We start from the raw sequence: 106,249 nt of genomic DNA on the forward strand, positions 1-106,249 counted from the left end.
GTGGTAGCTGTATCAATGGTTTAGATGAAAAAACAGTATTACAAAAACAATTACATGTATTGTAGCTGTTTTTAGATGCACTTTTGGCAGCTGGAAATGAGAATTCATCATCATATGACCTAGCAGCTCTCCACTGACCACAGCTTCAGAATCTCTGCTGTATTTTGTATGCCAGGAAAAAAGTTTGATTGTGCAGCCAAATGAAGCTACTTGAAAAAGGAGGTAACCCTTTTATCTCTTAGACTGATTGCCTTTTGTGTCTCTCCCAAAAGTGTTTGACCTAGGGGTTTTGGAGCTAAAATGCAAATGTCATTTTAAACTAGATTTTTGTTTTCTAAAATGTCAGAGAATTGTGACAAAAATGGAGCTACTGCAATAGTTAGGGCAGGGGTTCTTAACCTGTGAGACACAACCAGGTGCCAGGGACTGGGTACCGCAAACATTCAACAATCATGAGTCTGGCCTCAAAAAATCATGATGTTGGCTTGAAAATAATGAGATGATTTATTTTTTTTTAAATAAATGTTTGTTTCATTAACGTGGTTTCTGAGCCTTTAGTGTGCACTCTGGTCACATTTTCAAGCTTTTCTCTACAACCATCAAGCTAGAAACTTACTCTTTTTAAATGAATGCTGAGATTCTCAGGTAAATGCCTGGGTCCAGGAGCTTTAAGAAAATTTCCTGTATCATGAGAGCTGTCAGTGTGGGGTTGCAACTACTCTGCCCTACCCATATTGCTAATATGGGTAGATCACAGCTAGATGGGAGAGGGGCCTCTGGGGAGTCTTGTTATGGAAAGGAGGGTAAGAACAACTAGTTTAAGACAAAGCCTTTTTACCTGTGTTTCTCTCCTTTAGGATGTGTGTTGTAGTAGTAGCAGCTTCCACATGGTGGGATTCCACCATTCCTTTAAAAAAAAAAAAAAAAAAAAAAAAAGAGGGGGGAGAGGAGGTTTTGAGCACAGTTAGAAATCTCTGTATTGTTTGTGCTGTTGCTCTTTGAAGAGCGTCTGCTAGCTTTTATTTGATGAATTATTCCCATTCTTCCAGGAGAACTAAAATGCAATTACTATCTCTTAAATGCAGTCTTCCTACTCTCTTGGATACTTGGAGTATCAAGGAGCTAGGATTTTTTTTTCTGTCTCATTCAGACTAGTGCTCTTCAAACAAGTGTTCATTTTGATGTATTCCTGATGCTGATTTCAAATGTTTAAAACCCTCAGCTAAAAAAATGTCAGCCCATAATTGTCAGATAACATAACATGCTTTTTCCATTCTCAGAACTGGAAAAAGCCACTTGCCAGTAGCATGTTAGCAACTATCCCTGCAAAGATGAAGGGGAGTTGTATCTTGCACTGTACTTCAGGAGACTGCATATATACCATATATTCCTATTGGTGCATGTGGTTGATCTGGGTCAGGAAATCTACATAGGGCCCTGGCAGTGAACCAGTGCAGAGCAATGGGATTGCTGCTATTTATGTTAATTCACCATCCAGTTGTGTTTCTGTAGAGCAGCTCTGTGCTTGTGTTATAGTTGTGTGTTTTTGTCCCATTCCTACCCCTTTGGGTTAGTTTCTAGTGTTAGTCAGTTTTTGCATTTTGTTTTAAATCCTAAATTCTAGTGCAAGCACTTTGGGGCAAGGGACAGAGACTTCCTGTGTGTTTGTACACAGTCTAGTGCAAATGGGACTCCACTCCTGCCTGTGGCCTGTAGGTGCTCCTGATGGATAAGTAACTTAATAGTAAAGTGCTATTCCAGGTGGCTAACTCATGTATTTCTTCTGCATGTGGTGATATTTATAATAAAAATGAAGCAGGAAGTCAGGTTTGGTTTTCGGCCTTGGTTCAGATGCTGCAGGTTGGGCAGAGTGCAGGAGGATATTTAAATACAGGGCAGCAGCTTAGCAGGCACTAAGGGCTAAATCCACAAAGGGACTTGGGTGTTGCAATGCTGAGGGCCCTGCTGCCCAATTAGACATGCAGGATCCCCATGCATGGTGTGGGAAGAACTGAGGCCTAAGAGGGATTCTCAGAAGATGAGTGGAGTGTTTCCTGAGAAAGGCAGAGAAGGGTTTAGGCACTCAACTATCTTTGAGGGGCGGGGGGGAAACCTAACTTTTGGGCTGAAGGGAGGCACCTGTCGCTGCTCAGGATTCACAGCTGTGAACCCTCTTCTGGAGTTAAGAACCTATGCCAGGTCAGTCCTTTCCTGAGAAAAATGAGAGAGAGATTTGGCTATAATGGAGTGAGAGTCACAGTCAAGTGGTTAGATCACTCACCTGGGATGTGGAAGACATTTTTTCAAATCCCTGCTCTGCCTGACTTGAACTTGGCTCTCCCATAATCGTGGTGAGTGCACTGAGCACCAGGCTTTTGGTTTTTCTGGTGCAGATATACACATATTACACTGTCTTCCTGATCTGATCACCCTGGCTCTCTTTTGGGTGGGTTATCTGTGCTCTCTGAGCATGCCCCTTGGATCAGGTCTGGCAGGCTAGATAAGCAAGAGAATGCCTAGTATAAGAATCCCACTGGGCCTTAGGTGACTTTTGAGCATACCTTCTGGCACAAACATAGGTGCCAAGGGCATTTAATTGCCTTTAGGGTTAGGTGGTTGCTAAGCAGATTGAGGATCTCAGTCATACCTAAATGTTGGACTTAGGCACCCAAGTCCCTTTGTGGATCAAGCCATAAGTAACTGCACATATTCTGACTGCGGTGTTGGCTGTTCCAGACAATAGGATTTTTCCTATTCTGTTCTCTGATACTATTTTGTTGGCGCATTTCTCTGCTGCCTAGTAACAGCCTGAGCTATTCTGGTCCTACGTTTCTGCCAGCAATCACTTCTAGGGTGGTTTTCCATAAGTGGACAAACCCTTACAGTAGACACACCATTCAAAAGAATGCAAAACGTTTGTCACTGGTAACCTAACCTCCCACTGGGGGCCTTAATCTGCAAGCCTTTCAATGCTGGAGCTAACCACTTTCACCAGCAAGCAACTCTCTGCTGAGCTGTGGGGAAAAAAGGTTGGAAGCCTGCTTTTGTGAAGGTTGGTCTACAATACACAGCTGGTACATGTATATGGGGAATTAATACCAACTAAAGTCCCCCTTTTATGCTTTGTCACTGTAAGTTAGCATAATTGATTTAGTAAACATGTATACAGTACAGCAGAAACTTGCTCAACTGCACATACAATTAAAATGGATTTTTGAGTCTGCACTGACCAGTGAGATTTGGCTGCTATGATGAAGGCAGGGCTGTATAGGTAACAATGCTCCCATTAAGAGAGTATCAATCATGTCCACTAGCCCTTCTTCCTCTTGACATGTAATAGCACACTTTCAATAGAGCATGTCCATGTCTAGTCTGTAAACTTCATCAAGCCACTGTACAGCTAGTGTCTGTTCTGGGGCTTGCTTTCTTAATTCTTCTGGGAGGTAGGTTCAAGTACCTCATCCAAATCAGCAGAGTGAAGATTTGAACCCTGGTCTCCCACATCCCAGGTAAGCGCTCTAACTATAGGGCTGATGGTAGATATACCCCCCCACCCCCAAATAAAAATAAAACCACCCTGCTGCTAACCATCACCTCCCTATTAGTGAGAAAGGGCTGAGTAGGAGATAGGCACTTCCCATTTCGCTCCTGGCTAGTTTAGATAGCTTCCCCCTCAGCTTGCTGGGTTCTTTGAATCCCATTTTTGGGCACCTGACTCTGGGCTGTGGGTTCCATGAAGAAGGAAGGTGCCTAGCTGTTGCAAGAGTGAGCCAAAGTCCCCCTTGGTGGCTAAAGTCTTTTCAAAACTGGCCCTAAGGCTGAGATTTTCAAATGTGCCTAAAAGATTTATCTGGGAGCCTAAACTTAGATAAGCAAGAAGAGTTTGCAACAAGTTCCCCACCAAGAGCTATGGGAAAGCAGGTCTTCATTAGATATCTCAGTGCATAAAGGAAAATGGAACAGAATTCCCTCTTAATATTTTCTCTGCTGGCCTGCTCAGACCCATTCTAGGAACAAATAAATGCCTACTGATGCTGCTATTCAGACAGTAGCAATAACAACAGGGCCCTTAGGCAGAAAGAATACTGAACTGTCCCACTACTGCCACCTGATTTGTTTGTTGTTCAGCCAAATGATTACTAGATCTTAATATAAATTGTGTACTGTCAGGGTATTTGTGTCAGCCTGGGAGCTTCAGGAGTTGAAAACCAAAGCTAGTGTTTGGATGTTAAATATTTCATAGGTATAAATGTTGCCTATACACCACTGCCTCTCATGAAATGAATTAAATGAAACATTCCACCAAGTGGAAACAGCACAAGCAAGGTGCTCTCATATGAACCTTGAGTAGGATGGCTTCAGAACAACAAGTATCAATGTGGAGTTAGAAGCTTGTCACAGGACTCACTTCAGCTAGTTTGCTCAAGAATTGGAGGTTTATTGAGAGATTGATTGTACCAAGTGATTGATTGTTTCTTTAGTATTAGACGGGTGGTAGGTTTCCCTGGAGAGAGACACTAGTGTGTGGATGCTCTTATTTTAGAATAAATAACTAAGCTTGGTGTTTGATTAAATTATACCAATCTACTCTTTCCCCAACAGTTAACATGTGCAAGTGTTTAGAGAAGATCTGGTAAGGGGTTAAGTGCAAAAGGGTGTAAACAGAGCCAAGGGAAGGCTGTGGGAGGCTGGTCTGTAGCATACAGCAGTTGTAGCACTGAGGATGCATACTGTTATATGGCTTACACCCCCAAAAGCAAAAACACAGTTGCGTCAGGCATCTTGGTAGTAGCAACCCTACTGCTTCCCAGTGAAATGGTGTTAGCCCTGGTATCCCTAAATATACCTTGCATACAGAAAGAAGTCCTAATATTGTAATAAGCAGTAATAGATATGGATTGAATATTTTACATGCACTAATTTATACTTTATTCCATAAAACAGTGGTTCTCAACCAGGGCCAGTGTTAAACTTTGGGGCTGAAGCCAAAGCCTGAGCAATTTAACTTTGGGGGGTGGGGGGCTGGCAAATGCACTGCTTGCCCTTAATGCCAGCCCTGGCTTTTATAAGCTGAAAAACAGTTGTGGCACGTCTGGGCTGTGGAGTTTTTAATAGCATTTTGGGGGGCCTTAGAATGAAAAAGGTTGAGAACAACCCTTGCCTTAAGAGGCCCAGACTGCTGCTCCAGTTACTACTCACTGAGTTACCACCATTGGGAGCTGTCACTTCCAAACCACAAAAAAAGATAATCATTCTAACCAGCCAACTGTCAGCATATAGCAGAGTTGAAGGTCCCTCCCAGCTGGGTGACTAATGCATTGCATGTCATCCGTTTGTTTCTATAATCTCATGGGGGTGGCAATAGCTGTGTGATAGATTACATGCATCATGCAGCTTTGCCTGTTTTACCCAGTCTGCCCTCTAATCCATCTCCCTGTGACTTACTCTAGTATGACCATTACCATATCATCTCAGTTCCTCTCAAAATCTCTGACCTAGAGACCTGATGAGGAACTGAAACAAGTTAAATGATCTGCCCACACTGAAATTCAAACATTTTTTTTTTCACTTTAAGCCCTTTCTGAAATTTACTTTCCAGAGATGTGTTGCTTCTCTTTTCCCAAATTATATTTGATCTAATGCCTCTCACCAAATGCTGTCTCCCCATCCTGTAAGTGTGACCTTGTATTTAGCTATATTAACACGGTTTTCAGTTTGAGGCTGAAATCTTGTAGGGTAGCACATGGACAGAGTTCAAACTACTGTGCAAGTCCTCACGGATGTAAACAGAAGCAGGGGAATTTCCTCTGAGGTCCCTTAGGGACTTGTTCTTGACCGAGTGCTATTAAGTGTCTGTCAGTGATCTGGAAGAAAAAATTCATTGTTGGTAAAGTTTGCAGATCACAAAAATTAGTGTAGTGATAAAGACAAGTCAGTTCTATATATAGAACTATCACCTGGTAAACTGGGCTCACTTGAACAGCATGTATTTAATGTAGCTAAATGCAAGGCAACACAGGATGGGGAACTATTTGGGAGAGCGGTGGCTTAGGAAAGGATGGAGTAAGGTCATGGTGGTTCACCAGCTGCACATAAAGCAACTCTGTGGCCAAGAGAGCAAATGCAGGCCTTGGATGTATAAACAGTGGAACAGTGAGAAGAAGTTGGGAGATATTACCATTGTTATGGGATTTGTGAGATTACTGAAATAGTGTCCACACTTCAAAAATAATGGACAAATTGGAAAAGGTTCAGTAAATATCTACAAGAATGATTCCAGGTCTGGAATACCTGCCTTACTGTGCAATAGTAAAGCAACTCAATATTTTTATCTTAAAGTTAAGAGGGGCCTTGATCATGGTCAGTAAGTACCTAGGTGGGGAGATAGATGCCTCTTTAATTTAGAAAAGACATGAGCTGAAGATAGTCATTCTGATTTAAGGAATACTGATGGTATTTAATCATTGGAGCAACTTACCTTGAAGTTTGAGCTCTTTCTAAAAGATATGCTTTTGATGCAGGAACTATTGGATGAGGTACTATCACCTTTTATGAAGGTGGTCAGACTAGAGATGATTGTAGTGGTCCCATCTGATCTTAAAATCTGTGAATGTCTGATAACACTAATAAATACTACACTCCTGCGTTTTTCAGCATACATAAGAGCTGTTGTGTGATGCTGTTTCAGAAACCTTCTGTGTGCATTTCTTCCAACAGTGAAGTCACCCATTGCTATGGACAACATGAGGTTATTCACAGAAGTACCAGCTTTCAGGAAAATAGTTCAGAGATAATACAAAAGAAGCTGACCATACCAGCCAGGGCCAGCAACTTCCCAGCCAAGGCCCTCAACCTCCAACTGGATCCAGCCTCACAGACATCAATAAGATTCGTATTTAGGCACTAGCCTCTGACTACATGAATTCAGTTGGCAGGTTCAGCACCCTTGCTTGTAGGTAAGTTTTTGGACACAACCGTCAGAATGGAATATGTGCCTCTAACTTGCAAGGCTAACACTAACCAAAGCAGACCCATTCAGTACCTCTCAGTAGGAAACTGAGAAAAAGCGAGAGGGCCCTTTAGGTCAGATGTCTGAGGAAGAGCCAGCCCCACCTCTTCCTCATTCCCAGGATGACATTATGAGGACAGGTGGTTTCAGGTGCATTAAAAAAAATCCCATCTTTTCCAAGACCCTTAGAAATGCAGGTGGATGAGTAAAAGAATCATGTTTCCCATAAAAGGGGATGTTGAGCTGAAGATCTGTAAGTCCCAAAATATGGATTCACTTTGAGAGCTAGAACAATCCTAAGAATTCTACAGTGCTTTTAAACTAGAGATGGCTCATGCTAGATCATGTAATCACTCTTAACCAGACAAGTGATGTTTTATTACAAAGCTTTTATTAAAAAAACAAATGCTCAGCACATTAACTCAAACTGGAATGACAAAAAAAATACAGTTGACAGTATTTTTGGCAAAGGCTGTGCCTTACTATTTTAAAAATGGGTACATCGATGCTCATTTCAGTAACTGGCATAAAATCCCACTAACAGGCTAACAAACAGATAGAAATATAGAACAAGTGAAGTAAATTCAAGTGCTCGGTTTTTTTTTTTTTTTTTTTTTTTTTTTTTTTTTTTTTTTTTTTTTACAAGGAGGAGGGAAAGGGGAGAACTCACTGCAGTTGAATTTACTGGATGTATTGCTTATGTTTACAGAGTGTAAATGAAACAGGAGTGACATGTCTACTGACCAGCTGACTGTGATTTACATTTATTTAGTTCTCTAGGACACTCTATTACATAGACTGAGAGGCCACTATTTGTTACAAATAGCTTAACAAAAAGCCACATTTTCCATACAGGTTTTTTCCTCTGGCAGAAAAAAAAACCTTTTAAAAAAAAATCAGATACTTGAAGCTTATTTAAAAAGCTCACAGCTAGTAAAATATACACCAATGACATTAGAAACTAAAAAGTTAAAATATAAAAGCATTCAAGTTTCTTAAAGCTAAAAACAAAATTGATCCTTTTGCACCATTAAATAAAAAAAGTTTGAGTGTCTTCCTCAACCAGATGAATTCTATTCTTCAATGTGCTATATGGGGGTAGCTGTTAGTCTACATTATTCAGTTGGCTGAAGCAGGCGGAGACAGCAGACCTACCTGTTGCCGACTCAGTATGGAGAGAGGGGCTTAGGAGTGCAAGGAGAAGATGAAAGATGTTCTGCTGACCTGGGAGTTCTGAAATGCTCATTTGCTCCTTTTTATAAATCAAGGGTGGGGTCCTGTGGTAGTAAAGGGTTTTGGCAGTGATTGTCTTTATGATTCAGTGTCTTTAGCAGTGACATCATGGTGATTCAACCTCCTAGAAAGACCCTGGGGGTGGTCTGTACAGATGAAGGACACACCTGGGGTTTCAACAAGCTTCCATCTCCAGAAGGGGTCCCGACGTCGCTGCCTTTGCCTTGCATGTTGCGAAAGCACTTCTTTTCCCACCTACAGAGGGAGGGGAAAAAAGTATCAACCAAAACCAATTTCCTATAAACAATCTTCAAGGGAGCCCTCTGAACAAATACACCTTAACTTGTCTTCCTCTGGGGAAGACAATGATGATGGTCACAGTAATCTTGTGGACCAGCTGCACTAGGGGAGTGCTTTGGCTCATGTTGGAAGCCAGATAGAATGTTCAGAGCTCTTGTTTTATATATGTGCACCAGATTATTTTGCGTTAATGACATTTAAAGGTCCCCATAGCTCTAGAATGTGAAAATCAAAAAGTGTTAAGTGATGTCTAACACTGTGTGGCTGTGCTGCTGCATAGCGACTATCACCAGAAGAGAGCTCTCCCGGTAACAAAATAAAACCACCTCCAACAAGGGCCAGTAGCTTCCTCCATGGAGCGCAGCTCCCGCCCATGAAGTGCTGTCCACACCAGTGCTTTCCATCAAAACTTTTGTCCTGGGGGGGGGAAGGTGTTGGTGGTGTGTTTTCACACCCCTGAGCAACAAAAGTGCCAGTGTAAACCTAGCTTTAGAGAAGTAATTCCCTTTTGTGGGGGGCTTTATTTCCTTGCAACAATTGACCTAGAAGTGTGTTAGAGGATTAGACATCCTCACATCTCATTACGACAATAGTAGGCATCAATTAGAACTCCAGCTTGGTTGGTGCCTCCCTCCCTACTCTCTTTAGGCTATGTCTACACTACACAGCTTTTAGCAACATGGCTGTGCCACTAAAAGTCACTCCCCTGCTGACACTGCTAGCACTTGCTGCGGAAAAACTTCTGTCTTGGGGGGGGGGGGGGGTGAAACACCTCTGAATGACAAAAGTTTTGCCAGTGTTGACATAGCCTTAGAAACAAAGAAATTGTGTCTTTTTTTTAAAGCAAGTAGGGGGAAGGCCAGATGGGAGGCTGCTTAGCAGTGTCCTCTGAACTCCTGCCATAGTGTGAAACAGAGAGAACAAGTTGTCCTATCAGCTAGGGGATGGCTTCTAGGTCAAAGACCACAGGGCTCAATTATGAATAGCTAATATTATGGCATGCAGAAGGTCAGCAGTGCAGACCTTAAGTACTGCTCATTCCCTGTCCAGGGATAAACAATCCTGATGGTTAGCCAGGTTGAGGTAATACAGAGACCTATAAAGACTAACAGCTACCCCTTTGAAACAGAGACCTATGTAACTGCTGATTCAACAGTCACCCATGCCCTCCTGACCCAGACAGCAGGATTATAAAATAGCTCCTCCCAGTGCTTGTCTAGTGAGTCATGCCAAAGTGCTAGATGGTGAATCAGGTATTTTCAGCATAAAGATCAATCTTCAATGGTGATCTCAGTGTTGCTGTTATGCCATCAACATCTACTTGAACTGTAACCCTTCAGGTACTGCACAACTGCCAGTGACTTAAACTTTCTCCTTAGAAAAGCTTTTAAAATTACTGGAAATTATATCAAGCACAGACTTCATAGATAGTCCAAAGATTTCTTCAGCTGTCCATGAGAAGAGGGGATATCTTCTTTGACCAACTTCTCATGGAGAGAGAAAGAAGCTTTGAGTTTACACAGAGCTGCTCTAAGGAGTCTGGGAAAGGGTACTCAGTGTCTCTGCTAAATAAAAGGTGGAACACATTGTTTAGCATAAGCAGTTAAGGGACCACAGAAGGTGAAGTAGCCAGTTAACACCTCCAGTCAAGGGAAGGGGGAGAGAAGGGGAAGAATGATAAACACTAAATAAAAGGTGGTAGTGATTTAACAAATGAAATAGTATAGCACTTTGGATGAGGTGGTAAGAGACCACAAAAGAGGCCAAGAGATGGTAAACCTTTTTCAAGCAAACTAATGGGTTAAGTATACACATTATTCCAAGGGTCCTGCTATTAGTTTAATTTATGTCAAATCAGACATCAGGTTAGAGAATCATATTGCTGAATGTCTCTATCATGTCATCAGAGCTGTAACTAAAGCCTACTAAACTTAGGGTGCAAATATTTATCCAATGTGCCAGACTGGAAAATGCAAAGTACATTCCTGCCAGCAGTTTAAATTGAAGTCGTCTTATAGAAGGTGTTTGTACAGTGCATCTTGGCTAGTGGTTAACTTATTGCTTTAACTGAGCAATTATACAAGCTAAAGCTCTCTAGGGACCAAATCCAAACACACACTGAAATCAAGACCTTTCTTTACTTTAGTGGGTGTAGGATCAGGTCCTAAATCCCAACCAGTAAGTTACATTATCAAAATAGAGTCCAAAAAGAACCATTATGTTGATGGAAGAGAAAAGGTGAAGGATGACAAACACGGTGTAAACAAGGCTGCTTCAGAAAAGCAGAACTGTACTAGAATGAAAATGCAAATCCTGCTGCTAAATCCTTTCAGATCTGTAATTTGGGGGAGAGCTGACACATTCTGTATCACCCTCCTCCCTACTTAGCTGAATAAGGGAAATTTTCACTTGGTGCTGTGCTTCCTAGCCACAAAAACAGCATGTAAAGCTGTTGTGCCCTTTGCTCTTTAAGTCAAATGCCCATTGCAAAGAAACAGCTGTTTCAATGGACGCAGTCTGTATTGACTAATTCAGTTCCTATTTCCTTGGAAAACCATCTCAAGCCCCAACTAAAAAAAGCCTCTTCAGTTTCCTGCATTTTTTTTTTAAGTAGCACATTGCTCCATAACATATGGGGATCAAAGAGTTATGAAGGGCTCTACCTTTCCAAGGAGCACAAAAGAGGCCAAGCAAACAGCAGAGGAACACTGGTGAGAGCACCCTGCAGATTTATATTTACTTTGTGCCTTTTCATCCCAGATTTTCAAAGGTTTGGTCCAGGTTGCTCTTCCTGGGAAGGTTTTCCTCTCAGTCTTGCATGAAAACATTCAGCTTCCTGTTGAGGAATGGCCTTGAGGCGCCAGGCCAGTGTATCAGACTGCTGTGAACTAAGTGCTGTGATTCAAAACTACTCCCCATTAGCAGCCACCAATGTCTACTTCACTGAAGGAAATGAAATGCTCTTCTGTTGAGATGATTCCCTACCTCCTCCCCCTCCCCTTACCAGCAAGCTGTCTTTGAAGTCATGAGGTTAAAATAACGACTACGGCCTTGCTCTGGCCTTAAATTTTTAAACTGGGACCTTTACTTTCTGAGTCAAAGTACAACCGTAGCAATTTCTGGCTCACGTTTTCATAACCTCTCCTCATTCCTTTTTCCACTAGTAAAAGGAGGCTGCTTACATGATTCCAATTGTACATGGGGATGTTAAAAAGGAGGCCTAAAGTTATTGTTTCCAGGGTAATACTACAGAAAATTACACAGTCGTTATCCTGAAAATGAGGGCTAGGATATGGTTTTCCGTAGCTGCCTGTTTTTTAAGGCTATGGACTGAAAGTAACTTCTACTGCTGATAGACCAAACAGTACCTTTAAAAAAACCTGAAATATGGTGTTGCCTTAAAGATATAAAACAGGTCAAATCAGGATTCTTTTCAAGAAACCACAGGCATGTGCTAAGGAGACTGAAGACTTGCCACATCTGAGACTTCACTGGGGGGGCTGCAGCTGAAGTCTGTCCAAGCCAGGCATGCCCCAGCAAAGCCCAATCCACAAGCGAAGTCGGCGCAATCAAAGACTGCAATTACAGTTCCCTGGCTGTGGTTAGGCTTCAAAGAAAGTGCTGCAAGTCACATTTTACATATGTGAAGTCTTGAGCCTAAGCCACAGCTTGCCATTTGCACTGTACATCAGACTGCAGAAAACATACACACCCCTTTCTGTCTTTGGAATAAGTAACTTCAATGGAAATAAAATCAAACATAAAAAGCTCTTAGATTTTGATAAAGCTGAACTTCAGCAACTAGCAATCCCAGACTTGTGATTCACAACTGGATGTTAGTTGGTGAAAAAATAAATGATTTTTGCTTTCCAAAAAAAGAGTGACCAAAGTTTTGCACCTTTTTCCTCCCTACTCCTTGCAATGAAATGGAATGAATCCTAGTCCCTAGAGAATTTATAAGCCTCATCTCACAGAACGTTACAAAATAAAGTTACTCATCTTCATGATTAAACAAAGTTGAGAGAAGCTGACATGGAGGATGATGGGGATTACAGAGATTCATCCAATTCAGTGGAAGCGGGGTGTGTAACTAGCCTTACAAGAAGTGGTGGATAAAAGGGAGAACTACTAGTCCTCCGGAAAAGGCTATTTGAGAACAAGTGTGCTTTAAAATGGGCTGTATTTGCCTGGTTTTTCCACAGCACTTTGGTGTGGGGCAGTGGAAGGAAGGGTAGAGTAGAGTGTGGGGGGCGGGGAGGGGAGGATTTCAATTACAAAACCTGCTTATTATAAGTGTGTTTTGAATGACATGTCAAACTATGTCCTGAGCAAAACTAATTAGAAATCCAAATACATTATTTTCTTTTGGAGTTTGCAGAACTACGGCTAAAGGCCCAACTTATTGCTATTGTTTCTCAATATTAAAGACACAAGTAAATAGAAGAAAAAAAATCAAGCCACTAGTACATTCTTAGACTGAATGATTTAAAGTCACTCACACACACACTCATTGAGGCCTTGTCTACCCAGGAAATTCTTAGTTTTTTCATCCATGCTAGCACCAGTTAGGTTCCATTGCTGGTAGTTACAGTGGGATTACTAGCATTATGCTGATGCAGCAGCATCTGCTGCTGTTTTATATGACATGAATCAAACCTACGCCACAGCAGGGTTAATGGCAAGGCTTAAAGTGCCAGTGGCTACCTAAAGCCCTGTCAATGCTAGGGCTTCCACTGGTGGAGTAGAACCAGCAGCAGATTTTGTTAAAGGCATTCTAGAGAGCCCGAAGATGACCCTCAAACTATCACTGTTACAGTGTTTGAAGGGATGATGCTGGAAACTCTGGACCTGTTCTTTCCATTTCAGACAAGAAACTGTGTAGTTTATAGTAAAAACTTCAGGTTACCTCTAGGCAGCCAAGACTCCAGCAGCTTCTTTGAGAGAAGAATGATCAGTATATTAAGACCTGCGAGGGAGGAAAAATGGGTTTGTGCCCTTTTTGCTTCTTTATGATGTATAATGAACATTTGAAGGAATAAACCTTTCAGAAGAGGCGGGGGGGGGGGGGAGGGTTGCTTTATTTTACACATTAGAAATTCAGTTCGTGTCTACACTATTCCTGCTGAAAGATTTGGTCTGATAAAAGAGTATAATATCACAAGTACCGAGGAAAACCTGCACAATTGAGAGAGGGAAATTTAGTCAAGGTTTCAAATTTTGTAACTCACAACACTAACTCAAGCACCTTGACAGTGTCAGGAGGAAAGATTCCCTTCAATTCTCTTATGTTCCAAGAAAGTAGCTTTCAATAACAGGGAAACCTGGATATTCTTGATATTTCAAAAGTAAATCAAGTAAAAATTTCTTCAGATAAAAAAGCAGCAAAAAATGGCAAAAACTTTTTTCCTTATAAGTCACATTTAAGCTATACATATTTTTTTCCACTACATGCATCCGATGAAGTGAGCTGTAGCTCACAAAAATTTATGCTCAAATAAATGCGTTAGTCTCTCAGGTGCCACAAGGACTCCTTTTCTTTTTGCGGATACAGACTAACACGGCTGCTACTCTGAAACCTGTCATTTAAGCTATAGCAAGTACAGTTTTTGGTTAGACTTAACACTGATTTGAAGAACCAACCTCAAAATTCAGCCTATGCTCATGAATGAGTTAATTCAAAAATAATTTTATATTGGAACAAAAATCTCTCCGATGTTGCAGCCATCTGTTTTTACATAGCTCCATTAACTCCCTCTTTCCCAAGTCCAAAGTTTCCAGTGCAAAGTAGCAATGCAAAGAACTCACTATCCCAGCACCATGGATTCCAAAGGCTCAATCATCATTTCCTAACCACCACCAACTGCTACAAACAAAAACAAAAACCTTATCTCTGTTGTGATCTCAAGCGAAGTACATAAGGCAAATAGCAATAAACATTTGTCTCCAATTCTAACAACTCAAGTGGGGACAAATCTGCAGGAAAAAACATATCACAACAATTTTAACAAAAAAGCTTTTATCAACTTTCAAGTGAATGCAAATTTTTCCACAATGGAACCTGGAGCTATTTTTGCACTAAAATTCTACCTTCTGACCTTTGAATATACCGAGGGAGGCTGTGCTTTCCAAAAGCATATGCTGGGAATCAGTGTCAAGAATTCTAATTCCACCTAAATGAGAGCAGATTTCATAAACATTACCCCTATTTTTATAATGAGGAAGCAGACTCAGAAAAAGTAAATGGACCTGCTCACATAATAGCACAGATGAATCTACATCAGCAGATCCATGCAGGGAAGAGGTTGTCCTGTCCTTCCCATCCAGGCCAGGACTAGCAGCCCCTTGGTTGGGGTGCTCCCAGCAGCACAGGGGAGATCAGACCCACCTCCAGAAACCTCCTCTGGCTTCAGGAAGCTGCATGGCTGCTGCTGTCAAAGCTCAACTCTGAAGGCAGTGCAGAAGTGAGGGTGGCAATCCCGTCTCTCACACACACCCCTCCCCTCGTCATAACAGCTTTGCAACCCGCCGACTTATTTTTGTATCGGGACTCTCACAGTTACAACATTGTGAGCTTTCAGATGTAAACATCTGAAAATGACTAATTTTAAAGTCCTCTGGCCATGAAATTGCTCAAAATGGACCATGAATTTGGTAGGGTCCTACCTATATGTACAGCTGTGGAAGCCTTAACCCTGGACACCTTCAAATTTTTGCTCATGGGTCAAAGACTTTAAACTGGGGAGAGGATCAAAGATTAAATAGACAGACTTGTCTGGGGGGCATTGAGGTTTAAATACCAGATCAGGCTCAGGAGACTGGTTCAGTTAACAAATGGCAGAGGTCACTTTGCCAAGTCAAAACCTCTGAGCCTCAGGTTGCTTATCTGTAAGATGGTTGTTTTCATGTTTACTTTACTACATAATGTTAGAGTGTTTCCTAAGGGCAAAGTACTATGAAATGCCAGCCAGTGGTAAAGGGGAAATAAAACTCAGGACTAGAGCTGGTCGGAGAAACATCAATGGAACCATATTCTGTTGGAATATGCAGTTCCATTGAAACTGAAATGCTTCATGATTTGCTTCATTTTGCCAAAATTTCATTTCATGAGGGGAAAAAAAAAAAATTCTGAAGGTCAAAACAGCATGTTTTGAACATTTTTAGGACAAAATATTTTGATTTTGAAACTACTTAACTTTTGTAAAGGAGAATTCTGAAATTTTCAGGTTTCCTTCTGATTTGAAATGAATCTAGATTTTGAAATCTTAAAGTATTTTATGAAATGATTTCCATCCTCTACACAAGGCTCTACTCAGAACTTCAGTTGCCTGTCTGGTGCTAAATTCACTAAACCATGCGATTTTGAGCAGGTGTGGAGGTGGACTACCAGCAGCCTCCCCTCCTCCTTCCCAAAGGTCAAAATTAGAGTAGAAGTTTCCCATTCCTCCCTCATTCCAACAACACCTTAAAAGTTTTTTGTTTTTTGTTTTTTTTTTTTTTAGTATTGTCTATGGAGGGGATCATAAGATTTCAAGATCTTGTAAAACAACCCCTGCCTCACAGAAATTTCCTTTGAAATAGGGTTTTGTTTTATTAATTAAAAATGTTGGTTCTAATTAGTCAACACTGATTTACTTACTTTTTGGACTTCATAAGTTTGGAGTATGGAAAGGGACAAGTCAGTTTCACTTGTGTATAGCTCATCTGATTTCACTTTCTAGCTCTTGTAGCAGTGTATGTGGGTTACAAGTATTGCAGGTTGGGATTTCAATACCAATCAACTTAATGTTTAAATCCATGGAATCACTTTGACCTTAAATTTATAAAAAAAAAAAAAGGTTAGAAAATGTATATGTTCACCCTAGCCTTCACCTGTCACTGGTCCCTTAAAAATCAAAAGCAACAAACCACACACTATGCCCTAGGTAACAGATGGAGACGTGGCACAAAAACTGAATAGGTTTATTCTGTTATCTTTTGGCATTTGTAGTAGATAAGTAGAAGAATGCTCTATTCCTCATCGCTCCCAACAGTTGTCACCATATTCTCTACATTTAACCTGAATAGGATAATTTTTTTTAAATGTTTGTCTTTTTTGTTTCTTCTTAATGTATGAACACCTGAAGGGAGGAGACTTATTCCTTCTTGTTTGTCTTTCACCTTAGAAACGTCACTATCAAATCTGATCTCCCCTTGGTTTTCTGGCAGACCTGCTGTATACGTTAAGTCCACATGTGCTTTTACACATTCTTTGAAGCTTCAACAAAAGATACCTATTTCCAAAATGTTAGTCCCTGATATTAACACCTGTTTCAACAAAAACATTTTAAATAGTTGACAAATTATCTTCTGCTCAGTGGCCCGGTTCTCACTCAACACATGACGTTATCATCATTACCCTAGTTCTCCAGCCAACAGAGAGCTTCCAGGGTAGACAAGACCTAATTTCTCATGTGATAACAGATTTTTTTAAAAATGTAAATAAGCTTTATACATCTTAAAGCATCAGAGGAGACCATGCACTTTGCTGGTCACTCAAGACTTAGAATTAAATTCACTGTTGTAGTCATATTGCCATTTTTAAGGGAAAGTGATGGGGTAATTATTTTCACCATTATAGTTTAGGGTATTGATAAGCCATATTAAGTGAACACCTCTCTTTTGCGTCTCTGCCAGGATCATAATGTTTACACCTCAAAAACACTTTTGCTGCCAGCCACCTTGCCTGTATCCAATGAAGTGAGCTGTAGCTCACAAAAGCTTATGCTCTAATAAATGTTAGTCTCTAAGGTGCCACAAGTACTGCTTTTCTTTTTACTAGAACGCTGTGAGCCAAAAAGGAAATTTATAAGCATTAAAATAAAGTAAATAACCACCTCACACAACTGACACATTAAGACATCCAGGGTCACATTTTTTATGTTCTCCACACCTACAGGATCTCTACTTACTGAACTCTCCAATCTGTCACTGGATTGCTTTTATTTTTTGCTCATCTAACAGCAATTTAGAGAGCTTTACCAGACAAGCGATAAGGTGTACACTTCATCTTTATGTTTCTACATGACATCGGCCAGGAAACTATCTGACCAAGTTCTTTTCCACGTATTATATTTATGGAAGTAGGTTTGATCTAGTTTACATTATTCTTGTCACTGTCTCACTCATTTCCACTGCTATTTAGAAATAAATTTTCTTGTTTTGGATTCGTTAGTTACCCACTATTCAAAATCTCATCCCCTTTTTTTAATAGCATTTTGCTCCAATATTCCTGTAAGGGAATAGATACTTAAATGTAAAATAATTCATCTTCCACTTAAGCTTCACACACTCACAAAAAATCAAAATAAGCCTCTTTAATATGTTTTGATTGTAAATAAAAATTATTCAGGTTTTGTCCTCATGTTTGAGAGTGTTGCTGAACTAAGTGCTAGTCCTACCAAATTGTTGAAAGCTGCAAATAAGAATATTTAATTCTCCCAGCTTTATTCCTAATTATTTTATCACTCCTTAACTAGCTGAGAACTTGACAAATGGCAGGGTGAAAATCATTAAGTGATATGCCAGTCACAGTTCTTGTATATGTCAAGCTAAATATTTCCACATTTCAGTGGAACAATCTAGCGTAGGTTTTTTGTAAGTTTGTTTTTTAGTTGCACCTTTCCAGCAATTTAGAAGTAGTTATTCTCAGTTCATAATGAGAAAAAGTAGCTTTTTTGATTCTGTTAAAATAAAAATTCAATAAAGGAATCTGAAATCTCCACTTTCTGTACAGAAGTTGCTGCCATTTATGGGTTTGCCAAGGATGCTTGCATTCAGAGTATACAAGCTGTCTCACCTTCCCCCTCAAGAGTGACGTTTTCATTATCAATTCATTGATCTGAAGCCACCCTCTCTACCAAAAATGCAACTTTTACCATTGGTAAGTTGTAACCTTAAGATTGATTCTAGAAAAAGCATTTTTCTAACAAATAGGCAATATCTGTTTAAAACCACCACCACAAAAATATGTTTGGAGACCATTCTGTAATGCTTTGAAATCTGCCGTATGCGTTTGAGGATCACAGAGTAGTTTCTAAACACTTTGATGGCCAGGCACTGAGCTCAGCATTGCAGCATGCCATTTTCAAACAACTTTATTAAGCTTAGTCAGAATCCAGTCTCCAAATCTCATGCAGCAGACAGATCAGCATGAAGCAGGGTTTCAAATGAAAACTAACTTTAAATCACCAACAGTGGAGCAGTAACAAGTTTACTGGTATTCACAAGTGGAGAGGTGAGCAACTCATAAAGCAGTTAGTTCTCATTAAACGATGGATGAGCAAAAAAGTTTGAGGCCCTGGCTTACCTTGGATACGCTCAAACACGTATGGGCACATCTTTCTATATACCTTAACTCAGTGGCTCTCAACCTTTCCAGACTATTGTACCCCTTTCAGGAGTCTGATTTGTCTTCAAATTCAAAGCTTCAGCAAAACTACTTGCTTACAAATCAGACACAAAAAAAAATACAAGAAGGTGCCACAGCACACTATTACTGAAAAATTACTGACTCATTTTTACCATAATTATAAATCAATTGTAATATAAATATTGTACTTACATTTCAGTGTATCATATATAGAGCCATATAAATAAGTCATTGTATGAAATTTCAGTTAGTATTGACTTTGCTAGTGCTTTTTATGTAGCCTGTTGTAAAACTACGCAAATGTCTAGATGAGTTGATGTACCCCTGGAAGAGCTCCGCGTACCCCTGACTGAGAACCACTGCCTTAACCCATCTCTCTTTGAATGCATCTTCTGCATCTTTCTTTTTCTAACCCCTCCCCCATCTCATCCTTCTTTCAACTACACTCCCCTTAGTACAGAAGTCTCAGGCTTATCTCCCCTGCTTAAACCTAAGGAGTCTCTCTTTTTGCTCCCTCTCCCAACTATTATCAGAGCCCTGACTGCTTGCCCTCTGACCTCCATTGGACTCCCTACATTTGTAGAGATGGTGTGTGGTGTGCCAATTTAGCACTTTCTGCTTCCCTGAGATCTTCAGTTCTCAGACCCTTTAGTGAATCTCGTTTTAAGGGCACTCCCAAATGCATCATCATCACTCATCTCCAGGAAAGTCCCAGAGACGGATTTCAGAAATGTCCGGACCCCCTATTGTGGGCTTTGTAGTACATTAAGGAAACTGATGCCTATTGTAGGCAAAATATACCCTGGACTGGGTTTGGAAAGGACACCTATCCTAGCCTTCAAAGTAAATGTCGTCCAGTCTTTAAAGTGGGGGACGTGCGTTTTCTGAATCAATCTGCCCATTCATATTTCTCACTGGAACACATTTGCACTGCCCTTATAATCACACACAGAATCACTGCATCAACAAGCATCATTCAAAAAAGCTATCTGCACAGAACAAACAAGACAGCTCAGCTCCAATGGAGAAAAAGATACCTACCGTTCTCAAATTACATGTTACCAACCTCTTGAGGATAGACAGACAGGTATTATAATACTTCCATGCCAGGTAGGGAAAAAAAACCACAAACACTTGCAACACATTCATCCACTTCTATTTCAGCTTGTAAGAACATTCTCTTCGTTATCCACAGAGTTCATAAAAATATTCCAAAACACAAATAATTCACTTGAGGCAGGGCATCTGTTCTGAGAATCAAAGCAATCCAAGAAAAAATGAAAAATGTCCCAATATTCAAGAGCTTTAACTGTTTTAACTAGAGTGGAATATATTGAAGTTTGATAAGTCCTACACGCTAACAGATTTTAACCACTTAAGTATTTTGCCCATCTACAAGAATTCAGAAAGGGTTTAAATTTGGACCTGTGATGATAGTAAGTCAAAAGATCAGTTTTATCATAACTCTAAAGCCCTAGATTAAACCATGTACATGACATCTTTATTAAATTCAGTGAGGAGATAAAAGTTGAGCCAAGCACGATATTAGTCACATACTGAAGTATAATGGTTTGTATCTCCCAATTTTAATACTTGGGCCACCATTGTTCTCTTATTGGGCAAATGATTCCATGAAAAAAACAAACAAGAACCATCCTACCTGGTATACCTGCATAATAAAAGTAGACCAGTTCCACATGATCTACATGCATATAATTTGCAAAAAAAATGGCCCTTCCTAAGTATTTTCAATTTCAATACAATTGACAATATTTACTAAAGGCTCCTTTTTCTGTTTTATCATTAGGGATATGTAGATATGATCTTTGCTTTTTAGGCATCAATCTGTTCCTGCTTCTTGTTCCTACACTTGCAGTCATGAGCTTTTCACTATATAATCACCTCTACAAATAATAGTGAGGTCTCAGAGAAGAGGATTTCAGGTGAATAAGCAACACGACTTGCTTGCAAATGAGTTTCTAACAAAGAATGAGCCTGTTTTTATGCATGGTACAGAGTGTGTGTTTTAGCACAGTACTCAATAAAACTTGTATTTAGAGACTGCCAGGAAGGAGCTGCTGAGTCTAATACTTAAGGCATTCACTTTTACTTCTGAGAAATCTGACTTCAGAGCAATATTTTCTGTGCAGACTCTATTAAAAAGTCAGGTTTATTATAGAAAGGAGTCCGGGTCAGATTTTCTGAAATTTTGCATAAAAGGCAAAACATCCAACCCTACATTTACTTGTATATTTTCCCCCACTCTGTTCATTTCAACAAAACAGCACCCCTCAGATTTCACTATTGAAAACAACAAATAGCTTTTCAACACAACCAACTTTAGACTGAACAACATGACAGCATAACATGCAGAAGGGTAGTGAGTTGCATTCTGAGTGGCATATAACACAAAGGAAATAGAGTAGCTTAGCTTGTATTCCTTGGGTAGAGCACAAGCAGCTGTACATTCAATAGATAACAGTTTTACTGGCTACTTTCAAAGCATGAAGTCAGCCATGGAAACAAATAATAGAAGATTCAGTAGCTATATGTATTCTCTTTCTGTAGCAAAAAGTTTTTCAGAAGGGGGGAGAGAAAGAAGGGACCTGAAATGTGGTTCACACCCCACACTGGCAGTAAAAGGGTTAAGGGGCATTGGTGAGCTCAATTAGCAACTACAGGGCATGTCAGGCTCAAGTATGGCTAATATGTATGGGAGGAGCTTTGTGGCTAATATAAAGAAGGTTTCAGGGCAGAAGGGGAAAGAAGCCCAGGAGAGTAGGCCCTGGAGTTCTCTCCTGAGAAAAGAACTCAATCAGTCAGGAGAGAGACCAAAACTACAGGGGTGGATAAAAGAACCAAATCTCCTGCGGGAAAAAGCTCTGGGCAGTATTGCTCACTACCAGAGCCAGAAAGGAGCTGGGAAAGAGGGCCTAGCAACAAACCAAGATAGGAACAGCGAGGAGTTGGAGGGAGCAGACCTTGGCTGCTCACTACAGTGTCTTAGGACCAGAACCCAGAGGAGTTGGGGGGATCTGGGTTCCCCTCCCCAAACTTAGGAAGGTGGTGTGAAACCCCCTGATGCAAGACTACTGGAAGCCCTGAGACAAGAAAGTGGAAGGACCACTGGACTCAAGTTTAGGGGCCAAAGACCTGACATAAGGTCATTGAACTCAGAGGGCTGAGTCCTGAAAAGCAGCAAACCGCTGCAGGGCCAAAGAGGCTGTAAGGAGGGGGTGACAGGAGGTGATCCTGCCAAGCCCAGCCATGAGAGGGCATGCTGGCTAGTGAGTCTCTGCTCTGCAGGACCTGTCCATATTAGAATTTAACCTTGGTATGGTGCCTGAAACACTTGAGGACTTTTGTAGGTACAATCTGGGCTAATTAGATTGTGAAAATAAAATATTTCAGCTGACTCAGTGTCCTCTATAAATGGATCTCCTTACAGAGAAAGAAGCTGAACGTCCTTCCAGCACAAAGACAGAGAAACAAAAATTCTGATGTGGTACAGTCAGTGATGAGCTGCCAAAATCTTAACAGGTTCCCTCCTCACCCCACGAGGGGGTTGTTGCCGCACCCTGGGACTCCTGCCCCACCCAACCCCCCTGTGTTCCTTGACGCCCCGCCCCTGGGCCCCTGCTCCATCCACCTCCCTCCCCTGTCCCGACTGCCCCCAGAACTGGGCAGGAGGGTCTCGTGGGCCACCATAGTGGGTGCCCACCCCTTAGAGCAGAGGCACCTGTTGGGGGCAGAGGTGGGGAGTCCCAGAGGTGCTTACCTGGGGCAGCTCCCAGGAAGCATCCAGCAGGTCCCTCTGGCTCCTAGGGCGGGGGAGCATAGCTGGGGGCGGGGGAACAGGCCGAGGGTGGTGGAGGTGAGCTGGGGCCGGGAGCGGTTCCCAGCGCCTCTGCCCCGGGTTACCTGCTGTGGCATGGGCGGCCCTCCTCGCACCCTCCCCCCCAGCTCACCTCCGCCTCCCTGGGCCTCAGCAGGAAGCCACGGCCTGCTTCTCAGCCCGCCCCGGCTTCCTGCGCAAACAGCTGATTTGCAGGAAGCCTGGAGGGGCGGAGAAGCAGAGCGGGGCAGCATGTTCAGGAGAGGAGGCAGAGGTGAGCTGGGGCTGGGGTGGGGAGCTGCCGGTGGATGCTCTGCAACCACCAAATTTTCCCCTTGGGTGCTCCAGGGCTGGAGCACCCATGGAGTCGGCACCTAAGGCGCCACTTTTGGCCAGTTAAATTTAGAAGCCCTCTTAGAACCGGCTGTCCCTCGCGGAACAACCAATTCTAAAAGGGCTTCTAAATTTAATAACCGGTTCCAGCAAACCAGTGCGAACCGGCTCCAGCTCACCACTGGGTACAATCTATACTGATAAGCATACCAGATGCCTTTAGTGGATATCCATTGTGTAAATTAATAGTGATCTACCTTAGGAGAGAGATGGAGAGAAGAAGCTCTAAAAATCTCTAAAATGGAGAACATATATATATATATATTTTTAATCACTGAGACTTGGCCAATCATTAAGGGAGAAAAATTCTTAATAGCTGAAATATAGTCTATTTTCTTATACCTTGCTTTTCATTAGTGTTTATGAATCATTTTCAATTAAAGAAAGACTATGAGAAAAAGCAAACCAGTGCACCCAGCCAACCAGCAACAAGTTAATTGCAGTGCTATAAAGCACAACTCTAACCTTCCCTTTATGAATTTTGTGTGGCATGCTGGCTGGAAGGGTTTACGTTGCTTAATAAAGCCATCCTTGTGCTTCACAGGCAGACTTGCAGCTAGTCAGTGAGGTATGGTCTGTTTGAAAAATGTAAATAAGAAAAGGGAGGTGGTAAATCCCTAATACATAGCCGGTATAAAAACCATCAATAATCAAAATAAGGTTTCTTTGGGATATGGTATTTATAATTTGTGCTAAATTTAGATTTAATTGTAGAATTAAATCTAAGTAGTTTTACAAGAGTGTCTCTTTTACAACTGAGTTTTAGCAGTAAAGCTTTAGAGATATTCTTACCATGCTTCAGATGTAGGCAGCTGTCATTCTGGGGCCTGTACCTGTAGAAGATTGTTGTTCTTTAACAAATTTCCATTAAAGAGATTTTGCACATTCCAAATAAATTTTATGATACAATATTATATAAATTTGTTTTGTTCTTTTTTATGGTTCTTATACCAGCCATTTTGTTGTTTTTTAAATATATTTTTCAAGTAAAAGGAAACGAAAAGAAAAGAAGAGACCTCACTGATGCTTTGAGCCGACCTATAAGGCAGCTGTTAGTGTACAAAAACTAAAATATAAAAACCACAATGGAAATACTACAGTGGCTACTAAAGTTATGTGAAAGATTATTTAGCGTCAAATAATCACAGGTCTGACACACTTTCTTCGGTCTAAGTATGATAGGGAAATGGCATAAAGGAAACAAACAAGCAAAACAAGACAATAAAGATGGCAATGGATAAGTTCATCCAAAGTGAAAATACTCAGTTACTATCAGAGAGTGAAAATGCCTATTTGATGCATGTTTAATAACAAACAAACAAACAAACAAAAACCACTCACAACATACCTGTTGACTCCTGTAGCTTCTCTCTCTTCCTCTTCTTTTTCTTCCCCTGGAAGACAGATGAATTTACCGTACCATTCTATATATAGAAAGAAAAGGAGTACTTGTGGCACCTTAGAGACTAACAAATTTATTAGAGCATTAGTTAGTCTCTAAGGTGCCACAAGTACTCCTTTTCTTTTTGCGAATACAGACTAACACGGCTGCTACTCTGAAACCTGTGAATTCTATATATAGACTTATTTTTCCTTTGTCACCTCCACCCACTAACCATTAAATGAATTCTGTGCATAACATCCCAAATCGGAGGATATTGTGAAAAAGTGGCATTGAAGCAATAGCATTTTCAATGTAGTTAAACCCAATCTCACATTTCTTCCAGCTGTTCCAACTGTAGTCACAGTTTTACCCTTTTTATGCTTATGGAGAAACAAGTGCAAGGGCCTTAGAATATGTTTTTTAAATGTGACAAGTCTTCCAGACACCTAGCATTTGCCAGCATTATTTGGTCACAGGTAGACCACCAGCAGAAATATTTTCTTGCTGATGTAAAAACACTAGGTCAGTGCCATAATTTACAGTCCTGAGATGTCTTCATATATCATCTTAGAAACTAATAGGAAAGAAACAGTCTTATGTGACACCAACAGAAGGGTTTTCCAGGTGCAGAAATAGTTGGCAACTAAACTTGCCCTCATGTTATAAATCACCCAGTAAGAGTTTGGTCAGTATGTTAACTGTAAAATCAAGATCCTGTGTGTCCTGAGGCTGAAGAATTTGCCATAGAAGTCACCCTTGGAGCAGAATTGTGTTCCAGAAACTAAATTTTCATTACAAAATTGCTAGTCCTTGTGCTTGCAAAGATAACCTTTAAAAAACATGAGCCTAGTATAAAATCCATGCAGCATGGTCTCTGAGTTTGCAAAGAGCCTGAAACAATACCTCAAAGAGTCATGAACTGCCCCACTCATGTAGATGAGGTATTAACTGAGGAATGTTACCTCTGAAACATAATGACATGCAATTATATGCCCCATAATAGATGGAAAACAACAAACAGTAAGACATTCTGTCCGGAACAACTTTTGTTACATGAGTGCATGCAACATTTGTATTCTTGGTATTGAAAGAATGGATTACTCCTTTGAAGCTCTCCATGATCATGCCAGTCAAATTGTGGCCATCAAGATTGCTGTTCACTCATGAATGCCATTTCAATTGACTACAGTATTCTTACTCACTGTCAAACTGTTGGATGTATAAGTGTTCCATCTCCTAGTCAGCTGCATTTCAGTAATGGACAAAATATTATATAGATTGCTTTGGCATCCTTCAGAATTAAAGATACTATACATAAAGTAATATTTAGTTTTCAATTCAGTTTAGGGGAATCGAAAGTAAAAGAGTTACCTTCTAATTGAGGTATTATGCTATAAAAAGTTGTACTACTTTTAACCAGGGCTAATTTGCTTTCTGCTGCCTGATGGATTTATAAGTAGTGGGATAATAAAAAAAAAAAAAAAAAAGGTAGGTATAGCCAGTCCATCTGAACAGGGACATATTTACACAGAAGCCCTCCTTGCAAATCAGATCTTGTTTACACTTGAAATGCTACAACAGCACAGATGCGCTGCTGCACCATGTAGTGCTTCAGTGTAGACACTACCTATGCAGCCAGGAAGGGTTCTCCTGGTGGAGTAAGTAATCCATTTCCTCAAGAGGTGGCAGCTAGGTCAATGGAAGAATTCTTTTGTCGACCTAGCAATGTCTACACTGGAGGGTCGGTCAGCTTCACTATATTGTTCAGGGGTGTGGATTTTTACACCCCAGAGTGATGTACCCCAGTCTACCTAACTTTTTAGCATAGATCAGGCCTAAGACATTTTTAAAATCAACTACATGATACCAGAAGCTTGCTCGGAATATACTGAGTTCAAATGCAGTTTGTGTTTACCATATTACTCATGAGTGGCAGGATAAAGCTCTCATGTTAATAGGTAAAGTGATCAGCCAAAAGGATTGGTGAACAACTCCTGATTTGTATCAGCTCCTCTATTCAAGTATCTCAAAGCACTTTTGCAGACACTAAATTCCAAATACACGTGTGTTAGGTATGTCTACTTCACATGCAGAAATGAAGACACAAAACGTTAGATTATTTTACGAAGTTTTTTAGCCACTGAATGCAACAGAATGGATAAGGATATGCCATGAAAGGCTTTACATGTGACCAGAACTCCTGCCTTCCCTTAACAGTACATAAGCACTTATGTGACCACATGGCAATCATGCCAACCCACACAGTAGAAGAACGTGTCAATAACAGTTTCCCTCTTCATACATGGAAGAGGGCAGGGGCCCATCTGTGATCTTTTACAAAGCTTCAATTTTTAACTAGGCCCACAATTTTAGCTTCTGTTGGCCTTAGACCATTCTAACTGCCATCTCTACATCCTTCAGCAACGTTTCTTTCCTGCCCTACATTGCTATCAAAACTCTGGTCTTCTAAAGCTCCTTGGGATGGTGACCCAGCTAGTATTCGTTAAGAGTCTGTTACCAAACATTATGCCAATTTCCACACAGCACTCTTCCAATCCTGGCCTGCATCACTCCTGGTGTTCACCTCCTTGCCTGTTCTGAGCAGAGCGCCAATAGCGCCAGATAATTGGATATGAATAAACTTCCAGAGGCTAGATCAAGACCAAACACTTACTTAACTCGTGAGCTAAACCAAATTTCAAGGGCTCCAAAAGCACATCAGCACCCTGTGCCACCTATACCGCTGGAGAGAGTGCCTCTTTACAGAGCAGCAGTCAAAATGCAACATGCAGTTTGGGAATACCAGGAAAGCAAGACCTTTTTTGCTTGACCCTGCCATCTGAGGTGAAGTTATGAACACACTGGAGCATTAAGATAGATGAAAACTATTTGAAATCAGATCAGGAAATTCGGGAAAAGCTAGTTGTCAGCATTCCCCCAAAAAGGTATTAAATTCTGGCAGCTCAGACATTGCTACATTAACACTATTTTCTTGGGTCTCTCGTAATGGTGTTATCAAATGACAGATGTAGTTTTGCTAGCAATTTCTCCCTCTTTACTGATGAGGATCCCAATACAATGTCTTTTCAAGAACACCGTGAGAAAATTTTTTTTGCCAAGAATCTTGTCACCTTAAACAACAATGCACTTGGGAAATGTTCCTTCTCATGAGATTTCTGAGAGCACCCAAATAAAACAAAAGCATCACACTGAAGGGAGGCCGGGGTGGGTGCGGGGGAGGGGGGGGAAGTATGTTGTGTAAAACTAAGCCACCGGAACATTAATAGCCCCAAAACAGTGACATTCAAGGGTATTTATACCTCATGTACTAGATGTATATTGACCAGTCTAAAGTCCAATTCAAACATAACCAGGCAAAGTGACCATTTAAAAAAAAAGCAAATCACTGTTGAAGCAATTTATTTTAAGTAATAAACTGCTCTTTACTGGGCTGTTCTACTCATCACCCCTGCAACACAGAACTGTATTCAGATAAGAGAAAAAGGTACTGCAACCTTGCGTCCAAGAGCATACAGCATCATATGCTGTGTCCATCATATGCATGCCCCCAGAGAAGCGTGATCAAGTACGACACAAAACAGTTGGTGACACCAAAAACAGGAGTGCCCTCATTTGCAGCATCAAAATACCCAAGAGTTTCAGCATGGCACTTCTGCCTCATTGTCAGAATGTAATGGCTAGCAGCACGCTCTGATTTGGGGTTGAAAACAATGTCGACAGTCATTAATCTGGATGTGCTGCACTGGAGAGGGACATCAAACCTAACTTCCCTATATCTTGTAGTTGCTCAGGTTGAAAGGACAAATGTATTAGGTTAACTAGTTTATTGCCAGTGTTTCCTCACACAGTTGCTGGTTCTCCTACCCAAGGCACTGTTACAGTTATTGCCTAGGTCTCTGGTTCATCTCTGGAGCCCTGCTGGGCTGGCCATGCAACAGAACAGGGAGCCCAATGCAGCTGCAACTTGGAATATTCAGTGAGAGGAGAGTTGTGTTGAGGTGCACAAATAGCATGGTGGTGAGTGGCACAGAAGAGCCTATTAATAGATGGAACAGGTCAATCTCTTACTGTAGACAAGAAGTAAATGTGTGCGCTAACATAGCTGGGAGTGGGAATCAGGTGGGAGCAAGCCATTTATTTTGGTAAAGATAATAGGTCAAGTGGTCAACACACTCAGTGCTAAGAATTTCCCGCAGAGTTTAACTCACAAATAAAAAAAATAGCCTAAGAAAAACTGGTTTACAATGAAAACTGTAGCTGCCATTGGCTATCTTAGGGATTTGTTTTCAGGCGACTCAAAACATCTGGAGTGCTTTGTTTTGATTCTGCTATTTTCTGCTGTTTTTCAGCCTGTGTGGGTTTGTGGGGTGTTTTTATTTAAAAAATAAAAAAAAAAAGATTTCAAATTCAAATGTGGCCAATATTTAGACAAAGTCAAAACAAAATGTTTTTTTCTTTTGAAATTCTTCCGTTTTTTTCTTGTTAAAAATCTGGGTAAAATTCAACCTGAATTCACAAAGAGGCTTTTTTAGTGCTCCAAAACTATTTTAAAAAAAGCTTTATCTAGCTCCACTACCATGAGATCAGAGCATCGCATAATCATTAGCATATTTATTCTCCCAACACCACTGTAAGATAGTGTAATAAAGTGCATTTCTCCAAGTGACCAAGATCACAGGTTGCAGAAGGGGAAATTAAACCCTGGTCTCCCAAGTCAGAGGCTAGGATGCTGCTTCCTACAGAACCACATGCTTCGGGTTTTGATCTGTTGCATTTGACTAGGTCACATTTTGACCTATTATAGTAGTTACAAGCACAGACATATTATGAAATTAAGTTTTGAGCCTCCTTTTCAGCAATCAATGGGAGATGGATCAATTTGGACAAGCCTTCATGAGATATAACAGTACATTCAAAAGGCTACACTTTCATAGCAGCAGATTGATATTTAATTGCTTGGCTCTCACAAGGCTAAATTCTCTCCACAGCTTTGAATATTCATTCCAGAACGCAGCATGGGCAAGGGCCGGATTTTAGCATTTTCCTTCCTTTCTTAAATCTCTTACAATTACATGTACAATAAAGGACCATCCCATCAAACACTGAAAATAAGTTTTTTCCTCTACTTTGGATCTTACTCAGGGTGGCTTCACATGCTGAAAATTTAGTGACAACTTGATTTGGTATTTCAAAATAATTTAGGATTTTTGGAGAAATGGAACATTTTAAGATTTGAGATAAAGATCTGTTTGCTGCAAATGTACCGATTTTTATGTTCTCCTATAAAAGTAGCCATTCTGTGGAAGTTCTCTCAAAAGAAGATTTTTGGATAGTCATCGGCCAAGACCAAATGGAAAACAGCACGTGAAATTTGGAGAGTGTTACTTTCACAGGGCTATACATAGTAATACAAGAAATTGTATAGAACATATGATAATCTTGGGGGGGGGGGGGAAGAGGAAATCTTAATGCAATAATTCTACATGTTGAACTTTGAGTTTCCTCTTTCACAAAAATATGAGGCATCATGCTCATGCATTTCAAGACAGAATGCATCAGTCAGAAAGTATTAAGGCTATAAAGTTTTCCAAACTTGGATGTTTAAAGTTTTGGTCTTCACATCTATATGTATTGTCATTTTAGGCTAGGATTTTCAGAGAAGTCTAAGGGACTTAAGGTGACCAAACTCCCTTTGGTTCTTTTGACAATCTCAGATTTATTTTAAAACATTAAATATCTACTTCACCCACTCAGTTCTACACTAATTTGTAGTGACACAAGAAGCACTAATGCAACAAGCAAGCAGATTTCCTTAAAGGAAAGTAAATACAAGGCTAAATTTTTATGGCCCTTGACCACCCCACCTCCCAGAGCCTTTCACGGTAAAAATCAGTTAGGAAACACTAGTTGAAAATATCCATCAAGTGAATGACTTACATAGTTATCTCTTGCAGACCAGCCTGGGTAAAGCTGCATATGTAGCTGCCTTTCTTTCCGAGCTAGTTCATAATATTTAGCTTGTTCTTCACGGGAGAGAGCATGCCACTTGAAATAAAACAAACAGTGTTAAACTAGGAAATACATCATACCCAAACAATGTGTCATGAACAAATGTTTCTGTGACCCTTCTTTGGTCCTTTTCCACTGCAAATGGAGAAGAAATTCATTACTTATCACAAGCTCTTGCAAAAAAGAAAAGGAGGACTTGTGGCACCTTAGAGACTAAAATTTATTTGAGCATAAGCTTTCGTGAACTACAGCTCACTTCATCGGATGCAAGCTCTTGCATTTCCTACCCAACCATTTGAACGTTGTCAGCATTATAAATGTCAGCTGCCTGGAGCTAGACAAAATTTGTTTATGCCAACTACAGGATTCTCCATATAATCTATTCAGGGAGCCATGATGCCCATCATCACGTGAGAAGTCCACAGTACTGGTAATAAAAATAAATTTGCCTTTACGCTATCTTCTCCATTTCACATATCTGAGTGCAAATATTAAAGGTACATCTACACTACAGCAGTGAAACTCTGCAGTTGTAGCACCATAGTGTAGATGTTTCTTACAATTGACAGAAGGGTTTTTTCATCAGTGTAGTTAATCTCTCTCAAAAGGAAGTCACTAGGTCAATGGAAGAATTTTTCATCAACCTTGCTGCATCCACTCCAGGGATTAGGACAACCTAACCCCAGCACTTGGTGCAAATTTTTTCACAGCCCCAAGCAACGTACATCGACTGTTTTTTTTTTTTTTTTAAGTTAAGACTAGGCTTAAGGCTTGGTCTACACTCAGACATTAGGTTGCGATAGCTACGTTGGTCTGGGTTGGGGAGAAAAAGCCACACTCCTGACAGACACAGCTATGCCAACCGAACCCTCAGTGCTGTGTCAATGGGAGAATGCTTTCCATCAGCAAAACTAACTCCATTCATTCATTCATTCATGTTCCTAACTTTATGGAAAAAACCCTCCCATCAGCATACAGGACATATGTCTACGGTACAACGGAATGCTGGCAAAGCTGTGCCAGTATACTCTCCACAGTGGAGAGAGAGCCTAAGTAAGGCTCCAATACAAGAGAGCCTCCTGTCTTAGGTTTAAAAACAACTAATATATCCATATTCCTATAGGCGCGACTAACTTGAAGGCTGGTAAATGAAGTTACAGAAAGAACGTCGGAAGCTATTTGGGGAAGGACTTTTTGTTTGGTATTTGTACAGTGCCTAGCACAGTGGGATCCTGTTCCATGCTTAGGACTCCTAGGTGCTATGGCAATATAGAAAATTAACTTTTGCAAGTTTGCATCAGTAAGGCAACCAGATAGCCCAACTGCATCCTAGTAACCATCAACTGAGCATTGTAGTGGCATCTACAGCTCTGCCTGTGACCTACTGCTGATACCTTTCCCCCTGCAAAAACTAAGCCAGTCTTTTCTGGCTCCTTGGTGCAGAGAAAAGTTTCTAAAAATACTGGAACAAGGATATTTCTCCTTTCCATCTTCCTAGCTTCATTAGTGAATTTTCCAAAGGCCAAAAAAGGGATGTTTTGTTATTACCCACATTTAAAATCTAACCTGCATAGTTGGTGGGGCACTGCCAGATAACAGGGTCAGTGTCCAACCCTTTTCTACTTCAGAACTAAAGAGTTTAGATAACTTTTTAAACTTGTGCAGAGTCAAGTTCACTGTTTTCCCCAGAAGATCCATTTCCTTTGTTTGTTTGGATTCTTCACACAACATGAAAAAGTTGTTTTTAAAAATAATTATGTGACAAATTAGCAGGGAGACTCAGAAGCAGGAGTGCCCACCTGAAATTAACTGCTTTTAACAAATGCCTAGGATTTTATAGATTCATAGATACTAAGGTCAGAAGGGACCATTCTGATCATCTAGTCCGACCTCCTGCACAGCGCAGGCCACAGAATCTCACCCACCCACTCCTATGAAAAACCTCACCCATGTCTGAGCTATTGAAGTCCTTAAATCATGATTCAAAGACTTCAAGGAGCAGAGAAGCCTCCCTCAAGTCAACCATGCCCCATGCTACAGAGGAAGGCGAAAAACCTCCAGGGCCTCTCCAATCTGCCCTGGAGGAAAATTCCTTCCCGACCCCAAATATGGCAACCAGCTAAACCCTGAGCATATGGGCAAGATTCACCAGCCAGATACTACAGAAAATTCTTTCCTGGGTAACTCAGATCCCATCCATCTAATATCCCATCTCAGGGGATTTGGCCTATTTACCCTGAATATTTAAAGATCAATTACTTACCAAAATCCCATTATCCCATCATACCATCTCCTCCATAAACTTATCAAGTAGAATCTTAAAACCAGATAGATCTTTTGCCCCCACTGCTTCTCTTGGAAGGCTATTCCAAAACTTCACTCCTCTGATGGTTAAAAACCTTCGTCTGATTTCAAGTCTAAACTTCCTGGTGGCCAGTTTATACCCATTTGTTCTTGTGTCCACATTGGTGCTGAGCTGAAATAATTCCTCTCCCTCTCCTGTATTTATCCCTCTGATATATTTATAGAGAGCAATCATATCTCCCCTCAACCTTCTTTTAGTTAGGCTAAACAAACCAAGCTCCTTAAGTCTCCTTTCATAAGACAAGTTTTCCATTCCTCGTATCATCCTAGTAGCCCTTCTCTGTTCCTGCTCCAGTTTGAATTCATCCTTTTTAAATATGGGAGACCAGAACTGCACACAGTATTCTAGGTGAGGTCTCACCATTGCCTTGTATAACAGTACTAAAACCTCCTTATCCCTGCTGGAAATACCTCTCCTGATGCATCCCAAAACCGCATTAGCTTTTCTCACAGCCATATCACATTGGCAGCTCATAGTCATCCTTTGATCAACCAATACTCCAAGGTCCTTCTCCTCTTCCATTACTTCTAATTGATGTGTCCCCATCTTATAACTAAAATTCTTGTTAATCCCTAAATGCATAACCTTACACTTCTCACTATTAAATTTCATCCTATTACTATTACTCCAGTTTACAAGGTCAACCAGATCCTCCTGTACAATATCCCGATCCTTCTCTGAACTGGCAATATCTCCCAGCTTTGTATCATCTGCAAACTTTATTAGCACACTCCCACTTTTTGTGCCAAGGTCAGTAATAAAAAGATTAAATAAGATTGGTCCCAAAACTGATCCCTGAGGAACTCCACTGGTAACCTCCCTCCATCCTGACAGTTCGCCTTTCAGTAGGACCCGTTGTAGTCTCCCCTTTAACCAATTCCTTATGCACCTTTTGATGTTCATATTGATCCTCATCTTTTCCAAATTTAACTAATAATTTCCCATGTGGCACGGTATCAAATGCCTTACTGAAATCTAGGTAAATTAGATCCACTGCGTTTCCTTTGTCTAAAAAAATCTGTTACTTTTTCAAAGAAGGAGATCAGGTTGGTTTGGCACGATCTACCTTTTGTAAAACCATGTTGTATTTTGTCCCATTTACCATTGACTTCAATGTCCTTAACTAATTTCTCCCTCAAAATTTTTTCCAGGACCTTGCATACTACAGATGTCAAACTAACTGGCCTGTAGTTACCCGGATCACTTTTTTTCCCCTTTCTTAAAAATAGGAACTGTATTAGCAATTCTCCAATCATTCGGTACAACTCCTGAGTTTACAGATTCATTAAAAATTCTTGCTAATGAGCTTGCAATTTCAGGTGCCAATTCCTTTAATATTCTTGGATGAAGATTATCTGGGCACCCCAATTTAGTCCCATTAAGCTGTTTGAGTTTCGCTTCTACCTCAGATATGGTAATATCTACCTCCATATCCTCATTACCATTTCTCATGATATCATTATCCCTAAGATTCTCTTTAGCCTTATTAAAGCTGAGGCAAAGTATTTGTTTAGATATTGGGCCATGCCTAAATTATCTTTAACCTCCACTCCATCCTCAGTGTTTAGCAGCCCCACTTCTTTCTTAGTTTTCTTCTTATTTATATGGCTATAGAACCTTTTACTATTGGTTTTAATTCCCTTTGCAAGCTCCAATTCTACTCGACTTTTAGCCTGTCTCACTTTATCCCTACATGTTCTGACCTCAAAAGGTAGCTTTCCTTGCTGATCCCTCCCATTTTCCACTCCCTGTATGCTTTCTGCTTCTTCTCAATCACCTCTGTAAGATGCTTGCTCATCCAGCTTGGTCTACAACTCCTGCCTATGAATTTTTTCCTCTTTCTTGGGATACAGGCTTCTGATAGCTTCTGCAGCTTTGATTTAAAGTAATCCCAGGCCTCCTCTACCTTTAGATCCATAAATTCTTCAGTCCAATCCACTTCCCTAACTAATTTCCTTAATTTTTGAAAGTCAACCCTTTTGAAATCAAAAAACCCTAGTTGCAGATTTATTTTTTGTTAATCCTTCCATTCAGTTTGAACTAAATTAGCTCATGATCACTTAAACCAAGATTATCCCCTACAACCATTTCTTCTATGAGGTCCTCACTACTCACCAAAACCAAATCTAAAATGGCATCCCTTCTAGTTGGTTCAGCAACTACTTGATGAAGGAATCCATCAGTTATCGCATCTAGGAAAACCTGAGCCCTATTATTATTACTAGCACTAGTCCTCCAGTCTATATTTGGGAAGTTAAAGTCTCCCATGATCATGCAGTTTCCATTAGTATTTACTTTATTAAAGACATTAAAAAGGGCTCTATCCATATCAAATTAGATCCCGGTGGTCTATAGCACACCACAAGCACTACTGTAAGAGAGGCTCTACTAGTTATCTTCCCCAATGTAATTTTTGCCCAGACGGACTCTGTCTTATCCATTGCATCGCTTCTTATTTCTTTACATTCTACCTCATCATTGATATACAATGCTACTCCACCACCTTTACCTTTATTTCTGTCTTTCCTCAACACCACATACCCTTCAATACCTGTAGTCCAGTCATGACTACTATTCCACCATGTTTGTTATCCCTATAATATCTGGTTTCACTTCTTGCACCAGTAGCTCTAGTTCCTCCATTTTGTTACCTAGGCTCCTCGCATTGGTGTACAAACATCTCAATTTTTGCTGTTTGGCCTCGCTCATATTTTGTACCCTATTAGGCACAGTCATTCTACAGCCAGTATAACCTATTAGACTAGTATCCACACTGCCCTCGCTCCTTATATACATTCTCCTACCCACAGCTGTATCCTCTCTTACTTCATTTTCTTCCCTCTCAATGCTAAAATCTGGCATGGAGATTACCTGGACATCTCCTAACCATCTCCACCAAATTCCTAGTTTAAAGCTCTCTTTCAGGTCAAGAATGCCCTTTTAATGTCTTTATTTTTGACACTTAGGTTTAAAATGCACAGTAAAGGTTTGGGTTTAACTTAGCAAGTTCCAATATGTTGCTGAAAGCATAACAATCTACCCTATTTATGGCTACCTACCAGGCTAAATGCACGGTATCTCAATGCTATCCAAAGAGCACCGACTACTCCAGAATAAATAATGTTTGTCTTTTACATCTGAGCAGTCAGTCAATCTGGGACACCCAGTAAAAGGAAAGCAACAGCTAGGGAACAAATTCCACACAAAGAACGCCATTCAGGCAGCAGACAGACACAACTACGACAGCCAGCTTTCAATAGAAAGAGAGGCTAGACTAGAAAGGTCAGAGTACCTCAAATAGCTGCCAGTTTAGGCATTTCTGCTCCAATGCACGGAAAGTGAAAATGCTTAGGAAAGTGTTTAAAACGAGACACATTTTTGGGAAGATTATGTTGTTCGGAGCAAAATGATGCATTGAATATAGCTGCCTTATGACCATGAAAATAAAAACATCTTTCTAATAAAGGAAGCTCATCTTTCTGTTCAAAACTTAGTAGGAAGTTTACATGTAACATGAGGAGTGAAAGTGCAGTGGCACGAGGAATTCCATTTTATTTTTTGGGGTCACCGGTTCCTAAAGGTCATGTAACTGTTTCTGATGTGGCAGAGCAGCACGAGTTTCATTTCTCATTGACTTAATTGTTCAGACTCCTGGACTATCCAACAAAGCCTGGACTTCAAAATCTTGCAGAAGGTTTTCTTGTTCAAGTGCAGAGGCCCCTTTGGATAAAGGAGATGTTCCCCCATATCACATCTCTTGCAAGTCAGCTACACATGCAAATTAAGGTTTCATTTTATATATAAATAAAAATATAAAGGATTTAAGTTCAGGGTCTAAAAAAAACTCAGGACAGCAAAAGAATTCAGAGTTCAGAATGCACATTGGAGCTGGCACAGAGACCTTCATTCACACAGTCATGCCAAGTGTGATGGGGGAGTTGAGAGGGCAGGCATAATGATGCTAGTAAGGCTAGAATAATAGCCTAGATTTGCAGCCTTAAGACTGCATTTCCTGGCTTTTATGGGCATAACAATGCCCTATTACATTATCTGATGCTTATCTTTAAAAAAAGAAAAAAAAGCATTAGGAGCCATCATAATCTGTAGATAAAATTATAATTCCACTACAGAGTAGACATGAAAGACTCAAAGCAGCATTTTGTCAGATTCTGCAGTTTTCATGTTCTTTTTTCCTTTTCTTTTTTTTTTTTTTTAAATCAGAAGACAGATATCTAATATTTGCCTGTGGTGGATGCAACAGTTAACAGTTCTCACTGATCCCAGAGTGCTGACAACTTAAAACCTAGACTCCCGAGAGGCTCAGAGAATAGGAACTCTTCCCACTTACATCTAGGAGTTTGTCAAAGAGGTCACCGTTCCACAATAGCATCAGAATGCCCAAAAGCCTGCAAGGGTGTCAGAACCAATACAAGCTCTTTGAGGCAAAGACCACTCTCTGTGTTTAACTGACAAAAGGCAATGAAAGGGGATGAAGGAAAGATAGCAAATAAGAGCTCATCTGCACTTGACACACTAGAGTGGTGCAGCTGCAGTATTTCAGCATAGACACTACTTAAACCAACAGGAGGGGCTCTCCCATCAGCACAGGTAATCTACCTTCCCAAGAAGAGCTAGCTAGGTTGACAGAAAAATTCTTCCATTGGCCTACCACTGTCTACACTGGGGGTTAGTTGGCTTCACTGTGTTACTCAGGGGTGTGGATTTTTCATACCCCTGAGCGATGTAGCTGGGTCAACCTAACTTGAGTTTAGACCAGGAATGCGAAGATGTTGGAGCAGTGAAGAGTGTGCAGAGATTGGGAGGGGAGATTAGGAGACAGGGCTCTGGAGCTTTGGCAAGGGGAGAGAGATAAATGGGAATGGTGGGAGGAGAAGGAGATCAAGGGGAGACGATGCAGGAGTAGGCAAAATGAGGTGTGGTAGGGAGATATTGGGTGGGCAGGGATTAGGGGCAGGGGCCCTGTCAGTTCCATATCTTCCCCTCTTGTTTGAAGTGCCGCCCCCCCACTCCCCTGCTCTTCTCCTCTTGTCCTAGCTGAGCTGGGAAGCGGGGGCAGTTGCCTTCCATTCATGGATCCATCAATTGAGCAACAACTGAGGGCCAAAGGGGGAACACCTCACATAATGGGGAGGATGAAATGGCAGGAAATGATCCCTTCTTTCCCTGACCCCCCTTGTGCCAGCATCTGGGAAGGCTAAGGGTACGTCTACACTATGGAGATTATACAAGCATAGTCATGCCACCATAATCCCATAGTTCAGAGCTTCTGCAAATCCCCATTTACACAACTGAAGTCAGCCAGCTCAGAGATGTGTGAACTGCTCCACTAATCTCGGGCAGAGAAACAAGGAGATGATGCAGGGGCAGTGAAGGAATTAACATGCAGCCAGTTCATTCTGTGGCCAGATTAATCACTGCCAAGGAGCCAGGGGCAGTGGTACATGGGGATGCAGAGAAATTATTGTTTTAAATAAACCAGATTAAATTAAATGTCCCAAAACTTCATTAATGTAGAATTAAGGTTATCTAGTGGTGCCTCGTGCCCTTCCAGAACATAAAGAGTGGCTAATTTTAAGCCTCTTAATACCAGGAAATAAATTAAGGTACATGCTACCCCTTCTTTGGGCAGAGACAATCAGTATATTTCTACAGCACCTAGCACAATGGGGTCCCAACCTGATTGGCTTCTAGATGCCACCACAATATTAAAAGTTAAATAATTTTTATGTCAAGTACTGTGTATTTAGAGGAATATTCCAGGGAGAGGACAAAAGTTACACAGGCTGACTGCAATTGCATAAACAGGGATTTGCAGATGTTCTCACATCTAAAGGATTGTATAAGGGAGGAAGAAAATGTTCAAGATGCACACAAAATAGCTTATTCAGTGTTTGTTAAATCACAAATGGGAATTTTCAATCTTCTGGCCACATTAAAAATGAATAAATCATAATCAAATACAGCATGCTTTGATGGAGCCAGGAAGCAAAGTTTACAATATTCTTTACAAACAGAACCGGAATCATATTGACACCAAACTCTGTTTTAAAAGCCAAGAGCTTTAGGTAGCTGGCATGCACAGCTCAAACTAAAGAAGTCCCAGAAGAGAAAGAAAAACTTATTGGCAGTCTTAGAACTTGCGTGCGCGCGCACACACACACACACACACACACACACACAGGCTTTTTAATCATATTACTTGGCACATATTCTGATCTGATAATCTCTAAAGTAAAGTAAAAATGCAATGTAACAAAGCAACACAGCTTCACTATATCTCCTTGGCTAGTTTAACCATGCTGGGCATGGATAGTTCTAAAGTCTGATCTACAGTAGGAAGATAGGTTGGTATAACTACATCACAAAGTGATGTGAAAAATTCACATCACAAACAATGCAGTTAAACCAACCTAACCTCTGGTGTAGACAGCAAAGATTCCTCCTGTCAACCTAGCTACCACCTCTTGATTATCTACAACAATGGATTATCTGGATTATCTACAACAATGAGAGCATCCCTCCTCTCAGCATAGGTAGTGTCTACACTGAAGCTACAGCTATGCTGCTGCTGTATTTTAAGTATAGACAAGTCCTAGGGATGGATTGTGGTCCTACTTAGAACTTGCATTTTATTTTTAGATCAACTGAATCTAATAAAAGTCTCTTTCCACTTGCTTTTTACTCCCAAGATGGAGTTAGTAAAATATTAAGACAGTCCTTGGTAACATACACATTAGACACAATCACAACTTTTTGATTGCAGCACTGGACATAAAAGAGAGGGGTAAGTCTGATGATATGGCTAACTCCCCTGCATGAAACCAAGATGGCAGTTTTTATTTTTAGTTGCATATCCTTGCTTCTACTAACGATGTTAATACTAGTATTCTAGTCAGCACATCAAGCCAGGAAGTTAACCTTTTTAAGAGGATTTTGAGGCAATATACACCAATTACTAGCATATACATATTACTGTACATACCCTTCTGCCAAGAATCTGGTTGATAGCTGCGCTCTCTTTCAGAGTACACTCTGCTACGACGTTTGCTCTCATTTCTTTCATGTATAACATAAAAGCGTTCAGAGGTTTTTTAATGTGAGGTCTTTTCGGCTCTTGCTCTTTTCTCTGTTCATGCTGAGGCTTCCTAAAATGTGGTGGGGGAAAAGACACAGTATCTATTTACCTTTAGCCTAAAAGTTATTGAGAGGAATATTTCCAAGCTTCAATTTCAAATTAAGGATGTGCTATTGTATGTTAAGTGTGAGAGCTCATGTTTGATCTACTACTGCAACTTTTTAACTTACAGTAGAATCTCAATAATACGAACACCAGAGTTACGAACTGACTGGTCAACTACATGCTTCATTTGGAACCAGAAATGATGGAGATGGAAGGAGGAAGAGGAAGAAGAGGAAGACAAAGAAAGGAAAAGCAAATACTATACACTACTGTGTTAAACTACTAAAAAATAAAAGGGAAAGTTTAATAAAAGTTTTGACAAGGTAAGGAAACTTTCTGGGTTGTTTCATTTAAATTAAAATGGCTAAAACAGCATTTTTCTTCTGCCTCGTAAAGTTTCAAAGCTGTATTAAGTCAATGTTCAGTTGTAAACTTTTGAAAGAACCACTATAACGTTTTGTTCAGAGTTATGAACCACCTCCATTCCTGAGGTGTTCCTAACTGTGAGGTTCTACTGTATTCTGTATTTAGAACTGAATTTAGTGCTCAAGGAGGAGAGTGTTGGATTGGCAGTCCTTGACGATGAATGAAATTGTACTTTATTTATCCATGAAACAAACACTCTGCCAACATGTTTCCACAGTGCTCTGGAAGGCAGGGGTGAAAAGGTAGCTCAGTCTCCTTGCCTATTTATTTCTTGAGCCCTTTGTGTTCATCTGCTAAAAAGAATGCCAAAGTATAGTGGTGGTTTTTGCAGTCAACACCTTTGCACTAGAAACTGACTGAGTATCAGCTCACAAGCCTAGCTTCAGATAAGCCAACACATGGTAAAACTGCTTTCGGCAGATACCACCTTGGATAACATTCAAGGGAGTGGCCTAGAAATAAAGGCTTCATATCAATACTGCTCCCATGAGCCATCCACTCCCCACTTTAGTTATGGTAAAATTTTACAGAGTCATAATTCAGAGTGACCATGAAGGACACTTGTTTCTTTCTCAGCTCTCCTTTTAACTATTCATCTGCAAACTCTTCAGGATTTAAGGGCTAGCACAGAAAGGCAGACTCACACATGCATTAAGTCGCTGTCAGTGTGTGGATGTTCTTGTTTGACTTGAGGTGTTACAATAGCTGGGTGAGGGATTCCAGTTGTGTGAGGGCCTGGAGGACCAGGAATCATATGATGTGAAAACCTAAAAACAAACAAACGAAGTAGGGAGTCTGTAACAATAGCAAGAACAGGCTGCATATCCAAAACTTGTACATTAGCAGTAGAACACTACAGAGCTTGCAACGAAGAAGATGTAAAAATTAGTTAGCAAAGATTCATGCATTGTATCTAAGCTTATTCAAAATAGGCCAACATTTTGGTCTGAAGAAGTTATTTTATTACCTCTCAGATAAAGAGATGGCAATGTGCACAAGGAGGTGTAACATACCTATTGTTGCACTAGACATCAATAAAAATACACATTCCCTTAACCAAAAAGTGCATTTCCACAGCAGCATATAAATACTGAAAATATCCATCACCAGCCAACAAAGGAGGAAACTGCCATGCGGGGGGGGGAGGGGGATTTGCATAAGAGAACCTAACAGAATGAGGTTGGGAAGGGGCAAAGTTTGTTGTGGGGAGAGTAGCTATTTTCCTCTTGGATACCCTGACAGAGACATGCTTGTAGTTTACCTGAAAAGGAGTAGAGGAAGAGTAATTAAACCCAGAAACCCATATAAAAAGTTGCGAGGAGACCACCTCTTCAATGGACAATCCAAATCCCAGTGTGAAAGCAAAGCAAAATGCAGAGATGGGACATTGCAACCTTGTGTACACCAAGCACAGGATATGTAAGCCATCTTTCCAGAGTGCAAAAGCATTACACGGAGAAGATTTGGAGTTTGGCATGGCCAAGCCTCAGTTAGCATTGCTTGCTTGCTTGCACTAATATGTAAACATAGTGCCTGATTCACACACCAGTTCAGACAGTGTGTGTATTTACAGCTTGTTGGCTTCTAATAGCTCTGGGCTAAGAAATTCCAACTTGGGAGTAGTTCTGCATATTTCCACATGGCACACTACCCAGTTTGAACTATTTAAGACAGTAATTACATAATTCAAACTAGAATGAGAAGTGTTGCCTGGTTTCATATTTGAAGAATAAAATCTTGGGTATTTCCTAATATATTGTGTCTAACAAACAATAACGCCCATTTTATATTAAATGGTTTGATTAACGGTTAACACAGTTCATAAGTGTTTCTAATGTCAATACTTCACTGACTGCCAGGGAAATGCTGAATGAGACTAGTGTGGGATCCAGGCAAACTGTACATACACAAACATTTTAAATAATTATACATACATTTTTCGCTGACTGAAAAGTAAGCAAAGGCAGACCAAGATGCAAGCAGAAGAGCAACTTGCCCTTTAATGCCAGCAGTTACTCTCCATTCATTCAGTCATTCACCTCCTACACATACCTGGACATGGAAGGGTCGACTGAGAGTGAGGATGGGTAGGGCTGCCTGAATCCACTCGAGATGGGATATACAGGCTGACCTTGCCTGAGGTCACAGAAGAAAGGAACCCATCAATAATATGATATTGTATTAAAAGATACCCTAGAGTCACAAGCACTTGATGGGAACTCAGCATGGTAGCATAAACAGATATCTGCCATGTATTCTATAGCTCATGGGTGTCTATATGCTTGCACTGAATAAGATTTCTCTCTCGCCCACTGAAAAGATATTGATTATCTAGGTTTTGTTTAAAAAAAACAAACCATTGCCTAATTTTAAGTCATTGGGCCAGATTCCAATACCCTCAACTCCTGTGGAACACTAATCCCAATGCAATCAGTGTACGAGTACCAGAATCTGGCCCACTGTTAGTATATTTACAGTAAGTCCCACAGAACTATTTGGAGAGTTTTCTTTTCTTTTTTTTGAGGTGGGGGTGGAATCTTTGAAACCGCGAGACTGTCTTCATTTTGCATCTTGTACAGCATGTCACAAGTTGTCAGCACTTTTAAGAAGCTAAAGAAAACTTATATTTATTAATAAAATACAAATAAAATGAAAGTATGTTTTAGTCACTTGGGCTTTAGGCTCTTTTTTGTTTTTGAGCAATCAAGTGACTAAAACCAGCTCATTTGAAATCCCACCGTTCTTTAGAATTTCTTAAAGATATTGTCTCTCTATATGGAATTCTATCACCAATTAATGCTTCAAAACACTTTGAACTTTTTCTGCTTAGTTCACATCATCTTTACTTCCAGTTGGCGTTGATGCAACTCTTGAACAAAGATTAATGCACTTAAGTAACAAAGTTCAGACGGAATAATTGATCCAGCTTTGAAAGACTAAGCTCAATCAATTCTATTCAAACACTTATTGATAGACAGATTTAGTGTTCAAACTGAGATTTCCAAAGCTGCTGGCATTTATAATGCTCAGGATAACAGTTTTGACACTTCAAGTGAGTGTGGGGGGGAGGGGGGCGGGGAAGGAAAGAACAGTGCTCAAAACCAGAAAAAAAAAAAGTGGTAGAAATCTCAGTAATGCTGCAGCACAGAATTGAGCTGGAAGGAGGCAGAGTATAACGGACGTTGAATATGTTCAGGTATGAGCGAGCACTGCTGAATAGATTTCCAAACTTGACAATTAGCTAGTCTCTCCATTTCTTCTTTCTCCTTTCAGTTTCCTTCCTCCCTTTCACACCCTCCCAATTTCTGGATCAAAAAACTATTCAGAAGAAGTGCTGTCACTTAACTAAAGCTGGAAAAGGACCACCAGAAATCATCTGGGTAGTGGTGGAGGCAACAGCTCAGTCTCGAGACCAGTGAACATTAAACTGTAAATCAGGTGCTTTGTCTTTGCTATTAACTTACTATGTGGCTTTCAGCAAGTGATTTTTGTCCTGATTCCACAAGGCACAGAGCACCCAGAGCTCAGACTCAGACTTTACGTCCAGAAGGGACCATCATGATCATCTAGTCTGACCTGACCTCTTGCATACTCCAGGCCACAGAACCTTGCGCAGCCACTCCTGCAGTAGACTCATAACCTCTGGCTGAGTTACTTAAATCCTCAAATCTTGATTTAAAGACTGCAAGTTTCAGAGAATCCACCATTTACTCTACTCTAGTTCAAGCCAGCCAGTGACTTGTGCCCCATGCTGCCAAGGATGGTGAAAGACTCCCTGAATCTCTGCCAATCTGATCTGGAGGGAAATTCTTTCCCAACTCTAAATATGGCGGTCAATTGGACCTTGAGCATGTGGGTGAGATCCACCAAACACTTGGGAAAGAATTCTCCATAGTAACTCAGAGCCCTCCTCATCTAGTGTCCTATTTCTGGCTATTGGAGATATTTGCCACTATAAGCAATCATCATACTATCCCCTCCATAAACTTATCAACTCAGTCTTAAAACACTATGTATTTTTGCCCTCCTTGGAGGGCTGTTCCAGAATTTCACTCCTCTGACCACCAGAAACCTAAATTTCTAGTCTAAACTTCTTGATGGCTAATTATATCCATTTTTTCTTGTTCCAACTTTGAACCTTAAATTTAAAGACTCCTCTCTTTCTCCTCTCCTGCTGTTTATCCCTCTAATGAATTTAGAGCAATCATTTCTCCTCAACCTTCATTTGGTTAAGATAAACAAGCCACGCTCCTTAAGTTGAGAGGCTGCTCAGCACCTTGCATATTCTGGTATGTTGGTTTCCCCTCGATCTAAAATTGGGATGATAATATTTACCATTAGGTATAGGGTGACCAGACAGCAAGTATGAAAAATCGGGATGGGGTGGGGGATAATAGAAGCCTATATAAGAAAAAGACCCAAAAATCAGGAGTGTCCCTATAAAATCAGCAAACCTGATCACCCTAATTAGGTAGGGCACAGAATTGAGTAACAAGGTGTGGGATTCTAATTCACTTAACCCCTCTGCATTCAGTTTGTCCTCCTATAGCTATATATATTTGTTATCCATTCTAAAATGCTTGGAGATTCTCAGACAGTAAGTGTCAAGCATTATTGATCATCCTGTGATGGGAGACGCTATACGTAAAGACTAGCTCCTGAAGGAATCCTACTGTGAGCATGGGAGTAGGATCCTTATACAGCTAGTGTTAAAAATTAACAAAATATATGAACGCTCCAGTAACTGAGTACTGTTCTCAAATCTTACCGTTTCTGTAAGGAATGTAATATAAAGTTTGTTCTCTATTTTGGTGCAGTTTTCAGTTAAAAAAAATCTGTACTTGAAAGTTTGTTACAAGTCATTGCAATTTTGGTTGTTAAAAAAAATTGATCTTTAGTTCCTTGAGACCTGTTTTTCTGCAATCCTACCAAATGCCAAGAGCCAGAAGTGTGAGCCAGAAGAACTATTCTCACTTCAAAGTGAAATCTATGTATTTCAATTTCTGCACATGTTAAAAAACAGATCCAATTTATTTCAAAAGATCAGCATTTTTGATCTTTCAAGCTAAAATAAAATAGTCACTTCTCTCACTGTAGTAATGTTTTTCTTAGTTCATAAATTCTACAATTAATTCAATAATCCTAGAGAGGATGTGTGTGAACATATGTCTAAGCAGCAGCAAGAGGATCTTACCAGCCAAGAGGTGGCGTTATCTGTCCTACACCACCAGGAGACAAGGGATAGAAGGTAGGGATATCAGGAGCTGGAGGATGTCTGGACATGCCTGTCAGAGAGTATGAATAAGAAGTTTGGTATTTGAGTGAAAATGTGGGGATTAATGCTATAATACAAAACTAACATGGTGAACATCACAGTAAAAAACTGTTGTTCTATACAAGAAAGTCTAGATTCATTTTTGATTAGTATTAGAAGAAAACACCATTAATTCCAGCCTTTAGAATAATAAATAGAGCTTGCATCCTCTACTAAGTTCAGGATTAAAAAAAAATACCTCTTGGGAAAAGTAAAGTGGAAGGAGGGAAAAAAACAAACATGACCATGAATATGGCCACCATGAAATCTAAAAAATGTATGGAGATGCTTTGGCAATACTTCATCTCTGAAGTGTTGCACTGAAACTACTGACAGAGTCTTGAGCTAGTGTTCTGAAGAGCCAAATGAAACAAGAAAAACAAAGCATTTTCAAACAGGCAGCACACCAGAGCTAAGAGATGAGGTAAATTGTTACTTGTACATTTTTCACTGGTTCCCTTATGAATTTACAGATTTTGGAAACTTGCTACCACAGAGGATCAGTAGTTAATTAAGAAGCATTTTCAGGCCTGTAATGGTCACACTTGATATGATTCATTTGGCTTCTGATTGTCACTCCAGCTCCAACTAAGCTCTTCATCAAGTTGACTCCTGTGGGCTCCAAGGTCAATCAGAGTTGCACTGGTAGTGTTTCATGGAAAAAAATAAGAGTCCTATGAGAAGTGATCCATCAGTTCACACTCCCCAGAATACAAAATCCTACAACTGTAAAAATCACCTCAAGATTAAAGCTAATCCTAGTCCCAACTGGGTCTGTGGTTTTCATGTTTTACCTAAAACTCATGCTCCAAGGAGAGAAGGAATTATGGTTAGAGGCCAGAGAGACATTGGTTTATTTAAAATATGTTTCAGGAGGAGGAGGAGGGGTTTGGAACAGAAAAATTGCAAATTTAACTTCACATGTTAAATCAGCTACTTTACATTTTATATTAAATATTTATATAGTGACACTCTAAAGGTGAAAGATGGAACATTGTGATCTTTACTTTGAGACTCTTAATGTTGATATTTTGACCATAAATGGAGATTTAAAAAATCAGTTTAAGATTAAGGGATTTAAAAGAGTATGTTAGAAATCTTAAAAATGTATTGGGGGAGGGGGTGAGGATGGCAAAAATGTCACCTTAATGGTGTTGCTGCTACTCTCTCAGTTTTGACATTTCAGTAGGAGCTGAAATGAACAATTTAAGACAGAAACTGAAAATTCATCTATGTTAAATTCATGGTTACAGGAAAAGTGATGGCTGACAGAAGAGAACTTTCATTTGGCTTATTTCCAGAGTACTCCATCTCCTTTTTACAGATTCTATAACAAGAATTGCCATACTGAGTGAAAACAAGCCCATGTCTCTTGCCTCTGGCAATGGCCAATCCCCAATACTCCCAAGGAATAAGAGATCACTATATTGTGTGCAATCAAATTGTTCAATTTTACATAAGGGGCTGGTGCTATTCCTTCCCCAAGCCCAGAAACATGCGATTGGATTGCCCTTATTGAGCTAACATACATGAGTTACTCCTGGTCCAAGCTATTCAGCCCTTTAAGTACTAAAGCTTCAGTATAAAACATGTTGATCACTTGCTGTATGGCAGTAAAATGCACAGGCTGACTACATACCGTGTGAAAGTGGTAGTTTTGGTTATGTGTGTGACATTTACTGACAGTTTAAGGGACCCCTTGTTGTCATATGATGGGACGGCAAAAAGGAAGGACTACTCTCCTTGGACAATGCCTTTGTGCGTGTGAACAAACACATAGCAAAGAGCAAGAGTTTTGTAACTCTTTACTAACCCTCAACTCCCAGATGATTCACTTTAAAGTCAGGCTGCACATGCATGAAAACCGAGAAGAAATACTACATGATAGCCATTTCTCCAGGAACACAACAAAGCTCAATGGCAATCATTGAAATCTCTGCCTTCAGTTAAGAATGATTTGGGCGTGGCGAAACCAGTTCAAAGCCAGCATAACTCTTGCCAATTCTGTACCACATGTTCCCAGACCTCATAATACAAGGCACCTTAAAAGAAGAGTGCAGCAAGAGCCAAAGGTTTGCTGAGCAACACACCACCATTGCCAGAGAGACACCAAGTCCCATAGCCAGATGCCAAGGTCTAGCAGAGCTCTGAGCAGAGGACAACCAGAAACTAGGATCTGAAGCAACTCATTTTATTGAGTCCTCAGATCAAAAAGTAACCAGGAGGTATGACACAAACACCAATGGAAGCATATATCAGCAAACTTTCTTGGTCTTTCTACATTTTACTAGGTTCTGGTGCACTGATAGTGTTTAAACTGGGAGACCTAGTTTGACTGAAACCGTGGAATGTGTGTCACCTCAGAAGCTTCCAGCCTTCTCATTCATTCCCACCTCCAGCAACCTATCATCTGCTCGTCAGAGGGATGAGCACTGCAACATCCCCCAGTTCAGTGAGAAGAGGATCTATACCTTGTGTTAAGGGCAAGAGAGATCTGGCAAGTAGGGAGAAAGGACGGACAGTAACAGAAGGAACCAAAATAAACAAGGGAGGACTTTGAGCTAGGGCCTAGGGTGGGGACAAGAGGAAAATAACTGTAGTACAGAAGTACAAATGAAAAGCAAATCCTGGCTGAAGTCACAACATCTTCTGAGTTCCCATGCCATTTCAGTGCTGTGCATCCGATGAGCCACACCACAGGCTGACAACTCTCTGAGATAAGGGATAAAACGTCAGTGTCATAATGGGGGCGCATCAGAGCAATGGGACTGAGTAATTTGGTTGAGAGTCCCTGAGGAATTAATTCATATACATATTTGCTCTCTGGGCATGAATGCAGAAGATAAAGACTCACAAGACCAACAGAGTCAGTACTATTGTCCACGTAGAAGAAGCTGGAGTAGTACACTGGTCTATTCTTACTTGCCCCAATACTTAAATTCTGATTATCTCACAGGCTAGACTTTTAGGAGTTGAACAGAAATCACAAGTGTGTGAGACTGGTTCTTGGATACAGTCCACTGATATTGTTGGCATAGGAAGGGCAATGAGCACACAACAAGGGATACATGGGATGAGTTTAGAAAACCTCGCTCAAATGGACAATACTGACAAGTACTCAACCATTTTTTTTTTTTTTAAGAGATGGGCTAGACCACAGGACCCCAATCCAGACAAACCAGAACTCAATGGACCTTCACGTTCTAGCTGTGCAGCTTGGCAGTCCTCCAGGCATATACAAAACTACTGAAACCAAGGGGTGCAACAATTCAGCGTATAGATTATGCACATAGGTAGTCCTCTACACAACCTGAGCCAGCTGCCACCTGTCCCTTCACAAAGCCAAGTCTTCTGCCTTTGTTTCTCCAGTATAGACCATGACCACCACAGACCCAAGGGAGCAGCCTCTGAGCAGGCCTTTATGGAGAGCCAGGAGCTCTGCTTTCTCTTCTCCAATGGTACTTGCTGCCCTAACATCCAAGGGAAGCAAGAGACTTTTCTACAGCCTCCTAACTTCCTGTTTTCATAATCATAGAATCCGTTATATCTATGCCTCCATCTACTCGGCTACCCTGGCTCCTGAACCCTCTGTTCTTTTACTTATCTCCAAATGCTGTGCCACTATCTTCTGCCCTGGATCATGCCTCCACTCTCCCTATCTTCACCTTGTTCATCATTTTGCCTCTGTGTCTAGCTTCTACCCACCTTGCTTGCTCCTTCCTTATCCCTGCCAATCCCCTGCCCTCACCACACCACACTCCCCTCATCTCCTCTCTTGGGGATCTCATTGGGAGCTTGTTTCCTTGCTCTCAAATCCACTCGTCTCCATCACATTCTGTGCATCTTCACTTCTCATAACCTGTCTCAAACCAGGTTAGTGCACTCCCACACCACGTTTTAGGTGCAATTGAACCATGAGACTAAATTAATCAAGACCCACATGGTTTTAGGCAAAACCAGCACCACCCCTGGTTTCAATCAAGGTTTGTGGATCTTCTCGTCTTTCAGTGAAGCCCCACAAATTGCATTTAGTGACATGTTTGTGTGTTGCAGGACAAAGCTGCCCAGCAAACTGTAAATCTGTTCAATGGCCACTGCATCCAGGAGATAAACTTACAAAACTATTTAGTTTTCAATGTTTTACGTGCACAGAGAATGAGTTGACATCTTAAGATGCACAGTTCAACTACATGCCTAAGATTCTGTTATACTTACAGAATTGCCTCAAATTGCGTGTTCTGAAAACTACACATATATTTTACAGACCACTACTCTATTAAGATAGTGGCACTAAGGAGAGAAAGGGAACCGAGAACCTTCCTCTTACATGGCACTACATTTTGCCATTTGATGAAAATACGTGAAGGAAATAAGGACATGAAATACAAGTTTGACAAAAGAAGGAACTTAAGGTTTTAAATATAGAATTCAACTCATCTTCCTGGGTCTCAAATCACTGAGATTTCCTATTATGCCTGTGTACTGCAATACCTGGGCACAACAGGGGGCGCCAAGAACTAAATTTTTTTTAAATAATTTTAAAATATTTTGATGAGCAAAATAAGGCAAAGTGGTAAAAATGTGCATTATCCTCCAACTTTAAACAGCCAAGACGTGTATATGACGCAAGAATAGCTGTCCCATACCAGCATGTTACATGTCAAATTTCAGAGAAAGATATTTTGCTAAATTATGAGACCCTCAAAACCAGGATTTACAATAGATCCTTTGATATGTTGGCAGGCTCCAGAGCACTAGAGCTCCAAAAACAGCATTCACAGTTGTTTCTTGTGCTTTCCTTTAGTTGTTAGAAGTAGCCTCACCTTGTTTTGAGTTGACATCTGAGGGGATGTGTGAAGGGTGAGACCCTGGTGAAAAGTGCTCATCGCTGTAAGTGATAAGTGGGGTGAGAGGGTGAACCGCATGGGAAGGCTGCACCACTGGCACCTTATTTGACTGCAAGAGAGTAAAAACAAGCAGCATTAGTAATAATCCTCAGTTCCCTAATAGGTTTTGGGGGGGATGCGGGGGAGCGGACACTCCCAGTAACTTGTTTTTAAAAGATTCTTATTTGTATTACTAACTATATTTAACCTCCTTGCTCCTGAACATACAAAGCATGGAATCTTACCTGCTGGGGCAGTGTGCTTTTGAGGGGGAGGAGACATGACAGTCAAGCTTGTAGTGGCAGCCTGAAGACTGTTGGGGTGGACCAGATAGAGAGGGTGCTGAAGCAACAGCCAGGAAGTGGCTATGGTTAGAAAGACAGCTGCAGCTGCTCTTGGGAGGCCTAGTGGAGTGGGAAGCAGCAAGAGGAGGAGCTGACTAGTAGGAGGGCAAGCAGTCCACATAGTACCAAAATAGGACCAACTTACACAGCAGAAATGAAATTACGGGAAAGCTCTACACCACCAATTACAGTTTGCATTTCTTTGGCCTTGAACAGTGAAACCAGTCTGATCAGTGTCATTTTTGTTTGAAGTCACTGTCTGGTTCTTATGCATTAATACAGTGCTATACTGTTGAAAATTTCCAACACTGCTGGGGTATTGTCTCCTTCCTTCTGCACTACCCCCAGCCCCCCCAAAAGAGTGAGGAAATTTTAAATACATATTTCAGTTCATAGCAGGGAACAGAACAGTCCCCCACAAGAGAGTAATTTAGGGTATAAGGAGTTGACGGTGTCCCTTTAACAAACTAGGTTGCTTATGAGCAAAACATACCAGCTCAGTTTCTGGAGAAGGGTGTCAACCTAAGCAGCAGGGGTCTGGCACTATTTACTAAGTTTCTAAGAACAGAAAAGTGCTAAAAATGCCTGAAGACCAGTTTTGTCATGTTATGCTCCCAACTGGGTGTTTTTGGGGGGGGGAACCCACAGATATAAATAAAACACACTTGTATTTGATATTTTCTACAAATTAGACACAGCCATTAAAAACAAAAGTGTTTGCCTGATACATGCAGGAGTACCCTGAAGCTAAAGAAACACCACCAGCAGTAATTCTTCTCACAGCCCAACATTATCCCCAACTCCTTACAAAAAACACAAACTAGAAAACAACTGTTTTGGGGATTTATGTGTACGTTACCTATTTTCCTATATTTTAAATCCTCATTCCTCGTTTCTCATAGCAGGACTATGCTATAGTAATTCCGGCATGTAACAGATTGATTACTCATCATTTCTACCCCAGCATTCAGTCTGCTGCCCCTCTGCAAAAATAATTATGCCACAAACAGAGATTTTTAATTAAAAATGAAGAAAGTAGTCAGACAAAAATGCTCTTAAAGCTCAGCAAGGACACTAACTGCCAAATATCTGGAATTAAGAGAAAAAAATTAAGAGCCCATTGAAAAGAATTTTATTTGAATCCTAATACTCAAATCCTGGCATAATAGATTTTAGGACTATATTTAAAAGCATAAATCAAGGATTTCTTTAGACTTCTAGAATGAGAAGCGTTAAGTGGATAACTAAATTTTAAAAAAGGCTGATAAAAGTGCATGCAGGAGTGTGGCTGGGAACCAGTGCAGTATTTTCTGCTTTCCTTGTTTTCAGAGCACCACCTTAAGGAACTGGCTTTAGAAGGCAGTATCTTCTTAATGTCTGACCTATCCCTCCAGTCATATAGCTCAGAATCTAGTGCCATGATATTTTGCTAAATTATGCTATCCTTGCTCTCCTCTTAATTTTACGGTTTTCAGCACAGATTTGCTTTCCTGTGGGAAGGAGATAAGAACCTCAGGATTTTAATTTAAGCTTTGGCCTTGTCTTATATTTTGCAAGATGGAGAGAGAAAGCAGCCCTACTAGGTGTTTTAAAGCCAACAAGCATTAGGTCCATTTTTATAACCAAATAATAGAAGCAATATGAATTTTCAATAATATGTAGGAGTTCAGTTCTAAAGGTGATCGCTCAGACTGCTGTTCATCCCTCCTTTTTGTATAAATTAAATAAAATAGGTGCAAATTTCAGATGATTTGCAAATCATGTCTCAGTCTTTAGCTGTAAGATTCGTGCATTGACTCTCCAATCAGCAGTTACTTTAGCTACAATAGTCAGTGTATTGTAGGTCTGTAGATGCGTTGACGTCACACACATCAGTTAGGCAGTATTGATTGTTCAAGTTTGGTAACTCATCTTTTGTACCATGTTGAGTATAATTAGTCCGCATGTTCCACAGTAGCAGGGTCACTCAGGAATTAGTTTTAGATATTATCCATTTATGCTTTTAGTTAGCCCTTCCTTCTATCCTCTAGGTCTTCAGTGTCCTGGTGACTTATTTATTTAAACATCTTATTTCACACACCATAGACATCAGGTTATCCAGCATGCCTGCCGCATGCTGCTTTTAAGTGCTTGGAACGGTAGAGCAGGTTGTTTACCTAACCCCCTCTCAAGAGCAGTGAGTGCAGCACTCAGTAGCTTCTGTAAGAGGAATGGTGGCATCAGTCCACTTCCTGCTGGATAGTTGTTTACACCAAAAAAAACATTAGCCAGCATGGATGGCAAAGGCCCCAAAGACTGAATGGACAGACTACTGAACAATCCACTCATCCCCAGAGATTGTACCTTGTATATGAGGGACTAGACACATTGGTGATGGGACTGTGGGGAAGGGAACTTTATTACCACTGCTTGTGCCATTACCATCCTAAGAACAGAGGAATTCTCTCTAGACCTCTCAATCCAGCTCTACCAATGAACAGAAAATAAGAATCAATGGATACTCTTAGAAGTCTGACATTCCCAGAAGTACCAGGTCAAAAAGTGATCTTAATTGGCTGATCCATGCATAGATACCCCTTTAAGTCACTGCTTGCCAGAAGTTGCATTTCTGGTAGTGGCGGTGTTTGAGACCCCGTAGATCAGAGGTGGGCAAACTATGGCCCGCGGGCCACATCTGGCCCGCGGGACTGTCCTGCCCAGCCCTTGAGCTCCTGGCCGAGGAGGCTAGTCCCCAGTCCCTCCCCTGCTGCGTGGGCAGCACTCTGGGTAGTGGGGTTGCGCGCTCCTGCAGGGCAGAGTGGCAGCATGTCTAGCTCTGGCCAGGCGGCACGGCTGCCAGACATGCTGCTTTGAGCATCATGGTAAGGGGGCCAGTAGGTTGGATATGGGGCGGGGGATCCCAAGGGGCAGTCAGGGGATGGTGATCAGGGGACGGGGGGGGTTAGATAAGGGGTAGTGTCCTGGGGAGTGGTTAGGGGACAAGGAGCAGGGGGTTTGGAGGAGTGGGAAATTCTGAGGGGGGCAGACAGGGGGCAGGGGCCAGGCTGTTTGGGGCTCGGGGGCCCTCGAGCCAAAAAGTTTGCCCACCCCTGCCATAGATTCAGATTACTTATGACAAGTAGTAAAGATGTGCCCTATTCTACAGATATCTAGATTTCATTTCAAATCTGGAGCACTGAATCAAATTCTGCTTGGAAAATTTCATGTTAAGTTTCAATATTTTTTTTTAAAATGTATTTTATCAATGTTCTTCAGGTGATCACTGAGGAATGCCAATGTTCCACAAACTCATTCAGGGAAAGGAATTCAACCTGGGCTCGGCTTTCATTAAAAGCCTTTTGTAAGTTTGGTATTAGCGGAAGAGTGATATTGTGCTTTTATTCATTTCCCCTCAATCTTAAGGTCCCTGACTGGGCTCTCCAGGGCATGGACCCTCATGGGCTGATAAATCTGCCAGAAGCAAGGGGCAGAGAGCAATGCAAGTCATCCAAAATCTCTACTCTGCTGAAGAGGCCAGAGTCATCCGACCTGCTAATATAATGGGATAGGCCAAACATTCAATCAGGCCTTGTCTAAATGGGTGGGAAAGATTCAGAACAACATGAATGAATATAAATGGATATAGTTATGCCACTATTATTCCCCATGTAGACACTTTTTCCAGGATAGGAGAGGGCCTTTTTTCAGTTCAGGTCACATATCTATACTGCGTACAGCTATATTGTGGTAGCAAGCTCTCAGTGCCTCTTCCAGCAGGGTTCTTATGGAGCCCTGATCAATTTTAGAGCTGCTTCTCTCCTGGTGAAACTTCTGAGGGAGGACAACAGGTACAGGTTTCTAAGGAGAGAGAAGTGGAGTCACAGAAGCGAAGCTTTCCCATACACACACACAGCGTGTTTTAAAGTTGGATGAAAATTGATACTTGCAGGTTATGGCATTTTATCGTTATATGCTGCATCCACCCCCTCCCTCCCAATAATCAATCTAACAGAGGAATATTATAAAAGTCAATTTGCTTAAGCAGTATTTGTATCATGTTATAAGTGTTATCACTTAGTATTGTGGTTAACTGCAATTAATTCTGCTCATGCTGGAAAGCTAGAAAGCTTATATTTTTCACTCAGAGGGTCTCCTTCCCAGAGTGTGTTTTATTCATGTATAACGTGACAAGACAGTTAGAGGGAGGGTGGGAGGAAAAGCGTGGGGAACATAGATTTGTTTTTTCTCTTTGCAAAAAGAGATGACTAGCTAAAACATGTAGGGAATATGTTGAGTTCCAACTCTCTCCAGGCCACACTCAAAGGTAATAGGATGTTGTACTTAAGAGCATCAACAGACACAATGGCCACAATCTAGGTCATGTAGAGTAGGAGAGGAAATCAAATAATTTGGTTTCTTTTTGTACAGCTTGATAAAGGAAACCAATCTTCAACCATTTTAGAGATTGGTTTCCCTTTATCAATCTGTATTATGGACTGCGCACATCAGCCTTTCCCCAATTATTCTATAAAGTAATGTACTTTACTGCAAAAGACTTGAGCAATTCAAATAGATCTGAACCTAAAGCCTATCACAGTTTGGGTTACAGATACTGTAAGCTCCAGGAAACGGGGACTATTTATGCCCTCTATGTTTTGCACAGCATTTAGTATACACTCAATGACTACACAATTTTAAAAAATATGCATGTTTTGAGGTTTAGATTTTTATACTGGTGCGATACTTTCATCCCAAATAATTTACAAACTTGGAATCTAATCCAGTAAACCCTTAATCATTTTTGATCAATCCCATTGAAGACAATGGAACTATTTGCATGACTATGGATCACTTCGGTGGTGAGAGTTTCAGGACTGTTCCTATAAAGGAAGTTGAATCCCCCATTGAAATGCAATGTTTGGATACAATACCATAAAGCAGTTTATGATGCAGTTCTTATAGATTGGTCTTTTAATAAAATCATACATATGCTGAAATGGCTCCTCACCCAACTCCCAGATTGCATATAAAACAGACTGAAGCCTACATATTCGGGGAAAAACTGAGTAGTTAAGTATGTTGGTGTTTGTATATACACAAACACCCATTTCATCATTGTTTTGAAAAATATAGTTGAACTTAAACTTTCCTCAAATTCCCCAGAAAATTTAACAGCCCCAACTGTTTTGTATGTCAACCAGTGTGTACCCAAAAAATGACATGCCTTTTAAGAGAAAAGAATCAGTCCAGACTTACTGAATAAAATATTTCCTTCCACTGGTGTTTAGAAGAATGCTCTAAGACACATACATAACCTCATCTTTGTGCAAAGGGTGGAGGATACCCTCCCATATGACGACCAGCAAAAAAAAAAAAAAAAAATCTCAAAGAAGCAGAGGGTCACAGATTTTCAAACATAAAAACCTGTGTTATGCTTGAAATTACCTTGATGTTATACCAGGTTTATGAACATTAAAGGTTAATTGCAAAGAAACACTGAAGCCCATTAACCTGAGAGTATGCCAGTTATGCTCTCACTGACCAAGCTCAAAAGGGCAGTCACACCGGAACAGCTAAAAACTAACCCTGCTCTTTAAGGTTAAAGAGAGTCATGTCACTGGCTCCATCTCTGTTGTTACATAACAAAAAAAACTCCAGTGGAGCATGGTGCTGGCAAATAGGGTCTCAAGTATGCGGTGTGATTTTCAGAATCTCTTTTGGGAATAGTAATGTACATGGAATAGCTGGTACTTACTGAACCCTCTCTGGGCCACTTCCACACTTCATGGAAGTTTTGCCATTATCTGTGACCTCACAGCATGATACATCATTATTTGTTACTAGCATAGTGCTAACAGACTGCTAGATACTTTGCAAGCGGGTAAGATAAGGTCCCTGCTCCAGAGAACTTGCAATCTAGACTGAGAGGTCACAGTAGAGCTGGCTAGCCTGACAACCAAAGCAAACAAACAAACAAAAAAACTGTTTAGCTAAACTGTGTATGCTAAACTCCTCTTACATCTTGAGACACCTCCTGGGCATTCAAACGACACTGGTCAAATTACTAGTGGAAAGATTGGATGTTGCCTTAAAGTCATTCAAAATGTTACAACTGCACCTACTATTTCCACAAATGAAAACCAAAAACATGTTTAATAGAAAAAATAAATGCAGCCACAAAAGAAACCACAATTTTCTAGCAGGATCTTTCCCATATACGGAATGTCGGCTTAAAAAAAAAAGTTATGAGTTTATGATCAAAGGCAGAAAATTGTTAAGAGTTAATACAAAGGCAAACAGGTTTCCTGGCTGATGGCTTTTTCTTTCAGAGACTACTGGGGCTTTATCTACATTAGACTAAGAAATCTACCATTATGATATTACCACAACTGGAATTTCACTGCTGACAATTTCCACAAAACACTCCAATGTAAGAAAGACTTTAGAGAACATATTCCACATATTTGCGAAAAGAAACTAAGCCAAGGTTTCAGGAGTGAGTAGTGATTTTAGGTGCCTTACCCCTTTGGGGCCCAACCTGAGATGTCTTAGAGGGGCCTGATTTTCAAGCAGTGAATGCCCAGGACTTTCTGAAGAGTGCATTTAAAGGTGTTCCAAGTTGAGCAACCAATAATTGGGATATCCAAAAGTAGTCACTTTTGAAAAAAAATCTTGGCCATAATTTTCACTCTTTTAAAAAAAAAAAATGTTTGGATGAGCACTCTTCCAACACCACTCAAGAATACATTCAAATCAATTAAACTGAGAAGACTTTGGGGGATAACAATGCCATATATTAGATTCAGTTTAAGCCCAAAATGTTTTTGTTCTATTTTTAAAAGTCTGTGAAGGAAAAATGATGAATTGAAGCTTCAGTGAAAGCTAGCAGCTGTAAGATATCCTATATGCAACAAGTGTGCAAAACTATAAAAAGCCCAAGACTGAGCCACCGCAAACATGTTTCTTGGTTAACACTAGCGATGAGTCAAGCTGTTTTGGAAACTTGCATTGAGCTCAATGGAGACTTTGTTCCACCGGGTGCTGAGAGAAAGATATTAATTTAATAATCTTCCAAAGGGCTCTTGTATCCACGACGACGAGGCGTTAACAATTGGACAAGGAGTTTAAAAAAAGATACAACCTGGGATCCAAACACCATGAGCAAAAGTGAATACTGTGGTAATAAGTGACTGATTACTCATCTTCAGTAAGGTTAAGTTCATGCTGTCATCCCCATTCATTTCAATGGTAGTCATTGCAGGTATTAAATGTGTATATACACAAAACAGACTCCAACAAATAATAGGATGGAGTTGAATCAAGTTCCCAAATTACCTTTGCTGTTCTGGGCAGTACCTAAACAACTAGGTAGCTCTGATATTTTGTTCTTGACATCCCCACCACCACCCAGCATCTGTTTGTAAACTAGAGGGGTTTTAATCCCAATCTTTGTTTGAAACCATTCCAGAGAATCCTTCACAGCCCTTTCAGGTGATCCAGACTGACCTGATCTCAGCACATTTCTGAAGTGCAACCATCAGTAATTACTCTGATTAGTTCCCTGCCTCTAGGCTAAAATAGCTCAGAACCTCAGCCACTGGATGGATACAGTAGCATCACACAAACATAACAAGACTCAACAAGTCAGGAGTATAAAAATGATTTAAGAGTAAAAGATAGCCTGCCTGTACTTTACACAGAAAGGAAACACCAAAATGTAATTGTTCCACTGGCTGATTTTTATGTTCCATTGGAACCCACTGTTAAAATACTATCTGCGCTCTACTTGTTTCATGCAGCTGTTAAGAGATGAAGATACTGTTATTTAATACAACAATTATATGAACTTGCTACAATGACACAGAATTTAGTAGTACACCTGTTTTGTAGCCTACCTCTCCAACCCTATCCCGTTGGAACCTCTCAGACCACTCTGCTTTTCTCAGCAACTGTAGAATATTTCATATATCATTTATTTTCTCTTTTTTTCAAGCAAGGCATGTTTATGCAGATTAAGTTATAATTACAGCTGAAACAATTAGTCAGCGAAGTACTGTTACTATGTTACACTCACAAAATTCATGTACCAGGGTGCAGCCACTTGTGGGGGGGCGGGGGAGGGGAAGAAAAGGAAATCTATTAATTTGATCCCCAACCGAAGTAAAAGCATTCAGTCGTTATCAATGAGAGGCACCACACCCTGCCTAGCAAATTCATGTTTAATATCCTTTGCAGGGAATATTCATGCTTTGTTCCTGAAAATAGAGTTGCTAATTTTTTTTTAAACCAACCCAATATTTGACATTTTAATGAAAAGTTTAATAAATAAATAAGAATTTGAAAAATTTCAGCTAGCTCCTCCAGAAAAACCAAAACAAACAAAACACTGAGTGCATTGCTAACATAGCAAGTGTTTTAACACTCTCTTGAAAGGAGCGGAGACCTTGTGGGAGGGCGATCTTCTCACCGGAGAAAGATGGGGGGGGGGGAAGACATCTGTCACTCGGTGTCTAATTTAGTCAATTCCAAGAGCGAATGTTGTACTCTGATATATCAGAGATTAAAATTATTTTTGGTAAGGAGGATTTAGCAGCTCAAGAGAGGGGCAACTCCAAAGGCAAGGGAAATTATCCCAATCTTCCCATCAAAACACTGACTGAATTGTAATGGATTAGCAAATCCTTAGGTTTTTCCACATAAGGACTGTTTTTGTTCTAATAAATGTAGTTTTGAACAATGTAGGAAGTGAGGAGCCTAAGAGACCTTCAGGAGGTTAGCCTCCCATTGCCACAAAGGTTTTACAGGCAGAAACAAGACTTAACAGGTGGGTGAAACGAACGTGGTGGTGGGTGGAGAGGATGTGGGTAACAAGAATAGAATGTTTTAGCATAAACTAGCTACATGATCAGTGTCATAGTAATTGAAAGTCACCACTTTCCTAACAGGTATTAGCAGCTTTATGGGGACATCATGGCAGAAACGTGGCAAGCTTGAGATATCTCAAAGTTCAAGTAATTTTCCCTCCTCCCACCTAAAAAAAAAAAATTTTTACTGACCGTAATAATTTTTACATAGAATGAACACTAAGCATCCTTCTCTAGGTGCTTGCAGAATAAGGACTCCTGATCTGACTTGCAGAGATTATTTTAAAGAGACAGAACAAAAAATAATACTATACGCAAAAGGTATGGCAGTCTCTGAATTACTGCATTGAGTTTTGATCACCTGACCGTAAGTAAAAGGTAGCAAAGATGAAGAGGACCAGACAAGGGCAACAAAGATGATTAATGATGCAGCAAGAACTAATGTAAGGGGTATCCACACACACATACAAAGTTAATATACCCTGTAAAAGAAAAGAGCCACTGGTGGCTTCAGGAAAGTATTCGAAGTTGTGAAAGTCACTGTAAAACCTGACCCAGACCATCCTTTTGCCCTGCTTCATAACATGACAAAAAGCCACTTCCATAATGTACATGTGTAACTAAAAAGGAAAATGTTTAAGCGCATCAATCCATGGGTTTGCTATTAGAGGAGGGCAGTCCAATACCGCGCCCACTCTGAAATAAGGGATTGGTTAGTTTTATAAAAACTGAAAATCAAATCTCATGCTTTAGGGGATAAACCAATCGCCTGCGGAGTCAGAAAGGAATTCTTGTGCAGTTGTTATCAGGTAAATTATTGGGGGAGGGACAGAGGGGGAAGAGAAGGGTTATGCTCTGAATTAGGCATTCACAACAGAGGCAGATACCCAGTTTGGACAAAGGAAGTGGTCTGAAACGGTATGGCAAATCCTATATTATTCTTACGCAGAGGACGTTGTGAGGATGCAGTAATTCTCTTCATTCAAAGGAGCTAACAACTCATTTTGTAAACGAAGTGCTACATATTCAATATCACTCTCCACCTGGAGCTTTATGCAAGACAAGATAGGAGCTGCAATAGCATGGGAGACCAAGAGGAGTGGGGGGTGGGGCGGGGGAAAACAAACCAGAACCAGGCCACCAAAGCCAAAAACAGATGACCAGTAGGGGGCAGGGAAATGTGCTAAAAATCTCTACCTTATTGCAGAAAATTCCTGCTGTTGCTAGGGCGTGGAAGAAAGCAACTGGTAACTAATTTAAAGGAGCCTGTTTGTCTTCTAGCTGTCCCCTAGTTCCTGGGCAGCTCTGTAGTAACTGGCCATAGCCGCAACACGTAGGAAGACAGTCTGGGGCAGCAGCAGCCAAACAGATGTTTTTACCAGTCACCAATGGGCTAAGGGGGCAGACAATAAGGAAAGACACAGAAATGCTGGGGGAGTGGGACCGTGTTTAATATGTGGATGAAGAGGATGGGAAAGCCCCCCTCCCAAAAAATGGAGGCGAGGGGAAAGCAAGGGTGGCAACTTAAAGGCAGGTTGTGGGAAGGGTTGGAGGCAACAACCTTAAATTTGTACTTTAGGGCCCATCAGCTGCATAGATTTCAAGGCCAGAAGGGGCCATTATGAGCATTTAGTCCGACTTCCAGTATAACTCAGGCCAAAACCCATAACTTCTGTTTGAGTTGTACCATATATTTTAGAAAGAGAATATATCCAGTCTCGATTTAAAAAGACTTCAAGTTTGGAGAATCCTCCATGTTGCAAAGTAAGCTGTTCAAATGATTAATTATCCTCACTGTTAAACAACGTGCACCTTATTACTAGTCTGAATTTGTCTGGCTTCAGTTTCCAACCACTCAATCTTGTTATGTGCTTTCCTGCTAGAAAGCTATTATACCCCTGAGAGACAGCGTTTCCAGCATGGCCAGTTCAGAATGGATGAGAAACCTGTGGGTCTGCAGAGTGTGACATGAGGTGGGTTACGTTAGTAGATTCAGATTTGCTTGCTGTTGGTATGCTTCACCGTCAGGTATTTTTAAATCTGGCAGACTAGAGTTTGTAACACATTGGCCAGGGACACAGACCAGCATACAAATCAGAGTTTTAAGCATAAAAAAAAATGGAGCAAAGAGCTGGAAAATAAAGGCAACACATACGCAGGAGGAGCAAAACTTAAGAGCAAGCCAGACTGCAAAAAAGAGAGGTTCATTCTGTAAGGTCTACATAGTTAGCACATATTATGATAAGTGAAGCATGGGAGCAAGCAGGGGAGCATTGTGAACAAAGAATGAAGGGGAAAAAATGCAAAAAAAAATATGAGTTGATAAATACTAGCATAACCACCACTGAATTGGCCAGTTTAGAGTAGCTACTGCATTGGTTCAGATTGTGCATCATAGAGAAACAGCAAAATTGCAGAATGGTGACCTGTAAAGAATTTTTTTTTAAAAAAAGAGAATGTGTGCCATTTTGCAATTATTATGCTACTTATTTATTATTTGCTTTAAGATTTAAAAAGAATCCGGCCTTCTTTGGTTTTGCTGGATGACCTCTGGTTGGGGCGGGGAGAGGAGGAAGACTATCGCAGATATGTTTATTGTGAACTGACACCTTAAAAAGACATGCCTTTATTGCATATGTTCAGTAGGCACTGGAGTTAAATGAGTGATTTTAAAAATAAAAAAAAGTTTTAAACAGCTTGATTAGAAATTCGTTGCCATATCAACTTATTATTAGGCACTAGGACAATGCAATCAATAAGACGTTCATTCTCTAGAAAAGATGTGTATTTACAATGTAAACTACATCACATTAAAAATAGTCCTCATATCTAAACATTTATCTTTCATTTTCATCATATAGCATAAATTTCCAGGAAATGCTCTGCAACTTGAACACCGATTAAATATTTACTTAAAAATCAGTATTTTTCACTAGTGATTCCTTTAGTTTTGTATATAGTCTTAATATAGTTGATATTTTTAACATTTTTTTTGATGTCTTTTGTAATATAAAGGTTGCAAAGTCAAGCACTCAAGTTAGGAAATGTCAGAATTAATGATGCCGGTGCATCCTTAATTCAGCCCCCTTGTACATGTGTCATGAGGGTCTCTTTAATTACATGTCACACACCTGTTTCCACAGGACTCATGGGCAACCTTACTTTTGGCATTTCATAGTTTGAATTTTTGACTTTGAAACCTTAACATTCTTTACAAATTTTAAATGTTATTTCCTTTAAAAAAAACAACTTAAAAACGTGAAAATTATGTGGAATCTTTTTAACCCCCAATTTGGGTCATCAGCAGAGTTTGGATCCTTGGATCTTCCACACAGTCCTCTGCCACTCGAGAAAAAGGAGTAACTGGTAGCAGTAGTAGGGGTTTTATCCTCTCTGTGGAGGAGCCACTGCAGGTTTCCAGAGGGTTTCACAGTTATTTCCCTTACAGCAGGAAGAATGTGGAGACTTGGGACTCCTGGGTTCAGTTCCAGGTTCTGGATGGGAAAGTGCTCTAGTAGTTATAGACCCCTCTGTCCCTATGCCCCCCTCTTTCCACACACCCATTCTGCATCTTTTCAACTCCTCCCTTGCCCAACCTTCCTCTCCCCATCATGCAATTGACAGGTCCCCTCATTTCAAGGTGGTTTGGCCTCAGCTCACACCCTTTGTCCTGGGCTTTGTTATTTTTATGGTCTCAGAGGAGCACAGTTCTCTTGGTTTATAGATTGAAATTTGATCTTCAAAGCAATTAATGGACCAAACTCCAGAAACACTGAAGATTAGGACTGAAGACAAACTCGCATATGAAACTGCCTGGGAACCAATGCAGGGGACTGATGTCCTTTCTCATATGCTCTTTCTATGCTGCTTCAGCACTGCTCTCCAGACTGGATTTGGAGAAGTAAGGATGTGCAATACATGCAGTGGCAGGAAGCCAGGTACTTTGCTGGGTGCCCTATCTCAATGATCATCACCACCCTGTGAGACAAAGGTGACACTGTAGCTATTCATTTCCCTATGTTCAAGAGGCTGCAAGTTTTGCATACAGTATATAATTTAATTGGTTAGTAATAAGTGTCTTGATAATCTTTAGACATTAGGGTAGAAACATTTTCAGGGCCATCATCTTCAAAGTCTTGGAGTCCGTCAGTTTAGGATAGGATGGTTAAACAAAAATCCCTCAAACACTAGAAGCTGGTCCAGCAACAGACAGTTCACATCAGGACAATAAGAGGACTACTTCTGAAACTCCTGGTGTCTTACAATGATCTATAGTATTGAAACACTGTGGGAGAGTAAAAATGAATGTGGCAAGATTCTGCTTATTTGTATTAATCGCTAGGAGATCCTTTACAGATTGCTTATTCCACATGATCTAGTGAACAAAACAAATTTAAAATCAGATGCATCACAAAACATACTTTGCTCATTTATTTTGTAAGGTAACATTTAAATTTACTGCATAGCATGTTATAAATGTTTATATACTATGCTATATAAATATTAAAATATAGTAAGGACTGAAGAATTCTGTAATGAGGTCTCATTACTGAGAATGAGGTGAGATTAGTAATAGTATTTTTTTCTTTGAACAGCAAATTGAAAGGTTTATGGATTAGAGGGGCCACTGGTTTAAAATATGCAAGAATCACAGAAACTGGAAATATTCCCCAGTCCTGCCTTTTGTCCCTGCTTACAATGCAAAAGTTCTTGTGCAGAGGGGTGCTTATGCAGACTGTGTTTAAATATTTGAAACATCTGAAAGTAAAAAAATGTACTCACTGTGTTTGAATTTGTGATTTTTTTTTTAAGTCAGAAAACCAGACAGACAGACAGGCATCACCTACTAACTTAGCCAAAAAGCACGGACAAAACTATACAAGCTATGCTAGTACACTATTAAGTGTAGTGGGAAATTGTTCTCAAGTGTTCTTGCCTTATTTCAAAATGGAGTCACAATCTCAACAAGCCAAAAACACTAATTTTTATACTGGAAGTAATAATGCTTCTAGAGATCAATACACAAAAAGCCAAAAGGAGCAAACTGCTAACTGCAGCAGCTACTCAGTGATCAGACTTTGCTTTTACTAAGTGTTCTTCCCTGCAATGCCTTCATTACTATTAAACATTTTATATTGCAATAAAACTCCTGGAGAACCACCAGATTAAGGCCCCATTGCGCTAGACATTGTGTAAAAACTTACAGTCTCTGCCCCAAAGAAATTGAAATATATAAAAACTCATGACATAATAGGTGGATCTTTTCCCTCCACCACACTGTTGCTAACTTCAACAAGGTGCTACCAGACACTGGTCTTTTTACCACCATCTACACTTGCTCTGAGTCTGCCACAGAATACATGTCCGCTTGAAGCAAAGTACACAGACCCTTGATTATGTGGTGTAGTGTCAAGTCTCAGGATCCTGTTCAATGTAGTTAACATGCTGGTCACATAATATACAAAAAGGGAAGAGAAGCAGAGGGTCAGTTTATTGAAAGTCAAGACTTCTGTAGACACTGACCCTGCGTACTCTCAGTGGGGGGGGGGGACTTAAAACTAACTTTGAGTCCAGTTAAATCGTATTAACAGATTTATCCAATAATATGCAAATTTGGGTTAAAAAAAGTCTTAAGTCTCAGCTCTAAGTGATTTGACTTCTCTGCTGATGGAGTCTGCTAATGACTGAAGATTTAAAGCATCAAGTCTTAGCATACATCAGTGCAGACAACAGTCATTTATTGAAGGTAAAAAAGTCATCTCATTAAACATCCATCATTGGATATGATCACGATGGTCCAATGTCTTTAAATAAAATATTCATTTTAAACTGAAAAAAATTCACTAAAGGTATAATGATTACACCAAAAGCAGCAGTTTAACAATGCAAGCTGCAGCACATCTGGAGATAAAACATCTGCAAGTACCTGAAATTGTGCCTTCTGTGGAATAGTTCTACAGAATTTAACAGAAATTAACCCAACAGGGCCCTACTGCAGTTACTCTATTAAAGAAATCTCATTTAGATAGGTTATTTGAATCTTCCTACAGAATTTTATTGCCAGGATTAATTTTCTACTAAATTATATAAGAATTTGTAAGAACTGCAGAAACCTGTTGAAAAGATGTGGCATTTGAGAACAGGACTTTTCTATCAGAGCCCATAATTCAATTGTGACAAGAATAAGAGGCAGATTTGATTTGATTTGTAACCACATCTTAATTATGTTTATAAGAGAAGAACAAGAATAATCTGGAAGGTACTTTTATATGTAAAGGGCATTCAAATCTACAGGTAGAAGACTACTTGTAACCCACACAGTATATATGGTAACTGACTCTGGCTAATAACTTATTCAGATGCCAATCGGAAGACTAACTGAACACCAAGCTAGCTAGCTATATCCTAGATGCCCAATGCTTTTACCTATTGTCAACATGCCATCTCTCCACCACATGTGCAAATATGAAATGCTAATGGAAAGTACAAGAGAAGTCAAAGGGATTAGCATGCTTAAAGTTAAGTATGTGCTTTGCTGGATTGGCGCCAGAACACTCAGCATCTTGCAGAATAGAGCACTTGGAGCAATTTTTAGAGAAGATTCTATTAACATTTTCATTTTACATGTAAAGGAGATGCTTCAGTTAGAGTTTTCTGTGAGTATCAGTCAAGCACTGAATATCCCCAACACATACTGAGCAGATCCATGAATTTGTTTGTGCAGGGAAGAGAGGAAAGCAAAAGAAAAAAGGAGAGTGGTTTGAGGAGGATTCACATGTGCATGCACACACACGTACATCTTTGCTCAGGTGTACAAAGATCAGAATTTTTGCAACAGTCTCCAAATGCTAAGGAAGGACTTGACTGAGGCTTGCTTAACAATTCAGCAGCTCAGACTTTGGATAGACATCTGAATGCTGACCTGCTAGCGGTTTGAGATTCCTCCATCATTACTAAGAATACATCTCCAGGATTTATCAAGTTAATTACGAAATGTTACACAGTTTCAGTACTCAATAAATCAAGTTTACAGTAGTTTGGAAAGTGAAAACTTGCACTCTCTCAGCATTACCGAAACCAAAAAACGTCTTAATTGATCTTAGCATCTGTTTAACTTGCTGTAGGATTCCATCTAGTTTACTATGTATCCCTTTCTCTTCCATACTGACCAGATGAACGATCGGGGTATTAATCCTGAGGGTGATCTGGACTGCTTTTCTAGTCGCTGTTGCTTAGGTTTTTACAGAGGAGCCCAAACCGTACCTCAGGCCGCGACAAAATAGACACTCTTCTGTCTATGTTTAGGCATTGACTATGCTAGAAAAAACCACCAATGGTTCAAAACTGACTCTCACAGGTCTGCTCAGACTATTTTCAGTCATCACTTGGAGTCAAACTGTTTTTCAAGGCAGGAAGAAGGGGTCCAGAGGACCTATGTCATGCATCTATTAACTAAGGATCATATCAAGCATGGACTGAGCCTTAGAAGCCCCAACTCCTCACTGCTGGCAGTTGCACACTCCTGCTGCTTGAATGCCATACCTTCATGCTAGACCATGATCTGCCACATTAAACACCTAGAGGGAGAGGCATGAACAACTTCACAATAGTTGAGACTGCAGCAATGCTTCTCCCCAACCTTCCCCTCCACTCCACACCCAGACATTTCATTCTGTTACTCCTTAGCTCCTTCGTCCAGCTGGCCAAAAGGCTTTTTTTTTTTTTTTTGGTTGTTGGTATGCACAAGAGGTGATGCCTTTTAAATTCTATGTAGGACCTTCCTGTCTGCTGCTATGCTTAATTTTTTATTCAAGAGCTGCCTTTTTAAATTTAAAAGGAGAAAACGTATTTTAAAAAAGTTTGAAGAGTTAAACAATTCTAACCTTTGCTCACTGTAAAGTAATCCTGTATACACTTGTCTGGCATATAACCAATACAAGGTCTTTTTGCAAGGTTTTGTTTTTTAATTCACTTCTTTAATCAACACTACTGGATGTAGTTCTGTTGTATACAGACCTGCTAGCATTAATAGATAATTGCAGACTAAAGTCAATCCTACAGAACTCTTTGGAACATTATAAAACATAAATTATGCTTTTAAAATTAAAAAAAAAGAGAGAGAGACACTGACTTCTGAAGTTCACCATTATCCTTCCATTACAAATGGCTCTTTCAATTTTTCATGCAATTAGCACCTTCCCCTAAATACGTGAGGAGGATGGATGATTTTCAATCATAACTGCTTTCCTCCTTAGTAATTTATATACAAAGACCATAGTATCCTCTGGGGAGAAAGAAAAGCATTATATTACGAGGGGCACACTGAAAAACAGTTTAAATCAGACACAAAATTAGCATGTGTCAAAACAGCTTTTTAAGGCAATAAACTGTTAAGATTTTTTCCCCCCATCTCTCTTCATGTCACACAGAGCTACAGGAGGTTACAAAATATAATCTTCAATAAGGGATATTCTTGCTTTAAAAGATTCTCACACTTCTTCCTAATCACTAGATCTGGATTCTCACATTTATTCTACACATTAAAGCAGTGCCATTACCACCACAAGGAGTTTAAGGGTTCAGGATTTCTGTCAGCTCTTTCATTTGTTCCCAGTTAAAAAGTTTAGCACATAAAAGGTCTTAGCCAGGCTGAGACTGAAGGAGAGAAAGAAAAGATAAAAACAAACCCATGACAAAAAAGAAGAAAAGAAAAAAGAGAAAAGAAAAGAAACACAGAACCAGCCCAGCTTTTAATAAAAGCTGAACAAGTGAGAAAGTGTTGCGACTGGCAAGCAGGCATCACACTTTTATTTATCTTCCCATCCCCTAAAGCCTCTACTCATATCTTGTTTTGACAAAAAAGATAAAAGATATTTTAGGTAGCACAGGAAGCAAGAACTATTTGATTGCTTGTGGGAAAACAAAAAAAAAAACAAGAAGTGACTGATGGGTGACCAGAGCCCACAAGCATGGAAGATCTATCCCCTCAAGGGACAGAGGAACAGCAAAACTAAGACAATTACTGAGTCCAGGAATAAACAACAACATTAAGAACAGGGATGGAGGGGTGCAATTCATAAAAAGTGCCAGCTCGGCAGGCTTAGAGACTTAAATCCAGTGTAAATTTCACCTTGTTACTCTGCCAATAAGATGACCCACCATGAACCCAGACGGACCACCTTTAGTGGCAATAGTACAGTTCACTTCAATACTCATCACCAGGTCTCCTAGACCTCGGTCTATACAAGGAAGGGAGTCTGCATTACATGAACCGCTGGGTTCAGACAACATATTTCTTGTCAGACCGAACTCTCAGCTATCAGTGTCCTTGGCTGTCTTAAGAGCCAATTTGAACTGTTTTTCTTAAGGTTTTGTTTTTTGGGTTTTTTTGCACTGTAAAACTGTATTGAGACCCACTCATATCCCACAGGCCACTGCATAGCTGTCACATAGCAAAACATTGATATTGCGGTCGAGTCTGGTGGCCAGCCAAGGTAGAGCCCCATTGTGCTAAGCACTGCACAGTCAGTGACCATACCATCCAATAACCATTTCAGTTGCTACTACCAATGTTAGCCAGATTTGAGCCAGTGACTAGGAGTGACAGGTTCTGTCCTATTAACTGGAGATAAAGCGGGGGAGGGAGGAGAGAAGGGAAGGCAAGGTGTCTGCTTAAATATTACTAAGATACTCTTGCAAAAGGAGCAGCACCCATCCACAGAGACTATATCACAACAAGGAAAAAAGTCTTGATTTGAGAGAGTCGAGTTGCTAGGCAAGCAATTAGGAGCAGTAATTATTTGAGGTTTGGTGTAACCATAAACCACAAGGCAAAAAAGGGGTTATGTTGCTGACGAGTGAGGGGGGATTTGATAACAGTCTTCAACTACCTGAAGGGGGAGTTCCAAAGAGAATGGAGCTCGGCTGTTCTCACTGCTGGCAGATGACAGAACAAGGAGCAATGGTATCAAGTTGCAGTGGGGGAGGTCTAGGTTGGATATTAGGAAATACTATTTCACTAGGGCCTGGTCTACACTACGGGGTTAGGTTGAATTTAGCTGCGTTAGGTCGATTTAAAAAAAATGACTGCATCCACACAACCAACCTCATTCTGTTGACCTAAAGGGCTCTTAAAATCAATTTCTGTACTCCTCCCTGACACGGGGAGTAGTGATAAAATCGACCATGCTGGGTTGAATTTGGGGTAGTGTGGATGCAAATCGACAGTATTGGCCATTGGGAGCTATCACCGAGTGCTCCATTGTGACCGCTCTGGACAGCACTTTGAACTCCGATGCACTAGCCAGGTACACAGGAAAAGCCCTGGGAACTTTTGAATTTCATTTCCGGTTTGGTCACTGTGGTGAACTCAGCAGCACAGGTGACCATGCAGTCCCCCCAGAATCATAGAGCATAGAATGTTTCTACACTCCCCCTATCATCTCCGTCCCTGAGGTTATCACAGATTAGGTGGTGAAAAAAATGCACTCGCGATGACATGTTTTCCAAGCTCATGCAGTCCTCCCGCACTGATAGAGCACAGCTTAGTGCATGGACCCAATCAGTGGCAGAGGCCAGGAAAGAATTAAGTGAGCATGAAGAGCAGAGGCTGGACACGATGCTGAGGCTAATTGGGGAGCAAACAGACATGATGAAGTGTCTGTTGGGGCTACAGGAAAGCCAACAAAAGCACAGCCCCTCTCCCCCCCCCCCCCGCTGCATCCACTGTATAACTGCCTACGCTCCACCTCATGTTCCATAGCCTCCTCACCCAGATGCCCAAGAACCCACTGGGGGGAGGGGAGGGAGAAAGAGGCTCCAGGCACCCAGTCACTCCACTCCAGAGGATGGCCCAAGCAACAGAAGGCTGTCTTTCAAGCAGTTTGATTTTTAGTGTGGCTACAATAAGCCATGCAGCCTTGTTCTTCCCTCCTCCCCCACCCCCACCCTACATAGCAGCAGCTCCTTGACTTCACGGCAGACGGTGCAGTAGGACTGATAACCATCATACATTATCTCTTTTTTTTTTAAATTAATAAAGAATGCATGGTTTCAAAACAATAGTTACTTTATTTTGAAAGGGGGAGGGTAGTTGGCTTACAGGGAATTAAAATCAACAAAGGGGGTGGGTTTGCAGCAAGGAGAAATACACACAACTGTCACACCAAAGCCTGGCCAGTCATGAAACTGGTTTTCAAAGCCTCTCGGATGCGCAGCGTGCCTTGCTCTTCTAATCGCCCTGGTGTCTGACTGCTCAAAATCGGATGCCACGCAATTTGCCTCAACCTCCCACCCCTCCATAAATGTCTCCCTCTTACTCTCACAGATATTATGGAGCACACAGCAAGGAGCAACAATAATGGGAATGTTGGTTGCGCTGAGGTCTGACCTAGTCAGCAAACAGCGCCAGCAAGCTTTTAAACGTCCAAAGGCACATTCTACCACCATTCTGCACTTGCTCAGCCTATAGTTGAACTGCTCCTTACTACTGTCCAGGCTTCATGAGCCATGGGAGCAAGGGGTAGGCTTGGGTAGGTGCAACCACGCGGTGCTGCTGGCTGGGAGAGCAGCCTGAGGCAGAAGCCTCCAGCTCACATGATATTCCAGGCAGGACTGAATCTCCATGAGATGAAACTTAAAGAAGAGAATGTCCTGGAGTCACTCCCATTCGGTGCTCTAGGAGGAGAATAACCATGTTTATCCAGGAGCCTCTGATCGATCTCACCGAAGTCTGCCAGGAGCACCCAGGAGACGTACGACCACTATCAGTCCTACTGCACCATCTGCCGCAAAAGGAAGGAACTGCTGCTGTACAGCAATGCAGTACCACATCTGCCAGTAGCACCTAGGAGATATACAGTGACGGTGAGCTGAGCAGGCTCCATGCTTGCCGTGGTATGGCGTCTGCATGGGTAACCCAGGGAATAAAAGGCGCAAAACAATTGTCTGCCATTGCTTTCGCGGAGGGAGGGGGGCCTGATGACATGTACCCCAAACCACCCGTGACAATGTTTTTGCCCCATCAGGCATTGGGAGCTTAACCCAGAATTCCAATGGGCAGCAGAGACTGCGGGAACTGTAGGATAGCTACCCACAGTGCACCGCTCTGTAAGTCGATGCTAGCCACGGTAGTGAGTACGCACTCCACCGACTTAATGCACTTAGTGTGGAAATATGCAATCGACTGTATAAAATCTGTTTCTAAAAGTCGACTTCTATAAAATCAACCTAATTTCATAGTGTAGACCAGGCCTAGGAGGGTGGTGAAGCACTGGAATGGGTTACCTAGGGAAGTGATGGTGGAATCTCCATCCTTGGAGGTTTTTAAGGCCCAGCTTAACAAAGCCCTAGCTGGCATGATTTAGTTGGGGTTGGTCCTGCTTTGAGCAGGAGGTTGGACTGGATGACCTCTTGAGATTTCTTCCAACCCTAATCTTCTATGAACCTTCCAGAAGGCTTGACATTTTTTACCAATCTTTTTTTCAGCATAAATTGGCAGAGTCTTTTTTTAATGACTATTTCAAAAAATGGAAGCCAGGATCCAGGGATACATCAGATCCTCCCATATTCCTCAGAGAAGGATGTTCTTTAGCCTACCATTCTCAGATTTCAGGGGCAGTTCAAAGTTTAGTTCCTATTTTAAGAAGGAACACTCCAAACTTAATCACATTGCTGTCTGAATATTAAAATAAGTAAAATAAATAAATAAAACCTGAAAGGGAGGGGAGAAAGCCTTTCAGTTTACTCTATGCATTTGACAGAACTTTGTATCTAGGTAGTTTCACAGTTTCCCCAGGTTATTTAGCATTCAGCAACAAGGAAGATATTTAAGAAAAGAAAAATGGCATTATGAAACCACAGCAATAAGGAAGGGGACTCAGACATCTGAAGTAACCTTTATGGTAAGACTGACAGGATTTAAAGTTGATTGGCTGGAACCAATCGTTTTCCCCATTCCCAGTACAAAGTGCCTCTTGCCCTATAAGTTTATGTATGCTGGTACCCATTCTCTCAAGACGTTTCTTGAATTTGTATTTCTATGCCTCACTCCCAGTCTAAAAAAGAATCTGCTTCACAAATCTACAGATTCCAACACATTTTCATCAGCTACCTTGAGACAGTACTAACAGGACAGCACTCCATGAAAAGCAGGCAAAGGCATCAGTTAATCCTCCATATATTGCCTCCACACTTGAGGATGAAACTGGCTACAGTTTATGCTGAACTGGTTTTTAAAAAACAGCTTTAAATTAGTTAAGGCTGACACTAGTTACAGTTTGCCTGGTTGCTGTGGACAAAGTTTTAAAACCATAATTGGATAGTATAAAACTGAGTTCTTTAGATGACCAAAATCCCCACCACAACCACGGAAGCTAGGCATATTTAACTAGAGCCAGTTTAAGGGCTTGTCTACACAGTTTTTGTACCAATCTAAGTAGGTGCAACCCCTTGCTGTGGGCACAAGTACAGTAGTAACTGCATCTATTTACCCGCGTCGTTTCTACTACCAATTAGTTAGATACAAAAAACTGAATGCAGCCAAGCCTTAAAACCACTTCAGCTAAACTATCTCAACACACACTTTTCTCTCCACCACCCTTCTCTCCTCCCACACATTCTTTAACAATTGCTGCCCTTGTAGGACAGCTGGCAAGAGACCAATATTGTACCTAAATCTAGCAGAACAATACAAGTCAGATTAAGACCATTCTCTTCCTATTGGAGAACTTCTCAGGTTTGCAAACTAAACTCTGGAATCCCAAACAGTATAATCCAACACAGACCGATCACAGACAGATCCTTAGAAGTCTACGTTATTCAGTTGTTTCAATATACCAAAAGGATACACTCTCCTCAGCACACTATATGTTGGGTTTTTTGGGCGGGGGGGGGGGGCAAGGAAATGCTGCCTCCTCCACAAAACTAAGCAGTTAAGCCCACCCCAAAAAAGTAATTTTTTATACATACAGGGAAATGGCTTTGCTACCTCAGAAAACCCAGGCCAGGTGTTTCATGCTTTAGACATCAGGGTAAGGCCAGGCCAACTAATCTGTAGGCTCACTCAGTAACGAGATAAAGGATTTCAGTTAGGTGCTGAAGCTGCTGCTGTGAGACACGTGGGATGGAACAGTGTTTAGCAGGCAGCAGTGTCTCACTCCTACTGGAATGCCTGACCTTTCCCAGGGCTTTGATCATGCTGACTCACAGTGTGCGATAACGAGCCCTCTGCAGAATCTGGTGGTGTTTTTAAAAAAAAAAAAAAAAAACCCCACACACAGGCCACCGCACACCAGCGGCTTTGAGACCTCATGTTTTTACTGCCAGATATTTACTGTATTTCCAGCACTCTACCCAATCCCCAGCTTTCCTTTCTAAATATTGTTTCTAGACCTGAACTTTAAATGGATCCATTGTCAGTATTTACGCTGAAGAAAAAGTTTTAGAAGGGGAGCAGGTTAGCCCCATTTTCGAGTTCTTGCTCAAGACTGGTTTGTTTAAGAGTTAGAGCAATAGTCGCATGCACAAACTTGCTTGTGGGCTGAAGTCTTTAGCCCGACTTCCATTTTGAATATTTAACCCATATTATTTCAGATATATAGGGCTGCTATTAAAAATAAGTTGCATCTAATTTATCGGCATCTACCTCAGAATGGCTCATTTAGAATCATTTAAAATTAACAGCTATGGTACTAGGTTAGTAAAATATGAAACATCTGGAGCCCTGGGTAGACTGTGCTGAATATTGTATGTGCTAATCAGATCAAATCTTGAATCATTTTCTTTAATAAAACCCAAATCCACATAATACCTAGCCTATTTTTGGCTTTGTTTTACATAAATTTGCAAGTAGATCTCCTCAAATTATTTTTGCTCATGCAATTTTAAAATCATTAAAAAAATCATTACAATTCCTTAAATGTATGTTGTTGACTGCATTGTCTACAATGGTTTTACCACAAACATGGGTCACCGAGCGGAGCGCTCATCTGCTGCAAGCGGACTGAAGGAATAGGGGGCAGTTGGATAGGTGTGGGAGTCCCGGGGGGCCTGTCCGGAGCGGAGGTGCGGATAGGGGTCAGGGTAGTCAAGGGACAAGGAGCGGGGGAGGGGGGGGCTGGAGCCAGGCTGTTTGTGGAGGCACAGCCTTTGCTACCTGGCCCTCCATACATTTTTGCAACCCCCATGTGGCCCTCAGGCCAAAAAAAAAAAAAAAAAAAAAAAACAAAAAAAAAAAAAAAAAAACTTTGCCCACCCTGCTCTAGGAGGTTAACTATGTAGACTTCAGATGCAAGTTTTACTTTAGGGCAGGCTCTATGATATTAAGAAACTTTCTTTTAGCCTGCTGAAATTTCATGTGTATACATACTAGAACTCTCATCTCTGTTAATTGGGTTTTGTGAAATCTCAAGGGCAAGAGGGAGGGTTGCCTATTAAAGTGTGCTCTGGAGAAGTGGATACAGAAGTGTTACATACTACAGTACCAGGAGAAAGAAAGAAAGACAGAGAACTCCTCTTAGTTACCTGCCTTAGTAAGCATACTATTCAACTTCTGGAAGAACCTTTCTTCAGGTTTCAAGACAGATTTTCTTGAGTGTTTGAGGAAACCCTTATGCTGCTGCTTCTCGCCCTGGTCAGAGCTATGCTTTTGTCAAGGCACACTCCCCTGGAACTCAAATTGAAAAGGTACAGAAATTCAGAGTTTCACAGAATAAAGATTTCATAGATGTTTCAGAGCTGAATCTCCTCACAAGTGCAGGTAAAGCCATCTCCTGGAATTAATACTTCCCTCAAATAGCAGTTATTACACCTAATTAGATAGTGATCCAAACTCTAAGCCTTTGAACCATCAATGAGCTGTAACCCCCACATCCAAATAAAAAAATTCAGCTCGTTTTCCTCCTCCCATACTACGATCTGGTACATACGACTCGGCCATTAAAGACACAGTGGCCTTTTTAGCCACAGACTCGTGCAGAATACATGTTCGCTTTTACATTTGATAGAACTGTCCTTCTCCTGTTCTCCACATGGAATGATGCAGCCTAAAAGCTTGCATGATGTAGCCAAGCACAGCTAGTCCTTCATCTACTATAAATGCAGTCAAGTTTCATTTTTAGTTAAGGGGGTGTGTGGAGGCAGAAGATACAAAAGTGTGGACACAGGCTATCCTGGCATATTGGGCATGCAGGTTTATTCTCCATTTCCCTCCTCCCAAAACCAGCTGCTGCAGCTACCATGAGGCTTACCCTCTTGCCAGGATGCTGGAAGGCTGGCCTCCAAGGCAGTCATTAATCTCTCTGTTAACCAGCTGAGAGTGGGTGTTGCTTACATAGAGTCAGCTCTCTACCCTCCAAAACACCAATGGCATCTCCTACAGTCACATGTCAGGCCCCCAAAAGCTCACAGTATACAATGTAAGCCACAAGGCTTCTGCCCAACCCAGGTTTCTTATGTACCTGGGTAATGCACCAGTGCTGCTAAATCACTGGACAGGCTAAGATAGCCTTACTTTAGAAGGGATGAGCAGAAATAATGCAGGAATATTAATGTATGTTTTATCTACATTTTGATGAAGCAAGCTTTGACACCATAGTGATGAACACTATAGAAAACCCTGTGGTAGGTAGATACAGAAGGCAGAGGTGGATGGTGTTTCCGAGGGACGTGCCTAAGGGTCTGGATCAGAGATGGGTTTCTCATAAGTTTAGAGAAACATCTTAGACATATGAAGTATATACAAGGGGAGAAACAGCTATTTTTAGTGTAGGTATCCAATATATGCAGGTCATGCACATGAAGAGGGGAAGATGCAACATTTACATGCAATGTGTGAAACATGAAGACAGTTAAGACCGTTTGACCATTTTACTCTTGCTGTTCAGCTAATTCTTAGTTTTGACCCAATCAGGGAAGAAAAATTCAGAAAATGGACAGGCATTGGTGTAATTAAAAATTGAAGGTGCATCAGTCTTAAACAGTTATGAGACATGTACAGTTGCAGTTCACTGAAGTGATGATGTAGCCAGATAGTGGGTTTCATTTAAGTTTTACTATAAACAAAACAGTATGTCACTCGTGTTCCAAGATTAACTGTACTTTCCTGAGGTAAGCTGGAATGTGTAGGATTGAGTTATATAGTGTGCTGTAGAGATCCCCCTCTTCAGTCTGCACCATCACTCAATCACTATCTATCTCAGCCTCTTACTGATCTATTCAGTTACTCCTTTTTAAGAGCACTAGCTGTAAAAAAGTAAAAGCCTATTGAGAACTCTATGTACACGTCTGCAGCTACACAATTTACTAATAGGACTGTAGGGTCTCAGATATAGGAAATCTATGTCAGATACTAATGTTTGGTCCGCCAGAGATACTGTTTATGTAAACATTTGGGGGAAGAAAGCCTGTCCAGCAGTGGGTTGGATATGAATTAGGTGGTGTGCCAATTAATTAATTTTTGTCACTGGTGTGTGAAAGGTGATGCATGTGTGAGCAAAGTTTATTGTAATTTCACCCACTGCAGCATGCTGCTGTGACTGTTGTGGTCCCCCTCTAGATGACTGATAGCATTTCCTGTGTCACATAATCTCAGTCAACTGCTGTTGGCACTCCAAGCATTAGGCTCCACTCCCCCAGGCGTTCACATAAACACACATACACACGCAGTAATGGAGGATTCCTTCATTAAGGCTGCCAGAAATAAAGGTGCAAACCAACCTAGGCAAGACTACTTTAGCAATTATAACACGATCACAACAGTTCCTAACTCAGCCCAAGGGCATCCAGCATAGGGGGACATCAAGTGAGACTTGGGACCCCTCCACACTGCTTGTGTTCTCCTGCTGTGGTTACTACTGACCTCCCACCAGCAACATGTTGGATCTGTGCCCAACCTTATTCCATAGCCCGCTCCCCCAACTCACCCATTCGCTATGCAGTCTTGAAAGACAAGTTTAATTAAAGTCTGGGCTGCTAATTAATGGAGCCAAATTCACCTCTAACGTGAAGTGAAGCTTGCACTCGTGGTGATTTAGCTCTATTGTGCTGGTTATTTTTCTAATTCTATACATTTATTTCTGGGTGCAGCTGATCAAACTTTTCAATTTGAAAGAAAGACAGAACCGAGCTTTCTTTGGCATTGCTAACTGATCTGAAAAGGAAGGCAGCAGGGAGGGGAATTGAGATGAGCAAAGAAAAGACAAATTAAAAAGTTTCTTATAAAGTAGTAGTTAAGGTTTGGTTTAAAAGTAAAGGATCAGTCTGAAAGTTAACTACAATAAAAGCCCAATGACATTATTGTGATTCACTGATAATACAGCAACTCTCAATCTATGTATCTTCAGGAACTTGGGACAGCTATACAGGAGATTTGGATTTCCCCTATTCCTGCGCAGCAGCAATAGTCCTCAAAAAGTTTAACTGCACAGCAAAGCAAGAGGCATTATAGAGAGACAGCACTTCAGTCAAGTTTTGATAGTACAATTTCTATAATACATGCTGTACCACACACTTTATGCATACAACTGCCTGTCACTTAGAGTTCCACTCCATCAAAATACAAATGGACAGAATTTAAGAGCATGGATGTATTCGAGGCAGCATAACTACACAAAAACTTTTTTGCTCTCTGAGTAACAGTAGGGTTGTGAGAAAGACAAATGCAGAAATTCAGAGTTAAAAACTTAGCTTATTCACACTCCTGTGCTATTCTCAACCAGTATCACAGACTTAGCTTTGAGTTTTCTGCCTTTTCACCATTGGTTTCATACTATTAACATTACAGTCCATTGGTTAAAAACTGGGGTTTACTTTAAAATGTAAGTAGGCTGACTTTCAGTGATTGTGTCTGGGCTGTCACCTTGTTAATTCTTGTTTTCAATGCACTATTACTAGCACCCGCTCAGTGTCCCAGCCCCATAATGTACATAGTTAATTTTGAATTGGGAGAATTGCTTGTGTTAAAATTTTTTAATCTAATTTCAACTCACAGTCAAGGTATGCATTTCTGATTCACTACACACTGCGCAAAAATTACAGAATTGAAATCTGCTCACTGAATGGTTGGTTGATAGAGACTCCAGTAATTTAATTAGCTGATTGTTTCTGAGATTCTCAGTTACAGACTGGATCAAAAAGAGATATCACGTTTTACTCACTACTGGGGATAGGAACAGGAACTGGGGATAGATCACCAAGGTTTTCATCTGAGGTGCTTTTAACCCAGCCACACCTAAGGCAGCATTATCGGAGGATTGCAAAGGAGCATTAATGACTGCTTTTTAAGTGGCTTCCCATGACGGAGACTTCAATTAGTTTTGGAGGGTGCTTTTTTTTTTTTTTTTTGCTGTAGAATAGGGAACAAAGGGAAAGAATGAAAGTCAAGAAACATGGCATTATTACACTTCTTTTTAAATCATTATTTAAGTTGAATGTCAAAGTTAAATAACCCCATGATGATAATGTCTCTTACTTCTGGTGTCAGATTAAATCGTTTTAAGTCACGTGCTTCTAGTCAAGTCATCGCTCATCTTGGTTCAAACCAACTAATTATCCAGTTATTCCTAGAGTCCTCCAGGATAGGAGAGGGGGGTGGAAACCACACACACCCCCCTTTCAAGACATTAAGATATTTAAAAAAAAAAAGCGCAGGGGTCATCAACACATGTTCCCCTCATCTGCAGGGTCTGATCTTAGAAACAACTTGTCTTAGTCCCACATTATACCCCAAGCTAAGTATTTCCAGGCTCAGACCCAAGTATTTTCAGGATTGGGCCCTCAGTTTGTGGGATTTAACTGTATTTGCCCCACAAATAGAAAAGTTTTGTATTCTATATAATTAATTCATCTCAGAAGGGATACTTGAATTAGGTGCTATCACAGCACAAAAATTATGCAAGATGCTGCTGACACTGATAATGACAATTGCAGCAGCTGAACAACATGGGTTTGAGGAGACTAATGAATGGGAAAGCTATTTCCAAAAATGAACACACACACATGCACCATCCACTCTTCTGCTATGGCTGGCAGGCACCAGATTCAGTTCAGCTTCTTGTACAATTTAACTACAAACATTCCTGGTGACAGATACCACACCACTGCTCTACACTGCAAAGTGTAAGGCAGCAAGGATTCCAATTAAAACAGGTTTCAAAACAAAATGATCTACAAGATGCTAATTTAATTAGTGATGAATGGAATTAAGTTTTGAACAGAATTTTTGGCGGGGGAGGGGGGGGAGGAACAACTAAGCCGCCCTCTGACACTTTGAATTGGTTAGAGGTGCTGTAATTTAATGCCTTCGGCCTGTCAATTTCAGAGATCCCGACTGTCACAATATGGACCACAACTTCATACAGAATGCCTTGTCGTCCCCTCCTTTCCTCCCATTTGTGAGTTCATAACATCCTTCTGGCAGCTACTGAAACTGCTTACATGGAAAAAGCTATGAATTTTTAGCTGCCTTTAAATGCAATTTAGCATCAGGCAAACAGCCAGCTCTCTGCAGATCACTAGCAAGTGCTCCATGGGCCACAATTTGAGAAGAGATGCAACAGTCTTCTGTTAATATTGCATGTGCAGTACTTTCTAAGGTAATGAGTCCAAGTCCACGCCTTTTTTGGAACAAAAATTCCTTTAGGAATTCTACTCCCCATATTCTCACAATTAAAAGCAGGAGCTATTGTATTTTTTTTGGTACAGGTCTAGTCCTGAAATATAGTGAGATGAGTTCTTGATCTTTGGCACCCACATTTCATCAAGTACCATTTAAAAATGCTACTTCATAGCTTGACTGATTTTTAAAATTAGGATTAAGAAGCACTTTTAATACAAAAGATTAGATGTTTCATGAGTGTTTAAATTTAGGGCCTAAGAAAGATCTTTCCTTTTAGCCTGTAAAGGTAAAAAGTTTTGATTCAAACAAAAAACAATTACACCTTCAAAGTTTTCCTACAGGCTTTTGAAATCAGAGCTCCAAAGGCCTGTTTTTCAGAGGTACTGAGCACTTACTACTACTCCAATTGAGGTCAAGTGGGCATTCTGTACCCACAGATGTCAGACATACATCACTGATTGTGTCTCATTAAAAGAAACTAAGAACAAAGTTACATTTTTAAAGAAAAATGCTCATTACAAAAATAGTACTAACAGAACTGGTTTGACCAATTCTATTTTACATAGCATGATTACATGATGATATATTTTCCACCCCTTTTTGTGATACCAAAGTCTAATTATGGTGGCACATCTGTGATCAGCAAAGTTAACAGGTTTGTTTTTCTTTAAAGAAAAAACCAAGCGTGAGTGCAGTTTTAAACTCTGCTACATTTGAATACATAGCAAAGCATGTGTCTTCACAGAATCAGGGAATGTGCTTAATTTTATACTCTGCAACTTCAATCTTGCACTGGGAATAGTCCCTCTGGGGTTTAAGATATTAAGGCCTGGTCTACACTTGAAATTTAGACTCACACTTAAGTGCCACAGTTATGTCAAACATCCACTCCCCTCGAGCACCATAGCTTTGCCAACCTAATCCCCACGTAGATGGTAGCTAAGTCGTCAGAAAAAGACCTAGCTGCCTCATTCAGGAAAGTGGTGTTCCTTCTGCGACGGGGGAGGAAAAAAGAGAAGAGAGGAGAGAAGTGGAGAGGAGAGGAGAGAAGAGCATTTTCTTCACTGTAGGCTATATCCACACTATGGGGTTATGCTGGCATAACTAGGGTGCCATAGCTGTACTGCTATAGTCCCTGAACCGTAGACATAGCCTAAGTTATGCACCAAGGTGAACCAACCAAAAATGCTTGATTAAGTTGGCACACACTAAATTTCAATTTTAACCACTGAAAACAGAAAAAACCTAGATTTCTCATCAGTTCAATTTAAGATTTGGAGAGGGGAAAGAGCACTACAGAGATTTGCCTCACTTTTCATTCAGGCTGTCAAGCGATTAAAAAAAAGTAATCATGATTAATCACACAATTAAATAAATGGTATTCTATTGTTTAACAATGCAATTTTTTTTTATTTTGCATTCTACATTTCAAATACAAAATACAAAGTGTACATTGCTCACTTTATATTTATTTTTGACTACAAGTTTTTGCATTGTAAAAAACAAAAATAGTATTTTTCAATTCACCTAATACAAGTACTGTAGTGCAATCTCTATCATGCAAGTTGAACTTACAAATGTAGAATTATGTACAAAAAACTCTGCATTCGAAAATAAAACAATGTCAAATTTTAGAGCTTAAGTCCACTCTGTCATACTTCTTGTTCAACCAATCGCTCAGACAAACAAGTTTGTTTACATTTGCAGGAGATGCTGCTGCCTGCTTCTTGTTTACAATGTCACCTGAAAGTGAGAACAGGCATTCTTATGGCACTGTTGTAGCTGGCATCGCAAGATATTTACATGCCATATGCGCTAAAGATTCATATGTCCCTTCATGCTTCAACCACATTCCGGGGGACATGCATCCATGCTCATGACGGGTTCTGTTCAATGACAATCCAAAGCGTCGTGAGTTCATTTTCATCATCTGAGTCAGATGCCACCAGCAGAAGGTTGATTTTCTTTTTTGGTGGTTCGGGTTCTGTAGTTTCCGCATTGGAACGTTGCTCTTTTAAGACTTCTGAAAGCATTCTCCACACCTCATCACTCTCAGATTTTGGAAGGCACTTCAGATTCTTAAACTTTGGGTCAAGTGCTCTAGCTATCTTTAGAAATCTCACATTGGTACCTTCTTTGAATTTTGTGAAATCTGCAGTGAAACTGTTCTTAAAATGAACATCTGCTGGGTCATCATCCGTGAATGCTAGATCATCAAATATATGGCAGAATGTGGGTAAAACAGAGTAGGGGACATACAATTCTCCCCTCAGGAGTTCAAGCACATTTTTTTTAAAAAATAAAATGAGCATCATCAGCATGGAAGCATGTCTCCTGGAATGGTGGACAAAGAATGAAGGGGCATACGAATGTTTAGCATATATGTGGCACAAATACCTTGCAGTGCCAGCTACAAAAGTGCCATGTAAATGCCTGTTCTCACTTTCAGGTGACATTGTAAATACGAAGCAGGCAGCATTATCTCCTGCATATGTAAACAAACTTCTTTGTTTTAGCAATTGGCTGAACAAGAAGTAGGACTGAGTGGACTTGTAGGCTCTGAAGTTTTACATGGTTTTGTTTGAGTGCAGTTATGTAACAAAAAAAATTTACATTTTTAAGTTGCACTTTAACGACAAAGATTGCACTACAGTACTTGCATGAGGTGAATTGAAAAATACTGTTTCTTTTGTTTATCATTTTTACAGTGCAAACATAACATTCACTTTGATTTCAGTTACAACACAGAATATATGAAAATGTAGAAAAACATCCAAAATATTTAATACATTTCAATTGTTCTATTGTTTAACAGTGTGATTAAAACTACGATTAATCGTGATTAATTTGAGTTAATCATGTGAGTTAACTGCGATTGACAGCCCTACTTTTCATTTAAGTTTATAACTTTCACAAAACATTTTAAAAAGAAATCTGTATTTATATACAAAATATCAGAACCCCTCATATATTGTTCAAGTCTGCAGCAAAGTTTTATACCTTAAGTAACATGCAATCTAATTCCTGCATGATTGTATTTAAGGGGGTGAGGGGAAGCAACTGTATAGAAGCCAATGCTTCAGGCAGCCCTGGAACAGACTGGATCCAGTTTGAAAAGAACTGGCAACCCTAAAACTTTTTGAGAAGATAAAATTTCATTGACGTTGGCTCACACTAGGCCCACTTCAACTCTGCACTTGTCCTCTGTGTTTCCTTGGCATATCGGTTCCTTTCCTCTATCTGCTTTAGCATAACTTTATTTTTCTCTTTTATCTTTAGATAACTGCACCCAAGGACCGGAGGGATTGATTTTTTGTTTTGACTTATTGTTTGAAGATCTGTAACTCAAAGCAGCTCTCACGCCTGTGATGTCTAAGCTTGAGCAGCATAAAAGGTAAACCTCGTCCTGTGTATCAAACTAAGCACTGATACTATTTTATAATCAGTCATCCATCTGTTTTATTTTGCTTTTTGTGGGAAAGCAAGACATTTTAAAGGCTTTATATTATAGATAACAAGATTTTGAATAGGGAGTACTGGCATGCACAGTAGTCATGAAGACTTATTTAAAAAAAGAGAAACTTTTTGTGAACCGCAGATTACTACTCGGGGGAGGGAGACCCTTAGTCTCAACATAAGGACACCATTACAGGTCATGTTATACTACATACAAGACTGCCACAATCAAAACACTACCATACAAGTCTCAAAACCACCACACACTTGAAGATTTACTTCAATTACTTGAAGATTAATCATATGAAACCAACTTAATACCCCACAGAAAGGGGGAGATAGTAAGAGACACATTTGTGTAGAAACAGTAATGTGTCAACACAAACATTAATACTAGCATATTCTGAGATAGGAAATCAAATCAACCGACAATTTAAAAAAAAGTCACTTCTACATTAAGCCTCCTTTGTAATGATCTGAGATTCTCCTCTTCACCTAGCAGTTCTCTTCCTCCCCTTCCCCAAAGGTTGCTAAGATGTTTTAAATCATCAGTTCTGTAAAATAAAAAAAAGCAGGCACTCAGATTTCCTATACTGGTGATACATTTTGTATTACAGAAAGCCAATACACATAACACACACACACCCCTTGTTTATGATAGCCCATCTCATCTACTCCCTGAATTTGCCCAGCTTTCTGAAATATGGTTACATATGCTAACATTATCTCCCAATTGTAACCTCATTTTCTGCTCTGCTGGACAGTGTGACCAGCATTTGTCATCATGCCTCCCCCGCCCACATCATTCATATGTCTATAATTGTCATCAAGATGTGGCATGTCAGCAGGACTCCAGCGTTCTCTGTACCCCATCTCCACACAGTAACTCAGGTAACAAACCCATAATCTCGTCCTGTTTTCATGATGGTTGAATTACACATAATTGTTTCTGCACAATGATTGATTTCTGCCTGAATAGAGACCTCTGCCTTTTTTCAATGCAAGCGAGTGGCAGCCAAGTCTCTCCATCTAGGAGGAGGCAGCAGCCTTTGAAGAGATCAAAGCCAAGGCCGCAAGCAGTTGTGCGCCCTGGGAATACGGAAAGCCTTTATGCTCTCAACCCCATTTCTAACATCATGTTGGATTGCAGCTGCATTACATTCTGCCAGCATTCTTAATGCTTTTAGTATTGACTCTGACATCACCAATAGCTGTTTTAAAGTAACAAAAGCAGAAAGATAACTTATTTTCACAAGTCTTTTTGTAACATGCAAAGTTAAGCATTTGTTTTTAATATGAAATAATAAAAGAAAGTACACAAATTATACACATTTCACACAATTAAAAACATGTGTTTCATATGGAACGAACAGAGGGGGTATTTTATAGCCTGGACCACACAAAATGAGTCAATCATTATGCACCCGCTTTTTCAAGCATAAAGACTTCAGTAAAAATACAAATGGATAAATGAGTCAAATTGGAGAATTTTTTTTTTTTTTAAACTTTCTAAGCACCTGATGTAAGGTGAAATAATAGACGCCTAAGGATTGTCTCCCCTTCCCATCTTCTTGTAATAAGCAGACAAAGGTTCATTTGTAATGCATCACGTGTCCATTTTAGAAATGCATAAAATCCTCATTGGTTATCTAAAGGACTTAAAAACAAAAACAAGAGAGACATGCAGCTTCCTTCAAGGCTTTTTCTCCCACAGAAGCGCCTGTACAGTTTCTCTCTCTCACACACGCCATTATGCCATCTTAAAATTGTTCCTGCCACATCAATGTTTTGAAAATTGCAACACTCACATGCAAACCCCCATGTCAAATTTTGACAGTGCAAACCAAAACAAACTGGATTTGTCTTTATCAAGACAAATTTTCCAGATTCTGATTTTAAAAAACTTGCATAAACGAGAAACTTTAAAGTTTTCTTCCAGTAACTTAACAATTTGAGGAAACAGAGGTGAAGAGGAGGTAAAGAGAAAAGGAGAGTAGCACCAATAACCACTCCACAACTTTAAAACAGTACTCTGGCCACAGATGTGCAGCACTGGGTATTTTGGTAAGTACTTATTATTCTGAAATACTTGGATGGCAGCTATCTTAAAAATATAACAGAAATCTAATAGAAACGGGTCAGCTGCCAGCTAAAAATTGCTTAAAATGTGTGCGCACATTAATGCAGGAATGGAAGAATATGTAAAAATACAAGCAATGCGACTTTAAAATATTATGAACATCATTTATTCCTTAAAAAAATAAATAAATAAAAACTCCTCTTTTTTCCTGAATTGTTTTAATGTTTGCTCTTGTATTTATTTAGTCATAGTGACCCTTGTCTTGGGGATTCTTGATAGGAAATATTCTCTGTTCTAGTCCCTCTTTCTTATGGATGCAGACCTTGCCGTTATATGCCTTTGTCACTTCAAGATTAGACTACTGTAATGTGTTCTGCATGGGCTACTCCTTAAAATCATTCAAAGGCTGAAGCTGGTGCAGAACATGCCAGTCCAATTTTGATTTCCTGGGCATACTGTAAAAGCCATTTATATATTACAGGGCTTTGAGAATATGTTCTTAGGGATGATTTTTCTGGAGGGAAACAGGGGCAACAAGTGGGTTTTCCATTTTGTTAGCTGGCCAAGATAGACTTAAGTAATTAAATGGAGTTATATTTATGGAGTGTGAATATAGAGAGCGAGATTAATGCTGCTGTGTGGTTACCACAGATTTAATTATTATCGTACTCAGCACTTTTCTATGAGCATTTTTATTGTTCAATACAGCGAAACAGTATTCTGCTCCAATCCAGTCCCTCTCATCTCCACCCACCCTACTAAACAAGTTTGTAGCCTTGCACAGCCAGTCCTGCTCTCCTGAAGATGGACTGGTTCTTCACAGCCCGACTGTCTACTGTGAATCTCTCCCTCCACACCTGCTGATTCATGATCAGAGAGAGAGGGCTTTGATTCAGTGCACTGTCTGGCCTTGAATCCCAAGAACGCTGCCTTAATCCACACCTGCTCTAATGAGCCTACATGGTACATAAAAGGATGCAAGATGCACTTTTGTAATATATACTACTATTAACAATGAAAAGGATGTAAAAGTCAACACAAGTGTATTTTTCTGAGCCTTGAGTTCTCTTCAGTTGGGGAAATATACATTTGATTTCATCATTGAGATAAATACTGTTCTACTGTGGACAACACAGGCCATATACTTTTTGTTGTTGTTGAGCAAAGAAAAGGAGGCAGAGATCAAAGTGTTACACACAAAAACTCCTTGCATCTGTTTTCCACTGGAAAAAAAGGGAAGGAACCTAAAAACTCTACTTAACCCAACGTACACCAATCAGTTTTGTTGAAAAACTGGGAAGTTTTTTTGGGGGGAAAAGCTTTCTATAATTTTTTCAAAAAGGCCTTTGTCAAGAAAGTTTTTGAACAAAATATTTTAGCCTCCTCTACTTGGTGCCCTTATGGAAGTTCTGTTCATACCCCTTTGCTAACAAAAACAGTGTCAATTAACTTTTACATGTCATTCTGATAAGAAATGCCATCTATCCTATAGCCATGTACTGCTATAGCTCCCATTAAAAAGTCCAGTGCATTAGACAACAGTTAGGTGAAGGAATCCGAGCGAAGCATATCCTGTTTATTCTCTTCCTTTGTGCCCATCCATACACCAGTCACTCTCCAGTCCAAAAGCTTAATGGCACAAAGACCCAGTTTCAAGCCTTATTGCTTTATTCCAGTGGTTCTCAAACTTCTGTATTGGTGACCCCTTTCACACAGCAAGCCTCTGAACCCCGCCTGCATAAAATTAAAACACTTTTTGTTTTTTAATTTAAACGCTATTATAAATGCTGGAGGTGAAGCAGGATATAGAGGTGGAGGTTGACAGCTCGCAACCCCCATGTAATAACCTCATGACCCCCTGACGAGTCACAACCCCCAGTTTTAGAACCACAGCTTTATTCCTTGGTTGGATCACCTGCGCAATTTAGTTAAAATATTTACCAGTCATGAGACTTCCTCTTCTCCCAGTCACAAGATGTATAGGATATGAAAGTGGAGGAAAAAGGGGGATTCTAATGCTAACAACTCAAATCACTATTTCAGTGAAGTGACAGTTCCTATCATACACTCAGCTTTTTTAAGAGATTACTTAAATTCACCAGCAGGTAGGTGAGAAGGGGACAAGTTTTAAGAGCCTGAATAAAAATATTAAAATTTTGCAGTTTGGTTTAAGCTTGGGAGGAGCAAACCTGGGTGTAAGGCCATATCTACCCGATGCTGTAAGACTACTTCACCATTTGTGCCCTTGAGGGGAAAAAAAAAAAAATGTTTCTAGAGACACTTATCACAAAGTGTTTTTTGCACTATTTTTCTATTCAGTTCCTTTTAAAACAAACAAAAAAAAACAAAACACAGTTCCTTTGTAATTCTTATCAGATTGACATAGCACAATGTCCTCAATTAGCACTGCACATGTTTACACATGATTCTTTATATAAAGATTCTTGTACGTTGGAATAAAGTCTACAAAAATATTCATTGAAAGGCTCAATCCAACCTAAAATTTCTGGCAGACAGAAGTTCTCCACGCACAAAGGAAGCTGTTTTGTATGGCCATCTCTAACGATCTGAATGTTAGATTAGGCATTCTGCAGCCACCCCACCCCCAACAAGACTTAGATACTCTTAAATGACATCATGCTCCACTGGGGTGGCGGGAGAAAGAGGGGAAAAAAAGTGGGTTTTCCTTCTCACCTGAGCTCACTCAGTCCCAGAAAAAATGTTCACAGAAGCTGAATCTGAAGTTGCTTGGCTTCCCACAGCTGGCAGCTCTATTTTAGCAGTCAATCAGGGGAAAGAGGAAGGAACCATGCAGCTCTAAAGGCCACAAAAGGCAACTGGGTGAGGGGTGAGCGACCTCCTGAAGTCCAGCAATCACAGACAGTATAGAAAGTTTTCCCCTCCCCCTCAGGAAGTTATTGATTTATGCTTCGTCCAGCCATCTGTCTCAAAACCCTAGATACCAGGAGTAACAGTATCGTGTGGTCTGCATAGCCCTAGATATTCAAAGTAGAGGAAGGAAACTCATTGCAAGTTTTTCCACTCTTTCTCCTTTGCCTATTCCCCAGAGGTCTGCAAATTCTTGTTATCTGTGGAGGCGTCCAAGTATCTCGTCTGATCTTGCCCTGCATATACTGACATGACACAAAGCCAGAATGAAAAGGCGTACTTGTGGCACCTTAGAGACTAACAAATTTATTAGAGCATAAGCTTTCGTGAGCCAGAATGAAACTGTGCTGTTAAGAGTTTTGGAAGGAGCTGCAGATATAGTCTAGCAAGATTTTCTCCTTTTACCAGGAAATTCACATATAACAGTCGATACCAGAAATCGGCATTTCCTGAAACACTCTGGAGTTTCTACATGAAATTAAAGTAGTCAAACCTCAGTCTGCTTTCCGCTTCCACTCACCGGTGCCAGTATAAGCAGTTTAAAAAAGCACCACCAAATGCACTGAAGATAGGCCTTACTCTGGGGGCAAAAAAAACTGGAGTTAGTCAAGTTAAAAGGGGGCAAGTGCGATATCAGAAAGGTGAAAAGAGAATTGTTTTGTAAAAGTAGCCTATTACAACTATCCATATTCTCTTTAGTCATAAATAGTTATCCAGTGAACTTAAAAATGGTGTCACAGCAGAAGAGACAGCCTTACTCTGTCGGGCAAGACAAATGCCAAGCTTTTCTCAGGAAGACTGCTTTTAGACTACTTCAGCGAAGTTGCAGCCATGATGGGATCAATCATAATTACAATATGCTCAGGGTGTGTGTTTGGTTGGTTTTTTGAACTAATCCATCTCATTCCATTCACTGCACCCCCTCCCAGAGTCCATCCTCAGCCATGGTACCACAATAATTACAATATTATATAATCATTCAAAAACAACAAAGTTTGGGTCTTTTAAAGTACTGCAGTAAAGCCTCCCTAATGGCCAGCACATGCACTGCAAGTTGCTGAACTTTGTAATTAGCAAATAAGATCCACATCAGGGGGGCAACTTTGTTTGTAAATAAAGCTACATATTCTACATTTGTAAAATGAAGTACTGCACTAGTTAGTGGTCTGTACTATAATTTCTAAAGAGTTTTCTTCCGTGCGTTAATCCCACAAACAGCATCTGCTCTACAAGTCCTCTACCTTCAAGGTACTCTGTTCAATGCCATATTCTCTATCACATCACCTGATAACATGTCTTCCTTTGTGACATCCCACCACGTCTTCTTGAGTCTTCCTCTCTTTTATCCTTCAGTCTTGAGCTATTGGATTATTACTCGCATAGTTGTCAGGACTGCGCTTTATATGACCAAAGCATCCGAGCCCGTACGCCCTCATTTTTCCCTTTACTGGTGTTACTTGTATACACATTCCTCAGTAGTATTTCTTGCTTACACCATTCATCCATCTCAACATTTGCATTTCTGTTGAACAGATCATCTGCTCACATTTCTTCTTTGTTGCCAAACATTCAGCACCATATATTACCACTGGACAGACCACCATGTTTTAGACTTTCCCTTGTAAGTGTAATTTTTAAAAGTAACGTGTGTTTTTAAATACTAGACCTCACTAAGATCCTATTAGGTTTATAGATTCCAAGGCCAGAAAGGACTATTGTGATCAGCTGTTTAACACAGGGCAAAAAATTAAAAGCAGGGAAGTGGGTAGAGGTACTAACATGTAAGACCCGTGCGGGACAAATGCCACCTAAGTCACTTTCATGAGCACTTAGTCTCAAGACATTGTTTTAATATATAGGAAAGGGAAAGAGGAAGGGCAGGCACTGGAGCAGCACGCAGCTGTGCAGAGCACCCGGAAATTTGATGCCTCAAATTTCCGGGTGCCCTATGCAGCTGCATACTTTGTGTATGGGTAGGGATGGCCCTGCTTGTATCCATACCCTACAAAGGTTACCAGACCATGTTCCTTCCTCCCCCCCCCCCCGTTTGCGGTCCTTCCCAGATACCTACCTACTTGGGCACTGCCAGACTGGCTGTCATCTCATCCCTAGCACCAGCACCTGTTCTACATCTACTGCAAAGGATCACCACTTAAGACCCAAATCCAAGACATGCAGAGAAACGTAGAACTCTCACTGACATTAGTGGGAATTCAACTTTCTTCACCTTTCAGCATCAGGCTTTTAAATCCCGCTAAGTCTCACTCTCTGGTGTGTTTTTTCCTTTGTTTTAATACTTGCAGTAGGTTTAAATGGCAGGGCAGGGAGTGTCTTATAGAGTTTGAGTGTCGATATAGAGTCTAGCATAGTGGGGCCTTTAGGTTCTGCTGTAATAAAAAATAGCAAGTATTTTCATTAAAATACATTTTAAGTCTTCCTTATCCTCAAAAAGGTGAACAAAGGATCACCTCCAAAACAAAAAATATTTTGCTATTTGATACAGCATTACTAGAATTCCCCAGCAAACACACACCCCACACACACTGCAGCAACTGTTGGCATAAAGCCTAGAAAATTTCTAGAAGGCATATGTGCCTACATGCTGTGAATTGGAATCACAGAATCCCAAGAGACCCAGTGCATCAGTTCAGGTTAAGTAGGATCTACCTAAACCCTTATGCAGTGGCACTTGAACTGAAGCCCTGAGTGTTGATTACAGAAACTCTTGTGTGGATGAAAACCTTTGGGAGCACATCAATCCGTATCTCACATAATGAATATAACTAAAATGGTTCTATACACAAAAGCGTAAGGTAGTGTCAACAGTAAGTTTGCTATTTAAATTACACTTAACAAAAATGCAGTAAAAGTTAAGTAACACTTAGCCATATTCCCAACTACGCTTTTAAAAAAAAAAAAAAAAAAAAAAAAAAAGAGCAAAAACAAAAAAACCCACACAGACATTTAAGTCCGCTTTCATCTCCATGGAGGACAGTTAATTTTTCAGGAGATACAATCTTATTTTCCTATCTCAGAAATAAAATGTCACAAAACTGGGTGACTGGGCAACAAAATGGCAGATGAAATTCAATATTGATAAATGCAAAGTAATGCACATTAGAAAACATAATCCCAACTATACATAGAAAATGAGGAGATCTAAATCAGCCGTTACCACTCAAGAAAGATCTTGGACTCATTGTGGATAGTTCTCTATTAAACATTCGTTTAATAGGCAGCAATCAAAAAAGCTAACAGAATGGTAGAAACCATTAGGAAAGGTAGCTAATGAGACAGAAAATATCATAATGCCTCTATATAAATCTATGGCACACACACATCCTAACTACTGTGTGCAGATCTGGTTGCCCCATCCCAAAAAGGTATTTGAAAAGGTACAAAGAAGGGCAACAAAAATTATTAGGGACATGAAATAGCTTTCAGATGAGGAGAGATTAAAGAGACTGGGATTTTTTAGTTTAGAAAAGACGACTAAGGGGGGGGAATATGATAGAAGTCTATAAAACCTTGACTTGTGTGGAAAAAGTGAACAAGGAAGCATTAGTTACTCCTGCATATAACACGAACCGGGAATCACTTGATAAAATTAATAGGCCTCAGGTTTAAAAAACAAAACAAAAAGGAAGTACTTCTTCACCCAACGCACAGTCAACCTCTTGGAACTCCTTGCCAGAGGATGTTGTGAAGGCCAGAAGCATAACAGGGTTCAAAAAAGAAAGAACAAGGATAAGTTCATGGAGGATAGGTCCATCAATGGCTATTAGCCAGGATGGTCAGGGATGCAACACCACGCTCTGAGTGTCCCTATACCCCGTTTGCCAGAAGCTCGGAGTGGATGACAGGATGGATCACTTGATAATTGCCCTGTTCTGTTCATTCCCTCTGAAGCACCTGGTATTATCCTCTGGGCCTGAAAGCGGATAGTGGCCAGATAGACCATTGGTCTAACCCAATATGGCCGTTCTTATATCTTCGTTAAAAAACAATTACAGTTTAGCTACCTATCGGAATCTAAATCAGTGAACACACATATCCGCTGAATACACTCAAGCTCTTCTAAAGTCATTCACATAACCATTTTTCCTCTCATGGGAGTGGACAATTCCTGGCTGATTAGCACAGCTGGGGCACACATTAACTCACTACTGTACTTTTAGTTCAAGCCCAAAGATTCAATGAATATATTTTTATTTAAGTGCTCAATCGCATTCTTGCTGAGTGGACAGATTCCTTTGAAGTGGGAAGCCAAAAAATAAATAAAAGCTATCCCACAAGATTAGAGTCTCAAAAATAGAAACTATTAGGCTGCTAAATTTAATATTAAAATTACAAGCAAAATAACTTATTTAGTGCTTATGAGGGCCAAAACAATAACTAGAGAGGCTAATCCTGGACACCCAGGGTAGGAACAGCATGCAAAGTAGCTACACAAGCTTCTCCACAATGACCTACCAATGATCCTGATAGATCAACACTAGTGGCAAGGATGACATTCAGACTTCTTGCCCAATCTAATCTCTTTTCTCTCTGCCAGCAAGAATGCCAACTATGTATTCCCACCAGGAACTGCCCTAGCAGTAAAACTAAAGCACCTTATCTTCAGGCTTGGCATAGCTAGTACACATTCATATACGCACCTCCTTCCCACCCATCCCGGTGGAAAAACCACAGCATTTTTAGCTGTGAAGGCAAGCCCATATAGTGTAATTAAGCCCACTGTAATGTCACTGCAAGTGTGGTGGTGTACCAATCCCCTCTAGATGTGTGCTAGTATGCTCAGCATACCACAAGCTTAAAGGCAAAATACAACACAAGTGCCAAGCACTAGGCTCTTTGATTTCTGGTCCTTAGTTGTTTCCCTTGAACATTCCTGCTTCAAGTAACAGGATTCTTTTTATTAATGCCACCAAATACTACAAAGTGCAAATACTCTAGGCACAGTGGCTTTAGCTTATAACAAAACAGTAAGCCAACAGATCCAGCCACTCATGACAGTCCAGGATAGGTTACAAGGATAACTATACCTACGGGGACCTCTCAGGCTGCTACTGACATTGCTAGCATTTTGCCAGCTAAAGGCCACTTCTCTGTCCAGCTTTCAGGCCCAGCTATAGCACATGCATCTAACAAGGTTTTTAGATGACATACACTAACACTTCACTGTTTTAGTGACATTTCCTTCTCATATCAGAGGAGCTTTTCATACCCAAGACAGATGTTAGAAACTTAGTCCTTGCAGCTCTTCTGAATCCAGACTGAATGACTGTAGGCATTGAAGATTCTGACATGTATTTGGCAATGTTTCTTTCCCTCTTGCTTTCATGAACTCTAGAGGTTCATGCTTTCTTCTTGGCATCTAACATTATGGATGTGATAACAAATGAATGCCCGTTTCTTTAGCACTAGATCATGTATGGTACTGAGAGCCTGCAACAAGCAATTCTGATCAACATTTTCTCTGGAGCATGACTGAAAAAGAAAAGATGACCATCACACCAACAGGATGACATTTTACCTTTAAATCTCCTTAAAATTGAAAGTTGCAGTCACCAGTTTTTAAAAGTTGCATTAAGTCCACTTGTCTATACACAGCCTCTAGCTATAGGGTGAAATAAGAGATTATGTCATAAATAACCAGATCAACTAAAGCTATGAAGAATCAAAAGTGGAGCAATGAGTGATTTTTTATTTATTTATTTTTTAATAGCTCAGTCCAAAGCCAAAACAGTGTCACTGACTGTTTTCTATTCCTCCCCAGCCAGTAAGGATTTTTAATAACTGTTCAGTTGTGGAAGTTAGTTTCTAAGTAAGAGTCACCCTTATTCGTCTCCTCCTTAAGCTGGTGCAAAGCGGCAGCAGAAAACCACTATGTGCTTAATGCCCTCACTAATGGCAGGTGGAGGACAGTCAATACACAAAAGAAAAAAGTCTTTAAAAAAAAAGCATGCTGTATATGCATAGAGCCTTCATAAGGCTCCAGGCAGCATCATTCTATATTGTCACAGCTACTACAGTAGTCCTTTGAAACGGGCAAACCAGAGGTACTCAGGTAACTTCTGTTCTATCTCACCCATTCCTCTTCCCAAATGCCCAGCGTACTTTGTTTAACAGACAAGAAACTGAACCCCATATAGTTCGTCTCTCCGTTTCAAAGGACCTATCCCAGACATCACAGACTGATGCTCCATGAGGCATCACAGCTGATCAGAGCCAGGCCAGCTGGCAGGAATGCTTGAAATAGTAAGGTTCACTTGTTCATGCTGAGGATTTCCCTTTTCTCTCCTCCATGCATGAGTTGGATGCCCACACTGAGTAAAAAACAAACTAAAAAAAAATATATATATCAAATTTTCCATCTGGTCTAAAGGCCCCACTTCACTTCTATCCAGACTGTACCAATGAAGTACCAACTTAGGTACCAAATTTTGGGGGGCTCCACACATGATTTTTTTAATGTATGGTACTTAATAAGCGAATTTGCTTAACCCCAAAATTAATCTTAAAAAACAAAAAAGGGTGGAGTTTCAGTGCTGGTGAAAGAGTGTCTTGACAGCCTTGGTGAACAAAGTCCTCCGTTTACCTATACACTGCCTACCAACATCCCACCACTCTGATTATTGTGGGTGGAGGAGGGTGAGGAAAAGAGATCACTGTTTAAAAACAAAAAACAACAACAAAAAGAGTAATAGGAGTAGTTTTGTCTAGGGCCCATACAGGTCTGGATCACAATTGAGTCCCGCTCCCCCATCCCTCATCATCGTCATATCTTGCAATCAGACCCACAAAATATCCATTAGAAAGTTAATTCCTGAATTAGACTGGTTTCAAACTGGTGACTATCCAGTTTCCCTGTAAGTGCCAACATTGACACCTTGAAGAATGAAGCTTGCTTTCTCGAAAGGTAAGTTTAAGAACTCAACTTCTGAGCTATTTGAAGCTTAGCCAGGCAACATCTTCTACTCTGGATATAGAGGCACCAAACCCCCACCCCAAAATCTCATACTGTTATTAGGCTCCCACAAACATTCTGTAATCAAGTGCCCTAACCCTGTTCTTGAAGGGACAGCTCCCACTGACCAAAATTGTTAGTCTGTATAATCATTTTTTGTCTTAAGCCTTCTCCCAACTCTGTTTCACTCATCTTGAGATGCAAGCTTCACAAGGCAGAAATGGTCTTGTGCATCTGTACAGCACCTCGCACAATCTGGGCTCCAAATGCAATTGGAAATTTTGAACATCACTGTAACTACTTTCCACATTAGAATTCCTTCCTGTGGAACGTCTAGTGAATTCCATATGCATTGTCCATAGTGGACCATATCCAAGCCTTTTCCAAATGTTGCTGAGAATATTCTTCAGTCTACTTAATAATTCCAACTGCGAATCAAAAACCAGTTTGGACATTAAAAGAATTCTTACTTTCTGCTAAGCATATATGCACGCACATGGGGGGGGGGAAATTGGGGGGAATTTATGTTGTATGGTATAGAATTGCAGGAATTCTATACCATACAACATAAAGCCTAATCCCGAGGAAAGAGATGCATTTAATAGCATAGTAGGAATTAATTAAGGAATTCAAAAAATACAAAGGTTTTTATGAAGGTTTTGCTCCAAGAATGCTACTTGAAACTAATCTTGCTCAAAGGGCAAAAAACAAACAGCTGCCTACTTTTTCCTGTCTTCAACACCCATGCTATGCACCAACAAAGAGAAACCACTAAAAACTCTCAACCTCACGGGACTCATTCACCAGGTGTTATTGTGGTTTTCATATTATCCTGTGTGTACATGCATCACTTTTGCTGCAGCTACCTAAACGTATTTCTTTGCTCTTTCGCCTACCCAACTATCTGATAAGGAGTATACTGTTATAGTGGCTTCTATTCTACAGTTCTGGAGGTGTAGAAGAGCTTGTATCTTGTTTTTCTGCAAGTAGTAAATGAATGATCAGTTAGTCGGGGAGAGGAGAATGCAGGAGGAGAAAGTAGCCTAACCCTAGTAAAAATTGAACGCAAATTTAACTTTCATCTTTCTACATCAGTGGTTCTCAAACTGGGGTGCCGCTTGTTCAGGGAAAGCCCTCTGGGGGGCCGAGCCAGTTTGTTTACCTGCCCCATTGGCCTGGAGCGGCGAACCGGAGCCAGTGGGAGCCGCAATCGGCCAAACCTGCGGACGCAGCAGGTAAACAAACCGGGCTATCCCCCAGGGGGCTTTCCCTGAACAAGCGGCGCCCCTAGTTTGAGAACCACTGCTCTACATCAAGAACAGTGTCAATATTAGCTCATCAGAAACTAAACTCTATAGTAAAGTGCAAGATGTGTACTAAACATCGAAAATGGAAAATTAAAGTCCAAAGAATCAAGTATGCATGAAGAAAATTTTTAGTGTTTTAAACATCAGTCTTGAGAGTTATTTTTCCATTGTTCTGAAGTTTGCAGTAATCTTGACTAGTTTTTTCACCTAGCATCTTTTCTAAGCACGATTAGTGACAGTATTGTTCTTCCTCTCCCAAATCAAATTAATCTTGACAATAACTGCTTGAAAACTTAGCTACAAACATCACTAGTACTCCCCTGGCCCTTGCATACAAGTCTGTACATGTTGCACATAAAGATCCAGAGAAAAAAGCACAAGTTGAATGCCTGGACACAATTTGCCCACCCCAAATTGCAAGCCTCAGGCACGAGCGGCCCCATTGGCGTGACTGGCACCCCCCGGGGCAAAAAATAGAAGTTAAACTACACCCATGGTTGAATGACCCAACCCTACTGACAAATAGTGCACAGCTTTATGCGTGTACCTAATTCCATTAAGATCAGTGGAATTATTCACATGCATAGAGTTAAGCATATGCAGTGTTGGCAGGATCAGGGCCTAAGCTTGTATCCCTGTCCTCTGAAGGAAGAGCTGTTTTTACACTATTATGTCAAATATAATGAAATAAAATTGTGTTAATTAGAAAGGGCCACTGCAGCCAATATCTATTCAGTTTAATGAGCATTTACTGGATTATCTGAACGTAAGCAAGTCAGACTGTTCAGATAGCGTGGGGGGGGGAGGAGGAAATCAGTATCCTGAGGTTGTTTCAAATTCTAACACCTCCAGACAACAGAAGCAGTAAACAAGTAGTTGCTTTATTATGCAAATGAAGAATCTCAGGTATACCACAAGGTTACTCCACACGCAAATGGTCAGATTGACACCACTGATGAGAGCTTGGGCCTCTTAAACAGACTTATCTAAACTGTTTTTCAACCTTGCTATCTGCAAGGAAACAGAGGGAAGTTGAATGGGTGACAGTTAGAAGCCCAACAAAGGTAGAGAGCAGAAGTGACAAGGTGGGAAGGCATAACTGCTTACCACATAGGTTGTGGTTAATAACAAAGCAAGCGAGTATAATCTTCTGGATGCAGTGTTTTGATCTCTCTCTCTCAGACACACACACACACACACAGCTGTCAAGTATAAAAACAAAGATGATAGTTCAATTAAACAAACAAATAAAAAAAAAGATTAACTCAAGTATGTAGCCTTGTGGTTAAGTCCAGAGATTTCAGTTTATGGTCAACATTAATATATTACAAGAACACTATTTTACAGGAATTGTGGTGCTGCTCCAATATGCTCCCTTAGCCATTAGGCTGGGAGTATTGCAATTAAATGCATCTGCTTTCTATCCCCGACAATATCACAATAGCTACTCAAAAATTTCTACAGTAGAAGGAAGCTGATCAATTTAGTCTGAAATATTGTTATTCTACTATCTGAAGAGACGTACCAGTATTGTGCAAGTAAATAGCTGATGTTCCATTGTGACGCATTTAAGAACAAATCATTGAGATTTTAAATTCTCTGGTCATTTTTATAGGGCAACGTTAATAAGTTGGATTTATTTTGCTTCCAAATCTTGCACTCATGTATTGTTTCTTGGAGGTAGAGGAAGTAGCACAGGGTCTTATTAAATTCCTGATCTTCAAGGAGACACGGATCTGAGCATTAAAAGACTTCCAACTGACCGCATCCTTTTTGTCAGCAAGACAGAACTGCAATTTAATCTATCAAGAATTTTTATTTTACGTATCTTTCAGCAGAAGCCAGTATACAAAGACTACATGGGATATAGTTTGAATGCTTCAAAATTAAGCATATATAGACCTTCAAGCGGAGGGGGGAAAAAAAACAAACAAAAAAAAGGAACAACAAGAAGAAGAAGATGGAAAAACTTCTTCTTGAAGACAGATTTTTTTTTAAAGACAAAAAACTATAAAGCAGTATTGTATACACCTTGTTTTTTATTCTTTCAAATGTAAATAAGGTTGCAGAATATAAGAAACATTTGCCGCAAGGTTCAGAATGCCAGAATCTATTGTGTCATTCAATTCAAGCACCTATATTTGGTGGAGACTGTCTCCAATGTTTAAGTATAATGTTTTGCTGTTAAAAATACCAATATGGATTAGTTCAAAATTTTTTCCTAACAAGTTTAAAAACAAAAAACAAAAACAAAGAAAGTTAGAGTAGAGAAGTTGCCAAACACTTTTGCATCTTACTAGCTCTTCATTACTAGGAAAAAAAAATGTAAAGCATACAAATGAATAAAATGTATGAAATTGTTTCATAACGTCAGTGGAATTCTACAACAGGAGACACACAAACAACTTGCGGTTTTCCAAGGCAATTCTGCTAATGTGAATTAACTAGAACTAGAATTAAAATTTACAAAATATTCCCACTAATTTACAAAAACAAGTGGGAATTTAGCGTACAGATATTAATCAAGTACACTTCTACACCAACCAGAGAAAATTACTCATCTTGACAGTAAATCAGAGCCAATGGCCACCACACGGTAGAGCACAAACACAAAAGTTGCTCTCAGCTACATCTTACATAGTTATCTTAGTTCATCCACAATTGTTTCACATGCTATGTCTTCAACTATGGTTATTTTTCCAGGTGACATTCAATCTCACAGACTGGACAACTTCACACAGAGCAGCCTGTGTTAGAAATAAATATCAGCTAAGAACAAGTAGATGAGGAAAAACATTTGTCAGCTCTTTTTGAATGTCGTGTACAGATTAGCAATTCCAGTAGTCCTATCCCCAATCCTCTATTTTCCCTCCTAAACAGGAGGGACTAAAGCTAGTATAGGAGAACTTCTGTCCTTCCCATCACTGTAAAGGTGACATTTACACCATTCCATCACAGCTTATTCCATAAAGTCACAATAAAAGGTATTTTTTTCAGCCTTATTCAAACACAAAACTCAATACTTCAGTTATTAGATTTGCAGCTTTTCCTCCACCAACCCAATCAAAATCCTTGGGAAGTTTATATACCATATAAAAGCAGCATACAGAATAGCAATGTATTGTTTATCTTAGTTGTATTTAACATACAATATCAAAAGTGTAATATACTGTACAGAAAGCAATTTGTCCCTCCAAAGACTATTTGTATAACAGGTAACTCACTGTTCTAGGGATGGGTGGAGACAGAGATCCATTAGACATGTAGGGGTCATTGTTCATATTTGGCATCATGATATACCCAGAATAACCAGAGTATGATGGGCCTTTGCTGTATAAACCACCATCCGGATGTTTTCCTGGGAAAGAAAATAAATGGGAGCTAAATTAACAACCCTTAAGTTTTTCTGGTACGTTAGAGGCATTTTACAGTAAGAAATTCACAATATCTTTTTTTTTTTTTTAAATCTTTGGAGGGGGGCAAATTGGTAGGGACTTCCATTTTATTTTTATTGCTTTCTGACAGCAGTTACTCCCTTAAATGGAGTATTAAATAGGCATTTGTTAGGAATTGCACTTAAGATATGGGAAGACTTCAGTATAGCCAATCTATTTTATGAGTCTATTCAAACACAAACACAGAGATTGGACTAGGATGATTTCCATAAGAGCCTGGAAGAATAGACACACATGTAATGCACTACATTAGATTCTAAAGCTACTTGGTGGTCTTTGGTTTTTGCTCTTAATTTTTAGAAGCCATAAGAGAAACACCATTTCTAGGCTGTGTTGGTGCATTTCCATTGCATGAACAACAAGCAATGCTACAGACATCAAATACCAGCAATGGAGATCAAATTTATAAAGCAGTAATTCTTTCATTTTAGGTAGCATATGGACTTCTCCCATCAGTTACACAGCTGGTTGCAGGAAAGTGGAGTATTATGGTTAGACAGAGCCACTTCCTTCACTAGCTGACATACTGCATGTATGAACAATTCTTTTCTGGTCATGCTAATTGAAAGCTATTAAGGAGAATAGGAATACAGGCTGGTGTGCAAGGATACCCTACTGCTTATTGGGGCCTATTCAAAACAAAGGGGGTTCCACTTCCAATTTGTGGAATATCTAATTTAAATAATAAAAGGCTATCAACAAGGACCAGGACTGAAGAAAAGCTGAAGCCCCAAACTCTCATTTTAATTCTAATGGAGATCCTTTTTCTTCTGAGCTAAACCCCACTATAATAATATATTGAAGACAATCCTACATTACTGTCCAGCTTTCTAAACTAAATATGTACACTGTCAGTTTCACTCATCTTCCTTAATGAAGTATTAAAGTTCACTAATTTGCATATCAAAACATTAAAAATGTTGTTCCTGATTTTAAGGCTTTTTTTTTTTTTTTTTAAGTGACAGACTTGGGTTGGAAAGCAAGCACACAACTTCTTAATATACATAACTCAGCGGGATTGTCAGAATGAAGGAAGAGAAAAGATTTATATATGAACTACTTATATTCTAAAAATAGTTATTTTTTCAGCAAAGAGATCTGTTTGGCCTACTTACTTCAACTGGCAAACAACTGAAATACCATTTGGTTACTGAAGTTAGATGAATACACACCAAATCTCATTTTTGCTCAACTTAGAAATTGTTTGGATTTTTTCCATAAATACAGATCACATTCTATATACAAGTTCAACTGATTAATAGTGCCTTTTAGTAAGCAAAGTTACATCTGTGTACACATTGAGAGGGACATAGAAAGTAACAATGTAGAGTAAAGAATAAGCACATCTCACCTTCTTCAGAATGTTCTCTGCCTTTGTCATGATAGGTTTCCTGAGCTTGACCTTGCCTGGAAACCTAACCACACAGAATCCATCATTAAAAAAACAAAACAAAACAAAAAATGGTATTTTTATGCATATCTGTTCACTTTTGCTTAGCACTTGATCTTTCAAAAAAAAAAAAAAAAAAAGTTAAGTGTCTAGGTCAGGAGAAGCAATTGTATATTTGTCCTACCTCATGGTAAAAAGGAAGTGTGCTAAAACATATAATGGTCATTTTTATTACAAATGTAATAAGCATGTGGTTCTACAAAGCAGTTCTAGCCCAAGTAGTGCACTAAATTTACTAAAAGGGCTTATTTGTTCAGAATACTTTAAGCTTTAGGAATCAAAATAGTATTCCTAAATTGGTATCAAAGAATAATGAAAATTGAGTGCCCCCACTATATGGGCTTTTAAAAATTCCATCCTTGTTCTTAAGTTGTTTTCATGTTAGTAAATTCCTACCAAAACAGTTTGTGCAAATCCTTTAAATAGTTTATGATTAATGCTCCGACCTTTGATTTTACCAAAGAAATTTCATGGCTACTTTAGGCCTAATGCTATAATCGGATCCTGTGACTCGTATGAATTTGCTTGTCCTGGGCTACGCAAAGACACATCTGAAGGAGAGAGAAGGAAGGTCCTCCTGCATACACACTAAAAAGGTGTTTAGCACTCACTTGAAATATGTCAGTGGAACAGTGCAGATTGCTTTATTTATTTTTTAAAAGGCTATTTTTACAATATGCAGTTTGGCTTGATCATGAGACAGCCTGGAACTGAGAAAAAGCCAGCTAAGCTTTTGGATAGTCCCTTAGTGGAAGTTGCAATAGAAGCCAAGAACCAGCATGTCAACTCTGACTGTAAGTGAAAAGTTGTTTGTTAGTTGGCAGAATTAATCTACGGTCAAAAATAAGACTTCCGGAGTCAAAGCAAGGTAACTTCTAATGCTTTTTTGGCAGCTGATCTCAGTATCCCAACCCCAATTTCTGACTATATTAGCTTATTGCAAATGAACTCCCAATCAATATAACAGAGGGGTAGCCATGTTAGTCTGGATCTGTAAAAGCGGCAAAGAGTTCTGTGACACCTCATAGACTAACAGACGTATTGGAGCATTTTCATGGGTGAATACCCAAAGCTTATGCTCCAATACGTCTGCCAATCAATATAGTTACTACAGATCCACCTTCTATTACTCCCCCCCCCAAAAACCCCACCATGCCCATTTATTAGTTATAGAAGTAGCACTATATTAACTCCAGCAGTTCAGTCCACAAATTGCTCATTCTAGTTTCCTAAGATCATCACCAACTGAAATGCAGGGATTAGGTAGAAAAAAAAAAAGGTTAATAAAATGGTTGAGATGTGATCAAACTTGAATCGGAGTCCTCACAAATCTTGTCGAGCAATCTCAGATTGTTATTCAAATCCACCACTTAAACCTAAACACCAGAAATTCATGTAGTGAATGCATCAGATCTCGGGCACCAGATGTTAGTCATCTACAAAATCTGACTCCTCAATGCAATGAATTGCTCCAAATCCCTCTGTGTTGGAGGGCAAATCATGGGATTTTTCTAGGTCTGCCTCTTAAATCTTTTCACAGGCCAACGCATTTTAGTAAAATAGAGGGGTGACCCTTCTCTCCGCTTAAATTCCTATCAGACGCTGAAAGACGACCTGCAATTTCTCCCCCCTCCTTAAAAAAAAAAAGAAAAAGAAAAAGTGTACTTAGCTCCCTCCCACAGGCACCACGTGTCTCTATTTACTCTGCTCTGATAGCTTACTGTACTAACAAGGCGTTCGAGCCGAAGGAGCCCCTAAGCAAAGAACAAGGTTGATAATGCACAGCACATGGCTCCAAAAAGGGGGTTTTATCTCAAGACGGGCTGGAGCACGCGAGACAGACCGGGAGAGAGCCGACGCGGCCGTGCTGAATCGATCATCGCGGGTCTCCCAACAGTTTGCGCCCAAAGTTGGGGGCAGATCAAAGAACCGCCGGCCCTGAATGAAGTACTGCCATTGCCCAGGCTCTGCACACATCTCTCCGGTTTGCAAAGAAGGTCTCAGTGTTCGCTCTTCCACTCCCCCCACCCCTTACACACACTCCCAAGCGCCTGCCCTCCCATTCATGGCAAACTTGGCGTATTCGTTCACAAAGCGCGTTGGTCAAAACCGCATCTCACTCGGCGGCTGACGACGTCCTGTTTTCCTTTGCACCCCCCGCCGTCCCCTTCCTCTCTCCGGCATTTTTTAAGCCTTCACTAAAAATAGACGTGCCAGGAGAGGTGCACACAGTGCTGCTTGCATTTGACTGTATCGCCTTTAATTCATCCAGGTCTATTAACCCGATCCAGGAGCCTGGAGGTGTTGAACTGTAGAACCAGAGAGGCCAGGCTGGAATCAAGGTGCTGCAGACCCCTATTCTGAGCAAAACCGTGAAGAGGCGGGTTGCTCTTCCCTGGCCGAAGTCTCTAGAGCCGCCCCCTCCCAAGATCCCAGATCAGTGCGTCTCTGAACACTTCGTTGGCATCACGACCTGCACAGCAGCTGGCTGCCCTGCCCTCGGACCCCCTTACCTCATGCCCATTGCTGTTGGGGGTGATCTCTGACTCGTTAACGAGAGAGGACTTGATGTCGGCCAAATCTCCTTCTTCCTCCGGGTGGCTGATCTCCGCGAAGATTTTCTCCTTCTGGGGATCGCCTTCGTCTTTGAAAGGGATCATTTCATCTGTGGCGCACAGCTCCGGATCGCCCCCACCGCCTCCTCCGGCTCCCGGCAGCTGAGGCATAATTGCTCTTTAATTCCTGCTCCGCCCGGGGAACAACAATAATAATAAAAAGGAAGAAGAAGATTATTACGTCTTTACGAGCCGCTCGCCCTCGCTACTCCAGGCCTCCCCCTCTCCATCCCACGCACCCCCCCTCTTCCCGAAAGAGAGTAGAGGCCAGGCGGGCACAGCCACCGGGGGGAAAGGAGGGTCTGGCTGTCTGACTTGTCGGTCTGTCTGTCTGCTGCTGGGGGGCGGGGGAGGGGGGTTTACATACAGGTTCCCCCTCCCCCCGGTTTCCGTTGCGTCTGCAAGAAGACAGAAGAGTTTGGAGAAGTTTGGGGCCCTTCTGGGTCTGCTTTTATCTTCTCCGGGGCTCCTCTGAAAAGGAGAGGCTCGCCCCTGGTTCCCATTCCCCCGCGAGCTCCAGGGGGAGAGAAGATCCCGCGAGCTCCAGCTCGTGCAGCAGCCGGAGGGGCGAGCCCGCTGCCTGGCAGGGCAGGAGCGTTCCCTGCAGCCCTGCCCCGCTGCCTCTCCGGTTCCAGCGCAGCCCCGGCGCTCCTTTCACGGCGGGAAGGGGGCTACAAAGTTCGCCTCTAAAGTTAAGGGGGGGGGGCTCCCCGCCGGCCAGTCAGGGAGGCGGGGAAGCCGAAGGAGGCCCAGAAAGCGCTTCCACCGCCGGCTCTCGCTAACCGCCCCACGCGCAGAGCCAAACCCACCGAGACGCTTCGCGTTGGTCCTCTCCCGCCCCGAGTTCTCGCCTCTTCGCCGTGGCCCGGCTCGCCCGGGCGGCGCGAGAGCCACGCGGAAAAAGCAAAACCCCGGGGCGCGGGTGTTGGAACCACGGCGCGCGCGGCGCGAGACGGGAAAAGTTCGCTCTCGAGGAGTCCCAGCGGCCCAAGGCTCCTCCGCATTCACAACCCCTAAAGGGTGCCAGCGCGGCCGCCGAGAGCCGCCCGCTGCAGGCCGGGGACGGAGCACCCCATGGAGGAGAGACGCCCCGCAGCTGCGGCCCCTTTTGCCTCCCCAGGGGCCGCTGCTTCCTGGCTTTGTGGGCGCCACCAGCAATCCACGCGCGCGCGGTCCCGGGGCCCCTTCTCCCTCCTCTCCTGGGCGGGCCGACGGGAAGGTGGCGAGGCGCGGCTGGAAGCCCCTGCAGGACGAGTTCCCGTGGCCTGGGCGCGCCTCTCTCTCTCGGCCGGGGCCGGCAGAAAGCGGAGAGGGACGGCCCGAGCGCGCCCGCCAGAGCGAAGTGGGAGCCAGTCTCTGTAATGTAACTTTAACATCCCCTCCACCTACTCCGCCCCCCGCCCCCGCCTTCTCTCTGTGGACAGGGCGGGGGCGCGGGGGGG

General features: G+C 40.7%; 1 protein-coding gene and 1 long non-coding RNA gene across 9 annotated transcripts; one reads left to right on the plus strand and one right to left on the minus strand.

The window, feature by feature from the left end:
• Positions 1 to 7,919: 7,919 nt before the first annotated feature.
• LEF1 (lymphoid enhancer binding factor 1) lies at positions 7,920 to 105,755 on the minus strand. 8 transcript variants are annotated; one of them, XM_043513640.1, is made up of 13 exons: positions 105,617 to 105,755; positions 104,706 to 104,934; positions 102,094 to 102,157; positions 100,512 to 100,645; positions 50,722 to 50,854; positions 45,779 to 45,869; positions 42,637 to 42,720; positions 41,229 to 41,351; positions 39,961 to 40,123; positions 30,521 to 30,628; positions 24,527 to 24,572; positions 22,872 to 22,874; positions 7,920 to 8,497 (listed from the first exon to the last, which is right to left on the minus strand). In XM_043513640.1, the coding sequence occupies exons 2-13, from the start codon at positions 104,916 to 104,918 to the stop codon at positions 8,418 to 8,420; spliced, it is 1,242 nt and encodes a 413-aa protein (XP_043369575.1). In that variant the 5' UTR covers positions 104,919 to 104,934; positions 105,617 to 105,755; the 3' UTR covers positions 7,920 to 8,417. The 8 variants fall into 8 exon arrangements, with proteins under 8 accessions (XP_043369575.1, XP_038254475.1, XP_043369578.1 ...); XM_038398547.2 differs by lacking the exon at positions 22,872 to 22,874 and adding an exon at positions 23,971 to 24,011; XM_043513643.1 differs by lacking the exon at positions 22,872 to 22,874 and adding an exon at positions 23,971 to 24,014.
• LOC122459991 lies at positions 10,177 to 45,675 on the plus strand. Its single transcript, XR_006280996.1, has 2 exons — positions 10,177 to 18,461; positions 43,858 to 45,675. It is a non-coding gene; the product is annotated as an uncharacterized LOC122459991 (long non-coding RNA).
• Positions 105,756 to 106,249: the final 494 nt, after the last annotated feature.

The sequence above is a fragment of the Dermochelys coriacea genome, chromosome 4 (genome assembly GCF_009764565.3).
Source record: "Dermochelys coriacea isolate rDerCor1 chromosome 4, rDerCor1.pri.v4, whole genome shotgun sequence".
NCBI lineage: Eukaryota > Metazoa > Chordata > Testudines > Dermochelyidae > Dermochelys > Dermochelys coriacea.

Excerpts from the sequence above, each read along its gene's own strand:
- LEF1 (XM_043513640.1), bottom strand. The coding sequence starts at position 104,918 with ATGCCTCAGCTGCCGGGAGCCGGAGGAGGCGGTGGGGGCGATCCGGAG. Across the intron at positions 102,158-104,705 it reads CCAACAGCAATGGGCATGAG|GTTTCCAGGCAAGGTCAAGC; the intron begins GTAAGGGGGTCC and ends CTGTGTGGTTAG. Across the intron at positions 30,629-39,960 it reads ACCAGATTCTTGGCAGAAGG|TGGCATGCTCTCTCCCGTGA; the intron begins GTATGTACAGTA and ends TTTTATTTCAAG.